The following is a 144,179-nucleotide window of genomic DNA, read 5'->3' as shown; positions in this document are numbered from 1 at the left end:
CCCCGCTCTCCTAAGCTTTCCAAATGAAGGGCCTCAAATCTCTGGTCTGAGCTGTGAGGTGTCTCCCAAACACGCCTGCACGCAGCCTCCCGGGCATCAGGTCGACCAGGTGAGAGGGTGTGGTTCTTCACAAGGCAGCCTCGTCTGCACCTTCAGAAGGCAGGTGGGTAAACACATGCATAGAGATCATGGCATTGCTCCCTCCATCACGTGATGGCTCAGTCTTTTTCAAGGGGTTCTTTCATAATTTATGGGGAGCTTGGTGAAGGGAATCAGATAAGCCCTTGTTGGAACAGATGCTTCTTACAATGCAGAACAGCCCATGGCAGTTGGAGCGAAAGGCCATAGCCCCAGCAGACAGCGTTCTTAGGGACAGTGACAACCAACAGACCACCAGTGTGGCCTGGGCAGGCTGGAATCTCAGGGCAGGACATCAGACGTGTCCCCCAGAGGCTGTTGTTTCCTGCCATCCCAGGCTCTCAACCACTACCACCCCACCCCTGTGTCTGCAGGGCGGGACACCCCGTTTCTTGGCATACCCCCATGCAGGAGCCCAGGGCTAGGCCAGCAAATGGATCATTTACAGCCCGAGGCACAGTTCAGATGAGCTGGGAGCTTGGACAATGCCCTGGAGCTGGGCGGCTGGGTTCCCAGAACAGCTCCCACCTCCTGTCATCCCCTGGTGGAACTTCTCTGGCTGTGGGAGTCTCTGCAGAAGGCGGAGCTGGACTCCAATGCACACAGTGAACGCGGCGCCCCGGGTGCTCCCCCATGCCCCAGGCCTGCCCCACCCTTCCCCAGGGGCTCTGGGAACCGTCAGCAGGTTGGGACACACTGGCTCCCTCTCTCTGGCCACAGGGGGTGGTGGTGGTGGGGTACACGTCCACAGCTAATGGGCCCAGCAGGAATCTCTGTCTTCACTGCAGAGCCCTGGACAGTATCCTGGGACACTGACTACACTTTCTATGAGCAATTCTCAGCCCAAATGAAGGAAACATAGATCCGCGCTCCCCATACAGACATTGCTCCGCGAGGCCTTGCTGATGCCTCCGCAGCGAACACCTGGTTCTTGGGGGCAGATCTCAGGCTCCTGTTGTTTTCCTGTGTGTTTGCTTCTGGGCTATTATTCTCTGCGTGGCTCTTCTGCGTCCTGGTTGGTTTTTCTGCTGCCAAGGGCAACTTCCTGAAACCCAGTATCTTGTGGACAATAAAAGTGCTTCTTCCCCTTTAGCCTCAAATATTTGCTAATTATCTTTATTCCCTCCAACACAAGAAGGGGGTACTGGGTGTTAAGATACCACTTATAATTTTCCATCCAGCATTGCCTGCCTACCTCAATGTCAGCCTCGTCTCCAGGCAGTGGCACCTCTTGTGTCTCTATGGCTCTAGGCAAGGGGGATGATGATCAGGTTTGAATTTCCCATGATAAATGTCCGTAAAATATTGGAAAATATTTCTTCAAAGGCAAGTTGATGGTAAAAATCCTTTAAGCTTGAATTTTTAAATTATGCCCCAAAATCCATAATATGAAAGCAGTTTTTTATGAGTAAGTTGGTTATGAAACACGAGTTCAAGGGGAAATTTAATGTAAACTTTTATCGTCATTGGAGCCATGGTGACGTGTCCCTGTAATGCCCTTTTTCCTGAGACTATGTCACTCACACAAATCAACAGGAGCTTGACCATGAAGCTCTGCTACCTCCCAGAAGAGATCCAAAGCCAGAGGTGCCTGGCCCCGTGCAGGTGGCAAAGCACTGAGGGTGGCGGGGAGGAGGCCTAGTGAGAGAAGGGAGCCGGCAGACGTGAGGACAGGTGCGCCCACGGGGAGGGAGCAGGTGCACGCCACCCAGCCTCCCCCTTGAGGGGAGGCAAACCTCACACACACGCACAGACTGGCTGTGTCAGCCGGAGTCTAGACACATAGATCTCTCCATGGCTGTTCCTTTCTTTGGAGCCAATTCCTCTGAAAACATGAATAAATAAATAAATACCGATGAAGAGTAGATTGAGTGTCATTCCTCTTTCACGGTCTTTGATCTTTTCTCCTTATTTGTTGAAAATGTTCCTTTGGACACATGAAAGGTGACACACTTAGATCAACAAAGAAGAAATTGCTATTCTTATTGCATTGAGGAATCTGAGAATGTGTCATCTGCACAGCTTATGTCAGAAAGAAGACCTCCCCCCTCACATCTGTAGGAACTGGAGACGTGAGCTCTTCACAGAGCTCCTAGAACTTAAATCCCTGTGTACAAGGACCGTTCTGGCCTGAGCGAGTGTTCCTTCATCCTGTGTTCACCAGGTGTGGACCCACCCCAGACCCCATCCAAGGCACAGGCCTGTCCTTCCCTGAACGAGGAAGGAAGGTGTGGCATGAGCCACAGAATCATCCCTCTCATGATGCCGGAACCACGGTTCCAAGCAAGGCCATCTTGAAGTGAACACCATCGATCCTTCAGAGGCAGCAGGAAACTGAGATCAAAATCTGATTTTCCTGAGGTTGATCTCTGGGAGCAGACACAGGGTAAGCCCAGACCTGGTTGTTTTAATTCCCAATCCTGCACTTTGCATCTCTAGCTGTTACTTCACAGGGATCATGGAGAGACGTGTCTGGGTGGTAGATAATGCAGTCCTTTGGTGGGGTCCCTCGTGGTGTTCTCGGCACCTGACGACAGCACGGATGGAGGGGCGGGGGGCAGAGGGTCTGTAGTCAGAGGCGGGACCCTGCCGCCCGTTCCCAACCAGCCTCCCCAGGCACTGGTGCTCGGTGAGGCTTAGTGAATGTCCTCCACTTTTAATATTCAAGAAGTTTAATACTATGAGTTTATGCTAAGGTCATAACGTCTCACACTAATATGGAACTAGAGCAGATTCGTAGACCAGAATCTGCAGGCTCATTTCCGGGGAAGCTATGGGAGGATGTGATGTAGGATGTGCCCAGAGCCCTCCAGCCTCAGGGTGGGGGGGGGGTTGGCTGGACTCCCCCCGTCTGTTTCTAGGATGTCCTGGTTAGCCTGGTGATGTTTCTTTTATTGACGGAGGTCCAGGTCCAGGCCACGTCATCTACATTAAGAGAACCCCTTACTCGGACAGTGCTAAATATACATTTTTATCTCTCTGGCATTTTGTTTTTGGGATGAGACCTGAAGGGGTCACTTCACTGCCTCCGGACCTACTAGAGTATGCAACACTGCGCGGGATCTGCAAACTCAAAACCGGTGGGCTGGGTCTAGCTCACTCCGGAACTGAGCCCTAATCTGCACAACATCAGCCTGAGTTTGGAGCTAATCCGGCATCTGAGGCCAATCCTGAAGCAGAAACTTCGTAGCTTGAGTCTTGTTCTATCCTTTGCTTCTGAGTCAGAACAAATCAGCGAGGCTACCAGGACTCCACTCTGACTTTCCCCTGAGGGAGGTGTCTGTTCTGAGGCAGGAGCCATTCTGATCAAAGGCATCCCTGAGGGAGGATGGAGGCTGATTGCCCACCTGACTCCTGGCCGTTGCTCCCTGTCTCTCACCGGCCGTATTGCCCAGCAGAGATCTGGTCGTGCCCCGGTTTGTCAGTGACCTGACACTAAGTCAGCCTCATACTGCAGCCCCCACAACCTGCCTCCTGGCCCCTGTGTCTAGGAAGCCTCCTGTTCTAGTACCTGGGCCTCTGTCTTGGCTCCCTGCACATGCTCAGTATGTCACTGACTGCAGGAGAGGTCTCAGAGAGGCCCCTGCATGCCTCCCCAGGGAGCAAGTGTGCGGCTGGGCCTAGCCCTCTGAGGCCTGCAGATACGCGTGCAGCCTGCCAGCTCCAGAGAACCATTACTCGTGCTGCAATCACCCTAGGGGTGCTGGGGGAGAAGCACAGGCAGCTTCGGACGGAGCGTGCTCTTGCCACCAGAGATGAGGCCACAGCCAGGCCTCTATAATTGTGAGAAAGCTCAGCCACGTGAAAGCTCAGCCATCACTACACCTTCCCACTTCCTTTGTTGCTACTGTAGCTCTGACTCCCTATGTTTCCTTAGTAAATGCTTTTCTGAAAATCCAAGCTTCACATCCTGGAACCCAGCCCTGGGCACAGATGTTGGAGGAAAAGCAGGGTCCTGGCATGAGGGGACAGCGTCCAGGCCTGGGATGTGGGTGATGCTAGGGACCCCAAAACTCCACCCATCCAGGTGTCTTCCATATGTGTGGAGTCACCTCTGACTGAACCCAGGACTCGCGGCTCTGGCTGCATCTAGGTGGCCCCAAAGCCATGCTCTCCCCCTGCCACCTGCCTCCCCTCCTGCCTGTGCAGACTTGCCCTGCCCTTGCTGGAATCTCCCCCAGCTGCCTCTTCTACCCTTTTGGGGAGGTTGATTTAATTTCAGGCCATTCCCAGAGTGGTCTGATCCGTTTCTGACTGAGCCATAGTTCTGACCTTCCCAAAAATCTCTGCTGGGACACGTTCCTAGAAAGTTGCATGTAATAGTTTCATAAATCGTCTGGACAAAGGAGCCCATGGTGACACATACCCCAGCGATGCCAGGAGGAGGCAGGAGCATGCAGTGTGACCTGACTTCTGTTCTCACCTGGGGTGGAGTGAGCTGAACTCCTGGGATCACACCTCAGCCATCTCCTGTCACCCTGAGCTCTGATTTCTTCATATCAAAGTGGGGCCTCAGTAGCCACCTCACAGTTGGTCTGGGGATTAGGAGTAACTGTAAAGCATCCAGCAAAGTCTGCAGAACACAGCAGGCCTGCAAAAAGTGCTTCTTCCTGTTGCATAAAAGGATAAACCACAGGCTGTATACCCATCAGACCCTCACCGCAGAGCGCTACATCACGATTGCAGTGCTGTTGTTTTTAAGTAGGCTCCGTGCCAAGCGTGGAGTCTGGCCTGGGGCTGGAACTCACCAGCCTGAGATTGAGACCTGAGCTGAGATCAACAGTCGAATGCCTAACTGACTGAGCCACCTGGGTGCCCCTTCAATGTTTTCATCTCTGTGAGACTTTTCCTGATTTTATATCGCACTTTCCTAGTGTGCTCTCTGAGTAAGAGCCACTAACAGGCATGGAGCACCTGCACATTCAGGCACCAAACTCCGAAGGTGATGGCTCAGCAGCTCTGTATGTCGACCTGATCCAGTGGGAGCTTAAGTCCCCAGTTCTGAGATGAGGTCAGAGGGCAGAGTCCTCTGTCTGTGCACGTCCTGTCCTTTCTACCTTCTTCCCCATCACTGCATCCTCCCCATCACTACTTTGTCCCCTGTCACTGATTCCTCCCCATCACTGCATCCTCCTCATCACTGCATCCTGCCCAGCATCACTGCTTCCTCCCTTATCACTGCATCCTCAACTTTCCTGGAAGCGGTATTTGGAGAAGCCCAGGGCGGGACACTCCCCACACACAGTGCTCTGTCCGTTTTCCAGTTTCTTCGTGGCTAGCCGTCCTCTTGCCTCCCGGGAGCAGACACTGTGGTTCACTTCCCTTTGGGTTCCTGGGACCAGCACAGCACCCGGCATATACAGGCACCAAATGCATCTTTGAATGAACAGACGGATGGACCAGAGGTGCCACAGGGAAGTGAAAAGGAAGGAAGTTGGGAAGAACAGGATGAATCTGGTGATCCAAAGTGGAGTGGAGGAGTCACAGTGCTGCCAGGATTTCCATGCTGCTAGGTGATGGGAAGGACAAAGGTACAAAGCCAGTAAGGCAGGTGAGGAGATGATGAGGCTTATTTGTAGACGGGGTGGGGGGGGGGGTTTGAGGTTAAGTAAAGCATTCAAGTGAAGTATTCTGGCCCAGGCAGATGAAATTGAAACCCAGTGTACTGCTGTGGTCGACAAAAATGTCAACAAAATATTGCTGTGCATCATCACCAAGGTTATTGGAAACAGAGCAGAAAGTGTCTTCCTACCAATTTCTGTACCTGGATATGTATATATTCCTTTGGTTGCCAAACTTGAGAAATAAATAATAAGGCTAGAAAAAGCCCAGGAGGCAACTAATATTTTCAAGCATAAAGAGATTTTCACGAAAAGCCTGGTGGAGGAAAAAAAAATGTTACTTGTCAGTTTGAAAATAAACAAAAGATATATCTTAGGAAACTGTAATGTGAGTAGTAGATTAAAGCAAATTCTTGTTTACCTAATTGAGGATAGGAAGAATGCAGAGACGACTGACAGCTGTAAGTTGCTATATTCAGTGTGAATGATTCAGGAACACACACGCATTTGTACATACACTGGAGCTCACATGACCCTGGAGCCCTCCAACACCTATCACAAGCTCCCTGTGACCCTTGATGCTGCCCCAGCATCATCCATGTGTGGATTCAATGTTAGCATTTGGGTTGTCCTAGTCACCCCAAGCAGTGGCAGACAGAACTTTTGAAGCAAAGTATCACTTAATACATTCAGCAATAAAAAATGTGAAGTTTGTTAATCCCCAAAGGCAGAGTAGCACCAAAACTTCAAACATTTATATTTAATATAAAATACAATATAAATACAAGCATTATATAATATAAGATACGAAATAAATGTAAACTATTTCATGTTAGTGTTTCTCAAACTTGAGAATCTATGAACCTCCTTGGAAAGAAAAGAATATGGTGACTCCACAGTTTGAACAAAGCATTTGTAGAATATGCTATGATTTCAGTATGCATGAGTGTAAAATTATGTATGATCTCCTTACATGTACAGCAAATTAAATAAGACAAAACTATATAGAATCAATAAAATATGAATGAACAACGTTTTTTCATAATAGAGGAGCTGTTTTAGTTTATCTAAAATACTGGTAAATCTGCATGTCTTGTGCTTTGCTGGCCTAAGTCTTCTGATTGTGAGCATGATACACCATCATTTGAGTCATCATTATTATATTTCTCTTTTCCCTAACAAGTCCATTTAACCACTGATTCGTTATTTAGATGAGATGGTACATGTAATAATGTACCATCAAAGCACAATGCTGACAAATAAAAATAACTGCTTTGGGGGCATCTGGCTGGCTCAGTCAGTGAAGCATCTGACTTCAGCTTAGGTCATGACCCTGGGGTCCTAGGATCGAGTGCCCTGTGGGGCTCCCTGCTCAGCGGAGAGTCTGCTTCTCCCTTTCTCTCTCCCTCTGCCTCTCCCCCTGCTCATTATCTCTCTCTCTCTCTCTCTCTCTAATAAATAAATAAAATCTTTAAAAATATAAAATAAAAAAATAACTGCTCTTATGAATGTCACTAAGAAAAAAATCCACATACGATGCCTACTTGCAGAATCCATGTTACAAACTCTAAGATGCATTGTTTTAAACTTTTGCTGTTCCTAACTATTTGTGACATATTCTGAGCCAATTCTCTGTCAAATTCCTGTGATGTCTCATCTCCCGTCTTGAACCTCCCAGTCATTCGGCCCTGGTAGAGTTTCTCTGATTGACGTGTCTAGTTTTATCTCTCTCTGTTCATGATCCCTCAATGTCTAGGGAGAAATTCTGTCCTGCAGCACTGTGTTCATAGCCTCTGATCAAAGTCTTCAGTGGTTCAACAATCCAACATGCCAAAGTCTCACTACAGGAAATGGTCTTTTAACTGCAAAAACAACTCTTGACTTTCTAACTTGATAAAGGTTTTATGAACACGATGAGAGTGGGGTCATCATGGCTCTGAATTTAGGAAGTGAATTTAGATGGAAAGTCACGCTTGGTGCATGTGAGCAGGCGCCACTGCCTCGAGGACACACCTGCCATCTGAGTGATCAGCAGCAGGTCGCTGGTGCAGGCAGGATGGCACTCAGGCAGTGGTCCTGTCTGAGGCAGCTGTTCAGATGGTCTTCAGTGCGCTGAATGTTTCCAGATTCACACGGAAAAGATCACAACACTATGTAATAGAACTTGAGCCATGAAAAATTCAACACAATCTCTCATCTACTTGAGCTATTTATCATCTATCTATCTGGAACGTTCATGTTCAAAAAGGATTTAGAGGGACAGCTGGCTGGCTCAGTTAGTGGAGCATGCGACTCTTGATCTCAGGGTTATGAGTTTGAGCTCCATACAGGATGTAGAGGTGGCTTAAAAATAAGATCTTAAGGGAAAAAAAAGATTTAGAGAACTTTATTAGGAATGGACCCATAGTTTGAGAAAGATCAGTAATTTCTAAGCAGGAAGGTACTGGTTACCTCATGGAAGCTGAGGCAGCCTTCCCCAGGTCAGAACGTCCCCAGTCATCTGATCTTGGGCGCTCAGCTTCTCTTTCTTAGCTTCCTCATCTTTCAGGTGAGGATAATAATAGTCCCCACCTTACAGTATTGTTGTGAGAATTAAGTAAGTCAATTATGTGAAACATCTAGAACTGTGCTTGGCACATAGGACATGCCTCACTGCTATGACCGCCTGTGTGTTCCCTAATATGAGGATCTTTCTTTTTTTCAAGATTGTATTTATTTATTCATGAGAGACACACAGAGAGAGAGAGAGGCAGAGACACAGGCAGAGGGAGAAGCAGAGGGAGAAGCAGGCTCCATGCAGGGAGCCCGACATGGGACTCGATCCCCGGTCTCCGGGATCAAACCCTGAGCTGCAGGTGGCGCTAAACTGCTGCGCCACGGGGACTGCCCATAATATGAGGATCTTTATTCATCTCCTTGTAGCCATAAAGCATACAGAATCACAGATGCAAAGACATTCCTTTAAGTGACTCTCATAAAAATATGGATATAACAGAAAACCATCTTCATTTTATTGTTAATCTTGGCTATGCTACAAAGCAACCCGTCCAATAACCAAAACCTCCGAAGGTTTAGGAAATTGGAAACTGGACAGTGCAGACATGCCCAGAAGGACAGTTTCCAGCCTAATGTGGCCACACCCAGAAGATGCTAAGCAGCATCCAAAGGGATATTTGGAAGCGACATTGTAATTTGTCACAACCTTGTGACATCAAACTTAAGAAGCAAAGACACTCATGTCCCAAAAGGTAAGTTACTCAGACTTCAGAGGACCATAGGCCTGGCTTCCAACCCCTTACCCACTCATTACCATGCTGCCTGGGGGACCACAGACCAAGAGGGACCGGGTGTGGGTTTGTCCAGGGACATGCCATTCGGTCTCCTGTCCCTGAGGCCAGTTCCAGCCCTGGGGGCAGCTCTGGGTGCATCTCCTAAGAGGGAGGACCAGAAAACGCCAAGAGTTCTGAGGGAATGCTTCCACGCTCAGCACCACGAGAGCTTCCTCATGATGTCTACACCACTTAGTGATTACTGGCTAACTGTTCGGTTCCCGGGTTCACATCCTCACAGGGACACAGCAGCAGAATGCCAAGCATTGTGTTGGGGGTGAACTAGCTGAGTCACGTTTCCCAGGGGTCTCCCCAATGTCCAGCACCGTCCTGCCCTGAGATGGTTCTTGTCTACTTGTGGTGAGAGGAGGCCTCTCAACGGCGGATCTGCAGGGTGGAAGGTGTGGACCTGGGATGTCTGTGTCTGGAGAAGGCAGCTAGCAGGCCTTGAGGGACATGGGGGTCTGCAGCCTTCCTGGGCAGGTGTGGGGTGTCAGGCTCAGGAAGGGTCAACAAAGATCCTGCAGTGAGGTGTGGGCACCAGCTCCCTGTTTCTGCCTGGATCTCAGGGCACCCAGGAGGAGCACTCAGTTCTGTGCACCTGCCAACAAAGACCGACAGCGGGGCTGGAATCTCACGCTGCTGGTCTTGTGCAGCCCCCTCATGTGGACGGCACCCTGACTTAGCAGAGGACGAGAGGATAGATGTGCGGATTCAGGTTACAACAGGGAGAAACGCTTCTTCAAGACAGGCCTGCTGGATGCAGGTGTCATGAAGGGGCAGTTCCAGTAAGAACCAAAGGCAGGAGAGAGACTCAGGGTCACCTGCTCTGAAGGACTTGGAAGGCAGGTTACTGCGCCCTGTCTGGGCTGGGGAAATAGTTCCTCCGAAGGGAAGGAAATGCATCAGAGCGACTGTCGACATGCCTCCTTGCCCTGTGATCCTGCAGCTTCGCCCCCGCCTGCAACAAGGAAGGTTTGACTCAGAATGCATCGTGGAGAATTGAGAAGTCCAGGTGGGCTTTGCCGGGTCTCGAATGTGATCTGTTTGCACGTGTGCTTGGAGGTAATTCAGAAAATACACTGGATTTGGTCTCTTGTAAAGCCACAGTTTTGGAGTAACTCACCACAGCAGGACATTCCGGTCGTCCAAAAGCTGTTGAAGGTGAAAGAGACACTGAACACACTCTGGGACACATTGGGTCAGTCCCCTCCAGAAATTCGAGGCGCGGTTGCAGGCACAGAGGGTGCCAGGGAAGCACAGACGGAAGACACGTCACAGTTGCCGCTTCTGGACAAAAGTAGAGCAGAAAGACGGTGTTATCGCTCTAGGAATAAGGAACCTTTAAGGCCTGTAAAACCTGAAGACAAGAAGTAGAGTGGACGAGTGCACCTCCCACAAGGTATCTGGAATCGTGGTCAGAGAAGGCGGTGGGGCTGGTGGCTGGCGACCCGGGGACCTGCCGCAGAGCCCGCCTCCCCAGCCAGGGCGCTGCGTGTAAGTCCTCGTCCACATGAAGAGGTGACGTCTCCCGTTCTTGGTGTCAGCCACACAAATGAATGTCTCGCGTCACCCAGGTTATGTCATGAGGGCTGGGTCAGGGGTGCAGGTACCTCCTCTTGGCAAGACGCTCACGGCGCCTCCGACTCGGCCCCTCCTCTGAATATTTCCGACTCCCGGCCGGTCTCTCCCCTAAGTGCCTTTGGAATCCTATTTAAGCAGCGCTCATTTAGCTCATTTACTTATTCGCAGCGGACGCTTGTTGAATGGCGATGTGGCCTCTGCCCCAGGACGCCCAGGGAAGGCTGACGCCCGCCCGGGAGCAGGGGGCTGGCGGGGCGAGGCGTGCAGAGGCTCCCTAGGCGCGCCCCCCCCCCCCCCCCCCCCCCCCCCCCCGGGCCCAGAGCCCTGAGAGCCCTGAGAGCCCTTCCGCAGGCCGACGGGGAAGGGGAAGGCGCCAGTGAAGGGAACACGCGGCGAAACGTTGCTCCTGGCAGCTCGCCAAGAGTGTTTTCCGAGCGGAGCGGCCGTGGGCCAGTGCGGGGAGGGCCGGGAGGGCCGGGGCTGCACAGACAGGAACACGGGCTTCCAGCCGGGCAGCCAGGAGCTCGCACGGGCCGGGCCGGAGCGCCGCCAGCAGGGTGGCTGCCTGGAGGGATGCCGCCTCCCTTGGCGACACCCGCCCCTCCCTTCTGAGGCTCGTGCATTGCAGCAAGTGCCAGGGCTCAAGGGTCCAGCATCTTCCTGCTTGCGAAGACATTCTGCGCACACAGGAGGGACCATGTCATGAGCTCGTCGTCACCCACAAGGTAGACAGGGCAGCTACTTCTATCCCCACTCTCCATGGGGTTGGTCCACCATAATCAAAGAGTGCCAAATTAAAAAAAAAAAAAGAAGCACACTAGCTATCATTTTAGTTGCATTTTGCATGTGTTTGCCCAGTCCAATAGCAACAATCCACCCGAACATTGAGGATGCTATGGGAAGGTATTTGAGATTTGCTTCACGACCATCAGGGGGAGAGTAGTGGGTCTCCGAGGGATCTGAAGGGACACCCTGAGCCAGGGCCATGGAGGGAGGTGGGAGAGCTCCAGGGCTCCAGGGTGGTAGGTGACATCTAGGGACACTGGGCAGCAGGTTCATGTAGACAAGAAGTGTGCAGGTTCCTCTTCAGCAACATGAGTCAGGGGTCAGAGAGCAGAATGATAACCAAGAGTCAGATGAGTGCAAAGCCCCATGAAGGAGAAAAGCAGCCAGAACTCCAAGCGGGGGTTGGGATGGGGATGGAGGGCAGGGCGCGGTGCACCTTTGTGCTATCCCCAGGGTTAAGGCTTGACTGCAGATCAACATCACTTGGGGAGAGTGTAAAGATACCTGGCCTGGGCCCAAGCCCTGGAGATCCTGATGGTATTTGAGAGACCTTTTCAAGTTGGGATTGAGAAGCAAGGATTAAGGTGTGAGCTGGCCTGTTCCCAGGGATTGCTGTGAAGATGGTTTATATGCGTGTAGCGGGTACACAGTAAACCAGGCTCCCCTGTCCGTCACCTTCACCTCCATCTCTGGTACTTTTTAAAAAGATTTTATTTATTTATTTGACAGAGAGAGAGAGAGAGAGAGAGCGCATATGTGCGCACATGAGTGGTCGGGAGGGGCAGAGGCAGAGGGAGAAGCAGACTTCCTGCTGAGCAAGGAGCCTGATACAGAATTTGACCCCAGGATCCTGGGATCATGACCTGAGCCCAAGGCAGACACTTCACTGATGGAGCCATCCAGGTGCCCCTCATCTCCTCCTACCGTATTTAATCATGTGACGATGACTTCTCTTTTTCGCTGTCTCCCACAGATGCTACAAGAAATGTGTCCTTGATTTCAATGTTGTGACCTATGAGATCATTGCAGAAGAAAAGCATTTTTTTAACCATCATTTTATTTATTTTGCCAAAATTGCACTTTTGAGTCTATTGTTGGCAGAGACTGCGGCATTGTTTTTAAGAATTATCGCATTGTCGACATTGGCATTACGGAAACCTGATATAAAACACTCTTTCTATCCTGCTTTGATATTGATTTACTATCAGAAGACCATTTTCTGTTCATCTCAACTAGATGGTAAGAGGAACATGAGGTGGATAGGACACACATTTCCTGACAAGGTATTTCTCATCTAACCTAAAGTGAAAGACATTTTCCTTTCACTTGAAATATCTTGTTGCATTTTTTACATATAGAAAAGAGCATGTAACTGTGTTAAGAGATGGTAGGATTCTAAATAATAAAAATAAATCCAAAGGACGCATTTTGCCTATTTATGTGCATCCTTTATTAATTCCACTATTATAATTGATAAATAACACCTGTGTGTTTCAGATGTACAATGTGATGACCTGATAAACCTTGTGAAACACCACATTAAGGTTAGCACATCCACCACCTCGCATAGTTACTATATTTTTGTGTGTGTGGCAAGAACTGAAGATCTACTGTCTTAACAAGTTTCAAGTACTCAATATGGTATTGTTTACTGTGATCACCTTGCTGTACATTAGATCTCCAGAATTTACTTATTTTGTAAGTGAACGTTTGTATCCTTTGACCATCTCCCCATTTCCCTGACACCCCCAGCCCCGCAATAACCACTAATCTACTCTATTTCTAGAAGTTTGACTTTTTTAGATTCCACAAATAAGTGAGGTCATGCCATATGCAATGCTTATCCTCTGTCTGACTCATTTCACTTAGCATGAATGACCTCTGGGTTCATTCATGTTGCAAAGGGCAGGGTTTCCTTCTTTCTCATCACTGAATAACATTCCATATGTACAGCCATCATTTTTGTGGGTTCATCCATGGATGGGGACCTGAGGTTGTTTCCATGGCTTGGCCATTGTGAATGATGTTGCAATGAACTTGGGGTACAGCTATCTCTTTGAGAGAATGATTTTTTTTCCATTGGATATATACCCAGAAGTGGGATTTCTGAATTATATTGTAGTTTTATTTTGAATTTTGAGGACGCTCCATACTGTTTTTCACAGTAACTGAACCAGCATGCATTCCCACCAACAGTGCATGAGGGCTGCCCTTTCTCCACATCATCACCAACGCTTGTTACCTCTTGTCTTTTTTATAATAGTTACTCAGGGACTCCTGGGTGGCTCAGTGGTGGAGTGTCTGCCTTTGGCTCAGGTCATGGTCCTGGAGTCCTGGGTTCGAGTCCCGCATCAGGTTCCCTGCATGGAGCCTGCCTCTCCCTCTGCCCATGTCTCTGCCTCTCTCTCTCTCTCTCTCTCTCTCTGTCTTTCTCTGTCTCTCTGTGTCTTTCATGAATAAATAAATAAAATCTTAAAAAATATATGATAGTCATTCAAAAGGGGTAAAGTGATACCTCCTTGTGGTTTCGATTTGCATTTCCCCAACGATGAGTGATGTTGAACACCCTCTCATGTATCTGTTGACCATCTGTGTATCCTCTGTGAGAAAATGTCTATTCAAGTCCTTTGCCTATTTTTAAGTTATATAATGATGATTCCCTGCACAAGATATTTATACATTTTGAGTATTATTTGGTTACACTGGGCTCACAAAATCTTCCCTTCTTTGCTGTTTATAGAAATAATTTTGTAATTTTCTTTAAATGGTGAGATTTTTCAGTGAAGCCTTCTGGGTCTGGATATTTCTTTTTTGGAAACATTAGTGGCAAGTGGAATTTTTTTTAGAGGTTATATACTTATTCAGGTTATCTATTTCATTTTGACTGAATTTTAGTAGTTTGTGGTTTTCAAGGAATTGGACCCTTCCAAGTTTTTAAGTTTTTTTTTTTTTAAAGATTTTATGTATTGATTAATGAGAGACACACACAGAGAGAGGCAAAGACATAGGCAGAGGGAGAAGCAGACTCCCTGCGGAGAGCCTGATGTGGGACTCGATCCCGGGACCCCAGGATCACGCCCTGAGCCAAAGGCAAACGCTCAACCACTGAGCCACCACCCAGGCATCCTCTCTTTTCAAGTTTTGATATGTAAGACTGTAAGCTGTTCATAGCATTCCTTGGTTATCCTTTGATGACTGTAGGATCTGTAGCTATAGTTTTTACTGGTTTCAGACCTGATACTGGTGGGTTGTGTATTTTATCTTTCTCAGCCTTTCCAGAAGTTTATCAATTTTGTTGATTTTTTTAAGAACTAATCAACTTTGCATTTCACTGATTTTCCCTATGTTTTTTCTGCTTTCAGTTGTATTGATTTCTGCCTTTATCATGATTATTTTCTTCATTTTTTTGCTTTGGATTTATTTTGGCCCTATTTTTCTAGCTTTTTGAATTGGGAACATACATCATTGATTTGAAACTTCTCTTCTGGTCTGATGTAAGCATTCAGAGCTCTCCGCTTCCCTGTCAGCACTTTTCTAGCTGCATTCCACAAGCTTTGATATGCTGCACATTCATTTTCATACAGCTTTATGTATTTTCAAAATTTCTTTTGCAACTGCCTCTTTGGCTCATGGATTATTTACAAGTGCATTGTCTAGTTTCCATATGTTGGAGATTTTTCTGTTGTCTTTCTATTACTAATTTCTAGTTTGATTCCATTATGGTCAGAGAACATGTTCCACAATTTCAATTCTGTTGAATTTGTGACCTGGATGATTGTTTGTTTCTTGTGCTGATTAAAAAGAATGCATGTTCTGCTGTTGCTGACTGCAGTGGTCTAAAAATACTAGCTCAGGTCTGTTGGTTGGTGGGGCTGTTTCATTCCCGCACATCTTCTTGATTTTTCCTCTACTTGTCTGTCCACTGTGGAGGGGGTTAGAGCCTCCGACTACGATTTTGGATTTGCCTACCTACATTGTTAGCTCTTTCAGTTTTTGTTTCATATATTCTGAAACTCTGGTTTTTGGTGTCTGAATATTTAGGATTACATATATTCTTGGTTGATGAATCCTTTTATCGTTATGTAATGACCCTTCCCATCCTTAGTGACTTCTTTGTTCTGTAGTCTACTTTATCTGATACTAATAGAGCATCTCCTGCTTTTTTTAAATTAATGTTTGCATGATATATCATTTTCCATTCTATTCTTTCCATCTACCTCTGTAATGACATTTGAATTGAACTTCTTACAGTGTGTGATTGAATTGCATTTTTATTTATTCTGATAATCTCTGCATTTAATCTTAATACTTGGTATTTAGGACACTTACATTTAAGGTCATTGATACATTAGGACTTTGGTTTGCCATTTTATTATTTGTGTCTGCTCCTTCTGTTTCTTGTTCCTTTGTTTCTCTTTTCTTATGTTGGGTCACTTGAATATTTTTTAGAAATTATTTTTAATTTCTTTTTAACATTTTTTTGTGTATCATTTTGTATGGTTTTCTTAGTGCTTGTTCTAGCTGTTACAATATATATATTTATGGACATAGTGTATGCATATGTGGATACAGTGTATGTGTGTGGAGATATAGGGTATGTATGTGTAGTAGAGTGTACATGTGTGTAGATACAGTGTACACATATACAGATACAATGCACACATGTGTGGATACAGTGTACATGTGTGTGGAGACAGTGTATGTGTGTGTATACAGTATACAGTGTGCATGTGTGTGGAGACAGTGTGCATGTGTGTGGATATAGTGTGTATGTGTGTGGATACATTGTACATTGTGTATACAGTGTGTATATGTGTGAACACAGAGTACGTGTACTTGGACACATGCATAAATTCTCTCTGGTTTCTGCCGTTAGCTCACCACTTCAAGTCAAGTGCTGGAATCTTGCTTCCATTCAGATTCTTTCACCATCTCCATTAGGTCCTGCTCTTGCATATGTTGGATACCACATCAGGTGGTGTGATGATTTTAGCTTTAGCCATTAAATATTATTTAAGACATTTACAAAATAAAGGACGGTTTATTATATTTAGTCCTATCACCACTATTACTATTACCGTCCTGCTTTTCATACTGAAATTCCCAGTCTTCTTTTGTCATTTTCTTTCCATTTGCAGAGTTTCCTTCAGCCGTCCCTTGAGCTGGGTCTGCTGTGGATAAACTCCCTGGGTTTTTCTTTGTTTGAGAATGTTTTCATTTCCCCTTCATTCCCAAAGGATAGTTTTGCCAGGTGGAAGGTGTTAAATGACAAACAATCAAGGAAATCTGAAGATCTAATTGGCTTTATTAAACGTCTCATGAACAGGGCAGCATTCTATCTAGCAAGCAGAGGGGAGCTCTGGGAACTTGTACAAATGGAAGGTCTTTATAAAAGGAGACGAGGAGAGAAAGTTACTAGCAAAAGAGAAGGCTTATTCCTGGGACAGTCTCTTTCTAGGGGGAAAGACAAGGGGTCTTATAGTGCAGGCTACCTCCTCTTCCTCAGAGGATGGAGAGGCCACATGCAGATTCGCTGGCACGCATCCGAGAATTCCTGACCAACACTACCTTCTGGGTGGAGTTGGAAGTGTGGTCACATCAGGTATTAAGTCCTGACTTCAGGACTTGGCCTAAGTGGCGCCATTTGGGCCTGTGGTTTTCTCTTCAAACTGTTTGTGGTTGACGGATTGCTCTCTCTCGGCTCTTCCTTCCTCTAAGCCTCCGTGGTTCTGGACAAGACATTGATTGTTGCTCTGTGTTGGCTTTTTTTAATAGGTTATGCATCATTTCTCCTTTGTCTTTGTCTTAAGAGGTTTTATTTTTATGTGGCTTGGTATGGAATTTTTTTTTAAAGTTTATCCTGATTGATGTTCACTTAGCTCCTTGAACCTGTAGGTTGATTTCTTTGGCCAAATGTGGGTGGTTTTCAGTTCTAAGTGTTTAGCCCTCATGCTCTTTATTCTGCCCTATGGGACACAGACAAGAAGAATGTCCGAGATTTGTCATTGTCCATAGACCTCGAGGCTCTGTTCATCTTCTTCAGCACTTTTCCCTCTGTCACTCAGATTGGGTAAATGCTATTGATCTGTCCTCAAATTCACTGCCACTGTCCCACTATTGAGCTCATTCAGTCTATTTTCATTTCTGTTATTGTATTTCTCAATCCTACAATTTCTACTTGGTCTTTTTTTAGAACTTCTATTTCCTTGTTGAGATTTTCTATTTTTTTCATTTGTTTAGACTGTTCACAATTGTTTCTTGAGGTATTTTTATTGTCATTGCTTTAAAAACCTTGCTGGACAATTTTCCTATCTGACTTATTTTGGTGTTTGTGTGAGTTTGTTAGCAAGGATGCAACAGGAAGCTGCTCAAATCAGAGGCTGAAAGCTCTCAGCAGAAGGAAGGACAAAAGCAGAGAAAGAGAGAAGGAATGTGTTTTGTTTTGCAGGATGGACAGCACCAGCCAAGGAGTCGCCCAGCTCCCTGTCTTACCTGTCTTCTAACCCCGTGGGAGATGGTGCTTAGCAAGTAATCTCTCTGTCTCTACTTAAAACAAATAATGCAAAGTTCTTTGTTCTCAACACCTGCTTGGGCTGAATTCAATTTGATGCACTCCAAGAACTGGATGACAAACTCATCTTCTCTTTTTAAAAATCACATGTTTTTCCTGCTTCCTGTTGTGATAAGTGATTTGCACTTGTATCTCATGCATTTGGAATATTTTGTTAGAAGATTCCTTGATCCCACTCAAACGTGTTTAACAGGCGGTCACTCTGGTTCTGTTCAGTATGCAGGGTCTGGCCCACTTCTGTGAGCTGTAATTACAATGCCAATTTAGTTTTGGGGGCTCTTTCAATGCAATTAAGGTCTGCCTCACATTTCAGCGAGGTTCAAAGTTTTAATAGGCTTGAATTCACTTTTTAATTAGAAAAACAAAAACTCAGTATGGACATATCGTATCCCATGGGTGAGAATGGAGGGCAACAAGATCCAGGCGAGTCAAGGTAAGGACTAACATAATAGTGTCTCTACTGTGGCGAGGAGATCATCAGGCAAGTTAGCAGGTCAAGTGGACCTAATGCCAGCTAGCACCAATTTACTGGTACAAGGACTCCGGGTTAGGGTGCACCCACTGGGTTAGGATGTGCCATCTCAAACATGCTCACCAGCATTTGAGAGGTGTTTGCTCAGTGGCCAGAGTTGGAATCAGAGTCAGGTCTTCAGAAGCTGGAATGTCCCCTCTCAGAAAGGAAGATGCATAGCAACACAATCTTAATTAATTAGTTAATTAATGAATGTTACACGTATAAAACATGGTTGTAGAAAGTTTACTTTATATATGTGATCTCCGTGGTGACTCACATTTCAAGCGGAGAGTGTTGCTCTAGAGGGTGATTTGTGCGTCATGTAGATGAACTATCTCTGCTTGCTGAGTCATGAATCTCTGCGGACCAGACCTTTGCTCGTGGATTACTACTATTGAAATAATTTTATATATTTAGACCTTTTGTTACTTCTCAATTAATCTTTGATTAAATTTTAATCCATGGAGTAATACAATTTTCACACACATGTAATGCTGAATTAGGCTTCATTTTAAAATAGATTCAGTGTAATGAAATGAGTCTCTCTGTTGGTCTTTTTGTGCAATCCTGAAAAATTCAAACACTGAAATCTACTAATAGACAATCCAGATTCTTTTTTATGGCTATGATTTTCAGAAGTTCACCAGGTATTTTTAACCATTAACTTGGTTGGAACCTTTCCAAATCTTACAAGGGAAAGATGTTCTTTCTACTTTAAGGAGGAGGAAGCAGACAGTGGGAGAAGTCGCATGCCTGGAGCCACGTGGCCGGTAGTGGGCTTGAGGTGAGGCTTTCTGAAGACTTTTGCAGTTTGCTGCCTCCTGCTTTCTCTTGCAGATGCTGGAGTGGAACAGTCTTGCAAGCATGCTGCAAACGAGATGGACTATTCCAACAGTAGCTTTTCTCAGTAAGGCGAAGACTGTGGGCCAGTATAGAAGAGATTTATCTGTGGAATTATGAGAATTCTATTAATGAGATGATGCTTACTAGATTTATTCTGTAAAACCAGAGGATTCAACTCAGCAGCAGTTCCCAGGTCTCAGGTAGTAATCCAGCTATCTGGCCGGCAGAGGGCAGCACGAGGCCAGCACAAGGAGGATGCTCTGCACGGTGCCCTACATCACCTGGCTGTGCTCCCTGGTCATCTGAAGCCCATCGTGGGCTCTGAGGGGCACCAATGTCCTGGCACCAGGAAGCCAGGCAGGGCCCAGGGGCAGGAGCTTTGAGTCCAAAGCTATTTTAAAATGGTTTTAATGTTTCTTATATGCAATAAAGAAAAATTTGAAAACAACTGGATGTCTAAGAATATGAAGAGGGAAATTAATAATATAAATTATGATATATCCATTAAGACAGAATACTATGCTAGCATTAAAGTAAGGCTGTATCCTATTTGATGACAGAAAGACATGAAATAGAATATTGAGTGAAATGGGAGGACACAGAAGAGTGTGTAGTACAGTTTTAGGTGTATGTTCACACCTGCTCATGGAGAAGACCAGGTGTGAAGATACTGAACCATTTGTGGTGGCTACCCCTATGGGTGAAATTATGCCTGATTATTATGCTTTAGGTAGTTTTTTCTGGTTTCTCAATTTTTCAGTGTACTTTTATCTTGGAAACAAAAAAATTATTTTTTATTATTTAAGTATAGTTGATACACAATGCAATATTAGTTTCAGGTGCACAACAATTCTATACTCTATACAATGCTCACCACAATAAGTATAGTCACCTTCTGTTATCATACAACATCATCATGTATTATTCTCTACATTATGTATTATTCTCTACTGTATTCTCTACAGTACATATGCTGTACTTTTCATCTCCATGTCTCACTTGTTTCATAGCTGGAAGTTTGTACCCATTAATCTCCATCACCTGTTTGCCCATACCCCCCCCCCTTTGCAATGGCCAGTTTATTCTCTGTACTTATCAGTCTGTTTCTGGTTTTTGTTGGTTCATTTGTTTGTTTTTTAGACTCTACATGTAAGTGAAATCATGATATTTATCTTTCTCTGGTTTAATTCACTTAGTATGATACCCTCTAGGTCCATCCATGTTGTTATAAATGGCAAGATCTCACCCTTTTGATGGCTGAGTAATATTCCATTATATATCTGTATGTGGAATTATAATATATAATATATATACACATACATACATACCATATCTTCTTTATCCACTCACCTAACAGTAGACACTTGGGCTGCCTCCATTTCTTGGCTATCATAAATAATGCTGCAGTAACACAAGGATGCATGTATCTTTTCAAATTACTGATTTCATTTCCTTTGGGTAAATATCCAGTAGTGGACTTACTGGATCATACAATAATTTTATTTTTAATTTTTTGAGGACACTCCATACTGTTTTCCACCTCTGTTTTGTGTCAGTTTGTATTTCAACCAACAGTGCATGAGGCTTCCTTTTTTATCCCACATCCTCACCAACACTTGTTGTTTCTTATCTTCTTGAGTCCAGTTCTCCTGACAGGTGTGAGGTGATATCTCATTATGGTTTTAATTTGCATTTTCTCATTATGGTTTTAATTTGCATTTTCCTCATGATCAGTGATGTTGAGCGTCTTTTCATGTGTCTGTGGGCCATCTGGATGTCTTTTTTGGAGAAATGTCTTTAGGTCTTCTGTCCTTTTTTCCATTAGGTTATTTGGGGGTTCTGTTTGTTTTTTGGTACTGAGTTGTATCAGTTCTTATATATTTTGGATACTAACCCTTTATCCGATACTTCATTTGCAAATATCCTCTCCTATTCAGTAGATTGTTTCTTCATCTTGTTGATGGTTTCCTTCAGTGTGCAAAAGATTCTTATTTTGATATAGTCCCAGTTTTTTTTGCCTTTAATTTAATTAGCTAATTAATTAAATGAATTTAAAATTAATTTTTAGAGAATTGTGTGTATACAACATTGCCAATAAAATCAAGACAATTCTGTAGGTGAATATATGGAGACAAATTCCCAGACTAAAAGATGCCAAAGGAAAACCTTAGAAATGTAGAAAGACTGTGAGAACTGAAAAAAAGGCCTCAGAGCCCAGCACTTTGGGAGGTGGGGGAGGTGGGGTGGGGAAAATGGGAGCTGTGGGGGGGGGGAGGAAGTGGGGAAGGTGATGGGGAGGAGGTGGAGGTGGTGGATGAGGAGGTAGTTGGGGAGGGGTAGGGGAGATGTTGGGGGAGATAAGGGGAGAGGTGGTAGGAGAGGTGCAGAGGAGGTGGAGCAGGTAATGGAGGAGGAGGGGGAGGTTATGGGGGAGCTGATGGGGAGGTGAGTGGGGTTGGTGGTCGGGGAGGTGATGGAAGAGGTGATGATGGAGGACTTAAGGAAACTGCAGGAATTAAGAGCAGAGCATTGGAATTTGACTGGGTTTTCTTCACACAGGAGGGTCGTGGATCCTATTTGTCACTAAAATGCTCTTTGGAATTCTGGAAATAGAGTTTAAACAGTGGGCTTTTTACCTGGAAATCTGAGGTAGGACCCCAGGAGCACAGTTGAAATCAGAGAGCTGGGAGGTCATCCTAGAACCGAGTGAGCAGAACAAAATTCCCAGCAGGAAGCAGGCAAAACAGACCTCCCCCTCCCCAGGCTCTTTACCTGCTTCCCTTTCCTTTCCTGCTGTTCACATGAACTTTGACCCCATTCTGTGCACCAAAGATCAAGTTAAGTGTGATAAATTTGTGGATGTGATTAGCATTTCAGATTGTTATGTTGAATTCTCCATAGCTTCTGATTTTAAAAACAAAGCAAATCTACTAACTATAGAGAATTAGTTATTAAATAAAATTGTCAGGAGAGAATAAAGATCCAGTTTTAGAAAGAGCAAACTGAAGCAATCCATTTATGATACCAAGGATAACACAGCAGAGCTCAGTGAGCAAATCTGTGAATCCTGATGGAAGTGCTGCAGGATAACGGTGAGATGAGGTCATATGTTACGGGACCTGATCTTCAGTTCTTCAACAAGAGTCAGAAATTAAAATACTGCAGTTCTGTTTTTCAGCTTAGAAAGAGACTGGTGTAGTGGGATGACCGGCCCTTGCCTGCAGCAAAGCTGCCATACCACCACTGTCCTTGACTCTGGGTGTTCTTACCACATTTACGACACGGACGTCGTTTGTGTGAAGCTGTGCAGTGGGTGTGCACACAATGAGACCTGGCCCAGGGGGTTTCTACACAGCTATCTTATATTCACCTTGCACACTGGATGTTACTGAGGGTGAGGAACCATGTAATAGGGTAATTCATGTGCATTAAAGTGTTGGTGTGTAAAACATGGGATGGGAATTTTCTTGGCTTTAATTCTGTGCCTTGTATGATGCAGACTTGCCTTTTCTATTCCAGCTGCACCTATAAGAATATGTCCGAGCTAATTTTATGTTCAATGGAGAAACAGCGGCCGTTGTGCACGGTAGGTCAGTGGTCCATTTAGCTGTTTTGTAAGGCACAGCAAATATGAAAACGTGACAAAGAACAAATGCTTTTCTCCACTCTGCAGAGATGAACAGAGTTCTGCTGCTGCCAAGGGAATTTATAATAGATATTTATAGAAATAAATGAGCCGTCCAGTGATTCATGTGCTTCAAATCAATCACTGAACACAAAGCTCCCTGATTCAAAATGCCTGGGAGGCCTCGGCCAGCCACGGCAGCCCCTTGAAGAGCTTGCAGCTGAAGGTTTTGTGGCCGAAAGAGGCTCCTCATCTCTGCATTATTAACTCGGGTAAAGCATTTGTTCAAGCAAAAGGGGAATAAGCACTCTAATCATCCGGAAAACTAATTAACTTCTTTTTTTTTTTTTCAAATGCCTTATCAGATTTCTCCTGTGCAGCTTTCCTTGAATTCCTCAGGACTAAAGGGCTGGAGACATCGGAGAGTAGTAATCAAAATATATTAAGCAGTCAAAAATGTCTTTGAAGCGGAGGCCCCTTTGAAACACTGAAAAAGCGGCAGTCAGGGGCCTTCGATGTGGAGTTGAATCCTGGGTCTCTCCTAGCTGTGAACCTGGGTGAGTTACTGGTAATAACGCCCTGTGGCAGCTTCCCTTCCGTCCCCATGGAGCAGAGCCCCCAGGCCTGGCCCAGGAGCTGTGGAGGTGAGCCTTCCAAACCCTGGGGCCCACAGAGCCACCTACGAGCTGCCAGGCACCTCGGGCAGGAGAAGCGAGGATGCATGAGGTGGCCGCGGTGGCTCAGGGGAAGCAAGGGGTCCCACAATGTCAAGGACACCACATTTCCTGAGAACTAGTCCCATGGGCCCTGGGGCCACGAATTTGGACGGAGCCAGTCTGGGTCCTAGAAGCGCAGCATGCTTACTGGGCAGGCGGAACACCGCCTTGGAGATCACACCGTGCTCTGGGGCCAGCCTGGCCCACAAAAGCGTTAGCAAAGGCTAAGAGGCAAGCAAGGAGAAGACATTACACCCACTTCGTAGGCCTGGGGCCAAATCAGGAGGGCCAGACCCACTGTCACCTGCAACCTGAAGGGTGCATCCCATCCTGAATCGCAGAGGTGGGTTTAATCTTCCCAATACATCAGCCCAGCCCCAGTGACCTGAGACCCTGATGTTCCAGGTGTTATTCACCAGCTGGGAGGTGCAGCCTTCTCCCCCATCTCTTTCCCCTCCATCGCTCCCTGCGAAGCTCGTTTTAGGGTTGCTCAATATTCCACCACAGCTCCAGATGACAGAATGCCAACATTCAACCAGTTCATGAATCAAAAAGTTCATGGTAAGGGCATTGTTACCTGAGGAATTGTGAGGAGCAGCAAGAGAATTCTGTGCTCAGACAGATGTTTCCTCCCCAGTATGAGAAGCCATTTGTAGTTCCTTTCTTATAGTATTTTAAGATTAATTTGAAATACGTTTAGAAACAAAGAAGCAACGTTCCAGTTGAACACCATCCTAAGAAATTTAATACGCTTCAAAAACTGTAAATCTAGACCCAAGTAACAGGATAAAAGAACGGACGCAAAAACAATTCTAGGAAGCAGGGGCACAGAGGCTCCTGCTACCCCAGAGTCTTCAGTCCTAGTGATATTTATAGCAATACCTGTCAAATGTCAACCTCTGAAAATCAATTCCAATTTCTTAAAAAGTATGAAGAAACACTGTGCACATAAAACAAGGACAGTGTCTCAAAAGTCTTCTTGACTTCTTTTTTTAAAAAAAATATTCTATTTATTTATTAGAAACACAGACACCGAGAGAGAGGCAGAGATACAGGCAGAGGGAGAAGCAGGCTCCAAGCAGGGAGCTGACATGGGACTTGATCCTGGGTCTCCAGGATCACACCCTGGGCTGAAGGCAGCGCTAAACCACTGAGCCACCCAGGCTGCCCCTGACTGCTTGACTTCTGAAGTAATTTATCCATCTACTTACAATGCTTAAATGACATTTCCCGAAACATACGAGTTTTCAAAGCCTAATTGGAGTTTCTTTCTGTTGATCTAATGTCAGAACAATAAAACATGATGATCTCAAAAAAGAAATGTGAATATCAATTTATAAATTAGTTGTAGTCTGAAAGACCATTCATAAGTTCCAATGAATCAGGCATGAGAAGATCTGAGGAGCTGAGTTGGGCACCCATAACCACATTAATCACAAAATTTCCCACTTAGCTTGAATGCAATTTTCCTACAATGTCACATGTGACATGAAAGAAAGGATACAAGGGATGCCCGAGTGGCTCAGTAGTTAAGCGTCTTCCTTCCAGCTCGGGGCGTGATCCTGGAGTCCCAGGATCGAGTCCCACATTGGGCTCCCTCCATGGAGCCTGCTTCTCCTTCTTGCTTGTGTCTCTGCCTCTCTCTATGAATAAATAAATAAAATCTTAAAAAAAAAAGAAAGGATAGAAAAGGACTTCATATCTAGCCTACATCAAGGTGAAGGGGGACAGAGCTGCCTGACTCTTGCATGGAGGAGCATGCTCACATGGGGTGAAGGGACTGTGGAGAGGCAGGTGCATCTCGTACAACCCTGCCTCACACAAAGGGGCCCGTTTTACAGAAAAGATGAGACAGTGGTGCATGACCATGGGATTTATGGTCTCATCACAATATCCCATCACCCAGTTAATAGTAGTGTGTCTATGCTGTTCATTAACTGTAACAAATACACCACACTGATGCAAGATGTTAATAGTAGGGGACCCTCAGGCCAGGGATGGGTGGCTATGTGGGACTTTCTGTACTCTCTACTCAATCCATTATAAATCTAAAATAGGAGTACAAAACATGAAGTACACTCATGAATTTTTAAGAACTCACAAGGATGAGAGAATGTCAAAGGGATCCAGGAGCCAGATGAAAGAGCTGTGAAGGGTGAAGACTGAGCGACTAAGGCAGTGCTAGATGAAAACCCACGGTATAACATCAATATCCCCAAGTACGTACCGATTGAGGTAAATTATTAAATAAACAAATAGGGGAGAATAAACACATCTTCCATTTAGGACACCTTCGTATAGTTCATGTGGAGATGCCGTATGGAGGGATCTGCTGCCTAGCTCTCCATGCAAGTTCCGAGCAGCACAGCGCAGAAAAGTCAGGAGAAGGGCAGCCCCCGTGGCTCAAGGATTTAGCGCCGCCTTCAGCCCAGGGCCTGGGATCCAGTCCCGAGTCCCTTGTCAGGCTCCCTGCAGGGAGCCGGCTTCTCCCTCTGCCTGTGTTTCTGCCTCTCTGTGTCTCTCATGAATAAATAAACAAAATCTAAAAAAAAAAAAAAAAAGTCAGGAGAAAAAGAGTGATTTTGCCCCGGAGAAAGTGGACCCACAGTACCTCAGGCTCACAACCAAGGTCAACACCAACAGTGAGGATCAAGCTGGTGGAGCGCAGGCACCCAGCTTTGATACACAGTGACTAGCATTGTATCTGCCATCTGCGGACTCAGGGCACCTGTATCCAATGTTATTTGTGAAATATTTTGGCTTAAATATACTATCTCTCTTAAATATACTTTTCTCTCGTTCCTCCTGTCCTATGTTCATTTTTATCTGGGGAGGGGATTTTTATTTTCTTTCTGTGGATGAAAATTTTTTATTCTATATTCTACTCTTTTTTGCAGTTTGATAATCATCAATATATTTACTCTTTATTTGGTAGTTACTAGGCCCTTGATTTATTAAAGTCCGACATGGATTAGTACTCTTGCCTCTGCAGGGCATTTTGCAGATGGGAGAACTCCTTAATTACATCCACCACCTGGTTTATTTGGAAGGTCATCTTCTATTTTTGTTTCTCTGGAGCAGCCTGTCTTTCTTCCATTTGGGTTATTTGAATTCTGTGGAATTCCATTTTAATTTATTTGCTCATGAGAATATCTATTCTAATTGCTTCAGGAAATCAAGGATTTCAAGGCCAGTCTCTGCATACAGAAGAGAGGTTTTATGTTGTTTTAGAAGGCCTCGCTGACTTGGGGTTCACTCTAATGTCTCCACCCCAAATCTCAGGCCCCTCTTCTTCTCAATTATGACCTGCCCTTAGTAGAAGAGTCTTGGCAGGACTGCATGTCCAACTTACATCATAATTTACAACTTGGGACAGTCAAGTTTGGAATCTGGTCCTGAGTTCTGACTACTTTGTAAGTCCAAGAATAAGAGATTACTTGTGGCACCTGCCTGGCTCGGTCGGTAGAGCATGAGACTCTTGATCTTGGGGTTGTGAGTTTGAGCCCCATGTTGAGTGTAGAGATTACTTAAAACATAAATTTAAACAACTTAAAAAAAAAAAAAGAAGAAGAAGGGCACCTGGGTGGCTCAGTTGATTAGGTGTCTAACTATTGGTTTTGGCTCTCAGGTCATGATCTCAGGGCTATGAGATAGAGTCCTGAGTTGGGCTCTGTGCTGGGAGCAGAGTCTGCTTGAGATTCTCTCTCCCTCTGCCATGCATTCTCTCTCTTAATAAATAAACAAAATCTTAAAAAAAATAAACAAAATCTTAAAAAAAATAGAATAAGAGCTTCCTCTTGGGGCTGTTGTTGGAGCTCCCTGGCTCTATGACTATACCTTAAGGTATACCCAGGTTTTCCAAACACACTCCAGTCCGGCCCACCCACACTACAGTCTTGGTAGTCATCACTGCTGCCAAGACAGCTGACTACAGCAGCTAATTTCCCAAAGTCTTGTTTTCAGCCAGCGGTCTGTCTGGAGCAGCCACACGTGATAATACGAACCCATTTTGGAGCTTCAACATATGATGGATTACCCCTTCAACAAGATCCCAACAGGGGCGCCCGAGGGGCTCAGTCGGTTGGGCGTCCAACTCTTGGCTTCAGCTCAGGTCATGATCTCAGTGTCCTGGGGTGGAGCCCCAGGTCTGCACTCAGCATGGAGCCTGCTTGAGATACTCTGTCCTCTCCCCCTGCTCCTCCCCTGCTCTCTCTCTCAAATCAATCAATCAATAAATCATTTTAAAAAACCCAAACATATCTGAGCTCAGACATGTGAGCAACCTAATACTGGAATCTCAATGGAGGATCTCTTCCTTGGGATCATTCCCATTAGCAAGAACTAGATAGTAGGGACTAGTCTGTAAAATAGATACCACTCCAGCAATTTCAACACAGGGGCTGTAATCTAGGGAATTAGTCATGGGTGGTTGAGGCAGGAGGAGAGGAACTCAGTAGCAAGTGCAGAAAATGCTGACTTTTCATAGGGCTGAAGAGACAGTGGGAAGAGTTAATGCTACTGGTATCCTGTGTTCTGGAATCTCCCAGCAGGAGTGAGATCTGTGAGGGGACTTGCACAGAGGGGCCTGGGGCCATGAAGGAGGAGAGGAGCAGGCTGGTAGCAGGTGTTGCTGTAGAGGACATTCAGCAGCTGGCACGGATGAGGAGAGGGGCAGATGCAATAGGGTGATAACTCTGGTCGTCTCCTCCTGACCTCTAGTCCTCTGCCACTGACACCTTTGGCTGAACCCACCAGGAGGCCGGCTGTCCCGGGAGCTTGCACTCCAGGGTTCTTTAGGATGTAGGGCAGATTAGGGCAGGGCAGGCAGTGGCTCTGAGAGTACACGGGAAGGATGGGCCTGTCCTGCTTGCAGCCACATTCAAACCTTCCAGGCAAACAGCCCCAGGTTGTTAGGGAGCTTCCCTGTAAGTCCTGTCCTTAGCGATACTTGAGGCACCATGACCATGTTAGTCCTATTTAGTTTGTAAAGGTTCTGTCCAGGTCAATTCAAAGCTTCCATGTAGGATCCAGTCTGAAGCATGAAGGGAGAAAAAGGCGTTTGTCCTCTCTCCCTTCACCTCCACTGCTGATTCTAACTCTCCAAGTTGGAGTCCAGGTAGAGGGATCAGGATGGGGGCTGAACATCCACACTGGCTGCACCTTCTGCCAGTGGTCCTCACTGTCAGCCCCGGATGGCTGTTGATGCTGTCTCTGTGTGGGCATCTGAGCCCAATCCTCCGTGGGACACGCGTGAGACTCTCCTTGAAGGTTCTGTGCAAGGGGCCTGGCCTCTGCGGTTTCCTGGCGGGCTGGTCCTCGTGTCTCTGAAATGGTCTCAGGACCTCCAGAACCCCTTGCTTCTCCACCATCAATTGTTCAGCTGTGGATGGGCCTTCAGGATGGGGGTGATGGCAATTAGCAATGCCTGCTTGGCTACGTCCTATCAATCCTGAGGTGTCGTCGGCCTCCATGGCTTTCTTTGGAGTGTGGGGTCCTCAGTTTTGTGTCTGACATCCTGTCACATACCCACCTGTTGCGTTTCTTCAAAGTGGCAGCGTAAAGGTACATTTGGGTACGCTTCAGTGACAGGAGATGACGTCAGGACAGCTTAGCACACGTCTGCTCTGCTGGGCCACGAGTTCTCTATTGTCCTTCCCTCTCTGTGCCTGGTATGGTACTTGGTGACGTTGCCATCATGTCTGTGACCCAGCTCTGCTGCCTCAGGACCCTGCACGCCCAGCAGGCCCGCTGGGAGCGGGTACAGGGGTGGGGAAGGCTAGGGCCTCCTGCTGCCACCTGAGCCTGCACTTCTGCCCTGGTGTGAGGTGCCGGCCTTTGCCTCGTGCCGCTTCTGGCTTTCCTACTTCTAGAAGTCAAACATGCCAAGATGGGTGGATGGGTGTCAAGTGTAGGGCCCTGGCCCTTCTCCAGTGGCCTGTGTGGAGGCGTCACCTGCAGCAGGAGACCTCAGGGGGTCTGGTCTATGGGGCCTCTTTTCTCCAACCCGGGAAGGGACGGGGTCGGTTTCTCTCTTCTGCTTAGCTCACTCGATGGCTGGAAGGTGCCTGTTTCTCTGCGACACAGTCCAGGTCATCTGGAGGCATCAGCTGTCTTCATACTCATTCCAAAGTCTCAGGCACGGGGCAGGCTGGCCCCAAGTGGAGCACACGCCGCCCGCTGGCTGACGACTGCGGGCAGGTGAAGGTGGGCCGCAGCTCCCGGCCGCCTGGGTGCCCCGGCGGGGACGAGGAGGCGTGGCCGGGCGGGGCTGCAGCCTGCGGCTCCTCCCTGCGCGGCCCGCAGCTCCCACGACTCGGCGCCCACTGCCTGGGGATCGCGGGAGTCCCCTCGCCCTCCCCGGAGCTCCCTGCCCGCCGTCTTCCGGCGGTGGTTGCTGGGCCTGGGGGGCGGCTCCGCGCCGCACGTGGGCGCCGTCGGCTGCTCCGACGCAAACCTAGACGCGCAGCAGGGGGTGGCGCCGCAACGGTAGAACCCGACGACCGCGTTCTCCTTCCAGCCGGCTTCTTCCACTAAAAGTGTGACCGAAGACCAAACAAAGGAAAAAGGGCTAAGACGCTATTTTTATGGACTACTGGGCGCCAAGCAAAGCTGTCTTCCTGACCTGGGCCGTCCCGACCCTCTGGCGGGGACGTGGGGGGGGGGGGGTGTGCGCCCGGGGCAGCTGGTACCGCGTCGCCGGGGCCCGTGCTCCGGAACCCTCCAGGCCTGGCGCCTGTGGTCGGGGGACCGTGCGCCACGGACCGGGGAGCTCTCAGGCGGGCGCACCCGCGGCTCCGAGCGCCCGGAAGAAGCGGAGCATTGTGGGAAGAGCCCGCGGTTTCGGCGGGTTCCGTTAAAATGGCGGCGGCGGCGTCGCCGGCCTTGCCCGCGGGGCCGTAGCCTGTCTGGGGCGCCGAGACCCCGCGCGGCGTGGGGCCGGGCGGCCGAGGCCGGGGCTCTGCAGGGCCCCCGAGGGCCGTCCCGGGGGAGGATGGCGACCCCGGACCAGAAGTCGCCGAACGTCCTGCTGCAGAACCTGTGCTGCCGGATCTTGGGCAGGAGCGAAGGTAGCGGCGCTGGGCCGCGCTCGGGCGTGAAGGCGCGTGCCAGAGGCCGCCCGTCCGCGGGGTGCCGGAGGCCCGGAGGCCCGCAGGCCCGCAGGCCCGCGTCCCGGGGCTGGGGGGGGGCGGCCCCAGGCTGTGCCCGGCCCCAGGCTGTGCCCGGCCTGCGGGCGCTGCGGCCCCGGGGCGGAGGCCGGGCTGAGTCACCGCTGCCCGCCCCTCCCCCGCGGTCCCGAGCGGACCCGGCGCAGGCGGCTCGCGGGCGCTTCCCCCTTCGGCACGGGGCCGGGGCCGGGGCCGGGCGGGGCCCGGGGTGGCGAGCCGCGGCGTGTCCCTGCCCCTCGGGAAAACCGAGCAGCCCCGAGAGCCTCGCTGAGGGGCAGGCGACTGTGACCTGCGCGCTGTGCTCCGAGGGCCGCGCCTCCCGGAGGGTTCGCCCCGCGCAGCGCGGACGTCGGGGGGTCGCGGTGCTCCGAGAGGGCGGCTGGGCCTCCCCGCGCGGGTTGTGGCGGGCGGGGGCCTGGGGCTGCACGCGCAGGGGTGTCCTGGACAGTTGAAGAAGCCTTAGAGCACCACAATGGGGCAAAGAAAAGGGGCAGTTTTTTTGCTGGAAGACTTCGAACAAAATTGCTTTGAAAATATTGAGACTAAATTTTGACCTTTCTTGATTTATGACATTTAGGTACGTAATTGGTTTGCTGTTCTAGGATAAGGTAAAGGGATAAAGATGGATTTTTCTTTTCTTTCTTTTCTTTTCTTTTCTTTTTTTTTTTTTTTGGCCAGTCTGTAAAGTGGCACCAACTTGGCACAGTTCTTGCTACATTTCATGAAGTTTGATTAACTCTGTCACTTTATTCATCCAACAAGCGTTTGGGCTCTGCACCTGTAGGCGTTACACTAGGTGCCGGTGATGCAGAGATGCACAGACAAGCCATTCCTCGGTAGGTGCCACGTGCTGGTGGAGGAGACGTGATAAACTAGCGAAATGCAGGTTAGCGGTAAATGCTGTGATGAAAATAGAGTGGCGTGCACGGAGGCCTCCGAGGAGATGTTGAAACAGGCCTGAGTGGAGGGAGAGGCTCTGGGGGCATCTGGGGACCCAGAATGCCCAGAGCCTGGTGCAGAGGCCTTGCTGGGGCTGCCAGCCAGGCGTGCTGTCTTCAGGTCTTGTCTCCAGCTCATCTGTGTGTGTATCTCGGGCACTCCAGTTACCTTTCTGGTTTGAAGTTCCTAATCTGAGAAGTCAGAGCTAAGGTTGCTGGTTGTGACTCACTCCAACATCGGTGTTTTCATTACACGGGCGGGTCCTCAGTTTTCCTCCGGGGATCAGCCACATGGTTGTCTGTTCCCATTGTCCCAACTGGACTTTTGAAGGCCACTCATTGTGAGGTAGCATGATGTTTCTCAATGAAATAAAAAAAATCTAACAAATATTTGAGGCTCCTTTGACTGTTTCACCTGTTCAAGGAGATTGAAGCACTTATCTTCAGCAAAGTTCTATACCCTCCACTCTATTTAAAATTGTGTTTAAGAGTAAATAGGCTCTCTGTGAGATCCCAAGGGGCTCTTCCAAATAAAATGTATCATAAAAATGCATTAAAGATGATTCCTTGTTTGTTCTTTTCTCAACAGCTAGGATTGCCAATTATTTTCACAATTCCAAATTATGCTATTTACTGAAGAATTTATAAGTATTTAATAACTTGCCTTGTTCTATTTTAATTTGTTTTGCCTTAGTGAGCAAAGGAGCTATAATAATGCTGCCTTTGCAATGTTTGACTGTTAAAATTTTTTTTTTCATTAGTGGGTATTTTATCTGATAACCAAGAACACTTGATTGATTCTTATCCTAATGTCATAATCGATTGGTTTTATACTTTTGTAACACTGCTTTCTCAATGCTGTGATACGGAAGAATAATTGATACTTGTTACTTTTTTTTTTTTTTTTTTAAGCTCTACACTGATGTAGAGCTTGAACTCATGACCTACAGGTGGAGAGTTTGGTGCTCTATGACTGAGCCAGCCAGGCGCTCCCGATATTTGTTGAGAGTGAGCAAGGGAGCGAGCAAGCTGGGGCAAGCAGTGGGAGGGGCAGAGAGATGACAGAATCTTAAGCAGAGTCCATGCCCAGCGGAGAGCCTGATGTGGGGCTCCATCCCAGGACCCTGATATCATGACCTGAACTGAACTAAGAGTTGGACACCTAACCAACTGAGCCACCCAGGCACCCATTGTTATTTTTAATACAAGTTTTATATCAATCAGTTTTTCTTTTTCTTTTTTTAAAGATTTTTATTTATTTTTATTCATGAGAGACACAAAGGCAGAGACATAGGCAGAAGGAGAAGCAGGCTCCATGCAGGGAGCCTGATTCGGGACTTGAACCCAGGACTCTGGGACCATGACCTGAGCCAAAGGCAGACACTCCACCGCTGAGCCACCCAAGTGCCCCTGAATCAGTTTTTTTTTTTCCCCCTGAATCAGTTTTTCATAAAGTATTTAACTTTTTTTTTTTTTTTTTACAGTTGGCTTTAAAAGACCTTCAGAAACAAAGCACCTAATTGTAATGGTATTTAACATGTTTATAAAGTCGGTATAACCACTATTTCTCACCTTTTCCAGCCTGCGAATTTGCTTGAAATCCTGCCAGCCTGTGACAGGAAAATTCTCTATATCCTTGCCTTTCTCCCAGAACATGTTTTACTTATTACGTCTTTGGATAGTTATTTCTGTTTGGAAACAGTGTTCTTGATATTACAGTCTTTCACCTCTGTCAGGGCCAACAGTCCTTTTCATACGTTGTAATCCTCTTTTTAGTGAGATAACAAATACAGAACTTTTATTCAGGATTTAACATCAGTGCTCAGGTATGATGGTCGTGCACGGGGCATTGAGGTAAGATGATCGCCCAGATCTGTGGCAGTGCTGTGAGTGTTCTCTGGGCTGCGGTGCAGGCACGGGAAGGAGGGTTGTCCTGCCGGTTCACTGACCTCAGGTGCTATTGCTGTTTGCTTTCATGATTTTCCAAAAACGGTGAAGAGCCTTTGATGAAGTTCCCAATAAGTTATGGTTTTCCCTTGATTACATACTTGGGGAATCAATATATATTAACTGGACATTAAAACTTATATTAAGTATGTGTTTAAAAGTGCACTAAATACTAAAATGTTGAAATTTCAAAGTTTTAAGCATTATTTGAAAGTTGTGCTTAATGGGCTTATTGTATTTTAAAACGAATTAAAATATAAAAATGCTCTTGGTTTAAATTTCTAATACAGTGAATATTGATAGATTTAAACTATATAAATAAGTCCTTTTAGGGATCCTGAACAGTAAGAGTATAAAGGGGCCCTGAGACCAGATTGAGAACCACAAATCTAGAGCAAAGTTTTTTATTTTTGTTTATGTCTTGGAGCATTGCTTTTCATTCATTTGGAGTTGCACGTCCGATCACCTGTGGTCGGGAGAACCAGATAACAGGGGTGCGGTGGGGCTCTGGAGGCCCGGCGGCAGTGGCCAAAGAGGGGACCTTTTACTGTATCTAAGCTTTCACACCTTGTCATTTTTAATTCTCTACATGTGATGCTTGTTCAGAATTGATCTTGTGGCCCCATCTCCGGGGATTTTGGGAGCTAGGTCTCTGACACACTAACGTGCAGTCTTTGCGACCTGCGTTTGGAGGCATGAAGCGTGGCTGGTTTCGTGTTCCACATAGCACTTGTGCTTTTTTTTTTTTTATAATAAATTTATTTTTTTATTGGTGTTCAATTTGCCAACATACAGAATAACACCCAGTGGTCATCCCGTCAAGAGCACTTGTGCTTTAGCTGGCATGTCGTCTGTCCTTTAGGACACAGCATCGTATGCACACAGGAGAAGCAGTGAGGCACATACTCGGGCCTTACCAGACAGGTCACAGCTGCACTGTGTGCTTTCTCCCGAGCCGCACTGCTTTGTAAATCTCTGTGTTCAGTTTTCTTTTATCTGAGTATCCCTCTTGGAATATAGAAGGTAGCTGCCATTTAACACTCTTGGGCCTACATCTAAGTGCTCTTTGGATTAAGACTACGCAGTTCCATGCATTTCTTGTCCTGGTGTTGTACCTCCTCCAGCCTCTCCTAAGCTGCAGCTCGAAGGTCCTTTCTAGAGAATAAAAATCATCACACCAGGTGAAGAGAATTAATATGTTTCCTACATGAAATCTACAAAATGAAGACCAAAGTATCTTGCTGAGAAGTTAAAAGCTGGACACTTTATTGAGTTGCAGTTTTAACGGCTGTGGTAGACCTAACATGCATTGGGATGACATTTTCAGATTAATAACAATAATAATAAAATAGCTAACATTTTTCCAGTACCTACTAATGCCAGACACTGCACTTGTACTGTGAGCTAGTGTATGTACTTAGCTCCCAGTGATGCCGGGAAGTTGGAATACTTACTCCCCTCACCTTCTAGCTGAAGAAACAGATGTGCAGAGAATACGTAGTTTGCTCACTGTCACTGAGCTAGTGAATTGGAGAATCAAGATTGGAACCCACAGCTTTGGTTCCAGAACCCGATGTGTTGAATTAATTCCTTCCTGTTCTTCTGTGTGGAACTGACAGCTCATTTCTCCGTGTGCTGGGTGGAGGCAGCAGAGTACTAGCCCTGCCTGTGGCACAGCCTCTCGCCTCCGTCTTCACCTGCTTGTCTTAGAGTGTGTGTGTGTGTGTGTGTGAGAGAGAGAGAGAGAGAGAGAGCGCGCGAGCGAGCGAGCGCAGCACGACGTCTGCTCTCTGGTTCTTGTTGGACAGGGTGTGTCCTTGAATTTACTGGTGCTTAGTTCTTCTCAAAAAAGAGGTTTTCAGAGGTTGGGCAGAGGAGCACTGGCTTCCCTTCCAGGCTCCTGACACCCAGAGCAGATTGGAGGTGGAGACATAGTACATTCCTTAGATGTTTTGTGGAATATTCTCATTTTTAAGTGGCATGGGCGTCTGTTGGGGAACATTGTACATGTGAATCTCATTGTATCCTTTCACAGGGCAGACTTCTTCCCTGTCAGAGGGCTGCTTCCTCAGAGAGGCCTTCGGTACACAGCCCACTTCACGAGGTCCTCCCTGTTACTTGCTGTCGAGGCATACTGCTCCTTTTCTCAAAATACTTGAATATTTTGTTAATGAACTATTTTTTCTTTTTAGAACTCAGAATCCTAGGAATCTATAAGTATTTTTTTAAGTAGAATAGTTTTACAGGCACTCCTTTGTAAGCATGTAGTTTTCAGTGACACATTTTTTTTTTTCCTTTAGGCAAGCTCCATGCCCAGTGTGCAGCCCAGCTTGGGGCTTGAACTCACAACCTTGAGATCAAGACCTGAGCTGAGATAAAGAGTTGGACACTTAACCAGCTGAGCCACCCAGGTGCCTCAATGCCACTTTTAATATATATAAAAGTAATATTTATTACTTAGGGATCCCTGGATGGCCCAGCGGTTTGCTGCCTGCTTTTGGCCCAGGGCGCGATCCTGGAGTCCCGGGGTCAAGTCCCACATGGGGCTCCCTGCGTGGAGCCTGCTTCTCCCTCCTCCTGTGTCTCTGCCTCTCTCTGTCAAATCAGTCAATCAATCAATCTTTAAAAAAATATTTATTGGGGGATCCCGGGGTGGCTCAGCGGTTTGGCGCCTGCCTTTGGCCCAGGGAGAGATCATGTGAGTCCCGGGATCAAGTCCCACATCGGGCTCCAGGCATGGAGCCTGCTTCTCTCTTTGCCTGTGTCTCTGCCTGTGTCTCTATCATAAATAAATAAATAAATCTTTAAAAAAATAAAAAAATATTTATTACTTAGAGAATTTAAAAGTTTGGAAAAGTATGAGGAAGAAAAACTACTCCAAAAAGCCCTAAACACATTTTGTGCTCCATAGTGGTGTTTAAGGAGGATTTACTGTGGGCTTGCCTGTGTGCATGTGTGTTGGGGTGTGCTTGAGATGGGAAGGCAGTGTGAAGAGATGACATTTAAATAGAGAACCAGGTGAAATGGTGGAATGAGTACCCGGCAGATGTGGGAGAAGATGGTCAGGTTCTGAGCTGGAAGCGGGTGTTATGTGCTCAAGGATGGGCAAGACTGTAAAGCAGGGCTGGTAAGAGGGACCAGGTCGGGTAGGCTATCCTCATGAGTTTATATTTTATTCTGGGTGTATTGGAAGGATTCAGGCAGAGCAATGGTAGTATTTATGTTTTAAAAAAATCACTCTGACTACCATGTGGATAATTTAAGGGGGCAGAGTAGGAATGGGTGACCAAGCTGCTGAGGAGACTCCTTGCAGGTGGGTGGCAGCTATGGCATGGGCATATCTGGGGCACACTTAGAAGTGGATTCAACAGGATATACCAAATATAAGTGCTCACAAGTGTGAGAATGTCTGCATTTTCCCTCCTTCTGCTATTCTCATACTCTTAAATTATCAATCAGATAATTTTGGTTTAAAGTTATTTTCCCTCTGTACACTTGGAAGGTATTTCTTCATTACTGACAAGTCTGGTGTTAAACTGTTTCTTATTCCTTTGAAGCTGTATCTGGCAGCTTTTAGGATTTTTCTCTATATGTTCTGAAATTCTGCTATATATCAGTTGTACAGTTGTGTTCTGAAATTTTGTCTAGGTGTGGGATCTAACAGTTTATCTGGGTTAACACTGGGTGATCCATGCATTTGAGAACTGACTGTGGAAGACTTTTGCTATGAATTCTTCCCCCTCAATTCTTTTTTTTTTAAAATTTTTTTTAATTTTTATTTATTTATGATAGTCACACAGAGAGAAAGAGAGAGAGGCAGAGACATAGGCAGAGGGAGAAGCAGGCTCCATGCACCGGGAGCCCGATGTGGGATTCGATCCCGGGTCTCCAGGATCGCGCCCTGGGCCAAAGGCAGGCACTAAACCGCTGCGACACCCAGGGATCCCTTCCCCCTCAATTCTAACTATCGTCTTTGTTGTATTTGATTTCCCAGCTTCTGATTATTTACCTTTTGGAAGCTGCATCTGCTGCTCTTTTGCCTTTTAAAAAATATTTATTGGTTCTTAAAAAATTTTCACTACTGTTTCCTTTGTACTGTCATTTTGCCTCTGGCAACCACGATCTCTTCTCAGTCACTGTATTCTGCCTTTTCCAGAATGTCACATAGATGTAGTCATATGGGGTGTAACCTCCTGAGCCTGGCCTCTTGCGCTCTGCTGAACACGTCTGAGGTTCATTTGCGGTGTGTGTGTCCATAGTTCACTCCATGTCATTGCATTGGGTGTCCTGGGCTTGGACGCACCAGGCTGTGTCTACTCGCTGCTGCTGTACACATCTGCTCTGGGTTGGTTCTGGGTTTGGCCATTATACGTAATGCTGCTGCAAACGTTCATGTACAGAGTCTTATGTGACCATTAAGTTTTTCTTTCCCTGGAATAAAATACCTACAAGTGGGATTGCTAGGCCACACGGAAAGTGTATGCTTAGCTTTTAAAGAAACTGCCAGAAGGTTCTGCAGAGTGCCTGTGCCAGCTTCATGCTCACCAGATAGAATGTGAGAAGAGCTCCTGAGCTTGGAGAGCTTCCTGCCTGGGTGGTGGCAGTCTGTTTTTATTTCAGCAGTTCTAATAGGTGAATAATGGCATCTCATTGTGGTTTTAAATTATGTTTCCCTAATGACGAATGTCATCGAGCATATTGTCACGTGTTTCTTTGCTGTTCATTTTCTTGGTGAATTGTCTGTTGAACACTTTTGCTTATGTTTTTATTTGGATTTCATTTTTCACCCTTTACTGAGTTTTGAGAGTTCTCTCTATATATCTGAATTCAAGTCCTTTGTTGTGTTTTGTGAATGTTTTCTCAGTATTTTCATTCTTTTAACAGTGTCCTTTGCAGAGCAGAAGTTTAATCTTGGATGGACTCCAGTGTATCACATTTTTTAATGGGTCAGGATTTTGGTATCTTACATAACTCTTAGTCTAACTCCAAGTCACAAAGATTTCTGTTTTTTTCCTCCCTAAGAGTGTTTTAGGCTTATGTTTTATGCTTACTATGACATATTTGAGTTAACTTTTGTATATGTTGTAGGATATGGGCTGAGATTCTTTTTTGAGTTTACCCAAGAAACCATTTTCCTCCCACATTTAAGTTGCCTTATTCTTTAAAAGTTTTAAAACAGAGGTTTTGAAACATTTTTAAAGAATATTTTATTTATTTATTTAAGAGAGCAGGTGGGGAGATGGGTGGGGCAGAGGGAGAAGGAGACAGAATCTCAGGCAGACTCTGTGCTGAATGTGAACCTGATACAGGGCTTGATCTCACGACCCTGAGCTCATGACCTGAACTGAAATCAAGTCAGCTGCTTAACTTACTGAGTCACTCGGGTGCCCCCTGAAAACATATTGGTACCATGGTCCCATTCAAGATCAATAAATCATGATTGGTGAAAGATGGGCTTTAGACTTAGTATGTTTTTAAAAATAAACTTTTAGAATAATTTCAGAGTTACAGAAACATTTTGACTATCATAGCGAGTCCCCTTTATATTCCATGCCCTTCCCATTGTTAGTGTCTTAATGTTAATATGGTCTGGTGGTTATTCACTACATACTTTACTCAGATTTTCTCACTTATTACCCCTTAATGCCTCTTTACTCCTGTAGGGCTCCTTCAAGAGTACCATGTTACCTTTAGCTGTCGTCTCTCCTTGGGCTCCTGTTGGCTCTGAGAGTTTCTCAGACTTTAAAAATTACTATTTTTTTGGTGACCTTGACAGTTTCAAGGGTTAAAAGTTAGTTATTTTATAGAATGTCTTGGTTGGGATTTAGCTGGTGATTTTTTTTCCCCCCTCGTGATTAGACTGTGGTTATGTGTGTTTGGAAGGAAGGTCCCAGAGGTAAATTGTCCTTCTCATTACCTTGTATCCAGGGTACATCATGTCAGGGTCACTCGTCACTGTGGTCACTGTTGTCTTGACCTTGATCACCTGGCTGAGGTGTGTTTTTCAGAAGTCTTCTCTGCCTGAAGCTCTTCCCCATTTCCGTGCTCTCCTCTTTGGAGGGAAGACACTGAGCAGCCCACACTTACGGGGTGGGTGTTATGTCATACCAGCTCCTGGAGGGGAGTATCTATGGCAGTTATTTAGCTTTCATTTTCAAACATTTCTGTGCGATCAGAAGTATCACCTCTTTGATCCCTAAATTTGTGTCTTAATTTTCTTGGTCACAAATTTATGTTTCTCAATTCCTTTTTTAAATTTTTTTTTGAAGAACAAGCTTTTGATATCACTGATTTTGTTTTTTATTTTTCTTTTAAATGTCATTGATTATTGCTGTTATTTTATTATTTCATAATGGCCCGAGTTTAGTTTGCTTCTTTTTTCTAGATTTTATTCTGTAAACTGAGATTGATTTGAGACCCATCTTCATTTTTAATAAAAGCATTTTATACTCTGTATGTTTTCTCTAAACATTGCTTTAGCTGTGTCCCACCTATTTTAGTGTGTTGTATTTTCATTTTCACTCAGTTCAAGATATTTTCTGGTTTTCTTTGAGACTTCCTCTGGCCATTGTGTTATACAGTGTTATTTGCCTTCCAGATGGTTGAGGATTTTTCAGGTATTCTGCTAATTTCAAGTTTAAATCTGTTATTGATAGAGAGGCATAATTTGAATAATTTTAGTTATTTCGTATTTAATAAAGTTTGTTTTGTGACCCCCAGTATAGTCTGTCCTGGTGAGTGAGAAGTGTGTAATAAAATTCTTTATTCTCAGTTTAGTGGATTTGTCTCCTAGGGATTCATCAGACTGCAGGCCTGTCCCTTTCTTGTTTTATGGAACTGTATGTCATTCATTTACTTTGGTTTCTTAATAGCTCCTCTGCCTGCAGTGTTAAAACTTTAGGAAAGTAGGAGGTAGTTAGATATGCCCAATCTACTGTCTCCACTGACGCATGAGGTGATCAGAACTTACCCTGATTGGCAATAATTTGCATCCTTGTGTTCACCTTTCAGCTGATGTAGCCCAGCAGTTCCAGTACGCTGTGCGAGTTATTGGCAGCAACTTTGCCCCAACTGTTGAAAGAGATGAATTTCTTGTAGCTGAAAAAATCAAGAAAGAACGTATGTATTTTTCCTCATTGTTACTTATTTGAGATAGAGAGCATGAGGGGAGGGGCAGAGGGAGAGAAGCAGACTCTGCTGTGTGTGGAGTCTGATGTGGGGCTTGATTTCACAACCCTGAGATCATGACCTGAGCCAAAATCATGAGTTGGATGCTTCAGTGACTGAGTATGAGGGGCTTAGTGTGCACTCCTGCATATCTTGTGGTTTGCAGTATTTATTATGCACCTTTTGACCACATATCATAGAATGCTCTTGGCAAGAAAATGCTCAGTATTGTTTCTATTGATTGTCAACCTCCAGACTTCTAGTACTTTGGAACTTATGAACTTTTTAATTCTGAGCTGATACTGAAAGCTTAAGAAAGACATCATTACCTTTGAAGAAAGCTTTTCATTTATTAGCACCGGGGTACTGTGATGTTCTCTGGCTGTATAAGGTGGGGCTCTGCTGCCTCTCTGTACTCTGGGACTGAGGGAGGGAGGCTTTGTGCAGAAAGACCCACATAGGAAATTTCTCTTGTATCAGTCGGAGGGTAGTTTTTCTCCAGAGGCCTGCTCCTCACAGTTCTCTGGGCTGTCCCACCCCAGCTTCACCTGCCAGAAAAGCAAGCCTTGCCATGAAGGTCAGTGTGTTTTCCTTGCTGAGGTCTGGCTGTTAACTGCCTAGATGAAATGGACTTCGGTTACTTCTGACTGTGTTGGCAAACCAGTGGTGACACCTTCTAGGATTTCCCTCCTTCATGGCATAGTCTCCAACTGCCAGTTGGTGCCTTGTTCACTGCATTTGACCAGTGGTCTGAGCATGTCAAACAGGGCCGTGTAGCGGAGCTGGAGGTGAGGGGCCTTGGTGATTGAGGCACTGTGCTCAAGTACCTGGACCTGGCAGTCCTCACCTTGGCTTAGTTGGGTTTGATGAGCAGTCAGCTTGGAAATGACCCATCCATTGGTGTTATTTACCGTGATATATTATTTATGTAAGAGGTGAAAATGCAGTATTTATCCTGCTGTTAACCTCTAAACACTTCTTTTTATTTACATTTCTTGTCTATAAAACTAAACATAAGAACACTACTCTTCTTGAACCCTGATGACTATTACATCTTATTTTTCCATTTCAGACTTTAGATTATTTTACATTTTGAATTATTAGTGACAGCTCTAACTGTTAGGTACTATATTAATAGATTATTCCTTTTGCAAATTTACATTTCAGGGTCTCCTGGTGACCATATTATACATACACGTAGTAGTTAAAAATAGTTTGTCATGGGCATTAAGGAGGGCCCGTGATGTGATGAGCACTGGGCATTTATGCAACTGATTTGAGTTATTGAACACTAATCTGAAACTAATGATGTACTATTTGTTGGCTAATTGAGTTTAAATAAAAAAGGTTTATTTAAACTGAGAACTGGCATGACATTCTTTGAGCGGGTATTGCAAGGAAGTCTTGAGATTTCTTTTAAGAAGAGAGCTGGAGGGATCCCTGGGTGGCGCAGCGGTTTGGCGCCTGCCTTTGGCCCAGGGCGCGATCCTGGAGACCCGGGATCGAATCCCATGTCGGGCTTCCGGTGCATGGAGCCTGCTTCTCCCTCTGCCTGTGTCTCTGCCAATCTCTCTCTCTGTGTGACTATCATAAGTAAATAAAAAATTAAAAAAAAAAAAAAAGCTGGAGCCATGCATAGTTTTTTTTTTTTTTTCTGTGTTGTAATATCCTACAGTTTTGAAATAAGACTTGTTGTGTATTGACACCATGCACCTTTTCTGCCTGTTAGCACCAGGTGTCCACCGGGTGTCCATAACCACTACCACCATTGCTCCCCCCCAAACCCCCCCCCCCAACATCCCCAGCTCTCAGATGGCCCAGCTGCAGTGGTGGAGTGCTGTGGATGTCTCTCTCATGTAGTGGATGTAGTGGGCACCACTGACTTACCATATTTCCTTAATTCCTAGATAAAATTTTTACATTTTAGCATTTTTGAAATTTGATTACAGTTTTTGGTAGGTTAGTTGAATTAGGGTGGTTCTGTCTTCTGGAATAACACAAAAGTCATTTTCCATTTTATATACCCGACTTAAAATATAAAAGGTTACGGTGTTTTATATTGAAACAAATTACAAAACTCATGTGTGACAAAGTTTAACACCTAATGATTCTTAATTTCTCACATTTGTGACTGGGGTACATTCTAAGTAAAGATTTGTTTTGCAGTCTGTTGGATAAATCATTTTTTGGTGAATATTGTTTATTTTTATTTGTATTATTTACTATTTTATTGTCCCATGATTATTTTGCATGTCTGAGTTAGTGTCAGTCTCTTTCTATAGAAAAAACATCTCTTAATTTAGTGACTATTCATTTGGAGTATTTCTATATGTTTTAAAAGGAAGTAAATTCTTTGATCTTTTTTTTTTTTTTTTAAGATTTTATTTATTCATGAGAGATGCAGAGAGAGAGAGAGGCAGAGACATCAGGGAGCCTGATGCAGGACTCACTCCCAGGACCACGGGATCATGACCTGAGGCAAAGGCAGATAGATGCTCAACCACTGAGCCACCCAGGCATCCTGCAATACATCTTATTTTTATTTTTATTTTATTTTATTTTATTTTATTTTATTTTATTTTATTTTATTTTATTTTATTTTATTTATTTTATTTTATTTTATTTATTTTCTGCAATACGTTTTAAAGATAGCTTTACCTCTCTGCATAGGATGACTTGACAGTGCAGATGTAATTGGGATGATTTAACTTCTGGTATGTGGTTTCTAAGATCAGAACGTGATACCAAGACCTTTCCTAGCTGATGTATATGAAAAAGCATTGGCCATCAAGCCAGTCTTTCTGCAAACCAGTTGGAACATATAGAGCTAAGTGAACTTGGCTGATGAGATTTTAAGAAATCAGTCCTGCTGGGTGATTCCTTGGAGCCTACAGATGCTATTAGCTAGATCATGAAAATGGTGCCTTTTCTCTGGTAGCAGGTATGGCAGGGTTCCTGTGAGAGGCGCGTGTGCATAGGTGGTGTGTGTGGTGTCGCAGGTGTGGGTGAGTGGGGTCTCCTCCCTCAGGGCCCAGACCCAGCGTGTAGCCTCATCCTTAATGGAATGGACCAGAACATGGGCTTCTCGTGTATTACTGTGGTTTTCAGGAAACTAGTGAGCATAGCTCTGGGCATCTGAAGACATTTACTAATATTTGCTGTACATGTTCAAAGAAATGCTTAGAATGTGTGTTTTTTTTTATTTTTTATTTATTTATTTATTTTTTATTTATGATAGTCACAGAAAGAGAGAGAGAGAGAGAGAGAGAGAGAGAGAGAGAGAGAGAGAGAGGCAGAGACACAGGCAGAGGGAGAAGCAGGCTCCATGCACCGGGAGCCTGACGTGGGATTCGATCCCGGGTCTCCAGGATCGCGCCCTGGGCCAAAGGCAGGCGCCAAACCACTGCGCCACCCAGGGATCCCAGAATGTGTGGTTTTAATGTAAGCTATCATGAATGATAAACTTTTGTTATTGCCCTTTGAATTTACCACTCCCACAGTATTTGAATTTACCACTCCTACAGGAGTATACATCTCTCCTTTCACGTAGTCATTAATGAATTAAACTGGTGGTAGTTGGCCTCACTAGACTGCTTATTAATATTTGTAGATAGAATCTAAAAGGTCCCTTTTAACTTATAAATTCCTTGATTCCTGCCTAATAACATCCATATTTTACAAACGTCAGAGAGATTAAATGCATTGACCAAATAGGTAGAGCTGAAATGCCTCTTGTTGGCTAATTATTTTGATTCTTAAGCTCAGGATTCTTCTCAGACATCAGTTAACCTGTTACCATGGGTGAAAAAGGATCATAAGAGGGATTTTAGAGTATGTGATTAACACAGTCCTTTTCTTTTTTGACTTTTCAGTTATCCGTCAGAGAAGAGAAGCGGATGCTGCGTTATTTTCAGAGCTGCACAGAAAGTTGCATTCACAGGTACCACGTGTCCCACTGGGGTGAGGCCATCAGACCCATTTGGGGCCTTGTGGTCTCACATCCACTTTCCTATGCTGGGGAATGGGTTTTAAATGTAGATTGTGTTTGGCTTTTAAGAGCTTTTCAATATTAAATGTAATTTTTTAGCTGCATTTAATGCCACACTGCTTATAAAGTAGACGGAAGCCACATGGGGAAAGTAATTGGAATTATGGACACCTGAGTTTGTAGTGCAGGTGGCTTCGTCCCATCACAGGGAGGAAGCACACAGGTGGAAGTCTTGACTACCCATAGCTGCAAGAGCTTGTCTTCTTGATACACTTTAGTGTTCATCACACCCTAATTGGTGCTGTTATAGTGAATAACTTAAAAATTTCTGATTTTGAACATTTTGTTGGATGAACAATATTAGGACACGATAATAGAACACTAGTAATTAAACAAATTAGAAACATATGTGCAGATTAACAGCTCCCATCTTTTTGCTAAAACATGCAGTTCCTGGTTTTAAAGTTTGATCCTGCCTTTTCATTGAAAGCCCTTCTCGGCTGTGCTCCTGTGTGAGGCGTGGGCAGGACTTGGCAAATGGGATCTGGTGTGGTATAGAGATGTTGGGGAAGGGGTCTTGGTATTCCTGGGCTGCAATCTGGAATGTGGCTGACAGAACTGGAGAAGGGAGGATGGCTGGTGAGGGCAGCAGCAGGTGCAAAAAGTTGTGCTGCATGCCGGGAGAAAGGGGCAGGTGGTGAGGGTGTGGTATAGGAGGGGTGGAGGGTCGTGGGGGCTGCGGGTGGCTGGCCCGTGGAGGAGGTGAGCCTTAGTAGGGTATGAATGCTGGGAGAAGCATTCTGTGTCGCCGGCTGGAGTCAGTTAACCGCTTTGTTTTGATGTTCCTCCAGATCTTAGGGTGCACTAATGTGTATTCTTAACATTTAAAGTTCAATTTGTGTGTAAGTTTGAAGTTTTCTGTCTGTCATGGTTCTTTAGATTTCAGAATCTGAGATAACAGGGTCTAAAGTAGTTTAGAAGTATTTAAAACATCTGTGATTCTGGAGTTATTTATCCTGGTTGCCTAGCAGGTCTCCACCCCATCCTTCTGCACCCTGCTTTGTGCACTGGAGAGCTGACAGGTGCAGGTGGCAGCCCCAGGGCTCTCTTTGTTTTGTGGCTTCTGGTTGGCTTTGCCTGGAGCTGGCAGGGTTGAGGCCAGTGAGGAGTGGTGCCAAGCTATTCATCCCTTCCTGCCAGGCACCCCTGCGCCCCTCCACCTCCCATGCCAGGCTCCCTGGCTCTGGTGATCTGTGCCTTCTGCAGCCCCTCAGGCCTCTCTGCTGCTGATGGCCCCTGCCCGCCTGGTGCCGCCCTGCTTCCCTGGTCTGTCCACAGTTCCTTGCAGCTGCCCGGCGCCAGGGGCTCTTCAGGCTGAGGCTGGCCCTTTACACACCTGCTCTGTTCATGTTAACAAAAATGATGCCTCCTCCTCTATGCCATTTGATGAGTTTTTGGTGCACAGCTTTGTTCACTTTGACAACTTCCTTTGCTCTCCACTCTGCATATCGTCTTTATTTCTAAAGTGAGAGTTAACAGGTCTAACCCAGGACTCCCGCTGTGTGGGTGAAACTTCCCCTGTCTTCCCAAAGCCCCCTGGGCATCCTGATGCTCCATGGGACACTCCCCCAGGGACTTACAGCTCAGTAGCCTCAGACCAGGAAGGAACATGGCTGTGTTTCCTTGTTTCATACCTCCAGGCATCCGTTCACAGCCACTCATGCACACCTCTGCTCTTTCCTCTATGTTTGCCGTTTTGGTGAATGATAATGTTGGTCTATTCCCAAGAGCCAGGAACCTGAATGTCACATTGACGATTCCTCTCCCTACATCTGCTGTGTCCCCAAGTCTTGTTAGTTGTCCTTTTCAGGCATTTTCAAATGCCTCTCATTTGTCCCCTTTGGGAGGCAGACAGACCTTAGTTTGCATCCCAGCATGTGGCTCTGTGAAGTAGGTAGGTGGTTTAGGTTTTCACCTTTGCTTCTGTCATTTGTGGAGAATAAGGCCTGTGTCCCCATGTGGTTGTGCCGATTACAGGAGGTGACATGTTGAGGACGTCCCCCGCAGGCCTACTGTACGTGGCAGTGCTGTTAGTTGATTGCTTCCTAGCCCTTCAAGGAGATGGGATCTGGTGAAGAGCGGCGCTTTGGAGGCAGACAAATGGGCTTCAGGCCTTGCTCCTGTACCTGTGGTGTCACTGAGCCCAGGGAGTCCAGGACCTTCCCCACGGGGCTGCGAAGGTTGCCTGGGTGGCTGCAGAGACCAAGTGTCCGCCTCCCCCTTGACCATGTTGTCCTGAATGACTGCAGTTTCCTGTGCATCTCATTCTGTCTCTTGCAGTCCAGCCTCTGGGGACGGTCAGCAGATACAGTCATGCCTTCAGAAGCTTCCTGCTTGGACTTCTTGGTCCCACGCTGGAGACCCTTTTAATCTGATGCTTTGTTCTACTTTTGGTGTCCATGCTTCTGCCTGGCTTTGGCCAGGGTGATCTGTCTTCAGTGCCCTGAAAAGGCCATGCCTACTCCCTCCTCTGTGCCTGCATCACCATTCTTCTTTTGAGACCCTGCCCTCTATGGGGATCCTTTCATAAATGATGGGCCACTTTAGTGACCTCACCCCTCACCCATGTCTGACATTTCACGTATCCCACCAGAGTGTATCTGCTTCTTTGTCTCTTTGCCACCAGAGTGAGGACTCTGTCGGGGCTGGTGAGTTTCTTGTTTCTAAAAAATTGTGTGTAAATCAACTTTTTAAGTGAGACCATAATTTAAATACCTGAGATGAGCTTTTTCTTTTTCTTTTTTTTTTTTTTTGAGCTTTTTCTTTAAAGAAACTTTAGAGCAATATTTTATATAATGAAGAGTTTGTGTAAAGTAAGTAACCATCCCATGGTTTTATAAATAAAGCTATTTATGTATTCCAGCTTGTGCATCTAAAAGGTAAGGTCATATGAATGGAGTAGAAATGCTCTGTAAATTTGGGAAAAATGTATTGAGGGTGGGCTATTATGGTGGAGTGAGACGTGATTGGAAAGTAATGGAGTCCATATGATAACCTTATATTGAAACCTAGGTACTGCTTGTTTTGAGAACTCTTACTGCAGAGCCTTGAGTTTCGGTATACATGGTGCTGAGACTTACATCGTATACTTTAGAATCTCCCTTTTTTTTCTTTCAATTATTCTCTTTTATGGCCTACATGGCACTTTGATAAAGGAGGGGAAGCGTTCACCTGTTTCATGATGGCATTTTTCTTGTAATCACTACATTTAGGAAGTTGGTTATTCTAAGAAGTATTTTAAAGGGGAATTGCTGTATTCCGGAATTGGGTAATTTATACACATGTTCTCATTAGGAACTTTGGGGTTGGTTAGTTTCAGGAGGTCATGACCTCTTGAAAATGTTATTTGCAGCCTTCTGTTAGGTAGCACTGTTTGTCATACCTGAAAAATGAACACACTTATACTTGTTACCATGTGAATTTAAAAAAAAAAAACATGTTTCTATTTTGGAAATAAGGATCATTTAGGAGAAAGGTAGATAAAGCTGGAGAGTAGTACAGACTTGTTCTTTTAATGTTTTCCTTTTAAACAGGGAGTTTTGAAAAATAAATGGTCAATTCTCTACCTCTTGCTAAGCCTTAGTGAAGATCCGCGCAAGCAGCCGAACAAGGTAAGAGGCTGTTGGCAGCTCAGTGCCTTTTTTTTTTTTAAACATTTATTTATCTACTTTAGAGAGTGCACACTGAGAGTGGGGTAGGGACAAAGGGAGAATGAGAGAGCATCCCAAGCAGATTCCTCACTGAGCAGGGAGCTTGGCCTGGGGCTCAATCCCATGACCCTGAGATCACGACCTAAGCAGAAAGCAAGAGTTGGACACTCAACCAACCAAGCCACCCAGGTGGCCAGTGCCTTTATTTAAAGCATGCTTAGTGTCTAGTTAGGGCAAGTATACCAATTTTGATAGGAATTGGGTTCTGTACTTAAGAAAATAATGAGAAAAAAATAACTTGTCTAGTTTTCTTGGTAGTCCTAGAAGGTCAAGAGATTTTCTTTTCTTTCCTTCTTTCTTTAGACAGGGCACTCACTGCTTTTCCTTAAGGTATTTTCCAGAGTTACATTATTACCTCAAATACAAGAATGTCCCATGAAATAGAGCATAAAAACAGTTTTCACAAGTTGTTAATAGGAGCATAGCTGCATATTAATACTCAATTCTGCATGAGTTAGAGGACTTTTTAGGTTTTCTTGTGTCTTCAGATCATTATGAACATTAATTACTGTCATACCAGTGAGAACTTTGTTGCCATGCGGGTTTAGTTTCTGGCCCCCGTGGTGTTGGAAGAGCTGTCTGGCTGCTGCGAGCCGAGTGTCTTGTGCAAGAATGTGCTCCACTACAGAAACTTGAGGGCCTATGGGGGCAGGAGTGTGGTGCAGGAGGCCTGTTTATGTTGAAAGCCTACGTCTGAGTAAGGAGCCGTCTTCCGTTATAGGATAGTGCCACACTTGCAAAAATATTTGAATGATTGTTTGGGTTTTAGTTTGCTTGGATTCTGAGGAACATGTTTTTAGTTGCCAGACCCTGTGGCAGTTTTGGAGTTTAGAAAACTTTGTGAAACTTTTATCAGTTCTGCCATATTTCAAAAGTATAACAACTAAATTATTGCTTACTGAGTACAAAATCAATTACAGAAAGAACTAAAATCTGAATACAAATTATCTTTGTTGATTTGGGAAGTGTTCTGTAATTTTATATTTCTGTATTTTTTTTTAATTTTTTTATTTATTTATGATAGTCACACACAGAGAGAGAGAGAGGGAGAGAGAGAGGCAGAGACACAGGCAGAGGGAGAAGCAGGCTCCATGCACCGGGAGCCCGACGTGGGATTCGATCCCGGGTCTCCAGGATCGCGCCCCGGGCCAAAGGCAGGCGCTAAACTGCTGCGCCACCCAGGGATCCCTTCTGTATTCTTTTTTTAAGAAGATTTTATTTACTTATTTTAGAGAGCGCACAAGTGGGGGGAGGGAGAGGGACAAATGGACTCCGTGCTGAGCGAGGAGCGTGATGCACAGCTCGATCCAATGACCCTGAGATCATGACCTGAGCTGAAACCAAGAGTTGGATGCTTAACTGACTGAGCCACCCAGGTGCCCCTTTATCTCTGTATTTCTTAATGGACTTCATTTTCAGGTTTCTAGCTATGCTGCATTATTCGCTCAAGCATTACCAAGAGATGCTCACTCGACTCCCTACTACTACGCCAGGCCTCAGACGCTCCCGCTTAACTACCAGGACCGCAGCACCCAGTCGACCCAGAGCGCTGGTAGCATGGGAAGCAGTGGCGTCAGTAGCATAAGTGTGTACACCTTAAATGGCCCGACCCCAACGCCGCAGTCTCTCCTTCCAGGGTAAATCAAGCTTGCACACATTGATTGTTCCTCTTAGGATTTTATTCTTCTCTGTTTCAAATGGGAATTCTTTCCTCTCTAGTCATGGTTGACTGTAATCTTTTTTGGCCTACTCTACTTTGTTAATGCAAGTGCATAGTAGTAAGGCCCTATTTCAGAAGTATGATAGGATGGGCCTTTCATTTTGAGGTAACTGATTGACATTTCCCTTGCTGCATTCCCATAGTTTCTTCAGTGATTATTGGTCTCCTTTACCCATGTGTGCTATTCTCTTTATTATTTAAAAAATAAGTAAACTGAAATAAAGCTTTCCTGTCCTCAAGTACTGAGGTCTTCAGACTGAGAATTATGGCACCTTGTAGTGCTTGAGAATTAAGATAAGTAGCTCCGGGAACGCATGGTTAATGTGAAGTCAGATCTCATGTTTCCAGGAGATATAGTTTGTGGTTGGGAATGAAGCCACTGCTAATGCGGTAGTGGACTTGGAACTTTGCTTTCCTTGTCTTTTTACATATTTCTATGCATGGTTCATTCCTGGTGATCACATTAAAGCAGACTGTCATCCAGTAGGTATTTATACAGAACAGTGACTAGAGATTCATCGTCATGGGTGTTTCACATGAGCATAGTGTCATAGGAAATTACGTTAATATAGTTATGTTCACATCACTAGAATCTTGTGTGTGTGTAGCACACATAGGTTATAAATGCAATCTGGTGTTCTAGAAAGACAGCAGGATATATTTTACAGATTTAATCTCTGATTTATGTTCTGGCTGAAACAGTCGACAGACTTTGTCATTTTTACCTTAGAGTTTGAAATAATTGTTGTGAAAAAGAACTGTATAGAGGACTTTGAGCTGAAGTGGTCCTTTAGAATTTTTCTCTTAAATTTAGAACTGTATTGAAAGTCATAGTTTAATAAGTATTATTAATGACTTTTTTTCCCCCATTGAAGATAAAAAAAGAGGGAGAGCTGTGCTCCAATTATCAGTAATCAGTCTGCTCCATGGAGGTTCATTTGTGTGGCGCAGTCCCAGGAAGCGATATGTTTTTTTGCAGTTGTCAGAACATATGTCCTCAGAAATAAGCTGTCATGTCTTAGATTTTCAAAGAGCAGCCGTTTTTCTTTTCTTTTTTTTTTTTTTTTTTTAGATTTTATTTATTTATTTGAGAGAGAGCACAAGAAGGAAGAGAGAGGGAGAAGCAGACTCCCCACTGAGCAGGGAGCCCGATGTGGGGCTCAATCCCAGGACGTTAGGGTCATGAACTGAGCTGAAGGCAGACGCTTCATCGACTGAGCCACCCAGGCACCTCCAAAACAGCAGCTTTGACATATTCTCCAAATTATCAAAAGCTATTTTGACCTTTTGTGCTTTTGCTTTTGACTTTATATTTGTACATTTTTAAAATAAATTGCAAAATCCTGGGAGACTAGTGAGCATATAGAACAGGGGACAGCACTCCAGATTTTTTACTTCTGTGATCACAAATGCTGGATGGATGAAAGCTGTTAAGTTCGAAGTTAAAATTAGTGGTGGATTTCAAAGTGGTTTTAGATGGGTAACCTATGCTATGTGTTTGTAAAGAAAAGTCAAATAGCTTTTGATTTTTATGCTAAGAAATACGTAGGAGGTGCCTGATGCCACCCTAGAGGTCCCAAAGAGCCCTTGGACTGATTAGTTGATGGATTTGAGTAGGGCGATGTCACTCACCTAGCTCAGATTTCTAATGTTATGTAATTCAATATAGTAATATGAGCAGAATTTCCAGCAGTGTTTTGTCTTTCAAGTCAGTAGCCTGGGTGTTTGGAGATACGAAATGCTCTTTCCTTCTTTCAGACAGCCTCATCATGCTCCTGGAGTGGGAGACTGTCTTCGGCAGCAGTTGGGGTCACGTCTTGCATGGACTTTAACTACAAACCAGCCTTCTTCACAAATCACTACCTCAAAAGGTATCCCAAACACTGTTTCTCGCAACGTGACAAGACCAAGGAGGGAAGGGGATGCAGGTGGTGAGTAAGGATAGACTTAAATGTAGATTTTTTTTTTTTTTGCATATTTAGAATTTACGCTTCCCTTATCTTAAAATACTAATGAGGAGTCCTCGCTTACAGTTGTAGGATAGTTGTTCTCATGGTGAGAGATTCAGATGCTGAAGTATGGTCTGATGTGCCTTGGGAAGTCTGGCAGTGCCTAGGATGTTGAAGATTATTTGATGGCTAAGTGGACACATTAAGAGTTTTAAAGCTCTGTTAGATTCCAATAGAATGTTTGAGTTTTTTTCAAGAGAGCCCTATGAATAGCAGTGTTTGAAACATAAGCATCTGCGAATAGAGGAATAGGCTTCATTGTCAGCTCATAATCTGCAGGTTCTTACATCCCTCTGGCTACTATCTGTGCTTGCGTAGAAGGCGAGCACCAGGGGTGTCTTGTGTGGACCTGGGAGTACAGCCCAGTGTTTGAGGCCCAGCCTGTGCAGCCACACTGCCCACCTGTGTCTGTCCTGTACCACATAATTGCTTGTGGGCGCTTTGGCTGGGAGGCTGGCTTCCAGACCATGAGCATGCCCATCTCCGCTCCTTTTTTTGCTGTGGCTCCTGATCTCTAACCAGTGCCTTCAGGCCTGTGTGATATACAGAGCTAACTGAAAAAAAGACTCCACAGTATTCTTGATTAATCCAAAAGAGCTGGAGAGGACGTGCAAAGGAGGAAAGAAGAGCAGGGTAAATAGCAAACATTCAGCAATGTGGTAAATTTAAACCAAACATGTCTGTAGTCACATGAAATGTGCGTGGATTAGATACTTCATTTTAAAGATTCTTAGGGACGCCTGGGTGGCTCAGTTGGTGAGGCATCTGCCTTCGGCTCAGGTTGTGATCCCGGGATCCTGAGATCGAGTTCTGCATTGGGCTCCCTGCTTAGCAGGGAGTCTGCTTCTCCTTTCCTGCTACGTTTCTCTCTCTCAAATAAGTAAAATCATTAAGAAAAAAAAAGATATTTAAAGAAATTCTATTTAGACAATTGTATACTGCTCAAAAGAGATACATTCTAAATATGGGGACACAAGTAGGTTGGAAGTAAGTGGATGAAAAAACACATCGTACAAACATTAACCATAGAAGGATGGACGGACGCATTACTGTCAAACCAGACAGTGGCAGGAGTGTTGCCAGGGCCAGAGGGACATTTCATAACAATGAAAAGGTCAGTTCTTCAGGAAGAAATAGTACTCCTAAGTGTATATTCACCTGCTAACAGAGCTTCAAATGTACAAAGGAAAACCAACAGACAGACCCACAGTTACAATTGGGTATTTCAACTTCTGTCTCTTAGTAATTGATGGAGAAAATAGAATGGTCTGTAATGAGAGGTGGGCGACATTTGAACAGTACTACCAAGGATTCAATGTAATTAATATTTATGGAATACTTGAGCCTGTCCTCACCTTCTGCCTCACTACCCTGGTTTTGGGAGCGCTCACCTTGACTATATACTCATTACATTTTCCCTCCCACTGACAGCTTGGATTTCTGAGCATTGCCTCCTTGTCATTGCTGCAACCTAAATTCTGACTTAGTTTTTTGTTTCAAGGTTTATGGAAATCCTGACTTTTCCACTGTATTCATTTCTCTTTATGTGGTTGAGAATGGACCTACATTTGTCTGCATGCTTTGTAACAGCACAGTTTTCCAACAGCACAGTTTTCTAGATACTGTGAGATAATTACCCCTCCTTTTTGATAGATTTGTGCTGCTCCCTTTTCTGTGTATTGCTCCTTGGTTATATATGAAGCTCCTATGTACTGCTTTGTTTGTTCATTTATTTTTTAAGATTTTATCTAACATGGGGCTCGAACTCCCCACCCCGAGATCAAGAAATGAGTGCTCCACCGACTGAGCCAGCCAGGCACCTTTTTTTTTTTTTTTTTTAAAGACTTTTTGTATAAGAAATTATATGCTTTCCATATACTTAGAAAATTCTTGTTTCTTAGAACTTCATACTTTTTCCATCTTAAGCTCATTTTTTTAGGTTCACAATTTTGTCCTGGTTGCAAATACATAATGTAAAATTAGTGTTGTTTTAAAATTTATTCCCTCTTAAAATGTGTTGCTCTTACAAAAACTGTCCTTCAGGTGCTGGGGAAGTGACTGAAGCAGCCCTGGTCAGAGACATTTTGTACGTCTTCCAGGGCATAGATGGCAAGAACATCAAGATGAGCACCTCGGAGAACTGTTACAAAGTGGAGGCCAAGGTGCAGTAACCCAGCCCTGTCTGAGCCGTGATGAGGTGTGATGGGGTGACCGGGGCTGGATCTTCAGAGTGGGGAGTGCCAGTTAGGTTCCTGCTTCCCTGTGTGTTTGTGGCTCACAGGCTTGTGCTGGGGCCCTTCTGCTGTGCCTGCCTCCTGCGTTCTCTGGCAGTGCTCTCAAGACGCAGTTCCAGATAAGGTGCCTCCACGTGCCTATGTTCACCTTCCAGAACCTCCTTTCCCACAGCCCCTTATTGATATTGGCAATCTTTTGCAGCTCCCCGCTATTAAAGAGGTAGCTGATGACACAAAGCTGCTGCCATGCTGAGGGGCTGCCACTCATGCTTCAGTGATGCTCCTTGAGCCCCGAACTTACATGGAGGTTTTATTTCCCTGCCAGTGCCTGGTGCTTTTGTTTCCCGGAACCTCGTTCTGTTCTTACAGATGGTATATTAGTTACTTTTAAGTTCCGTGTGTTGGAACCGAAGAATTACACTGAAAGTACAAATAGTTGAGAAAAATAATAAATGAAATTCTAGTGTTAATTTTTAACTTTTGATGTAATTCTTTTCAGGCAAACCTAAGTAAATCTTTGAGGGATACGGCAGTCAGACTTGCTGAATTGGGATGGTTACATAATAAAATCCGAAAATACACTGATCAGAGGAGCCTGGACCGTTCATTTGGACTTGTGGGTCAGGTACGTTCATTGTTACCAGAACATTTAGGACACCATTCATTTTGAGGAGTGCTTATTAGTCTATTTAAAATCTCATTATGAAAGTAATTCTTAAAAAAGAGGATTCTTTTTTTTTTTTTTTAAGATTTTATTTATTCATGAGAGGCACAGAGAGAGAGAGAGGCAGAGACACAGGCAGAGGGAGAAGCAGGCTCCATGCAGGGAGCCCAATGTGGGACTCAATCTCGGGTCTCCAGGATCACACCCTGGGCTGAAGGTGGCGCTAAACCGCTGAGCCACCGGGGCTGCCCGAGGATTCTTTTTAAATGAATTTCGATAATAGAATATTGTAGCCTTCGATAATAGAATATTGTAGCCTTCGTGGTCCACTCAGGAAAAGAGAGACCACAGTGTGTATTGACAGAGGTAACTAAATACTACAAATTGTTCACAGTAGCTGTTGGTGGAGTGTGAACACAGAAGAGTATGTAAGTGCATTAAAATAAACCTAGAGCTGATGGATTGCGTATCACTTTAAAATACACAAAAAAGTGTAGAGGCTGGTGTTTAAAGAAAACTTTTTTTTCATTTGCAGGTTCTTCCCACTGAATATGCTTGGTTTTCCATCCTAGAGTTCATTCTGGGAAGTTTTTGTCTTAGGACTATGTGAAGGTCTTTCTCACAGCTTCTGATTTGACACTTTTGCAGTATTTAAGATCACAGAGGTCCACGGTGTTTTTAATAATGTGGGTGGGGAGAATGAGCGGTACAAACAACAGTGAGAAATTGGGAGAAACTGGCATGGTGTTGCTAGTTTTTAAATTTTGGTAAACTCTACTCTGAAGAAATAGAAGGAACATAGTTTTTTTTTTTTTTTTTTTTTTTTAAGATTTTATTTATTCATGAAAGACACAGAGACAGAGGCAGAGATATAGGCAGAGGGAGAAGCAGACTCCTCACAGGGAGCCCGATGTGGGACTCAATCTCCAGATGGGATCACGCCGTGAGCTGAAGGCAGATGCTCAACCACTGAGCCACCCAGGCATCCCCAAGAAGGAATATAATCTTAAAAGATTATTGTCTAAAGTAAATACACTCTTTGCTGTAACCTGATTTTTTCATTCCTTTTCTGCAAAGTTCATTGCTAAGGGATAATAGCTTCCTAACATCAATAGATATAGATGTTGTGGTGCTTGAACGTGGGGAGACTATTGACAGAACCAGAATTTAAGTCATGCGGAACCCCCAAACTGCTGTAAAGCACTGTGCCTGCACAGTTCCTGTGGGTCGATGTGTGAGGACTGTGTTGTGCTCATGACACCTACTTTTTCCTGCAGAGTTTTTGTGCTGCCTTGCATCAGGAACTAAAAGAGTACTACCGATTGCTCTCTGTTTTACATTCCCAGGTAAACTTTGTGTTTTAATTTCTTTGTGATTTGCAGTGTTACAAAACTGCAACTATATGGAATTTTTAAGGTTTTTCATTATTGCTATTAAAAGATAAAAAATCTGTTTGCTAATACTGTTTGTATGGTCTGGATACCCCTAAAGCTTCAGGAGAGGCAAGTAATGCTAATTGTCAGGGTTCCGCCTCTCCTGTAAACAGATCACTAATAGCTTGAAGGGACCTCTTGCTTCAGTTTTATGAGAAGATCCCTTCTCTACATTCACTTTACATGGATTAAGAAATGATGGATGTATTTGGTGACTTGTACTTAAATATTCCGTCTTTATTGTTTCTTAGCTACAGTTAGAAGATGATCAGGGTGTGAATTTGGGCCTTGAGAATAGCTTGACCCTCCGGCGCCTCCTGGTTTGGACTTACGACCCCAAGATAAGACTGAAGACTCTTGCGGCCCTGGTGGACCACTGCCAAGGTTGTTCTTTGTCTCATGGACCTGTTCTGTTTCAGGGCGGGTTTTAGGGAACGTCACACACATTTATTTTTGTGCCTGATCTCCTGTATCTTTTTTGTAGAAGAGCCAGAAGTATGCCAGTTACATACAAGTTAATAGATAACTTGGGGGGGAACAACCAGTTGTGAACATGGCTCCTGTGTCTTTGTATTTATGGAAGCTTTGTATATCGTTGAAATGAAGGAAGAAAGAAGAGGGTCTAGTGTTAAGGATTTTGTGGTCCTTGATGCTGTAACTGTTCATCTCTGTGCCTCTTTTGTTTGTTTCTGACTGAGCAGCCGTTCTTGTGGGGTTTCTCCTCGTGAGGTTATGGCCCACATCCAGGCTCTCCAGCTGTGTGCTACACATTGTCAAGTATGTGTGTCTGGCTGAGGCCTCTTCTAGGCTCTTGGTCTGCATTTCTAGTTGCTTTCTGAACGTATTGTCTCACTGTTTGTTCTGCCTTGCCCAAGACCTCTTTGTCTTTTCTCTTTGTAATGCTTGAACACTGACAGCCTCTACCTCTTAGGATCATTAGGCCTGAGTGAGACGTGCGAAGCCAGGGGTCAGCCCCTAGGTCATGGTCCCATGTCTGCTGCCACCGTCCAACTCGGTGATGCTAGCTAGGGCAGAACTTCAGCATGTCTGGATCCAGCTTCACCATTCCACCCGTGCATTCCCTGCCTGCCCCACCTCCTAGCGTCTTTTCTACCTCCTGGCATCTTCCCTCAAAGAGAAAGCCTTGGAGGACAGTGCATGAGCGTGTCATTCTCTCCGAGGCCGGACACTCCCCACCCCCCCACGCCCCCCACCCGTGGGATCCTACCAGACTCCTCTGTTTTCCCCTTCCAGGGCTCACTTAGCTCCTCCAGTCCTGGGCCTCCTGCTCCTTTGGCTGCCTGACATCTGTGCCCCTCCATCAGACCACATCAGTCCTTCCCTAACTTCTTTCAGTGATTTAGGAAAATCATTCTTAACATAAACATTTCATGTGCTTATGGACCTGATTTTTGTCACTGCCATTACTCTGTACTGAGCTGTGCTCCCAGGATACTGGGCACTGTGGACATAAAGCAGGGTGTTTCAGTCGGTAAGTTTCAGCCGCTGCGGTTTAGTGGGTGGAGACTAGCACGACATCCACAGAAAACCGGAAGGAAACAGACAGCAGTAAAATACAAGTATTCTTGTAGAACTTTTATGTTTTAGGAGTATTCTTTTGTATCTTGGAGTGCAGTATCTAGTGTGAATTTTAACACGTGTTTCAGTCAGGAAAGGTGAAAATCATGCTGTAGCTTGAAGAGCAAACCAGAATTTTGCTGCCAAAAAGCTCAGGAGCGGCCCTGGGGAGGCAGGTGCATGTGTGATGACTTGGGAGCCATCCCTTGCTCTTTTGGTTCTGTGACAGGCTCACTGCCACTTCTATGACCAGAGTGATAGCCAGGACACTGATGTACTGCATCTTGATTCTTTGGGTATTTTGGTTTGTGTGCTGTGAACGGTTTGTCCCGGGAGAGTAACTTGCCTGTTGTCCATGTGTGTTCCACAGGAAGGAAGGGGGGTGAGCTGGCCTCTGCCGTGCACGCATACACGAAGACGGGGGACCCATATGTGAGGTCGCTGGTGCAGCACATCCTCAGCTTGGTGTCACACCCCGTGCTGAGTTTCCTGTACCGCTGGATCTATGATGGGGAGCTCGAGGACACGTACCATGAAGTAAGGAATGCCATTCCAGCCTCACACCTGGCTCGAGGGGGGTGGGCTGGGGGTGGGGGCGGGGGGGGGCATGGGCCCCAGGACAGCTGTTTCCCCTTCACTCAACGATGCGTATTTGTCCAGAGCTTTGAAAGCCATGTACTGCTGAGCAGTATAGCTGTATGTGCTCAGTGGAACATTATTATCCTGGTTTTAATGGTGGGAAACTCCTGCCCAGGTTTATGGCAAAGCTAGGGCCAGGGCTCCCAGTTTGTCCTCCTAACCTCATGAGGCAGCATTGCATTCTGTGGCTTCTCAAGGTTACCACCTAAGCTAAACTCACTTGGACTTACTAAGGTGCCAACTGTTTCAGTGAAGTTACTGTGTAATATGCCATTTGCCTATTGAAATACAGTGAGTTCTGCTGGAAGGCAGCATGTGTGTTTTCAGTCCTACAGTTAAGACCACAGGTCCTCTGACCCTGAACTTCACAGAAGCTCAAGCACTGTTGACACATGTTAAATGGTTAAGCACTCCTTGCATTCTGGAGCAAATATGGCTTTTACCTTGAAGAAGCCCTGATGGGAGCTTGTGGCCATGGCGGGAGGCGGCTGGTGTTGGTGATTTGTGCTCTCCTATCATGGCTTCCTCCTCTCACTTACTTTCTGATGGATGAACTTGATGGAAGCCGTCATGAAATTCATGTTGTGCTCACGTGGTTTCTGATAGACCAGTTGTGCTGGAATCAGTGGCTTTTAAAATATGCATGGCAGCAGAGCTAACCGCAGAGGATGGCTTTGGGGGAGCTTTTTTATTTTTTTTTTTTATTTTTTTTATTTTTTTTTTTTTATAAATTAATTTTTATTGGTGTTCAATTTACCAACATACAGAATAACACCCAGTGCTCATCCCGTCAAGTGTTGGGGGAGCTTTTGAAGGACCGGGTGGCACCTACAGGTGCAGGTGGCTCATTGTGTCTGGTAGTTCCTCCATGGCGTTATGGTTGTCCTTTGTTACTGCACGTGATAGATGTAGACACCCCACTTTTTGTAGCATCTCTTCTGCTGACAGAGGTTATGGTCTTTGTAGGTGTAGACCTTTTGAACATCATCAAAAAAAAACATCCTTTTCTGTACCTGCCTGTGCACATTGGTGAGTTTCTCCAGGGTCAGTCCTGGGAGACGGGATTGCTTGCTCTTGGGGAATGTAGCCTTTCCATTTTGGTCCTACCCTTTCCAGCACCCTTCAGTCAGCCCTCTGAGGTTTCTGCTCCACCTGGGTAGCACTCCTACCGGAGTTCTAGGAAGGTAGCACTCCTACCAGAATTCTAGGAAGGGTTTTTACTCCTGTATTGTGGTTTACTGGTTCCTACTGAATTTGACCAGCTTTTCATGTTTATCAGTTATTTTTATTCTACTAATTGCTGTGCCTATGCTTTGCCCATTTTTCTGGTGGGTTTGTCTGTCTTTCTAGACTTGAATCATGGGATGATTTTATACATTTGGTTATCATGCATCTGTGATTGCATTTTTTAAATTATTTTTCTTTTCACTGTTTATTTTTACATTATTTCAGACTTAGAGAAAAGTGAGAGTAGTGCAGAGTCACAGATTCGATTGTTGCCCCTCCCCCAATATTAGTTTTGCCATGGTTACCATATACCACATTCCCACGTGCACCTGAGTCTGTTTCTGGACTCCCTTTTTCTGAGTTTAATGTTTTTGTTTGCTATTCATCAATATTAAGTAACCATAGCTTTACAGTTTGATATCTGGTAGGGGCTTTTTCCATAATTTTCCATGCTGTTTTTGCACATTTCTACATAGATGTGAATTTAGAATCTACTTGTCAGGTCTGTCAAAAGTTTTTAAAAATATTTATAGGGGTCACACAAGTTACAGATTTTTTTTTTTTTTTTTAAGATTTTATTTATCCATGAGAGACAGAGAGAGAGAGGCAGAGACATAGGCAGAGGGAGAAGCTGGCTCCCTGTAGGGAGTCTGACGCAGCACTTGGTCCCCGGACACTAAGCCACCCAGGCGTCCCAGTGAAGTTATAGATTAAGAAGAAAGGTTTTTATATGCTGTTTATTTCCTTTTTTTTTTTAGATTTTATATATTTATTCATGAGAGACACAGAGACAGACACATAGGCAGAGGGAGGCTCTCTGCAGAGACAGACACATAGGCAGGCTCTCTGCAGAGAGTCCGATGTGGAACTCGATCCCAGGACTCTGGGATCATGATCTGAGCCAAGGGCCGACCCTCAACCATTTAGCCACCCAGGGGCCTCTATGCTCTGTGTTTCTTTAGCTAAATAAGCTATCTTTTTAAAAAAAAACATGAGCTGAAAGCTTTGAAACCTATTCTGCTTTCATTTTACTAATGGTCACTTTGAAGTTTTTCAGAACCTATTTTAACCTGTATTTTTCTAAATGCCAATGTCAGGAATAAACCAATTTCTTTAATCCACTCCTGTCTTTTAGATGAGGAATTTTGCACCTACCCCAGGTTCTGCCCTGCTATCCACGTAATCTCTAGCATTTTAGATTATTTTATTATTTTAGTTTTTGTATGCATTTTATAAAAATTGCCTTCTGTCAAGATTTTAATTTGTTTTGCTTTGTTTTCTTAAGGTTTGCATACATTATTTAGACTTGTATCTCTTAGGTTTCACTGGTATTATTCCTTATCACTAAGCTCATTACACCTCCTGTTGTTGAGAGGAACATACATAGTTTTTGTGATATTTTAGCCTGATTATTTTAAAAAGCTAAGTTGTGGCTCATGCTTCTTTCAAGATCCTCCTATCGTATGGTGAGCATAACATTAAACAAGGAACATTCTACTTTCTCAGTAATTACTCAGTGTCCTGACTGAGACCAGCTGGTCTACCAACTAATAGAGCCACAAACCAGCTAATTATCTTTTTAAAATTTAGCACCTAAATTCTAAATTGTAATATTTTTGTCTTTTGTCTTGAGATTAGTTTGCATTTTCTAGCAATGAGATTTTTCAAGTAGTCTTTAATTATACCACTAATCCATTGTATGCATCTGTGTTTTTAAAGAGGTCCTTAAAAGTACCACCAATTCTTTATTGATTGCCTTGTGTGTGATTTGGGCTTATTTATTCATTTATTTTGTTGATACTAATTGTGGTATCAGAGAATCAATGGTAAATGTAGATAGAATCAGAAACAGACTTCAAATTGATTTTCCTCTGGGCTGTTATCTTTACTATTTTTGAACATTGATTTACTGAGGTAAGACAAAAGCAAACTCTTTAAGACTGGAATAGATTACATTTGGGATACTCATATTGAAGAACTCTTGTGCATTAGATATGTGTAAGGCAAACTGAAGGTTTTATTTACTTAAAAAAATACTACATAGGCATTCTTGTCTATTGAATACAATATTAGGATTAGTAATTCAGAGGATCACTTAAACTGATCTCAGATCTTGCCTCATTGGTAAAGTTTTTCTTAAATATTTTTCTTTCTGTATAATTTCAGACTTCTAGAAAAGTCAGAAGGACTATAGATAATACTTCTCAGACTACCTTACTACAATGTTAGTAGTACAGATTTATCTTTTTTTTTTTTTTTTTTTTTTTTTTTTAAGGTTTTGTATTGTATTCCTGTTGGGGGTCTGAGGTTACAGAAGGCCTTAGGATCTCAGGATTTGTAAATTTTTTATTTGCTAGTTACTTTCCTCAGCCAGTTCTTTATACCTCAAATGAGCTTGTTTGCTTCACTAGCTTTGCTGGTGGGATTTCTCAAAAATGCATTTTGACTGAGAGAGCTAAAATTAATCCTTCTTGGGACACCTGGGTGACTCAGTGGTTGACCATCTGCCTTTGGCTCAGGGCGTGATCCCAGAATCCTGGGATCGAGTCCCACATCAGGCTCCCTGCATGGAGCCAGCTTCTACCTCTATGTCTCTGCCTCTCTCTCTCTCTGTCTCTCATGAATAAATAAATAAAATCTTAAAGAAAAATAAAATTAATCCTTCTTGACATAAAGTTTATTACGTTCTGTGCCCTGGGCTTTCCATGTTTAGTACTGTGATGCCAGAGGGCTTATACCTCCCGTTGATGGGTCTTGTTAGAACTCAGCTGCTTTATAGCTGTTGGGTGGAGCTTAAGGGCTCAGGTTCTGGAATCTGATGACTCAGGTTTGACTGTTGGCTTCAGTTTCTGTTGGCTGTGTCTCCGGGCGAGTATTTTATTCTCTCCAAGCCTAACCTTCCACATCTTTTCTGTATGTACAGTAGTAGTGCCGATCTCATGGGATTGTGTGTATGCCTGAGGGTTGAGTCAGGCAAATAGTAAGTATGCAATACATTATTTGCTATTAATTAATATAAGAAGAGCACTAGATAAAATTTGAATACCCACTGGTCTTTCTCTTACTTATGGTCGTCTTCGACTTCTCTGTTTTCTCTTGAACCATGCATTTATAAATGTTCATTTAAGGCTTTAATTTTGGGAAGGTTCTCTTTAAATATTATATTTACCAAACGCATTTGGTAGTTTACACAATTGTGTTCTGACCCTTACACCATTAAAATTTGGATATTTTCGTCTCTTCAGTTCCTGCCTGATTTTCCCTCAGCTGTGTAATTAGTTATAACTTAGTTGTAAAATCATATTTCTTCAAGTGTCTGGTTAATGGTAAGTAGCTATATATGAGCTTTATAACCACTCTTTTAAAAGTAGTTGACTTAAATACTTGTATAAGGAAATGCTCTGTTCTGTAATCAAAGAAAGCACAAAATGTGAATAAACAGAAATTGTAAAAAGGACTCAGAGAAGAAATACTGGAGTTGAAAAGTATAGTAACTTTCAGTTAAAAGAAAAAAAATTCGCTAGTGGCTCAACAGATTTGAGCAGGAAGAAGAAAATAAATGCCTTGCAGGTAGGATAACAGGTTATCTGGTCTGAGGAGCTTGAAGTAGGAAAACTCAGTGAGGCCCACAAGAGTTCACTTTGTAATCAAGCTGTGGAAAGACAGAGAACCTTAGAAGTTTCACTCAAGAACAACTCATGGAAAAGGTCCTTGGTTAGAACAGCTGATCTCACCTCAGAAACCATGAAGGCCAGTAGGCAGTAGGATGCCACGTTCAAAATGCCGAAAGGAAAAACTGTCATTCAGGAATTTTTTATCCCGTAAACGCCATCTCAGAAAGAGTGGAGAAATGAAGTCATTTCCAGATAATAAAACCTGAGAGCTCCTAGAAACACAGACCATCAACACCAAGTCCTGGAGAAATATTAAATCTGAATAGATATGTAGCAAGTAAGAAGATAAAGTCCTTAATCTCAAAAATTTTCCAGTAAAGAAAAGCCCAGGACTAGATGGCTTCACTGGTGAATTCTATCACCTATATAAAAAGTTGTCACTAATTCTTCTCAAATTCTAACAGAAAATGGAGGAAAGAACATTTATTAACTCATTTTGTGATGCCAGTATTACTCTGACCAAGCCAGAAAAAGACAACCCAAGAAAACTACAGACCAGTATGCTTTATGGATATAGATGCAGAAGTCCTCACAAAGTACTAAAATAGACTATAAGGTAAAGATTGTACACCATAACCAAGTGAGACTTATCCCAGGATTGAAGGTTCAATGTAATTAAAAATCAATGTAATACATCACACTAACAAAGTGAGGAAAAACAACCCAATTGATGCAGAAAAAGCATTTGATGAAATTTGACACTCAGACTAAGAATAGAAAGGAACTTCTGCACCTGATCACAGACATCTGTGAAACCCTAATGGATGATATCATGTTGGTGAAAAGATGTATGCTCTGTCCCCAAGATCAGGGGCAAGGCAGGAGTTCCATTTTCCCTACCTCTACTCAGCATCACACTGGAGGCTCTAGTTGAGGCAGTTAGACAGGAGAGCAGTTAGGAAACAAAAATACTCATATTGGAAAGGAAGAAAAATTGTCATAGGTGACCTAATTTTATATATAGAAAACTGAAATGTTCACAATATATATACCTAATAAGTTTTCCAGATTAGCTGTATAAAAGAGCCACACACAAAAATCAGTCACATCTTTATATACTTGAAATTAACAATCCAAAAATAAAGTTAAGAAAACAGTACTATGTATGCTAGGGTTAAAACTAATCATACACCTAGGGAGAACTTGAAGGGGGTGGAAGAATTGCACACTGAAAATCCATAAAACTGTTGAAAGAAATGAAAGCAGACCTAAATAAATGGAATGGCACCACATGTTCATGGATTAGAAGATGTAATACTTTTAAGATGGCAGCAGTTCCCAAAATGATTTCAGATTGAAGTAATCTCTTATCAAAATTCCAGTGGCCTTTTTTTTTTTTTTTTCAGAAATGGGAAAGCTGGTCTTCAAAGTTATATAGCAGTGCAAACCACACAGTCTTGAAAAAAAGAACAAAGTTGGAAGACTTACACATCCTAATTTCATAACATATTATAATGCAGAGCATTCAGAGGTGTGGTACTGGCTGCCATGAGTATAGACAGCCAGTAAGGGAGTAGAATTGAGAGTCTGGAAATGAATGTGTTCATTTTTGTTCAGTTGATTTTTAACAGGTGTTCCAAGACCAGTCATTGAAGAAAGAATAGTCTTCATTAGGTGGTGCCGGGACAGCTGGATATCTACACACAAAACAATGAATTTGGGCTTTAGTTGCATACCATATATAAAAAGTAACTCAAAATTGATATCACACCTAAAGCTGTAATATTTATAGAAATTAACATAGGTGTAAATATTTGTGGATTAGGCAGTGGTTTCTTAGATATGTCACCAAAAGCTTAATCAACAAAAAAAGATAAATTGGATTTCATCAGAATTAAAAACTTATATACGTTGAAGGACGTTATTGAGAAAGTAAAATAACCCATAGAATGGGAGAAAATATTTGCAAATTATATATGTGGGAAGGGTCTAGTATCCAGAATATATAAAGAACCGTCATGACTTGAGCAAAAAGATAAATACCCCAATTGAGAAAAAGACAATGTCCAAAGCAGAGATTTTTCCAAAGGACATCTGGAATTTGGCCTTAAGTAAGTACAGGAAAAGAATCGAAACATTAGTTATCAGGGAAATGTGAATTGAAACCACAGTTGGACACTTAGTATTAAATTAGTGATACGGTAATAGGTGTATGTTTTATTAGCATTCAGTAAGAAAGATGAGTGACATTCAGGTCTGTGTACCAGCTTTTAACAGGTGATGAGAGTATATGATTTCTTCTGGTGATGGTCATGGTACTGTTGTTTGTTCTTTGCACTTATAATGGGAGGACAAGCTAAATTCCAGATAGAAGTTAGTACCAATAAAAGTGGAATTCCCTTCCCTTTCTGCATTCTGTGTTCAGGAACCCCAGCTCGAGAACCCTTAGAGCAAAACCTCCAGGAAAAGTTTTGAACTGGCCCTGAGCCTGTGGGTGGGAGCTCATTTCTTGTGGAGTTAACACAAACGTGAACCTGTACATCAGGCTTCAGTTCTCCTGCTTTGGGCTTGGTGGAATGCCAGTTGGCTGTGGGACTGGGAACCTTTTCTGCCCTTGCCTGTCCTATTGGAGCTCTTGGACTTTCCTTCTCTGACCTAGCTGTTTTTTTGTTTTGTTTTGTTTTTTTTTTTTTTATGATAGTCACACACACACACACAGAGAGGCAGAGACACAGGCAGAGGGAGAAGCAGGCTCCATGCACCGGGAGCCCGACGTGGGATTCAATCCCGGGTCTCCAGGATCGCGCCCTGGGCCAAAGGCAGGCGCTAAACCGCTGCGCCACCCAGGGATCCCCTGACCTAGCTGTCTACTCCTTGCTGACTTTCTTGCTTTAGGCTCTTGCTAAGAGCAGGAGATCTTAGTCTCTTTGCTGCTGGCTATTCAGAGCTTGTGCCATGTACAGTCTAGTTTTGTCCTTCCAGGAAGCTCTCTGGAAAGGGTTCTCTCTCTCTGCTGCTGAGCAGTGGTCAGTCAGTGTCCTGCCCTAGCTGCCCTGGGTTTGGCTGTTCTACAGCCCAAGAATGAGTTTCTTTTTACCTGAAAGAAAAACTTATAGGTGGCCTCTGAGCTTTGCGGTTTCTGGTATGGAATCATTAAAAGTGGTCTCTAGGTCTTCTAGTTGGTATTTTACTGTGAATTGTTGTAAAAATATGGGACCCCTTAAAATTAAAAAAAAAAAAATATGGGACCCTTTAGCCCAACCAGCAAGAACCGGTATATCCAGCTTAACATTGTTTATCTTTTGTTAGGAAGTGCAAAGGTGGGCAAAAATAGAGCACTCTAAGAATTTACGGATATTGTAAATGATTAGAAAGTACTTTCAATATTTGGGGAAACGTTTCTAATTATTTTTGGCTATTACAAAGCAGTATGAATGAAAACATTTGGTGTTTTACTACTGCCACCTAGAGAAACTATCCGTTAGGCCTTCAGGAGCTCCCCATGGGTTTTCTCCCCAGTGACTGAGGTGAGCAAATTATGCCAGTTTAAGGTAAGAATAACGGAGTTGGTGTTAATTTACTTGATTTTTATTTTTTGCCTTTGGATAATTCTTGTCAAAGGGTGAGGGGCTTCAATGAGGAGCAAGAAAAGATGGACAGATAAAAAGGAAGGTCTTTGCAGAATTTGGAAATTTTCGAACTTACTTAAATGTTTACTTAGATGCTCTAAAAAGATTCTAAAAATCTACACCCTTGGCTTAGAAGGTCAGTGAATGAACAAGAGATTAATGCAGTGACTGCTTTAGGGAATATCTGTGGGTGCATTGGCACTCTTGTTATTCTGTTTCTTTTATAACTTTGCTAAGAATTACTGAATTTATAAGTTTACCATATAGAATATCTTACTGTTTTGTCACTTCTGTGCCCCACCCCTGACACACTGGTTCGTTCATTTGCCTTGGATGTTATCTTTCCCTGCCTCGGGTCTTACCACCTCCGGTCTCCCCGCCTTGGGTCTGGAACCACCTTAGCTGCTCTGGGTGTGGCAGAAGTGGGAACTCTGGGGAGGTGCCAGCCTGTTGACAGTTGGGAGTTGGGGTCTGTGTGTAATAATGGATCTGTTTCTTAGAAACTAAGCTGCTTGCTCCGAAAATTATCCTCCTCATTTCTGTTTTTAGTAGGGAGGCTTGGCATTTGTCCAACAGTTAATGAGAAATCATGGTACAATTATGTCACTTTTTTTCTGTTTTTTCTGTGTTTGACCCATGGTGAAAATCAAAGAACCTTGAGTGGAAAATGCATCAATGAAATAAAAGCAATTATGTTCTGGCCTTGGTTTTTTCCTCTATAACTATATATTTTTCAGAGGATTAATTAAATGCTAGGGTGTACCTATTCCTCTCGGTGTTTGCTGGGAGAGTGATTGCACGCAACTTTGCCCTCAGATGAAGTGATGCTTTTATAATTTCTAAAGACTGAATTGTCTGAGTTTTTTTCTTTTAAAATAAATTGTCTTATCGCTCTTACTGATAAAAACTGATAAAAACCTGACTGCGCTCTATCAGGGTAAATTAGTGTTTTTTTTTTTTTTTTTTTTTTTGTAGAAACTAGCTCTTCTCTTTAAGTGAATAACTGGTAAATACAATTCATATGCAATTCATCTGATGTTGAATGGTAGGCCACAGAGCAATCATAGCGTGATGATTGGGTGACCTTTCAGGTTACTCATGGTGGGCTTATAACATTTTTTAAATTTTCTGTCAGCGATAATTGAAGTATATCTTACAAAGTGATAATAGCTTCATTATAGTAGGACCGGTTATTCCTCAAAGCAGTCACTAGTTATGTGTTTAAAATTAGGGAATATAAATTTAAAAATCTAAAATATAAAAATCAATAAATACTTTTGTAATTTCAATTTATATCTAAAAATAAGAAATTTGCATTGAAAATACAGATAGTGCTCTTATCTTCATGGCCATAAGATATTGGCATTTATTCAAATATCTACTTACAAAGGAGATTGACTGTAATTGATATCATCTAGCCCTGACTTAACAAGGATTGAATATAAGACGTTAACATCATTAAAATCTTTGTTTCCTTAAATATTTATCCTTGGGAGTAGATTTCCATGAACAGAAGAAAATATCTTTTTTCTTTGATTGCCTTGGGAAAGTGATCTTACTGAAAAGTTTTTTTTTTTTACTGTCACCATATGTTCACTCATTGGCTTGAATTACTTAGTTCTTTTGGATAGTATTTTTTTCTGATTTAAAAATACTAATTGAAAATTTTTGAGCCTGTTAACAGAAAAAGTTTATTAGTAATTTCATCATGAATAGATAACCTGTTAATATATTTTCTGTATTTCTCTGTGTCCATTTCACTGTGTATACTTGGAATTTTGTAACCCTTTAACTTTTTTTAAAATTTAAAGTAAACAATGAGAAAAACCTTTCCAGCCTTCATTGAAAATATTTCTGAAGCATTTGATTTTGCATTCCTGCTTTAACCAAATAAGGTCTTGTGTTTTTTTTTTAATAATGAAAATTCCGTGCTATTAAATTTTATTCTTCTGTACCAAGGCTTTATAAAGCATGATCTCTGAAACTGCTGTATAGCACATAAAAGTGTATTTTGTGGATATATTCTTTTTTTTTCCCCTGGGAACAAGATCTGTTTTGTTTTTTTTTCCCATTAAGTTCTCAGTTTGTGATAGTTAAGAATGAACTTTAGTTTAATGACTACGTGATACTATTTTATAATTTGTTATATATTCCTTTGTCTTTAGTAGTGTATTGGAAAGTGTAATGTACCCTGGCCAAAAATATATTACTCCAGTAATGCAAGGATAATATTCATAATTTTTTCATTTATATTCACAAATGAAACTGGCTTGTAGTTTCCATTTTGGGTATTACTATTATTATTTTATTTTTTATTATTATTATTTTTTAAATTTTTATTTATTTATGATAGTCACAGAGAGAGAGAGAGAGAGAGAGAGAGGCAGAGACACAGGCAGAGGGAGAAGCAGGCTTCATGCACCGGGAGCCCGACATGGGATTCGATCCCGGGTCTCCAGGATCGCGCCCTGGGCCAAAGGCAGGCACCAAACCACTGTCCCACCCAGGGATCCCTATTATTTTAGATTTGTTTATTTGAGAGGGAGAGAGTAGGGGAAAGGGCAGCGGGAAAGAGAGAGAATCCTCAAGGAGACTCCACACTGAGCCTGGAGCCTGATGCAGGGCTCAATCCCAGGACCCTGAGATCGTGACCTGAGTTGAAATCAAGTCAGCCACTTAACCTACTGAGCCACCCAGGCACCCGTTTTGAGTATTATTTTTATAAGGTTGTGCTAGTGTTACAGAGATCCATAAAATAAACTCAAGCAATCTGTATATTTTTCTGTGGTCTAGAATACTTCAATGTAACAATGTCTTTTTTTGTTTGTTTGTTTGTTTTAAAGTGAAGTAGGCATTTTACATTTCTGATTTCAAGTTCTCTCTCCTTGGGTAAATTTTGGTTATGTTTTGCTAGGAAACCATTAATTTTATATTGTTATATAATTACTACAAATATTTTAAAATTCTTTAAATACATTGTCTCTGAGGATATACTTTCCTGAGGGTTGTATGTTGTTCACCTGGTGATTTGGAACTTATGTAAGAATGACCAAAGAGGGACTTTAGGTATGTTATGACTTCAGTGGATTTTACAGTCTTGCTAGGGAGCTGAGTGCTATTGGTCACATGGTCAGTGCTGAGTCTCAGACCATTCAGCTTCTAACTTAAGACAGTACCAACTACTGAGGTTCTGGTTCAAATGCCATTTCTCCCTAAAATGAACTAGGGCTCCTTGGGTGAGTGGCCGATTCTTGGTCTAGGGGAGAAGGAAGATGAGCCTAGAGCATCTTCCATACCAGAAGCAAGGAAGACTAAAGGTCAAGGCTAAAGGACTTTGCAGCTAGCTTGAAGAGGCTCCTGTCATCCCAGAATGGGAAACCTGGAGTGCCAATAAGGATAATAAGTGTATGGACTGGAACACAGATGCATATAACTCCATGTTCATGATGATAGAACACATTGGAAGCTGGGAAATAAAGATGTTACCAAATCCCTCAGCCTCTCTCGACCTGGTCAACTTTCTTCCCTTTTAATCTATTCATAAAATTAATGACAGCGAGAGTTTCTGATGAGGCGTCCTAGCTCAGAGGGAAAGACAGTGCGTTCAGAAGAAGGTGCTAGCTGGCTCAACCACTAGACGAATGCCATTCAGAAAGAAACCTAGACCCTACATCATGTCCAAGGTAAATCCTAGAGGGATGAGGGACCTGAGCTATGAAAATAACATGGCAGGAATGCTGGAAGAAAATTATGTTGGATATCTGTGTAACCTAGGAAGACAAGAAACTCAGAAGCCACACAGGATGATGTTTACCTACACAACAAAAATGGAGCAAAGCAAAAACATGAAACATACTGTAGATGTTGGTAAATGATTAACTTACAAAACTTTGTAATACTTGCCTCACAAATGGTCATGATCCCTAATATAACAGTTTTCAAATATTGATGAGAAAAGGACAAAGTCAGTAGAAACATAGGTTGAGGAGATGAAAGACAGTTTACAGGAGAATAAAAGCAAATAACCACCCATATGACGAAAACAGCCCCAACTTCCTTTGTCAGAATAATAACAGTACAAGCAGCCATGCTTTCACCAGCTGATGGGCAAAATCTAGAATGGCACATCCCACTTGTGGGAGTGTCTGGACACCACTGTATGGAAAGGAAGGCTGGCACATCTGTAAGGATTAAGAATTGCTTTGACTCAGCGGCTGTTAGAAATTGGTTATAGAGCTAAAAGCACTAGTGTATTAGGACATCACTGAAAACTGAGAGTGGTGCCCTTATTGTGGTAGGAGATGGGCTAGAATCAGTAGCAATTTAGCTCTATTTTACCCCCCCCCCCCACTCTCCGTGCCCTTTCTGTTGTCAGGAGGCAAGCTGGTTGGTGGGGTCAGCAAAGGTGTTGAGCACTGTGAATGGGGAAGAAGCTTCTGAGCAAAGGTGCTTCTCAGAAAGGTCACTTAATGGCAGTGCTGCTTGGTAGACTGGTGCTGCCTGCCTGCCTGCCTGTCTGTTCACATTAGCCTGTAGCCAGCAGTCCACGAGCAGGGTATGGCAGTGTTGGCCCTGCTGTGTTCCAGACTCGCACATGGACCTCTGGGCAGCGGCCCTCACACCCAGACCCTCATAGTTATCAGAGGTTACAACAGATAATCCTCTTGAGGATCGTAAATCTTCAGGAAAAAGCCTGTTTCATTATACTTCCACTTAAAAAGCCTGGGACATCTAATGATTTAGAGAGTGATGTAGCTAAAATGCTTTCTAAGACAAGTTTCGCTGTATAAAGGCTCAGTCTCCTGTTATCTCAAGAGCTTGGCTTTCAGAATGGCTTCTTCCATGTTGCCGTTAGTGGATAGTCTGCCGTGTCACATTCTGATGTTGCTATGTCTCTTTTCTCAGTTCTTTGTAGCCTCAGATCCAGCAGTTAAAACAGACCGGCTATGGCAGGACAAGTACACCTTACGGAAATCGATGATCCCTTCCTTTATTACAATGGATCAGTCCAGGAAGGTAAGGCCAGAAGGGAGATTCGTGGTTTTGATATTTTAATCTGTATCTACCTGTATGTGCCTGCATCAGGTGACAAAACTTATCTTAAAATGTTATTGCATTATAGAAGTGTGTATTAATTGAATGTGTTGACCTATAAATATGTGTGTGTTAATAATATCTTTTTAGAACTCACTTGATACTATCCCAGATATTGTTAATTTTTAATTAATAGTTTGTTGCTCAGGAATATTTGTGGTAGTTGAATGATCAATGATTTTTATGTAAAAGTAAATCTAGGATGTTTTCTTTTCTAGGTCCTCTTGATAGGAAAATCAATAAATTTCCTGCACCAGGTTTGTCATGACCAGACGCCCACTACGAAGATGATAGCTGTGACCCAGTCTGCGGACTCACCCCAGGATGGTATGATGGTGATCGCTGTGGTGAGGGTGTTGTGTATATATATTGCTGGAAGCATTTTTTTGTCCAATAGGACTGACACGTTTTCTGAATTGTTATCCAGAATACCTTAATATATAGTATGATGTGTATAAAATATTACTATGTAAATTTTGAATTCCCTTTTTTATGTGGACTTAATAAGTATTGGACTAGGTGTGGCTGTTTTATTCATAGTAAATTACTTTTAGTAATCTATATTATTTTTAAAAAATGATACAGCGATAGTTTGCTGAGATAAGAAAGGAAAACTGTTGCTCTTGGTGGCTGCACCTATGACAGAGGCTCATTCAGGAATCAGCAGGAATTCTCAAGTGTTGATTGTATTCAGAGTGCTGCCCTGCTCTAGATGTTCTCTGGTTCCCTCATTCACCATTGTCCTCTCCTACTTTTCGCATCATTGCATGGTGTTTTGTGCACGGACAACTTTCTGGTCTTGGCTGTTTCTGTTCGTGTGCTTATTCTGACTCATGCTGCATATGGCACAGCGTGGCAGGTGTAGGCAAGATGATACCAATTATTGTACATGATGATGACTGCCTTTCATTAGCTTACAGTCTAGCTATGAAGATAAAACATGGAAAATAAAATGAAATAATGAATAGTAAATAGTAAAAGATAAGTGCTAAATGAGATGTATGGATAAATTGCTGTAAGTGTACAGTGCTGTAGGGTTGGTGGTAGGCAACTATGTGAATGCTAGACACCAGAACTTTTTCACCTGGCATCACCAAACTTTGTACCCTGTGCTGGTGCTCGCCTCCCCTCAGCCCCTGCGACCTCCACTTGACCCTCTGCTTCTCTGAGTTGGAAAACTTCAGATTCCACAGACAGGTGATACCAGACAGTATTTCTGTGTCTGCATTATTTCTCTAACCATAATGTTCTCCAGGTCCATCTGTGTTGCCACAAACAGCAGAATTGCCTTCTTTTTTTAAGGCTAAATCATATTCTCTTGTGTGCATATGCCACATTTCCTTTACATATTCATCTGTAGATAGACGCTTGGGCTGCTTCCATATCTCATACTTAGGAGATTACTTAATGCTGCAGTGGACATAGGCTGCATGTATCTTTTAGTGTTTTTATTTTCTTTGGGTAAAAAACCAGTAGTGGAATTACTGGATCATATGGTAGTTTTTTATATTTAACTTCTTGAGGACCTTCCATACTGTTTTCCGGAGGGTCTGCAGCAGTTTGCATTCCCGCCAAAAGTGCATGAGGGTATCCCTTTCTCCGCATCCTCACCAACACCTGTTGTTTCTTCTGTTTTTGATTCTGGCCATTCTGACAGGTGTGAGGTGGTACCTCCCTGTAGTTTGTTTTGCATTTCCCTGATGATGAGTGGTGTTGAGCATCTATTCATGTACATTTTGGCCCAATTTGATTTTTAGTATCTGAGAGGACTCACTAGATGAGGTCTCCAAGGTACTGGAAAAGCTATGTTGAAAATCCAGACCGAGGTCAGGGCCAGCTGTCGGGCTTTGGGAAGTGCCTGCGTCACCATGCTGGTTAAGGACAGGGCCCCTTAGTGTAGTGAATACTCCAGCTGTTGGGGTCAGATGCCTCTCCCTCCTTGCTCCAAGTGCATTCATCACAGACAATTTAGCATATACTTCCTAGGGATGCACAGACCCCAGTTCTTAGAATAGAGAGAGATGTGACCCAAGAACAGATTTTTGGGAAATACCCCTGTTGACGAGGTAGAATAATGAAGGAGAGCCAGGAGACTTGTGTTGACAGATTTTGACCTTTCCCTATCACCCAGAGAAGACAACTAGTTGAGGCCACACAGTGTGGTACCCGTGCTCACTGTGGAGACGTGCAGACAAGGATTTTTGCCAGTGAGGCAGAAGTCGTTGTGAGGCCTGCAGTCGTGCCTGGTGGATTATGGCCACTATTGAGTTCCTGGACTGCTCCCCTTGGTTACGTTGATGACAACTCAGCCTCTTGTGCTCCTTGCGGCTTTGGGCTACAGGGCAAGGGTTTCTTTGCCTTTAGGCTAGGAGTATGGTTGGAAAGATAAAAGATAGGAAACCTGGAAAGACTGACAGGAACACAAAAGCAAGGGGAAAAGTTGAATTTGTATTTCACATTTGAAAAGTTTTGAATATTTGAGAAAAAAAAAAGAAAGAAAAATTTTGAATATTTGGAAGTGTGACCAAAGAGTAGAGTCCAGTTTTACAAATGAGAGTGGAGGATAGGCCCCAACTGTTAAGTGTTGTCATAGTTTTTAAATAAAATCAAATACTTAGTTTTATAAACTGTCTTGTGCCATAGAATAATAAGTTAGCAGGAAAAAGCTCTAGTATGTGTGTAATATCCTTGTGCTATTTCTTTGCAGTATAAAACTATGGAAACGTTTACTTTTTTATGTTACTGCTTGGAGTTAGGCCTGCTTTTATTCCACGTTCTCTGAAAAATCTCCCCACACGTCTTCCCCCATGGTTAGCTTCATGTCGTGGCTGCATGTGACAGCACCAGACCTTCAGCCAGGCTAGCCATTCACAGAGCTCAGTCTTTACATGTGCCATCCTGTTTGTTCTTGAGATGGGTTTCAAAAGTGTCATGTAGGCACGTGTAGGCGATTTCAGCATTGAATACCTCCCTTATACTGCACTTTTCATCAGCATGTTTTAGTGTGGTTTTGAGTTCATTACACTGTAAAGGATAACTTGACCTTTATACCTGGAAATGACCAGCTGCTATTGGGGCTCCTCTTTCTGGTCACAGTGCACAGGCTGCTTGCACAGACGGCCACACAGCAGCATTTCCAGTTTCTGGGGCTTGGGGCTCACGCCTTCCTGAGCACACACATGGCCTGTCATATCTGTCTCCGAGGCCATTTGTGGGTTTTGGCAATGGCTTTTGTACATGACAGCCTTTAGTTTTATCTTTATTAAAATACAGATTATAGACGTTTGTGTACTTCTTCTTTTGTTCTTTACAGCTGCAGATGTGTTCACAGATTTGGAGAACGCATTTCGGGGGAAAATTGATGCGGCCTATTTTGAGACCAGCAAGTACCTATTGGATGTTCTGAACAGAAAGTACAGCCTCCTGGACCACATGCAGGCGGTCAGGCGGTACCTGCTTCTTGGCCAGGGGGATTTCATAAGGCACCTAATGGATTTGCTCAAGTAAGAAGACTTTGCATTTTTATGAATACAAATAGATTCAGCATGATAAAGAGTCTTAGGGTTCTTGTTTTAAAGAATCAATGGCATTAGAGGAAAATGTGTTGAATCCTCGTAGAACATCCTGGTAAGATGAAATCTGAAGAGATAAAGTTCTCACATAGAAGTCCTTTCATTTGTTCATTTCCTATGCCTTGGAGATACTGTGGCACTGACAGTCCAGTGTCCAAAGGGTGTGCAGTGGGTCACCCTTAGAATCGTGATGTCCATATGTGTGATTGTTCTGATTTAATGAGGATCTCTCTTCCCATCGGATCTCTGCAGGGGATTATATAATAGTTCATGTTGCTACAGGCCAGACTTCAATTAAAAACTTTATTTTTTAACATATGTGGCATATGTAAGTATTTTCAAGTGAAGCAGAATCAAAATTAATTTTTTGAGACTTAAGTGTTTAACTTTCCAAAACACTTGGCAAAATTCTATTGACAGTCAATTTTGTAAAACTTTTTAAAGATTTTATTTATTTGAGAGAGAGTATGTGCGTGCATGCACGTGCGTGTAGAGAGTGTGCGTGCATGTATGCGCGTGTGCTTGTTCATGCTCTGGGGGAGGAGCTGAGGGACAGGGAGAAGCAGACTCCCCAATGAGGAGGGAGCCCGATGCATAACTCAATCCCAGGACCCTGAGATCATGACCTGAGCCAAGCTAGTTGCTTGACCCATTGAGCCACCCACGTGCCCCTAATTTTGTGAAACTTTTGTTCTCATATTGTAGTTGTTTTTTTTTTTTCATTTTAGTGTTTATAATTTGAACTCTTTATGATTTTGAGTTTTTATAAATCTCATTAAGAATTCAAGTAACATTTTATTTTTTAAAAATCTGTTAAGACCAGAACTTGTCCGTCCAGCTACAACTTTGTATCAACACAACTTGACTGGAATTCTCGAAACTGCTGTCAGAGCCACCAATGCCCAGTTTGACAGCCCCGAGATCCTCAAGAGATTGGACGTGAGGCTCCTAGAGGTACTGTGGTCCTGGTCCTGTGTAGGCAGTGAGCTACCTGGCCAGCCCTCCCATCAGTGTTCCCTGTTTAAGTGCATGTAGTCTTACCTGGTGGATGGGGGGTTGTGCCTGCTGCTGCGTGATCTTAGGTGGGCATAGAACACGCAGTGCTTGCCACAGGCCTGGCAGTACATTGTGTAGTTAGCCTTACTCTTCTTGTTAATGGTAATGTTGCAGAAGCCACAGGTATGATACCTGTTGGACGTTCTGAACAGAAAGTAATAATAATACGTATCAAAATAATAAGATTTATCAAAAATCTATGTTTTTAATTTCAGTTTGATACAAGATGACTTTTCTTTGGGGAATGAATATCAGAAACACTGTACACTGTTTGCTTAGCTATGATAAAGGACCATTAGCAGAGCCCGTTGGGTTTTTAAAATGTTGACTTTTAAAGGATTTGGGACATATAAGGCAGTGAGTTTCTGCCATAAAAATACGGTGACAAATTTGAAACAGATTTTATCATATTCATTCAAAAATACGCCATTCTTTCCACAGTATCTGTAGAGCACCTCTTAGGTGCCTATTGTTTCAGTGCTGAGGGTACAGGAGTTGGCAAAAAGATGCAGTTCTCATGTGGCTAATGCTCAGAACTATTGAGCATTTTCCCAAAAATTGGGCTTTATTTTACTGCCTTTTCTTTGAGGACTGGCTGGATCCTTTGGCAGGAAGCCTAGCACTGGTGGGAAGGCCTGCAGTTTGTGTTTTTGCTCCCAGGTCTCTCCAGGTGATACCGGGTGGGACGTGTTCAGCCTGGACTACCACGTCGATGGGCCAATTGCAACGGTAAGGCAGTGCTGGGTGATGTGACAGCAGCCACGGCTCCTCACATCGCTAGCTGTCATGTTGTAGAACTGGCCGTCTTCTCAGTGAGCTTCTAGTGCAGGCAGGCGATTGCTTAACATCTGGGTGAGACCTACTGAATGAATACTGAAGCAACAATCACTATGTGTTTTAGATGATCATTAATGAACACTGAGATGGTCTATAATTTTAAGGATTCTTAAAAATACCATTTGTTCCATCCTAGGTTTCAGCAGGTATTTAATAAACGGATTGCTTGTTGTGCTCCATTGTTCTTAGACCATAGCTACTAATTCGGGATAATGTGAAAGGAACCACAAAGTGTATTTTACAGGAGTCACGTTTTTACTGTTTAGGTCAAATATACTTAGCGTTCATTGAAATGGACGGGAAGAGGCTGTACGGTTATCTGTAGTGCATTTGCTGCGCCTCACCAAAGTGCTATTTCTGTCCACGTCAGTCCAGATGGGCAGGGGTGTAATCCCAGGAGCTCTTTGTGTCTGCAGTTAACTGAGCCCCTTCCTTCTGGGTGTATGCTGTTATCATACCAGAGTAAACTCCTTTGCCAGGAAATGTCCTTGAGCTGACTTCAGTCATTTTACATCTGAAGGAGGACATTCATCTCTTTAGATTATTGGGAAAAAGACTTTGTTAAGAGGTAATATAATTTGGCTCTAAAATTTCTCCAGTTGTGAGCCTCACCCCCACCAGTTTGCTTTCCAGGGCGTCCTCTCCCTGCTCTTGCTGTGCTGTTGCAGCATGCTTGCTGCGAGATGGGGGCTCCCAGTATGTGAATGCAGAACTGCTCTCCTATTTAATTTTTTGTCACATTCAAATTACTTTTTTTCCTCATTTGACTTGTATCCTGAATAGTTGTAGATGCTTATTTGTTAAAACATTCTGTTCTGGAGCTCTTGGGTGGTTCAGTTAGTTAAGTGTCCAACTCTTGATTTCGGCTCAGGTCATGATCTCAGGGTCCTGAGTTAAAGCCCTGTGTGGGGCTCTCTGCTGGGCATGGAGCCTACTTTAAACAAAAAATTCTGTTCTATACATTATTATTTAAATCCGAAACTTTGATATTATCTACGTTGTTAATATTGAGTATGTTGCATATTATTTTTTTCTTAGTATAAAAGGTACCATAGTAAAGTATTTCTTATTTCAGAGTATAAGTGCCTTGAATATTAGGTAGATTGGACATGTTCCATATACACAGTTCCTTAATTATTTCACAATATTTCAGATTTACTGAGCATACAGTTAGAAGTGGCATAGCTTGTATATAAACACGTGGTTATGCAGTATATTTTTTAAATTTTAGATTTTTGAAAGCTCTAGTCAAAACAGTCAATAGAAGAACTTTGTTACACATTTATTTTTAAAAAATTTAGGATGGATCTCTGTCTATGGCTAACAAGTCACCTGCCCACTCCGGCAGCTGGAGGGCACGCCTGGGAGGCTACTCTGGGAAGGAGAGCAGGGCTGGTAATGAATTAGCAGGATGTGCTGGGGAACATTGTATGGGAGGTGATGTCTTGCACATCTGGCTTTTGCTGTTCCAGTCCTAGGGCAAGCCTCTGTCTCAGCTTGTTACATTTTCAGCTAACTGGAATATTTTATTATTAAAAATACACTTTTAGATCAAATTTTGGAAGAAAATGGATTTTCCTCTTTTTCCTTATTAAACATTATATTATCTGTTTCTTTTCTATTCTCATTAATTGAGATTGTCATTTTTGTAGAAAACTTAATTATGAGGACATACCTTATGTTAGTCACATGATTTTTATTTTTTATGACCGTATAATTTTAACTTCTTGCTAATTCTGTGAAGAAGGACATGTAGAGATTATCTCTCATCTCCTCACTTGGGTACTGGATGGGATAAAATCCTTCGGTTCTTTGTCCTTGATCTCCAGGGAATTAAATGAGGTGTCGGAAACTTATTGTTTTTTCTGAACTGTATACTGCATAGGCAGTGAACTGAAAGACCATATACATGGCAAAATGAAACATGGAGGGTATTTCCCCTATACAAATGTAGTGGGAAGGAATGTTTTCTCTGAAACAGTTACTGTTTTTAAAGAATTGATTAAACTGGATGTTTAAACACTACATTAAATGTGCTCTGGGAAACCTGGCACTTAAAGGGTCCCTTGAAATAGCATTTGTATAACAAAGATTTCTTTAATTCATTTGTAAAATTGTTTCCTTCAGTCACTGTTTATAGTTACAAAAACAGTAGTGTGGGCAGCACAGCAAAATAGATAATCCCCAAAACATTCACAGTTGATTTCAGAGTCCATTCAAAATAGTTCCTAACCATTCCTGTTTAGACGTGCTGTCGTGAGTTAGTATTCAGCACCTGCCAAATACTGGCACAGAAAGGCCTACAGAAAAATAGACAGGTAGTCCTTGTAACACATGAGCAGTGCCAAGAATATACAAAATAAGAGAAGGCAAAGCAGTCTACAACGAAGTGCTAAAATTGCAAGGGTCAAATGATAAATATTCTGTCTGGACAAGAGGGACATTGGTGAGGTCAAGGAAAAGTGTGTGGCCTGTGTCCTTGGGGGCCATGTGGGGTGTGGGACTAGCTAGGGCATAGGGAGTACCCGGGAGTGGTGTGAGGGGGAAGGTCTCAGGCTGAGGGGCCATGCTCCCGGGTTGGGGAGGGACAGCCCAGAGCTGCTGGAAGCAGAAGCCCTACATGGGTAGGCTGTTCCTAGTTTCTTTGTGCTGCGAGGGGAGTGTTGGTAACGGAGGCGACGCATTCCTTGTTTGAGGTGTCTGGAAAAGGGCAGACATGTGCCCACATCTGTTCGGCACACATTGGTGTCAGAAACATGTTTGGCTTTCATCTGCAGAAAACCTTGTTACGTGTATGCGTGGGACAGATGGGCACTAGAAGATTATTTGTGGTTCACCTGACATGCGTATTTAACTGGTGTCCTGTGTTTTTATTTGCTCAATCTGGCCCCCATAGGAGGGAGGCGGGCATGGAAGGAAGGCCTCACCCCACCCCTGCCCATGGGGCTCATCCTCCTGGGATGTGACACCGCTGGCCATTTTGCAGTGAAAGAGCCATAAATACGTATGTGGAAACAACCCGGACCCCTCTTTACAGGCTGGAGATTGTTCCAGGCCCATCCTCCATGAGATTTGCCACCCTCTTATCTCCCTCAGGTGGGCTCAGGTAGAAAAAACTGCTACGGAGCCAGACCTGGAGTTGGAGTTAAGAGTCCACATTTTCGACTATGGTTTAGGCTCAAAGTCCCGACGTATCATTTCCTAACCGTGTAACCTTAGGCCTCTGTTTCTCAGTCTATAAAATTGGTATAAAAATATCTACCTGCTGTTCCTGTGAGTTTGCTTGACATGATGCTTAGCACATCAGTAATGATCCTTTCCTGAAACTTACTATAGTATAATTGGTTGTGTACAACGTAGAGTTTATTAGAGTTGATTGTGTATGCTTTGGCTTTTTTGGCTTAAAAATAAAAAGATGAAAGGTGGAGACCTGTCCGGGGTGGGGAGGGGGGCTTCCATCACAGAGTACTACAGTCTGTCTTGTGCTATTCTTCACAGGTATTTACCCGAGAGTGTATGAGCCACTACCTGAGAGTATTTAACTTCCTCTGGAGGGCCAAGCGGATGGAATACATCCTTACTGACATTCGAAAGGGACATATGTGCAATGCAAAGCTCCTGAGAAATATGCCAGGTAAATGCACTGCTGGGCAGTCAGGGGCCTGCGTTGCAGCCTGGCAAACAGAGGAGTGGATTCATACTTTTGGATTTGGCTTTTGTGAAAAGGCTCATTTGTAACATTGCTTATCTTGATTTCTGTGCAAGTCAGAATATGAGTCAAATTAGATTGTTTAGATCATGAGGTTTTTTTCAGAGTCACATTCGTTTGTACTCTAGTGTTTACATATGGATTTTATTTTAATTTTTAAGGAAAGAAAGCTGCTTAATAAATTGCTGGTTCACTTAAAATTCACTTAGTATTTTGATTAAGGTCTATTTTGGAATTGCTTTAATGTTTGTTTTGGTTCATAAACCAGGACGTGGAAATATTTTCTAATAATACTTTATAATTATAAGCCGTAATAAAGATTCTCATGTCAGCTAGCCAGGTTTATTTTAATGTTACGAATACTGAATAATTTCATTCATTTATGGATAATTTTGGAATCTTCATATTGAAATTCATTTGGTCAAAACCTTTGAGAAAGTATTTCAACAACGTTTCTCTAAAGAGAAGTGACACTTGTAGGTTCTTAATCTTTTTGTGAAAGTGGTTATTGAAAAAGGAGCCATTGATTGAAGACAGGCACGGGTCGTCTGTACATGTTTACTAGGTCAAGGCTGATCCTGGAGCAGCTTCCAGAGTTCCAGAATAGGTATACCCGGAAGTCGGGGGCCTGTGTGTTGACAGATATATTCCGTGTCCCATGCTTTCTGAAATCACAGCTGGTCTTTTCCTGGGGATCAGGATCCCCTTACGTTCCTTGCCTTGCTTTCTCTGGACTAATAACTTTGTAGAAAATTAATGATAAGGAGCCTCTGATATAGCTGGGAAAGAAGCAAGAGAGAATGTTTTCCTTTAGATACCATAGTGGTCGTGGACAGGAAATACTGTCTTGGAGCATTTCCAATCCATGAGGGCTGCCTGGCAGAAGGAGGCATCCGTCACTCAGAGGACCTTACGGTCTCCTGCTCTTCACTGTGTCCCTCTTTCCCATGGTGTGTTGCGGGGTGACTCATGCAGTCCACCGGGTGCTCGCTGGTGAACTGTCCTGTTGCCGGCCTCACACCCTCCCCTGGTGGCATCCGGGCTGTGGCGTGAGTGGTGTGGTGCCCGCGTCCTCCCTCCTTCCTGATTTGGAAGGTCTCTGGGTGGTGTGTACGCTCTGTCACAGGGAGGCCTCTGGCTCTAGCTGTTAGCTGGTTGTGACACATTGCTGATTTCAGTATCATCTCACCAGGGTCAGCATGAATTTGCTCTTCTCATGTATTGGAGTAGTCTGCAAGCTTTTTTCTCCTCAAGTCACAGACTTCTGATTGATTTTCTTTATCTTGTAGAGCATTAATCACGTTAACATAACTTCATGGTGTTACAGAGAGCTTTGTGTTAGCTTCTTTCACTACCCATTCTTTGTCACTGAAACTTCTCCTAAAATATTTATAATAGCAGAATATTCCTTCATGTGTATATATTTTACACTGTTCTATCCTTTCTCTTTGATATGTATTCTGTATTCTTTTTTCCCATGAATATACTGTCATAAAGTTTAAGTATATATTTATATGCATCTAAATATTTCTTTAGATGAATTAGAGATGGAATAGCTGAGGTAGCAGGTATGGATTCTATTTTTACTTTACATTTGCAAGCACTAGTGCTCATACTTCAACTCTGAGTGCACGTCATCAGATGGCTTCAGGGAACTAGCTGCTGATTGAGGGCACGTCCGCACTAGCAAAGCCCTCTGCCTAGCGGCTAGCTGTATTACTCTTGGTCAGCTAACATCCATTTATTTGAAAAATTTTAATGCTTTTTAAATGGTGAGTATAAACAGTTGTTTTGTCATTTGTGTTTCTCTTTTCGGGAAACTAGTTTTTTACTCATGTTTCTGTTGGGGTGTAATATTCTTTTAGTTATAAGGAATATTTTAAAGTTGTTAGTGTTCAGGCAACTAAATGAGCAGAAATCAACTAGCTACTTAGCTTTTGTTAATACAACAAATTTAGAAACATCCCGCCAACTATAAATCTGAGGCAGAAATACAGAAATATTATTTAAAGTGCTCCTGTAAACTACCTTTGGAGCTTTTCACACATGTGCAGTGTGTATAACAGGCTTGGTGTATGTGTACAGGATCATTAATTATTACCACAAATATCATTTGAAAAATATTTATCAAAATATTTTAATAATAGTGAATAGTTACACTTGAAAATGATTTGCTTAGTATAGGAGTTTTCGGTATTGGTCTCCCAAGATATTTATGCCTGTTTTTATATATTTGTCTTTCAGCTAGACAAAAAACAATTGTTGATATGAAAATTGTTTAAAGATTTGGGTTCTAAAAAAAAAAAAGATTTGGGTTCTAGTGGTATGGAGTCTTTTTGTTGTTGTTGGATTCAATTAATCTAAAAAGTATTAGAATTAGTGGCACCTAAATTTGTATTTCATATTGCAGCTAACTAAATGAAATAGACAAGTATGGTTAAAGGAGCTTGTATTCTTTCTCTTCTTTTGTGTACCGGAGGGACCTAGATGGAGGTCCCCCCCACCTGGGGAGTGGTATTAAAACAATCTCCTTTTTGGTCCTTATTAGAAATAAAAATGAACGTGGTGAAGGTGGGAGATGCGCCACCACAGGCCCTCTGCTACATTTTGTTGGTGTAATTGGCAGCTGTTTTTCTTCCTTGTGATTAATATAATGATAATATTCATCCTACTGTGGACAGTGTTCTAGACTGCAGAAATGATAACTTAAAAAGTGAGTAGACATTTTTCTCTTCAGAGTTTCTCTCTGTATGTATCATCAAGTCTGTGACTTGAGGAGAAAAAAGCTTTGCATGGATGAGTAGGTGCACCCCCCCCCCCCCCCGTGATTAGAGATTTATATGGAGTTCCCCGTGCTGGACCCGTAAGCCATGTGGTTCTGTGATTCATGGTCAGCACAGATGCTGAGCGGCACTGGCTAGGTGAGTCTGTAGGCCACCAGCACTTGGCTGAGGCCATGAGCTCATTTCCTTCCTCTGCCTCAGTTCCCTCATCTGGGGTGGGACAGCAGCGCTTGCTTCCTGGGGTCACAGGGACTGAGTCTGAGTAGTGCACTTACCTGTGCTGCCCAGGGGTGGGGGGGCTCTGTGCTGGTGTCATTGCTGCCTGCCTGGCCATATAATGGACAGCTAATGGCCTCTGCAGTAGGACCTTCGTGGTGATTAGAGATTCCACACAAAGGAGCTTTGGAAAGTCCTGATTCGGGATCCCTGGGTGGCGCAGCAGTTTGGCGCCTGCCTTTGGCCCAGGGCGCGATCCTGGAGACACGGGATCGAATCCCACGTCAGGCTCCCGGTGCATGGAGCCTGCTTCTCCCTCTGCCTATGTCTCTGCCTCTCTCTCTCTCTCTGTGTGACTATCATAAATAAATTAAAAAAAAAAAAAAAAAAGGAAAGTCCTAATTCCTACCAACTTCTTTGAACCCTTAGCTTTGAGAAATAAATGAGATGGGTAATTTGACCAAGTCACTTTTAAATGCAGTAGCATTAGTTAGAAACACAGGCTGAAGGAGGTGATTTGCAATTGTGAAGAAACTGTTTCAGGGTATTTTTTTTAAAGAAACTTTAAAAAAAAAATCATTTTAACAACCCTTCTCACTGTAGCACCTCCAGATGAATAAGTGCGAGTTGGAGATGGCTTAGCCTTGTGGTGAGGCTCTTCCAGAGCCTGCCTTGCTCAAATCAGGCTTGAAGTTCTCCCAGCATCCCATAGAGGGCAGCACAGAATTACAAATGTGGATCTTACATTTCCATCCTAAAGAATCTCACAGAAGAACCTTTCTTCTTGGTTGTGTATATGAAGTTGTCTGCTGTGAAATTAGCCTAGTGAGAGACATATTATGTTTATGTAGTTATTGGACCTCAGTGCAAGTGTTGCTTTGCTTTTGAGATTCTTTATTTGTAGGTCAGCCACAGCCATAAAAACACAAGCACTTATATGTGAAGTATGTATTAAATATATTTTCAGGGTGCTGAGTAACAAGATCCAAGGGGTATTTCTGGTGTAAGTTAGATTTTTTTAGGCATTAAAGGACCAAATTGTCCCTTACAAATTCATTGTATTTATGAATTGGGTTCCTAGTCATTTGTTAGAGAGCAACTAGGCCATGAGAGGTTCTGAGTACAGTGTCTAGGATGTGACTTCCCATGTGGGGAAGACTTGCAGCACTATAGGGACTTCAGACTTCCATTATACGAGTTGTTAGGTTCTTTTTCAGTGTGCGGTGCCTCTGAGCAGTGGCCACAGGTCCCTGTACTCAGAGGTTTTATTTTGGAAGAATGTCATTGAAGATGCTATTTTGTATACTCATTTATAGAAGAAAAGATGGTTGATTTCTCTAGAAGGAAAATGAAGTATTTGGTAGTACTTTACACTGTTAAAGGGAAGAACACCTCTTTTAACATTGTTGCTAATTTGCCTTGGTCAGGAAAGGCCTTTGAACAGGATGTGCGTTTAAATAGTCAAAACACGGGGGAGTACACTCATCCACCTTAATTTTTGAGGACGAAGTCACTCATTCAGCAAATGATTGTTGAAGGCCTACTTTGTGCTGCCTGTTCTTGGTATCCTGTGATGGACATGACAGACAAGGCCCCTGTGGTGGCTATGAGGGCAGGATGGACATTTATTTTTATCTTTTTTAAAGATTTTATTTATTTTTCATGAGAGACACAGAGAGAGGCAGAGACATAGGCAGAGGGAGAGAAGCAGGCTCTTTATGGGGAGCCAAATGCGGGACTCAATCCCAGGACGCCAGGATCATACCCTGAGCCAAAGGCAGATACTCAGTCTCTAAACCACCCAGGCGTCCCAGGATAAACATTTAAACAAGAACTTAGAATGCCCTGTGATGAGTTGTTTGATGTGGAAGAGACCAGGTGATCTAGGAACATGAAAAGGACACACCTGGTGGATGTGGGTAGTGTTCAAGGGCTCCGCGGAGGCATTGGTGTCCAAGGCAGCACCTGGGTGGATGTGAGCATGTCAGTGAAGGAAAGGGTGTGGGGGTGGGGAGGATGGGCCAAGACCCAGGTCTCGAGGGCTTCACAGGCTGGGTCTTGGGTAGTCTGACTTCAGTGGCAGAGGGAACCACAGGAGGACTTGCACCAGGGAGTGGGACACACTCAGATTTGTTTGGTTCTAAAAGCCACTCTGGCATCTCTGAGGAAAGTGGTTCTCAGAGGCAACATTGGAGGTTGGCAGAAGCGTTGATTGTGATCCTGTGGGAGGGTGGCTGTGGTGGACACAGCACCCTGGGGCTGGGGAGAGTGCACGGACTTGAGGGAGCTCTGGTGGGCAGGGCTGGGTGATTGGGCTCAGCAGGGCATTCACCAGGCCCTGCGCACTGGGGGAGGAACACTTTGGGGGTAATCCTTCTGTTTCAGATACATTAATTTGAGGTGTTTTTAAGAACATAATGTGACACCTCTGGTTGGATTGATCTGATGAAGCCCATGACAGATCAGAACCAGAGATAAAGATGTAGATAATTCTGGAAGCCACGGAATTGAGTTTGCCTCAAAATGGGGTGAGAAGGGAAAAAAAAAGGTCTTGCAGCAAAGAGCAGCAAAACAGGCTCTCCTAAATGAGATGAAGAAAAACGACCAGAAAAATGGGCAGTGGACCTGGAGAGAGTCGTCTCTCTGAAGCCATAGAAGGAAGTACTTCAGGGAGGAGAGAACGCTCCAGTAGGGCCACACTGCAGGAAAACAGCTAAGGTAGAGACTGGTGACCAACCCCAGCTGTCCCTTGTCTTTGGCGACCTGGGCCAGGGCCGATGTGACATCTCTGGGCAGAGGACGAGAGAGCTGGGCCCAGAGTAGCTTCCTGCCTGAGGGTGTGTCTCTTGGGAAGGATGGAGGGAGCTGGTGGATGGAGGACTCCAGGGTAGTGGCAGCTGGAAGGTCAGGCAGAGAAAGGAGAGAGTTTCTGGGCACTGTGGAGGACTGGCTGAGGCCGAATGCCATGAATTCTAGGTTGTTTCTCTAGATGCATTTTCAACTCTTGACGTGGGTGACATGAGAGATTCTGGCGGATTAATGATGGATGGTGGAGAAATTGTGCAGTGATGTAAATCCAAGATCATAAAGTGGAGTCAGTAACTTAGCCACTGTGTTATCAAACTGTGCATGCCACACAGAAGTTCCTGGTGTATGGAGTTCAAAGATGAAATGTGAAAAATGTTATTAAACTTGTATAACATACAACTAAAACCTAACATGTGATCCCGATAGTGCTGGATTGTCACTGGGACCTTGGTGAGAGCACCCCGGCAAAGACCCCCTAACCAGAGAGACACGAGCAGTAATAGTGTTTACTGGATGGATTGAGCTTTTCCCCTTGTGTACAGAACACTGGCTTTGAACTAGATGCTGAGATGAGCCACACAGATTTCTGTGATCCTGTAACACACACGGGGCCTCAGGGACAGTGCTGAGAGGAGCTTGCTTACTGTCTTCATGCACATCCATCAGGATATGCGATGAGGTCTGCGATGAGGTCTACGGTTTTGGCAGTGATGTTAAACTCTGGTAGAAGAACGTCAGGTTGGAGAGGTATAAACTGCACAGATGGCTCAGTAGGGTGGATTGTGAGCCGAGGGCATCCACTGTGAGTCCATGCAAAGCCGCACATCTTCAGAAGCACTCCTAATAAGAGGTGACATTCAGAGACATGGGATACCACAGCGAGACCTGGGTGTCCTCATGTGTAGCTTGTAAAGAACCAGTGTGGATGGTGCACACCTTCATGCGTGTTGGATGCTTTAAGTATACACAGTCTCTCCAGGTAAGACTGCCTGGCCTTAGGGGGAAAGGTAGCACAGTCCCTGTCACTCCAGCTCTGGAGTAAAGCCCACAGTGGAGGTATCAATGGCAGTCATTTCCTTTAGAAGCGTCCTGACATGGTGATATGGACGATTCCCACTTAAAACAAGCTTTTATGGTGCTCTTTTATGCCAGAAATAATTTTTAGGTAAGTAGGCTCTGAATATCAGGTGAGACACTTCTGCCCCTTTGGTAGTTTTTAGTAGGAAACTACATTCTTCTTTTTGGGCTCATAGATGAATTTGCAGCCAGTAGCCTGTTCTGCATGGGAGTATTTACCCCATCCAAGGTGGCCTGCTGCTGCTTCATGGGGCCCAGCAGTGCCTACTGACCCAGGCCAGCAAAGTCCCCCCTCAATGTCAAGGGCAATGAGGCACTTCTCTTTTTTTTTTTCTTACTCCTCTTTTTATGTATATATCCCCACTGTTCTTTTTGTCATGTGTTTCACTTCCTCATTACTCTTACAAAGGGACAAGAATGATTTCTTGAATAACTGCCTGCAGCAACAGTTGATTACCTAGGGAGCTAATTAACATCAATTTGTCCTGTCTGACCCCCAATGAAATGTGCTTGTAACCATTCCTCTGGTGGCCCCCTCTGCTTGAGCCCTCTTCTGCCATGGTCTCCCCTAATACTCTGAAAAATTAAGAGTATGAGCAGAGAATGGCTCCTCTCTGGTGACCTCCAAGCCTTTTGATGGTTTTATAGTCTTGCAAAGAACAGGAGCAGAGTCGAGCGCTCAGGCCCATTTCCTTCCTGCTTCACGTTTCTCTCAGGTAACAGGATCCCAATCGGGCCCTTAAGGAAATGGCACTTTTGTCTCCAGGTCACTGGGAGTTGTGAAGTCTTGCACAGCAGCAGCAGACAGATGTGTTGTAAAGAAGTCACAGAACTGACCGTACATTTATATCCGTATGATGAAATATGTCTATTTAATTTTCAGATGCAATTATTTTATTTTATGCCATTCAGGTCCTTACGTTATGTAAAGTAATGCAATGTGATTAGACAGCTAAACCCTTGTGTAGCTCTAATGGCATGGAAATTAGTTACAGAAGTGCCATTTTCTATTTTAAGGGGTTATCAGTAAAAGCTAGTGGTTCTACAGGAGGGGAAACGTGTTTCTGTGGCGTCTAATACCTGCTCTTCGGCTCTCTTGCAGAGTTCTCTGGGGTGCTGCACCACTGTCACATTCTGGCATCTGAGATGGTCCACTTCATTCACCAAATGCAGTATTACATTACATTTGAGGTACATTTCAGAGCATTCTTTGATGTTAGTTTAAATAAGTCAATGTTTTAGGCTTTTGTGGGGTGTCTTTTGTCAAAGATCCTATACCAGGATGACACAACCCTAAGTGTTGCAATGTTGTTTCCTAGGTGCTTGAATGTTCTTGGGATGAACTTTGGAACAAGGTGCAACAGGCCCAAGACTTGGACCATATCATCGCGGCACATGAGGTGTTCCTGGACACCATCATCTCCCGCTGTCTGCTGGACACCGACTCCAGAGTAAGACCCACATACCATTTACAGACAGGAACACAAATAATAATAGTCTTCTCCTCTTGGGCTCCTGTCACATGGCAGATCTTAGAAATCACCTGATGCCCACATTAGTAGTAACTAGGCCTGTCTTATTAATAATCTAAAGTTCAAGGTGGACCGTTTCTGAGCAAAATTAGAACAAGAACATGCTTTGAAATAGATGTAAAAGCGGTAAAGCATATAATCACACCCATCTGTTTCCTCGGTGTAATAGTATGTCCCCTTGTGGGCTTCAGGAGACCTAGATGAACCACCATGATGGTTTTGTGTTGTAGACTGAGTAAACCAGGCAAGGCTGTGTGAGGACACAGCAGATGGCCACGTGTCTGTAAGTTCAGGAAGATGAGGTGAAGATATGCAGGGCACTCCATGCCGGCGCTTCGTGTTCTTATCCAGGGATGGTCTTTTCTGTGTTTGCCATCATTGAGTGTCTGGCTGCATGTGTTTGAAAATAGTTTGTCTAGAAAAGTTTTTTTTTTTTAAATAACTTTATTTTTTATTGGTGTTCAATTTACCAACATACAGAATAACACCCAGTGCTCATCCCATCAAATGCCCCCCTCCGTGCCCGTCACCCATTCACCCCCACCCCCCGCCCTCCTCTCCTTCCATCACCCCTAGTTCGTTTCCCAGAGTTAGGAGTCTTTATGTTCTGTCTCCCTTTCTGATATTTCCCACACATTTCTTCTCCCTTCCCTTCTATTCCCTTTCACTATTATTTATATTCCCCAAATGAATAAGAACATATACTGTTTGTCCTTCTCCAATTGACTTACTTCACTCAGCATAATACCCTCCAGTTCCATCCACGTCGAAGCAAATGGTGGGTATTTGTTGTTTCCAATGGCTGAGGAATATTCCAATGTATACATAAACCACTAATGGCTGAGTAATATTCCATTGTATACATAAACCACATCTACTTTATCCATTCGTCTTTCGATGGACACCGAGGCTCCTTCCACAGTTTGGCTATTGTGGCCATTGCTGCTATAAACATTGGGGTGCATGTGTCCTGGCGTTTCATTGCATCTGTATCTTTGGGGTAAATCCCCAGCAGTGCAATTTTGAGGAACCTCCACACAGTTTTCCAGAGTGGCTGCACCAGTTCACATTTCCACCAACACTGTAAGAGGGTTCCCTTTTCTCCGCATCCTCTCCAACATTTGTTGTTTCCTGCCTTGTTAATTTTCCCCATTCTCACTGGTGTGAGGTGGTATCTCATTGTGGTTTTGATTTGTATTTCCCTGATGGCAAGTGATGCAGAGCATTTTCTCATGTGCATGATGGCCATGTCTATGTCTTCCTCTGTGAGATTTCTCTTCATGTCTTTTGCCCATTTCATGATTGGATTGTTTGTTTCTTTGGTGTTGAGTTTAATAAGTTCTTTATAGATCTTGGAAACTAGCCCTTTATCTGATACGTCATTTGCAAATATCTTCTCCCATTCTGTAGGTTGTCTTTTAGTTTTGTTGACTGTATCCTTTGCTGTGCAAAACCTTCTTATCTTGATGAAGTCCCAATAGTTCATTTTTGCTTTTGTTTCTTTTACCTTCGTGGATGGATCTTGCAAGAAGTTCCTGTGGCCAAGTTCAAAAAGGGTGTTGCCTGTGTTCTCCTCTAGGATTTTGATGGAATCTTGTCTCACATTTAGATCTTTCATCCATTTTGAGTTTATCTTTGTGTATGGTGCAAGAGAGTGGTCTAGTTTCATTCTTCTGCATGTGGATGTCCAATTTTCCCAGCACTATTTATTGAAGAGACTGTCTTTCTTCCAGTGGATAGTCTTTCCTCCTTTATCGAATATTAGTCGAATATTAGTTAAAGTTCAGGGTCCATTCTGGGTTCTCTATTCTGTTCCATTGATCTATGTGTCTGTTTTTGTGCCAGTACCACACTGTCTTGATGACCACAGCTTTGTAGTACAACCTGAAATCTGGCATTGTGATGCCCCCAGATATGGTTTTCTTTTTTAAAATTCCCCTGGCTATTCGGGGTCTTTTCTGATTCCACACAAATCTTAAAATAATTTGTTCTAACTCTCTGAGTTAAGTCCATGGTATTTTGATAGGGATTGCATTAAACGTATAAATTGCTGTGGGTAACATTGACATTTTCACAATATTAATTCTGCCAATCCATGAGCATGGAATATTTTTCCATCTCTTTGTGTCTTCCTCAATTTCTTTCAGAAGTGTTCTATAGTTTTTAGGGTATAGATCCTTTACCTCTTTGGTTAGGTTTATTCCTAGGTATCTTAAGCTTTTGGGTGCAATTGTAAATGGGATTGACTCCTTAATTTCTCTTTCTTCAGTCTCATTGTTAGTGTAGAGAAATGCCACTGATTTCTGGGCATTGATTTTGTATCCTGCCACGCTACCAAATTGCTGTATGAGTTCTAGCAATCTTGGGGTGGAGGCTTTTGGGTTTCCTATGTAGAGTATGATGTCATCGGCGAAGAGGGAGAGTTTGACTTCTTCATTGCCAATTTGAATGCCTTTAATGTCTTTTTGTTGCCTGATTGCTGAGGCTAGGACTTCCAGTACTATGTTGAATAGCAGTGGTGAGAGTGGACATCCCTGTCTTGTTCCTGATCTTAGGGGAAAGGCTCCCAGTGCTTCCCCATTGAGAATGATATTTGCTGTGGGCTTTTCGTAGATGGCTTTTAAGATGTCGAGGAAAGTTCCCTCTATCCCTACACTCTGAAGAGTTTTGATCAGGAATGGATGCTGTATTTTGTCAAATGCTTTCTCTGCATCTAATGAGAGGATCATATGGTTCTTGGTTTTTCTCTTGCTGATATGATGAATCACATTGATTGTTTTACGAGTGTTGAACCAGCCTTGTGTCCCGGGGATAAATCCTACTTGGTCATGGTGAATAATTTTCTTAATGTGTTGTTGGATCCTATTGGCTAGTATCTTGTTGAGAATTTTTGCATCCATGTTCATCAGGGATATTGGTCTGTAATTCTTTTTGGTGGGGTCTTTGTCTGGTTTTGGAATTAGGTGATGCTGGCCTCATAGAACGAATTTGGAAGTACTGCATCTGTTTCTATCTTTTCAAACAGCTTTAGTAGAATAGGTATGGTTTCTTCTTTAAATGTTTGATAGAGGGCAGCCCTGGTGGCTCAGTGGTTTAGCGCTGCCTGCAGCCCAGGGTGTGGTCCTGGAGACCCTGGATCGAGTCCCACGTCGGGTTCCCTGCATGGAGCCTGCTTCTCCCTCTGCCTGTGTCTCTGCCTCTCTCTCTCCTCTCTGTGCATTCTCATGAATAAATAAATAAAATCTTAAAAATGTTTAAAAAAAAAAATAAATGTTTGATAGAATTCCCCTGGGAAGCCATCTGGCCCTGGACTCTTGTCTTGGGAGGTTTTTGATGACTGCTTCAATTTCCTCCCTGGTTATTGGCCTGATCAGGTTTTCTGTTTCTTCCTGTTCCAGTTTTGGTAGTTTGTGGTTTTCCAGGAATGCGTCCATTTCTTCTAGATTGCCTAATTTATTGGCATATAGCTGTTCATAATATGTTTTTAAAATCGTTTATATTTCCTTTCTCATTCATGATTTTATTAATTTGAGTCTTCTCTCTCTTCTTTTTAATAAGGCTGGCTAATGGTTTATCTATCTTATTAATTCTTTCAAAGAACCAACTCCTGGTTCTGTTGATCTGTTCCACAGTTCTTCTGGTCTCGATTTCGTTGAGTTCTGCTCAAATCTTTATTAACTCTTCTTCTGCTGGGTGTAGGATCTATTTGCTGTTTTTTCTCTAGCTCCTTTATGTGTAAGGTTAGCTTTTGTATTTGAGTTCTTTCCAGTTTTTGAATGGATGCTTGTGTTGTGATGTATTTCCCCCTTAGGACTGCTTGTGCTGCATCCCAAAGATTTTGAAAGGTTGTATTTTCATTCTCATTAGTTTCCATGAATCTTTTTAATTCTTCCTTAATTTCCTGGTTGACCCTTTCATCTTTTAGCAGGATGGTCCTTAACCTCCACATGTTTGAGGTCCTTCCAAACTTCTTGTTGTGATTTAGTTCTAATTTCAAGGCGTTATGGTCTGAGAATATGCAGGGGACAATCCCAATCTTTTGGTATTGGTTCAGGCCTGATTTGTGACCCAGTATGTGGTCTATTCTGGAAAAAGTTCCATGTGCACTTGAGAAGAATGTGTATTCAGTTGAGTTTGGATGTAAAGTTCTGTAGATATCTGTGAAATCCATCTGGTCCAGTGTATCATTTAAAGCTCTCGTTTCTTTGGAGATGTTGTGCTTAGAAGATCTATCAAGGGTAGAAAGAGCTAGATTGAAGTCACCAAGTATAAGTGTATTATTATCTAAGTATTTCCTCACTTTGGTTAATAATTGGTTTAAGTATTTGGCAGTTCCCACATTCGGGGCATATATATTGAGGATTGTTAAGTCCTCTTGTTGGATAGATCCTTTAAGTATGATATAGTGTCCCTCTTCATCTCTCACTACAGTCTTCGGGGTAAATTTTAGTTTATCTGATATAAGGATGGCTACCCCTGCTTTCTTTTGAGAACCATTTGAATGGTAAATGGTTCTCCAACCTTTTATTTTCAGGCTGTAGGTGTCCTTCTGTCTAAAATGAGTCTCTTGTAGACAGCAAATAGATGGGTCGTGCTTTTTTATCCAGTCTGAAACCCTGCGCCTTTTGATGGGGTCATTAAGCCCGTTTACGTTCAGAGTTACTATTGAAAGATACGAGTTTAGTGTCATCATGGTATCTATTATTCAGTCCTTGTTTTTGTAGATTGTTCCACTGAATTTCTTCTTAAAGGGGAATTTTAAGAGTCCCCCTTAAAATTTCTTGCAGAGCTGGTTTGGAGGTCACATATTCTTTCAGTTCCTGCCTGTCTTGGAAGCTCTTTATCTCTCCTTCCATTCTGAATGAGAGCCTTGCTGGATAAAGTATTCTTGGTTGCATGTTCTTCTCATTTAGGACCCTGAATATATCCTGCCAGCCCTTTCTGGCCTGCCAGGTCTCTGTGGAGAGGTCTGCTGTTACCCTAATACTCCTCCCCATAAAAGTCAGGGATTTCTTGTCTCTTGTTGCTTTAAGGATCTTCTCTTTATCTTTGGAATTTGCAAGCTTCACTATTAAATGTCGAGGTGTTGAATGGTTTTTATTGATTTTAGGGGGGGATCTCTCTATTTCCTGGATCTGAATGCCTGTTTCCCTTCCCAGATTAGGAAAGTTTTCAGCTAGTATTTGTTCAAATACATATTCTGGCCCTCTGTCCCTTTCGGCGCCCTCGGGAACCCCAATTAAACGTAGGTTTTTCTTCCTCAGGCTGTCATTTATTTCTCTTAATCTATCTTCATGGTCTTTTAATTGTTTGTCTCTTTTTTCCTCAGTTTCCTTCTTTGCCATCAACTTGTCTTCTATGTCACTCACTCGTTCTTCCACCTCGTTAACCCTCGTCGTTAGGACTTCTAGTTTGGATTGCATCTCATTCAATTGATTTTTAATTTCTGCCTGATTGGATCTAAATTCTGCAGTCATGAAGTCTCTTGAGTCCTTTATGCTTTTTTCTAGAGCCACCAGTACCTGTATAATAGTGCTTCTGAATTGGCTTTCTGACATTGAATTATAATCCAGATTTTGTAACTCTGTGGGAGAGAGGACTGTTTCTGAATCTTTCTTTTGAGGTGAGGTTTTCCTTCTAGTCATTTTGCTCAGTGCAGAGTGGCCAAAAACAAGTTGTATTGGGAAAAGGAGAAAAAGAGAGAGGGGGGGGGGAAAGAAAAGAGAAAAAGAAAAAAGAAAAAGAAGGAAAAAAGAGAAGAAAAAGAAAGGAAAAGAAAGAAAGGTGGAAAAAAAAGGGTGGGGGAAGCAAACAAATCAAAAAGCAAAAAAAAAAAAAAAAAAACACGGGAGTATCTTCTGATTCAGTATACTTTAAGTCCCTTGACTTCCCTGGAACTTGTCTATTTGGTCTTCTGGGGGAAGGGCCTGTTGTGCTGATTTTCAGGTGTTAGCACTTGGGGGAGGTGCTCTGCCCCCAGCCTGGTGCAGGGCTCAGTGGGGGTTGTTTACCCCGCTAGGCCCCAGGAGGAACAACCCCAGTGGCAGTGGCCAACTCTGGAAACCTGGATTCAGCCCCCACAGTAACTAGGGAGCTCTCTGTCTATAGGTCCTGGAGGCTCCGGGGCGGGGCCGCTGATCTGCTCAGCTCTGGGCAGGAGAGTCCTTGAGGTCCTGGGCCCTCCTGGCCTCTGCCTGGGGGGGGGGGGGGTACCGGATCCTGGGCTGTGTCCCGGTGCCCAGTGCTCCAGGCAGGCCCCTGCGCTGTGGGATTCGCGCTCCCGGAGCTGCGCAGCCCCCTATGCATGGAGCCTCTTCCTCTGCCGGAGCCCCTCCAAGCTGCTCCAGGGCTGCGCAGCCTCCTCCACGGAGCCGCTGCCCGAGCTCCTCTGAGCTGCTCCCGGTCCAGCCGTGCTCGGCTGCAGCCCTTCAGGGAGCTCGGCGCAGTCTCCCCGGGGTACAGTTGCTCTGTTACTGTCCCAGGGATCCTGAGGGCATCCCCGCCCTCCTGGGGTCCTGCTCCAACTCCCTGCGAGGCCTTTCCGCCCAGGAAGATTGGTGCAGCTCCTGCTTCTCTGGGTCGGAGCTCTCCTGTCTTGGGGGCACTCGTGGCTCCTCGCAGGGCCCCTCCCCCTTGGATGCCTTTTGTTCTTTTGTTTCTTTATTATCATCATATCCCCCCCCCCCCCCCCCCCCCCCCGTCTTCCTACCTTGATAGAAGCCGAACTCTTCTCACTGTAGCATTCCAGCTTTTCTCTCTTTAAATCTCAGGCCGAATTCGTAGATTTTCAGGATAATTTGAAGGTTATCTAGGTGATTTGGTGGGGACAGGTGATTTGGAGACCCTACTCTTCGGCCATCTTGCCCCTCCTCCTCCTGTCTAGAAAAGGTTTAAGTGTCACATGGCCTCAGCTTTGTTGCTCATGTTGCTCCCTGTAAACCCTGTTATGAACATTGCTGTTCCACATGGCCAAGTCTTGTGGGGTTCTGATTTTATTTTGATGTCTGGGGAAGCAAGGAACATGTTTTCAATCTAAACAAAGATACTGTGACATAAGAGTCAAAATTTCATGTGCCGTTTTTGACATTCAGTGTGTGACTTCAAAGAAATTTCTGGCTCTTGGAGGGCTGCATCAGAGTCTACCTGCACCCCCCTCAAAGGAATGCACTACTTCACAGAGACTGTTCCATTAGCAGATCTGGGTTTTCCAGGCATGGCTGGGAAACAGGTACTCAGGATGCCAAATTTTATTACTAAAACTGCCGCTCATTTGTGTAAAAAATTGCCCAAAGATGCTTCTATACAGAAAGCTTTTACAAATATATGGAAACAATGGCACAAAAGTAATTTAAAACCCTTTGGTTATAATGAATAATTTAAGAAATAGCCACCTGCAGCCTTTTGGCCTTGGCTGCACTTAGTGAGCCACTCTGTGTCGGCAGAGCCTGTAGTGACCGTCTCTGTAGGTTGTGTGTCTGTCGGCCAACAGGCCTTTTCCTGTGCTGTCACATGAGTTGGTGTAGTAACACGGGATGCTGTTGCCTGGGGCTCTGCGGGCACAGTGCTGTCCTGCGGGAAGAGGCAGAGACACTTGTCTTTCTCATGCAGGTCTGCAGGAGGTAAATGGTAATTCACAGGAACCGTTCTATCATGGTGCCTGACTCATGACTTAAGTTAGTTACTTCTGTTTTTCAGTGGTTAAAAGCCATGGTGTGTATTTTACAGAGCTTTAGTGTGGTTCAGGTCTGTGCTTTTCAGGGAACATGTGAACTTCCAAGGTATGCTCCACACCAATAGCAGGCACCCTGTGGGATATGAGGAGCCGTCAGTGGCTGGCAGTGCTGGCTTTCAGCCCTGTCCACCCTGACAGTTCGAAACAGTCACACTTCTTGCCTCTAGGAGGTTCCCACTGATGTGAACAGAATCCAAGGAGAAAATATTCTTGCCTGTAAGACAGTTTCCTTCTGGTCATGGATGTGTACGTGTGAGTTGCCGAGTCACTGCAGGGAAGGAGTTGTGAGGCTAAAGGCTTAGTAATCGTTTTTGAAATAGCCTCTTCTAATGGTTTTACTTTTAATTTAATGGTTTAAAATAATCACTAGAGGTTTTATTTTTTAAGGAACCTAATATATAGAACAGATTAGAAACATCTGTTACTGACTGAGAAATTCAGTCTCTTTTGGTGTCTCCCTTAGTAAGAACACAAGCTTATTAAACAGACACATGGTTTTGAAGGTGGGGTTGTGGCACTGCTGGTGCAGGTGTGTGCACATGTGTTAATTCTCGTCTGTGCGTTGCTGAGGAAGATCCTGTGTTGCTTCTTTGGCTGCTGCACACTGGTGCCACCCAGAACGCACACTTCTGGTTCTCTGGTCAAGCAGACTGCTGACAGAGCCCTTTGCATACTTAGCTTGAAATCAGAGAGAGCACTCAGTCATCTTGTAAACTAATGAACTGTTCCAGGAATACTAGTATTTATTTGATTACAATAAAGAAACAAATTGGAGAAAATAAATCTTTATTAAAAACAGAAAAAATTGGCCCGTCTCCATCTTTGGTTTACTTTTGACTTATCAAGTAAGACCCCTCCAAAAGAAAAAGCAGCCTTGTGGGGAACCCAGTGTTCACTGGGAGTCCCAGGACACCTGACCCTCAGCAGCAGCAGCCACAAGTGAGTGGGGTTTGTGCACATGTGGTACCGACCCTTTGAAGGGACATGTTCGACCCTGGGCAGGAAAATGGGAATGGCCTTGCACACATCCTCACTGGCCCTGGCACCTGCCCACCAGTGATGAGCCAGGGTGCTCGTTTGCACCAGGTCAGCTTCTTTGCTGCTTCATGTCTGTGAACTTGGCACCCCTCCTGCTACTCCATCTCCCTTGTGCTTCTCAATAAAGTCATGTCATCTTTCTCCCATAACATCTTGCAGATCTTTTGTAGGTTATTACTACATTTATGGTATTTGGCTGGTCTGGAGGCCTGCTATTTGTTTCATTACTTTTATCTTTTATCCATTTTTTTTTTTAAATCCCAAGAGTTTCTAGATCTGCTTAAATTTTATTTTTACAAGGAAAACCAATTTTGTTTCTTTCTTTCCAGAGGGTCTGCTTTCTGCCTTTCCTTGCTTTGAGGTGTTAGCTGGGTCCCTGAGGAGCATGGGTAGGACTCTTTATCTTGTCCCCAATATTAAAGAGATGTTTTATTCTTTCATCATTCACTATGATGTTTGCCTGCAGATCTCATAGGATCTTTATCAAATTAAGGAGGGTCTTTGTAGTTCTAGTGTGTTTAGATAGTTTATATAAATCATGAGTGGCTGTTAAGTTTTAACATGTGACTTTTTTTTCTGTGATTTTAAAATTATCTTTTCTTCTCAAATTGTTAATGGGTTTTTTTTTTTTTTTCTTAAATCTAAGCTGGCAGAGGATAGAGCCGAGAACTCTCAGAACAATGATGTGAGAATCAAAAAGAATCTCAATGGTAGATGTCTGGGACAAGAAACAGAAACTAGGGCAGGGATTAAAGACAAAGTAAAATAATGACTGGGAGTTTCTACCTCAGGACCAAAGCCTTCTTGTTCAATTTTAAGTCTGTAACCCTCCCCTTCAGTTGTGGTGCACTGTTGTCATCCATGAAAGACCCCTTGTGTTTGCTGGGCTTTGTCTTAGCCTTATCGCTACCATTGGTGCACTTGTCTTTGTTTGCTAGTCCTCCTCGGATATATATCTGGTGTTTTGAATGGATGTGTTTTGATTTACATAAGTGATTTTTGTATAGATCTCTTTCTGTTGCCCTCTTTCCATGCCATGCTGGGAGAAAACAAAACTAAACGATGACTGATGCTCAGGTATGGCACTGTGCAGCACATGTGGACAGTGAGCCAGTGACAGTGATGTGTTTCCATTGTTAAACCATCCTTTCCTTCTGTGAACTGTTTTTGAAAAACTGTGCTGAATTTGTTTTTTTTTTTTTTTTTTTTTTTTTATTTGATTAAGAATCTCCTTTCTCATATTGTCTGTGTCTGGCCTTGGTGTATTTGGCACCAAAAAGTGAATAGGATGGACTTGCTTTCCTATTCCTTTCTGACCTTGGAGTCACTGCACTCCTGAGACCTCTGCTTGACACCAGCTGTGTGATCTGGGGCTGCACCATGGTTTGTGAGCCTGCTCTGACGGTGCAAGGGGCTGTGAAGCATGTGTGGAGCCTCGAGCTGGGGAGGACCTAGTGCAGCGAGCGCATACCACAGGGCACTCAGTAAACGAGAGTAGACGGGCAAAGAGCACTTTGGGAGTGTGAGTCGATGACTTGTTTTACAGACTCTCTCCTTACTAATTACCAATGTCTTTATGAAAAACTTAGTAATTAGCATGTTGGAGTTCTCATCATAAAAAGAAAAAAACCTTGTCTCCTATTCTCAGGCACTTTTAAATCAACTTAGAGCTGTGTTTGATCAAATCATTGAACTTCAGAACACTCAGGATGCAATATACAGAGCTGCCCTGGAAGAGCTACAGAGACGATTACAGTTTGAAGAGAAAAAGAAACAGCATGAGATTGAGGTATGGCTTTTCTACCAGTGGGTTTATAGTTTTAATATAAATGAGTTCATTGCCACTACAATCGCAAATACAACAAATAATTTTCCTGCTGAAATGTTCCTGGAGACCGTGTTCACACCCGCATTTAGAGTCCTGAGGAGACCCTGTTCCAGGCAGAGTGGTCATCCTCACTGTCATCCCTTTGTGAGCATAAGGACTGCGTGCACAAGAATCCTGATAGCCTATGGGCGCTGCTGTCTCTTTGGAGTGGTTTTGGCTCTGTATACCTGGTCACCTCTAGCTGGTGGACACACATGGACATGTAGGAACCAGAGCTGTGCACTTGCAGCGACCTCCAGTGACCTTAGTAAAGGATGTTATTATGTCCTCTATGACCTTGGGTTGTGAAGATTTACTGAACAAGGTTGCTCATTATAGACTTTCTTATATTTGGTGTCATCTCTGTAATTTTTTCTTTCCCAAGTTGCTTATTCTTGGGATGGTGACAAATTTTTAAAAGGTTTTATTTACTTATTATTTTGGGGTTACAGGGAGATAGAATCCAAGTGGACTGCCCACCAGTGCAGAGCCCAATGTGGGGCTCGATCTCAAAACCTTGAGATCATGACCTGAGCCAAAATCAAGAGTCAGACACTTAGCTGATTGTACCACCCAAGCGCCCCAGGGAGGTGTCAGATTTTTTTCGATAGCACAATTTGGTTAGTTTTGTTTTTAAATGTTCCCTTAAAATTTGTGTGAGGATCTTTTCAGCTTAGAAAGCTCTCAACCAAAAAAAAAAAGAAAAAGAAAAAAAAAAAAGAAAGCTCTCAACCCCCTTAGAGTGTATACTGTCTCTTCAGGGTTTTTTGAAACAGAAGGAGGGCTTGCTCCATTTTTCACCAAGAGTGGGTATGTGTGTGACCCTGAAATGCTGCCTGGCCTCTGTGTGAGCATGCCAAGGTGCCAGGCCTGCCGAAGACCCCATCCCAACCATGCTCACCAGCATTATGCTTTTGGGGGGCTTGACTATCCTAAGACAGGTTTCCTTCTTTGTAAAATGGGAGTGGACCTAAGGAAAACCCCATAGACATGTGTAGGATATGTTAGTTATCATTTGGGAAGCATTCAGTAAAACCTAGTCACTGCTCTGATTTCCAGAGCTTCACACAGCCCCAGAGAATCTGCCCTTCTGGAGGATTACTAAACTATATAAAATCTACAAAAATCAGTCCTTGGGAGTTTCACCCTCATAATAGCAGGGCGGCCAGTGATATGGGAGTTGATGTTTCTCTCTCCAGACTATAAACTGTCAGTGCTAGAGTGGAACAGATCTACACAATGAGTCATGATTATTCAGTGTGTTTTATTCAGATGTGATTTGGGATACTGTAGGACAGTTAAAACTGGAACTGTAAGAAATTATTTAAATTCAGTGGGCAAAATGATTGACGAAGCAACCATTTAGACTGTTGCAGTGTTAAAAAGAGACTGTGCAAGAGGGACTCCGCCCCGAGCCCCCGCGCCCTGCGAGCTCTGTGAGGAGCCTGCCTCCTGCTTCTGTCCCTAGTGGGCCACCCACCTCCCCCTGGTTCTGTGCTTCCTTTCCTCTGTTCCCCCATGTTCATAATGGTATTTCCAATTCAAGTTTAGGATTAAAGGGACTTTCTTTTCTTTGTTTATCTTCTACATTGTAAATCCTGGTTTCTAACATCAGCAGACTGTTACTTGCTATCTGATAGCCCCCCCCCCCCAACTCCCCAGCATACACAGATGTGCACACAGCTGTCTCCACATACATGCTGGTACTGACCCCAGCAGGGTAGCAACAGTAGTTACTGAGAAGGACACATGCTAGTTTTACACATCAGAATCCAAGTTGTAATGCACTTGACATAATTACTCCCATGAGGTTATGCCCCCAGCTCAGTACACAGATTAATTGGTTTTGTTTTTGCTTTTAACTTATAAAACAAAATTGAATTTAATTTTGTAAAATAGTTATTTGGTTCTAAGGTCAAATTGATGAAACAAAGCATTTAGACAAGCCTGGCCTTTTTGCTTTCTGTTCTGTACTGGTCTGTGTCATGAAGCCCAAAGGCAGTGTCACCAAGTTATGATGTATCAAAGGGTAGGACATTACAAACAAGTTTCTGTTTGTCCTAGAAGTACAAAGTTTGTGTGTCATTCTGATGAAAATATTGAAATTCACCATATTTACAGTCTAAAGGAGAAAATTGCACAATCATCTCAATAGATAGAGATCATTTGATTCTAAGGAAAATCTGAAAGAAGGTTTGCTTGAAATATCTGAGTCCAAACCTCATGCTTAATGGTGCAGTCCTGGGAGTGAGACCCAGAACCATCAGCTCTTCATTTAGTGTGACAGTGATGGTCTATCAATATTATAAACCAAGACAAAAGAATACAAAGTGCAAACATGTAAGCAGGCTGTCTTTTTTTTTTTTTTTTTTTTTTTTTTGGTGAGAGGGTTCGGTGTCATGGTTGTGGACATAGAAAATCCAAAATAATCTTTAGATAAGTTAGCTGGGGTTAATAAATGAATTTATCAAAGTAACAGGAAACAAGGTCAGTATACAAAAATCAATTATATTTCTAATCAACCACAAATGAAATAAATTTTAAAAATATCTTTAAAAGAGCATTATAATGTAATAAAAAATATACATGGAAGATCTTTGTACAGAAAACGATAAAACAGGGCTTGACAACCAAGGGTCTGCAGGCCCGGCCTGGCCCCCTCTGTGTTTCTGTAGTTGGAGTTTTATTGGAGCAGCCATGCCAGTGATTTCTGTGTTGTCTGTGGTTGCTCGTGTGCTCTAGTGGTAGACCGGAGTAAAAACATAGACCAGGTGGCCCACAAACCCCAACGTATGTGCTCCTCTGGCCCTTACAAAGAAAGCTTGCTTATCACTGCATCACAAGAGATAGTAATGAGCCCCTCAATAAGTCAAGGAGTATACTGTGTTTGTGAATTGGAGAACTGATTGATTCAGTGCAATCCCAGTTCTAATCCCCAACAGTTTTTTTTTTTTTTTGGTGGGTATAATTTTTTTTTTATTTTTTGTAGAAAACAATAAATTCTAAAATTTATGTGGAAAGGTGTAGCATGCAGTGAAGAGAGTTTTGAACAAGAATACATTTATAGTTGAATATACATATACTCAACTCGAGACATCCTCGAGACTTAATAAAATTTCATCAATGAGAAGAATGGTGTTGGCTCAAGCAAGGACAATCAGGGGAGTAGAATAACGTCCAGAGACAGCCCTACACATTGAGATCATTAGTTCTTAATGGAACAGTGGGGAATGGAACATCGATAAGTGGTGCTGGGTGGCTATATTTCAACCCTGCCTCACACATGCCAAGCACCATGACATGGGCTGAACATGGAAGTTAAAATGCTAAAGCTCCCAGAAGGTAACATAGAGAATAGTAAAAGAAATTAAAGTTTTATCATCACAACGGAATAACCCCATTGATAAAAAGACAAGAATCGTACTCTAATTCCTATATAGGCTAGCTGAAAAGCATTTAGTTAGACTCACCATTCATTAAGAACAATCTTTTAAAAATAGAAGTAGATCTGTTTCCAAAATAAAAAGATCCACCATGCTTAGGAGAAATAGCCAGAAGCCTTCCCACCAAAGTGAAGGGTTAATTGGCTCTAGGACTTTGAACTATCTGGTTCCAAGGTCTGTGATTGTGTCAACAATGATGGAAAGATACAAGACATTGCTTTCAGTAACTAAAGACTGGTTATTTTGTGACAAATTATTGCAAGTGTTACAATTCTGTAATGGAGTCCTGTAGTTACTAAAAACAAGGAGCAAGTTCTCTGGGTGCTCATATGTATTGATATAAAATATTTCCAAGGTATCTTAGTGATTGGAAAAAGTAAGCAAGAGTGCGATTGGGCATCAACAGATTATGGTGAAGGTGTTTAGCAACACAAAGGGCGTAGAAAACATACATTTCCCTACCTTCACCTTCCAGCCCAGTCCTACCCTGGGAGCTTCTTGTACCCCGATTTTACTTTCCTGGTCCTTCTGATTCTTCAGGGCCGGTGGGGAGTGACAGCAGCAGAGGAGGAGGAGGAGAATAAGAGGATTCAAGAATTTCGAGAATCTATACCGAAAATGTGCTCACAGCTGCGGATTTTGACACATTTCTACCAGGTGCGCATTGGAGTGACAGAACAGTGTCCCACTCATATTGTTCTTTTTCTGCAAATGAGCACTGCGGTCAAATGATTCACTCAGAGTCCTTTTGGTCCACACACCACCCTCAGTGGGGCCCAGTTTTGGCTGTGACCTTCGTGGAGGTCCTGGGCTAAGGGTGCTGGCCTGGAGTGGTTTTGGTGTTGTCAGCAGCGAGTGGGAGCCCTGTAGGGGCTGAGCTCTGCAGCCCCAGAACCCTGTGGGAGCTTGAGGTGAGACGGGAAGTGCATAGGTGTGCGGGGAACTGCCGTGCGGGGAGCACGAGGCAGCAGGTGCTTAACTCAGGGCCACAGACCCAGGAGGCTGTGAGAAAAGCGGATATACAGAGTCTGTGTGCTCTGCTTTTTATTTCTATGTTGTGGTTTGGTTTCTGAGTCCATCTGTTTCTCAGTGTGATTTTAGTGATAGAGATAAAGGTGAAAAGGTTTTATGAAGAAGTTTTACATTTGGTTGCTGGTAACTAATTAGAAAGACAAGCATTGACGTTGAAATGTTTAAAAATTCTGTTTCTGTGTGCTAATGTCTCCATGTGGTTCATGATTTAAAATGAAGCAACCTCTGTGTTCCATAGGCATCTGGTTTGCTTCCCAGGGTCCTCATACTTTTGTAGCTGTCTTCAGCATAATGTGAGCTGGGGAGGACTTTGTCCCTTTGCAGATGGGCTTACTCTCACATTAGTGACCAGGGCACGTTTGTTGAAAATATGTTCCCTAAATGGTGGCAAAGATGAGGTTATGCTCAGTGCAAAAATACCTTCACCGAATGGGTGTTTGGATAATGAAATACCTACACCACTTGAATTCACATTTCTTTTTAAAATGGTTAGTTCCAAACCGTTGGTGAAGATAGTATATCTGTAATGCAGTTATCTGTAACTTAAAAATGTGTGTTGCTGTGCTCATTTCTGAAAGAGATAGGAATGGATACACATTTCCTGGGAGACTTCATACGTTTTTGAAAAGTAATCTTAATCTGTATAATCCCAGTTTTACTCAGATTATAATCTTCTTTCTAAATCATGGCTATTAGGATTTCTTTTGCTTAACAGAAAAAGCCCTTTTCTGTTCTCTTTTGAATTATTGGTGCCTGAAACAACAGGGTGTTAGCAGTGCCATGCCCCACTGCTCAGGAGCAGTCTCACCTGGAATCCTCAACCCAAGGACAGAAGTGTCCCTCACAGCTCCTGACAAGAAGCCACCACCTATACTTTTGGTAGTAGCATTCTTAGGAGAGGGACTGTATCCTAAGATTTCGGTCTCCCAGAAAGACAAAGGGGTGTCCATGGCCTCCGACTGTGTGCTTGCTCAGGTGTGAGTTCCCTTGTGTGACATTCCTGAATCTGCGGGAGCATGGGAAGGGACTGGGGAGGGACAGAGATGCTGTTAGGGTTTGAAAAGACTGGTGGGATTGGTGTTTCAGTGGTGACTTCTCTGCAGGGGGCCTTTCCCAGGTGTGCAAGCGTGGAGACCCACGTCACCTACATCGGACAGACACACATCTGCTGGCTGTGGCTCAGGAGCCTGGCAGGGATGGGGTTTGTGCTCCTAAGCAACTCAGCCCTGCAGAGAAGCAGCCAGTTTTTGTTATTTGAAAGTTTGAGTAAACTTCAGTCATAATCCCTTGTCTCTCATGTTCATCCTGTTTTCCCTTGAGGGCTCCACGATTCGGTGCTCTTTCATAACTCAGGTGAAAGAGGGAGTGTGTAACACTGGGTTTTAAATTTAAAATGAAAAGAATAAGCTTCTTAACATCAGAAGCTTTGCTGTTTTGCTTATTCATATAGAACTTAGGGCAAAAGGAAAAATCTATTGGTTAATTCTTTTAAATAAAATGTATTGATTGTGCATTTGTATTTGTGGATGTGGTTATCTCTTCCTAACATGGCTGTGAAACTCGGGTTCCCAGACTGGCTTTCCTTCCTTGGGATGTCTGCTGTGGTGGGGGTGTTGCTGCAAGATTGTTGATCTGGGAGGAAAAACCACCCCAAATGAGGCTGCAGTGGCACGGGGGGGCTGTTATGTTCTGTGGATAGCTCCCCTTTAAAGTGGATACTCCTTTTTTTTGTTCTTAGGGCATCGTGCAGCAGTTTCTGGTGTTGCTGACAACCAGCTCTGATGAAAGTCTTCGGTTTCTTAGCTTCAGGTTGGACTTTAATGAGCATTACGAAGCCAGAGAGCCAAGGCTCCGAGTGTCTCTGGGCTCTCGAGGGCGGCGCGGCTCCCACACGTGAACCCTTCTGTGTCCTCACAGGGATCTATGGACGCTACTACTTGCATTATGAGACATAAACATTCACATTTAAATCCTCAAGGCCACTGGCATGCTACAGACGCCTACTGTTCCTGCCCACAAGTACTTCAGTGTTTTCAATGGCATGGCGTCTGATAGAATCAAAGTCATGTTTTTATACATTGGAAAGTTGAATATATTTGTAATATCACTAAGTTAAATAGGCTGGTTTGCACTATTCAAATTTATTTTTTAAAGTCTTCATATTTAAGAGATACCACACTTTGTTGAGGCTTCATAAGCTCTCCATGATATAATTTATATTTGTCATTTTTTAAGAAATCACAGTTGCTTTTAGAGGAAATTAGAGCGAATGGATGTTCATCAGTTAAGATGGTAATGTCATTGCTATTTTTTTAACATCCTCCTTAGAGGCAGTTTTTGTTATATAATCAAATTAAATTGAAACAGAATGTCCCTTCTAAGAAAATATATAGAGCATTTTATTTTGGTTTGTAGTGTGTAAAATATTAACCTCTGTAAGAACCTTTACACGTTTATCTTTCTTTCAAAGTTTACATTTTTATATTTAATTTACTCTTTCCGATAACTTCTAAAATTAGTGTAGAGCCTACATAGGGGTCATGAACAGAAGACCCAGAAGCCTCCATTTCTTGATCTGTTGGCTGAAGTGATATGTAAATAGGGACGACTACAAAGTTAATGAACTATTTTATTTTCAAATTCTGATAAGCATTGGAAAGAAACTGACTTGAATAATGAAGATTTCCTTTTTCCTTGCCTATTTTTTCATTGTAAATATTTATATACTACTGACCAGATGTGGGGGAAACTGTTTTTTGTAAAAATGTCATATCAAGTCACATAAATCTGCCTTTATGGTGTTGCATAAGTGAAACTTATAGAATTAAAAGCAATTATCTTTCAGATGTATCGGCTCTTCCTTGACTACTCTGTGAAGACAGTGAGGTCACCCTCTAGGCTCGCAGGCCAGGCTGGCAGTTTGTCAGGAGTTTGTCACGCCAGTGCATGAGCTGTGCCGTCCATGAAACCTGGCATGTGGACTGGCATGAAACCTGGCAGCCCTCAGGGCGTGGCCAGAGGGGTACTGCCCCCCCCCCCTTTTAGCTGTCTTAGGTTCCCATCCGAGGCCCTTTAAAACCAGAGGAGCAGTTCTGGTGCTGGCTCTGCAAAGGTGAAATCTGTGGTGAAGGCCAGAACTTTTTATGGTACCAGTTTTAGTTTAAAAATCTGTAAAATTGGAAATTTGAAGCAGTATCTCTACTGGAAGTTTCCCAAAACTGATGATGTGTACAGGTTCCCCCACCATCCCAAAGTGGACACTTGTAGGCAAACTTTGGCATGCCCGAATGGAGTAGGTGAAGGAGCATTGCCATGGGCTCCCGTAGAGGAGTGTTTGCACGCTCCCAGACCCCAAAGTCACCTTCCTCAGGCTTTCCTGAGGACACATGCTGCCAACAGAGGCACAAAATCAAGAGAAAGCCTGGATAAAGGCTCTGGCAGCTGGGCACTGAGATGCGAGTGTGTCCCCAGAGGGCACTGGGTGCCGAGGTGCCAGCGTGTCCCCAGAGGGCACTGGGCGCCGAGGTGCCAGCGTGTCCCCGTAGGGCACTGGGCGCCAAGGTGCCAGCATGTCCCCAGAGGGCACTGGGTGCCGAGGTGCTAGCATGTCCCCAGAGGGTGTGGGAACTACCGTCCCTGCCACTCCACTGCTGCAGATCCAGTGCTGGGCCTTCTGTGTGTTTCCTGCCTCTCTTCATAAAGCGAAATCCTCTTGGAATGGGTACTGATGGAGGTCTTTTGTAACGCCTGAGTGATATGACACAGACTTTTGAAAACAGGGGCCACCTGTATTTCCCAGAGAGATGTCCCGAAGATTTTTGACCTTGGAGTCTGTCTGTTTTTTTTTTAAAAGGCCTTTCTCCTCCAGTCCTCAGTAGAACCCACTCTGAAAAATGCTGATCCAGATTTGGGGACTGAGACTCTGTCAGAGCCCAGGAGCTTGTCAAGTACTCAGGCATGGTTTGCAAGTTATGGAGGCACTGTCTGAGAGGGTGCCCCCGGGGAGGGGGGGCAGCAGAGCCCGAGCACGCTGTCTCAATTGACATGGCCCTGCCAGAACTCATTCCAGACCCCACTGGAGGCGTCGCATGAATGGGCAGGCCTGGCCCAGAGCCATCATCATCAGTGATGAGTCGGGGCTCCCACTTGGTGAGTGAAGTGGGAGAGCTCATAGCAGGCAGTAGGGAGTCGTCTCTGGAGACCTATATCCTGGTGTGGCCCTGGGAGGGCTGCTGCTTCATCCAGAGAATGATTGTGCTAACCTTCCAGGGTGGTTGTAAAGATCAGAGATGACTGCATTGGGTCAGGCCCTTAGCAGTTTCTTCATAAAGAGAGCTCTGTGATCCTGGTGGAGGGGAGCCTTTGCCCTGGGCAGCTCACGTGAGTCCAGCTTAGCTTTCCTGCCAGTGAGGGTGCCTTTTACTGCCCAGGAAGGTCAGGTACTGTGGCTGCAGGCTCAGTTCATCCCCAGATAGAACTTGTCTCCCACAAGTCCTGTTGGGTTGATAGGCTTGACTGAAGAGGGAAGAGTGCCATCTCTCCTTCTTGTGTACATGTATGTCACCAGCAGAACTCATGGCATCGTGATTCTCCCTTGTCCTGTGGCTTCATAGGACAGAATGGTACAGGCATCATGAAAACCCCACTTACTAGGAAGAAAGCACTTTTATCAAATAACCATGGTCATACTCAAGGGGAGTCACAAGGCACAAAGTCTACATGAAGAGTGTTACCAGAAAGTATAGCATCTGGGGGTCACGTGTGCAGCAGAGCTGGTGGTTGGTTTAGTGACCTGTGGTGAGCATGACTCCTTGTGGCTGGGAATGCTGTGTATGAACGCTATGGCCACAAGCAGTGAAGACGAGCCTCCTACCCCAGTCATCCCGGAAGACTTGTATAAGCTGAGCATACCTGGCTGGGCCTCGGTGAGCAAGAGGATGCACCACCCTGTTATGTGCATTTAAGTGGACAAGGGGTGCAGAGTGGCATGTAGGAATTTAGAATTCAGAAATAGTGGTATTTACAGGTGTGTGGAAATAAGTGAGTGCAGCTCAAATGTGAAAGCAGAATTGGTCAGTTCTGTGTTGGTGACTCAGGCTGAGTCGCTCAGGTCTATTGGACTTGGACGTGGTAGGAAGGGTGCCTAGAGAGCACCTAGAAGGTGCGCTCTGGCCGCCTTTTGGAAGATCACTTCCCGTGACTCTGCTCAGTTTCAACCATACTGGCTCACTGACACTTTTTGGTGGGTGGGTTATAAACAACCATTTGCTTTTCTACTTTGCTTATGAGACTCAGATTTCTGAATTCCAAGCTCGTTTTTTTTCTAGAAAATCATGTTTTCATTTAGGCTTTCAGATTTGTTGGCATTAATTTTTATACTGATGCCTGAAATACTTCTATTTGAATTATAACCCTTTCATTCCTAATATTACATATTCGTGTTTTCTTTTTCCTTCCTGATCACTTTTACCAGTGGAATTATAGCTTATGTCTTTCAAGAATTATCTCTTGATATTACCATTTTACTATGTATAGATGCCATTTTTTGCTTTTTTTGTAATTTACTGTTCTGTATTTAATGCTTTTCCTCTTCCTTGTTTGGTTTATTTTTTCCTGAATTGAATGCTAATGGAATTTTTTTCTTGTGCTTCTGACGGAATCGTTCTCTGCATTAACTTGAGTTATATCACAGGCTTTCGTGGGGTGCTTTTCTATGTCCTTAATTCCTAACTAGTCCATGATTCTCTTATTTCCTTCTGACTGTGGATATAGGTACAGTTCAGAATGTCTAGGAAGTTTCCTTTTTTTCCCCTCATTTTTTTTTGTTTCTGAAAAAGAAGAATAGAAAAAGACACAGAAATTTGTCAAATCATATATCAAAAAAGAAAATGCTACTATGTATGAAGTGGTAGGACACAACAGAAACATCAGTGGACTAGAACAAAGTATCCAAAAGCTGATGTTTGTCATGGGTCCTTAGAGTCTGTGAAGGTTCACTTCAGAGATATGTGAACTGATTACTCAACAGATGCTTTGGGGGAAACGGCTTTGGGCAAACCATTTGAAAAAAAAATTAAGAGCTTTACCTCCTGTGGCACAAGAAAACACATTCACCTACAATTGCCATTCACATTGTTTCTGGTGTTACAAAGAGAGCTGCTATGAACAGGTGTGTAAGCTTCTTTCTCTGAGTAAATGCCGTTATTTGGTGACTAGGAGAGGGAACGGCTAGACCATCTATGGTAGGTTTATGGCTGAGGTGTTCAGAGACAGGCCACTGTGGTCAGAGTGTGTCACTGTCTCTAGTTGCTGCCCATGCTTGTCCGCGCTTCCCAGAGTGCCCTCTCCACACAGGAGGTACTCACAGGTGTGTGGTGCCATCTCTCTGGTGTCTAATGACATTGGGTGTGTTTTCATGTGCTTATCTGCCATGAAATTGTGTCTGTTAAAATATTTGCTGATGTTTTTATTGGGTTGTTTTCTTACAGAGTTTTGAGAATTGTTTATGTATCTGGATATAAGTCTTTTATCATGTAAGGGATTTGCAAATTTTTCCTCCCAGTTTCTTTTTTAAAAACTTAAGCATCTATCAGGCTCTGTGCTTGAGTGGAGAAATTTTTATTTCAGCCCATGGTGTCGACAGTCTCCCATAGGTACAGTGTGCAGGGAGAAGAATCCAGACAAATGACTATACATAGAGAATCAGAACAAAGCTGCTACTCTTTTTTTGTCGTTGTCATTTTAACCACAAAATGAAACTTGTCCGAAAAAGCGGTATCTATGGATTAGCCTGCAATTAACCAAGAGTCATCACTATGACTATAGTAGTTTTCAATTGTTGTCAACGTTAAATCATAGCTATTTGTTTAGAGCTGCCTGTCCATCACAGGTGGCTGTTGAGCACTTGAATTGTGCCTATTCTGAATTGAGATGTGCTATAAGTGTAAAACACACTGCAAATTCCAAATATTTAGTATGAAAAAAGAATGTAAGATAGCTCAATATTTTTTCATACAGCTACATGTTGAAGTGCTATTTTGTATATGTTAGCTTAAATAAAATAATATTAAAATTTCGCCAGTGTGTTTTATTTTTTTACTTTTTTAATATTGTTACTAGAAAACTGTAAATTATGTATGTGTCTCCTGTTTATTTCTGTTGGATGATGCTTTCTCTGTTCTCAGGCTCTGTTCAGGACACCACATAACATTTGGTTGTTATATCACGTTAGGCTCCTTCTGACTGTGACAGTTTCTCAGGCTTTTTTCTTGTTTTTCTAAGGTCTGGACAGTTTTGAGGAGTACTGGTCAGATATTTTATAGAATGCCCCAGCTGGGTTTTGTCTGATGTTTTTCTCATGATTAGTGTGGGGTTATAAGCTTTGAGGAGAAAGACCACAGAAGTAACATGCCCTTCTCATCACACGGAATCCAGGGTGCAAACCGCGAATGCGGCTCATCACCGTGAATGCTGACTGACCCTGATCACCAGGCTGAGATGGTTTTTCATCCTGTGCTCTTCAGGAGGAGGTCACTGTGCAGCCCACACTTAGGGAAGAGGAGTTCTATTCCACCTCCTTGAGCGGGAGCACCTACATAAATTATGTTAAATTCTTCTGCATGGGAGGTTTGTCTCCTTATATAACTAGCTAGAGATTAATCAGTTCCATTTATCTTCCCAATTATGGAGCTTTTGTTGTCCTTGATTTTCTCTATTGTCTTACGCTTTTTATTTTATTGATTTCTACTCTGATCTTTATTATTTTTCTTCTGCTTACTCTTTTTCTTCCTTGAGATAGAAGGTAATTGATTTAAGATCTTCTTGTGCATCCTACAATTTTTTTTTTTTTTTAAGATTCTGTTTATTTATTCATGAGAGACAGAGAAAGGCAGAGACACAGGAAGAGGGAGAAGCAGGCTCCATGCAGGAAGCCCGACATGGGACTGGATCCTGGATCTCCCAAGATCAGGCCCTGGCCTGAAGGGGGCGCTAAACTGCTGAGCCACCTGGGCTCCTCGCATTCTACAAATTTTAATGTGTTCTTCATTTTTTTTCTTTTCAAAATACTTTCCAGCTTCCCTTTTTAAAAATTCTTTGAGCTATGGGTTATTTAGAAGTTTGTCACTTGGTTTCCAAATTTTTATGGATTTTGCATATACCTTTCTGTTACTGATTTACAATATAATCCCACTGTGGTCAGAGAGAACATACTTTATATGAAATTAAACCATTTAAATTTTTTAAAAGATTTTATTTATTAGAGCACAAGCAGGGGGAGTAGCAGGCAGAGGGAGAGAGAGAGAGAGAAGAGGCCCTCCACGGAACAAGGAGCCTGCTAAGGGGCTTGATCCTAGGACCCTGGAATCATGACTTGGGCTGAAGACACACTTAAGTGACTGAGCCACCCAGGTGCCCCTCCATTTAAATTTATTGAGATTTGTTTTATGCCCTTAGATAGGGTGTATAGTGGTAAAGTCCTGGGTACACGTTAGCAGAATGTTTATTCTGCTGTTCTTGTGTTCTGTGAAATCAGGATAAGGTGGTTGGTTTAAGCCTTTTGCATCTCACTAATTTTGGTCTACTTCTTGATTTATGAGGTTGGGTGTAATCTTTTCACTATAATTCTGAATTTGTCTCTCTCCTTGAATTTCAGTTTTTGCTTTATGTTGTTAGGTTCATAAGTATTTAAGATTATTATATTTCCTGGATGAATGGACCTCCTTTATCATTGTAAAGTGACCTTTGCAATCTCTGGTAATATTCTTTGCCTTGAAATATACTCTATCAATATAGTCCTTCCAGCTTTCTTTTCATTTGTGTTAACATGGTATAACTTTTCCATCCTTTTATATTGAACATATTTGTGACTGTATATTTAAGGTAGATATCTTGCAGACAACATATAGTTGGGACACTTATGTTTATTGTTTTTTAATTCACTCGAACAGTCTTTTTTTTAAATTGGAATTTCTAGACTATTTGCCTTTAATGTGATTATTTATGTGATCGGATTTAAGTCTACCACGTTGCTATTTGTTTTTCCTCACTGTCAAGACAAGACCCTGCTTTGTACTCATTAGTTTTAAAGTTAGGGACTTCATTCACCAAATAACTAAGCATTTATGAGGTACCATTATTAATTTGTACGTTCAGAGTTATTAGGGTGGGCCTCCATTTCTGGCTAAGATGGAATAATAGAGACCAGACATATTCTGCCTGACACAAACCAAACGCAACCAAAGAAACTGGGTATGTCCAAGTGGAGACCATGTATACCTGGCAGTGGAGGATTGTGATACCTCAGATTCGGCAAACAACCGAGATGAGCCCTCCAGTTGCTCTTACTACCTGGAGGAGGTCTGCAGTCTGCCATGCAGGGAGAGGGAACCTAGGCAGAACATGGAAATTTCTCTAACTTCAGTGCCTGTGGTTGTCCTGGGAAGCCAAAGCAGCTAAAGTTTATAGGATAGAGTGTCAGAGATGTTAACTCTGGATTTATGAGTCTGGGATTCAGAGGAGCTCTGTTTATCTCAGAGCTAGAGATAAACATACGGAGATTATCAACATAAAAGGAGCATTTGAAGGCATGGGACTTAGATTACCCAGGAAGAAGGTATAGAGACGAAGATCCACAACTCAGCCAGAGGTACTCCCAACATTCAGAGGCCGAGCAGGAGCATGGGAGTGTTGGGGAAGCCAAGGGGAACAGCATTGTAGGAAATCAGTACTCAGCTCTTTTGAATGCTGCTAAAAGACAGTCGTGGATTCTGATAGAGAATTGATCATTGCATTTGGCAAGAAGATGATTTTGACAAGAGCTGTTCCATTGGAGTGCTCTTTATCAGGTTTTTGTTTGTTGGTGTTTTTTTTTTGTTTTTTTTTTTGTGTTTTTTGAGAAGCAGCTTTTGGTGATACATGGTTTTTTCTCTATAATTAATTTCTATATGTCAAGTTTAAAGATTAATTATGAAGCCAGAAGACATGTTCCTACCTCCTAGTTTAAAATATGAGCACTTCTAATAATCTGGGAGCCTCCTTTGACTCTTCCTGTTTTCCTGCCCTCTCTGTGTAGATAAGTCGTCCTGACTCCCGTGTCAGTCACCCCCTGCTTTTCATTGTAATTTTGCCACCTGTGTTTGCACTGCCAAAAATAACAGATTGGTAATGGAATCTGTAATTTAGCATTTTGTTATTATTTTTTTAAAGGTTGACTTGAGAGAGAGTGAGCCGGGTGGGGGGCAGAGGGAGAGGGAGAATCTCCATCAGACTCCACGCTGAGCGTAGAGCCCAAAACGGCACTCGATCTCACGACCCAGAGATCATCACTCGAGCTGAAGTTGGATGCTTACCTGAGCCATGCAGGTGCCCCATGTAATTCAGCATTTTACATGTAGGGTCATATTGATACCCGTAACATAAGTCTCATGTTGAGAACTGACCTCCAGTTGTAACTGAAGTTCACATATTGCTCTAAATTATTCCAGTTTTTGGAGTCACCACAATTCAGTCATTTTATTGTTCATGAGTGTTTGGATTATTTGCATTTTTTAGCTTTTACAAACATGGACGGACTTTAACACCAATCTGGCTGCTGACTGCTGCTGGCATTTCATGCTTTAACTTCTATTTCTTAACTGTTAATGAGGTTGGGTGTGTTTTCATGTGTATGCTGGCCATTGAGATTTCCAGCATGCGAATTGCTTGTTCCTTCCCTTTGTACTTTTTTGAGAATTTCCTACCATTTGTTACTCATTTTGGGGGGTTTCATATTCTATAAATTAGTCTTCTGTCAGTCCTAGATATTACAGATACCTTTTCTCAGCTTCTAATATGCTTTCTTGGTGGTTGTCTTTTCTTTAAATTTCAATATAGACCCATCTGTTGGTCTTTGTTTTATAAAAATGTTGTATTAGCAAATGCCACATTTGTTTAAGAAATACATCCCAACTCTGGAATCAGGAAAGATACACATGTAATAGTTTTGTCTTCCTCATTTTGTTTTTAATTTACCTGGAATGAGTTTTTACAAATGGTGTGAGGTGGGAGACCAGTTCATTTATTTTCCATAAATGTGTTCAATTTCAAGACACCAATAATTGAGAAGTCTGATCTGAAATTCTGCTGTCATAAGCCAAAAATCTGTATATTCATTATTTTGTTCCATTGGTCAAATAGTGTCTCTGCATCAAAACACGACTGTCTTAATTTCTGTAGTTTTACAATAGACATCGATATCTCAAGGAAAGTACTTCAAACTTTTATTCTTCAGGAATCCCCCGGCTGGGTTGTCTGGGTGCCTCTGTCAGTGAAGTGGCTGCCTTCAGCTCAGGTTGTGATCTGAGGGTCCTGGGATCGAGTCCCGCGTTGGGCTCCCCGCTCAGCGGGGAATCTGAGCCCCCCCTTTTGTCCCTCCCCCTCCTTGCTCGTGCACTCGTGTGCTTGCTCATTCTATCGAATAAATAAATAAGATCTTTTGTAGAAAAGAAAAAAAAAAACCCCTGGCAGTTTCTGACCTTTTTCTTTTCATATAAATTTTTAGAATCCAGTCCCCCCCCCCCCAAATATTGTTTTGAATAGGGTTGTACTGTCTATAAATCAGTTTGGAGAAGGTCAACTATTTACAATGATTATTTCAATCTGTGAACATTGTATACCTCTCTACGTTTACTTTTGTCTTAATGCCTTTCAACATTCTGTAAACTTTGTGATGTTTTGCACAACTTTTATTAGATTTATTCTTAGGGGCCTCATTGTAAAAATGCAATTATATTTTCTTTTCTTTCCTTTTTTTTTTTTTTTGTATTTTCTTTAAGATGGAATTTTTACCTGTCACTGATACACAGAAATGCACTTAAGTTTTGTATGTTGATTTTGTATCTACGAGTCTTGCTAAGTAATCGTAGCAATTGTCCACTCATCATAATAGCTTACATGTAGCTTTATTAGATTTTCTTCGCATCTGTGCTGGGTCCCCCCCAAAGCAGAGCAAGGGGGATTACTTACGTGAGAGCTTTATTAGGAGAAATGCTGGAGAGGGACACTATGCGAAGGATTTGGTGGAGGCTCGTGAGGCCAGCTGAGCAAGATCCAGGTCAGATCCTCATGGAGGAGGGTCGAGGGGAGGAAGGAAGTCTGGGTGAAATGTCAGACTAGGGCGGTTCTGGGGAAGTGTGACAAGGCTTCAGGAGTTCCTGAGCCAGAGTTAGTTGTCGGAGGGGTCCTGCACATCCGCAGATGGGTGTGTGGTATCCGCAAGGCTGCTTGCAGAGAGCATGGCCTCCACGTGAAGGCCGTGGTGGATTTCGGTGCGTAGTGTCTGGGCTTCAGATCAGTGACAGTCCTGGGGGTGAAGATCTGAGACACTCATGGCCTGTAGATGTGTTCCTCTCACCTCTCTGGGGGCTCTCGCAGGGAGGGTTTGAGGGGGTTGCGCTGGCCTAGGGCTGGCCCTCTATCCTGAATTCTCAGGTGTCCCTCTGGCTGATGTTGGTGTCTTTGCTGTATGGCTCAAGCTTTCATTCCTGGGTGAGGGATCTGAATCTGCAGCCCTACCCTATGGGCCAGGTTGTTGCCTTCCAAAGAGGTCAATGACTGGAGCTGTGCACATGGGTTCCGTGGGTCCCTGCATATTTCCTTCTGTCCCAGCGTGGGTGCCATCCCACTCCTGCCAGCTTGGCGGCTCCTCACCTGTCTGCAGCTGCCCTCCTAGCAGTCCTGGGAACTTTGCTGTCAGCGACACTGTGCCACGGAGCGGCTCTTGTCATCATGTGCATGACACCTGCAGAGCCATGCCTCGGGGGCACTTGGTCTGCCCTGGGGAGGGCGGACCCAAGTTCCCCATGGGATACATGTGGCTCAGCCCGTGGCCATGAGTCACTCCCTGCTCCCCAAAGCTCCCTGGAGGGGCTGGCCCTGGGCCCTCACGGGGTTTTCACCCAGTCCAGGCCACTGCCGTGTCATCATGGCCTCCTGCCATGCAGCCGCAGCTGAGTATCCAGGGTCATGACAGCTACAGAGGTCTCAGTGGGCAGACTGGGAGCTTCTTGCATGGTCAGCAGCAGACGCGCTGCCTCGTGCATTACTGCAGGACCAGGTAATAATTAATTACTGAGGAGGATTGGACGTGAGGGTCAGAGCCATGGAGGAGGATGATTGTGTGTGGTGTGTTTGAGATGGGAGCAGGAGGTGTGCTCGGGGGAGCGTGGTAGCATGTGTGCACATTGTGTACTTATCGTGCATGTAATCATGTTTACATTTTATGTACATATGTAATTACATTTATGTATCAATATGCTTATGGATATGTGTATCAGCTTCTGTGCACAGAGGACGATCTGTCCTGAGTGACAGGCGCCCTCTGGTTGTAGAATGGGACTCTTGTAGGGACTCTTGTTCCTTCTTGAACTGTTTTGTGCCTCAAACGTTTTACTCTTTAATGACATAACAGATCACGTTCCTAAATTCGATAGAAGTAGAACTAGTGTTCAGGCTCAGAAGGCTTAGGGACGGGACCAGTGGCATTGGAGAAGCTACGGGACACCGACATCGAGGGAAGGAGACACGATGGCAGCTGCTTTGAACGGGGCCTTGAATGATGTTGTGCTTTTGGGTTCAGGGGTGTCCTTGCAAGCTGTGCTGAAGAACAGACAAGATAAGATGTTTTCATGGATGTGTGTTTCCAGTGTGTCATCTCCCCAGTTGCTGAAAACACCTCAAGCCCTCTCGAGCTCATGTTGTACACCCCGCGGTCGGCTTGGGGTGTGGGAAGCCTAGCTGAAGTCCTGGAAGCCTGTTCTGTGAGCTGTATGTGGCCGGCCAGTGAGGCTGAGGGCTCTTCTCTGAGCCTCTCCCCCATCCCTGAGGGGTCAGGGCTCTACCCTGGCCTGGGGGCCTGAGAACCTCTTGGGTCAGTGGCTGGGTGAGTGTGTGTCTGTATGCACCTTAGCATCACCTGGAAGGTGCATCCGCACGCATGGGGGTCTCACCTGAGACTGGTCCCTGGCATACAGAGGTCTTACCCTGAGGCTCATCTGGCCGTCCTCGCAGGAGGGAAGGTTTCCACACTTGCCCTGTGTGGTGCCCTGAGGGTGTTCACACCTCTAATCTGGCTCCTCCCTGATCATGGTCCCGGAGCCCTACCCCTCAGCCTGTGGGGCCATCCAGTGGGGCTGTGACCTGCATGGGAGCCCGGGAGGGAGACGTGGTAGGGGGCAGGTCCAGCACAGGCGCTCCCCTGCTCAGGCTGCACCCTGGCCACCTGCCTGGAGGGAGGTGCCTGCGCGCTGTGGGGCTCCAGGTGGGAGGCAGGGAGGTGAAGATTACACACCGATCTCTGCGCTCCGAAAATATACCTCTGCTTTCCAGAAAATTGAGTCAAATGGTATGGAAATTTGGCTAAGTGATTATGGATATTGTTCTGTGGATGTGTTGCCAGGTGTCTCTTCAAGAAGAGAAATAAATTTGTATTTCTCTGCCTTTATTCTGGGTTTAAGGTTTTAATAAAAATGCAGCGAGGGAATAATACTGCATAGCAGCTTGCCTGGAGCCAAGAGTCGTGCCGCTGACAGGAGCCTCAGGCTGTCCTGCCTCACACTGGCAGGGAGCGCCCGCGCTGGCCAAGACAGCGCCCTGCCACTTCCCTCCTGGCCTGAAGTCTGGGGCCCATGTCATCAGATGGGGGCTGAGTGTCCTGCCCATGGGGACTTGGCTGGGGACACTGGGGCAGGGCCGTCCACTCCCACTGGGTGGGGGTCCTGTGGTCCGGGAAGCTGCACTGTGCCCCCCATCCCTCCAGCAGAGCCCAGTGCCTCCCCTGAGGTGAAAGGGATGGGGAGGGTAGAGCTGGGAGGGTCGAAGCCCCTTGAGGCTGTGGCTGCACCCTGCAGTGGGGCCCTAAGAATCAGACCTGAGCTCTGAGCTCTGAGCCATCACCTCTTGAATCCAGAGATGCTGCACATGAGACCTCAAGGCAGGTTCCATAGGGGCGAGAGATGTGCCCCAGCCACCGGGGAAATCGGGAGTGCCCTGAGGGGGCTAAGAGCCCCCATGTCCCAGCCCGGTGGCCCCCAGGCTGGGGTGCACACCGGACACGTCGGGAGATGGGACACAGGAAGCGGGGAGGGTGTGCAGCAAAGGAGACGAGGCCAACACCTCACCACAAGCGTGAACACAAACCCCAGAGGATGGAGCGGCACTGCACAGGCCCACCGGCAGCCGTGGTGCTGAAGGGTGCTCGGGCTGCTGGGACCCTGGCCGGATGTGGACCTGGTCCCATCCTCTTTCTGCCACGGCTAATACAGGACTTACACCATGTGTGGGCCCCACCCCGTGCGTGGGACTCACTCTGTGTGTGGGACTCACCCCGTGTGCAGGGACTCAGTCTGTGTGCGGGGCTCAGTCTGGGTGCGAGACTCACCCTGTGTGCGGACTTCTTGGTTCTCTGGTGGTTTGGTCTTCAGCGCCCTTGCCTGTGGCTTCCTCAGATGCCGTCAGACCGAGGTGTCTGTGCTGCGGGCCCCGTGGACCAGTGCTCTGCCTGTGGGCTGGAGGCTGTGCTCGCTGGTTTCCTCAGCGTACAGGTAGAGATTCATAGGCCCTGCCTTGAGCCTCTCTCTACTTCTCGTGTATTTTCTGTTTCTGGGTCTCAGGACCCGGAGGAACGGCCGTCGGGGGTGCTGGCAGGGACCGGATGGTCCCCGTTGCCCATGGCCGGTGTTTGGTTCCCGTGCTGGAGCCAGGGGAGAGACCCCTTGGGGCTCTCGGAGGGGTGCCCAGACCTGGTGGGTGTCGCTAGCATGCTGTGGGTCCCCCTGGGAAGGTAATGCTGGACCTACACCCCATCTCCAGGGGAGCAGTTTTGATGTGCTTTAGTTTTTACAGGATTAAAATATGAGGTAACAGCATAAGACAAATGTAGTCTTGGGTTATATGCCCCGTTGTCGCCCCTCGGCTTCCCTGTTTGGGACATCTGCTCTCCTCTGCCTCGTGGCCTGTCCCCTCCATCTTGATGTGCTTGGTCTCACAAGTAACTGATTTTAAATGATCACTCCAGGAGCTAATGCATATTTTTTCATAATAACTTGCAAATATTTTTATTAATTTCCTCTGAAGAGGGAAGAGAAGCCTTGCCTCGTTTCCAAGACAGGATGTGACTGCTGGTCCTTCCCAAGCTGATGTGTCATCAACCCTATCCTTAGCTTGCTGTCTTTATCCCCATGCCCTCGATTCATATTTCATGCAATGGCAGTGGCCTCTTGTGCCAGGATCCATGCGTCCCCGAAATATCCATTCATTGTGTCTCCTGGTGGATGTTGTTACACAGCAGTTTACAGCTGCTGGTTAACTGCTCTGCCCGGTTCTGGGATGGAGGTCAGCCCAATGAGTGGTCCTGGCTCCTGCCTGTCCCCTCTTGCTGGCTCCTTATTGGGGTTCTCGTGCTCTGGGCTTAAGACCAAGGGAGCCCCGTGTGCTTGTCCATCACGGCGGGCTGGATCCTCTAGGAAACACACTGAGCAGGAGTGTGGACGTGCCCTTGAGGGGTCAGGCAGGTGTGCCAGGAGGTGCAGGTTGGCTGAGGAGTGGGCCCCTGGACCCCAGACCAGGCCTCCTCGTTGGCAAGTCCTGTGGCCAGACTCAGGGCCACCAGCTTGCTTGTCAATGCCAGTCTCCTGACAGCTGAGGCGGATCCTGGAAGGGTCTGAGCAGCATGCTTGCAGAGGCAGCAGCCCTTGGCCACGACAGGGAGCGCCTGGGAAGTGGACCAAGGTGCAGTGGGGGGAGTCAGCCCTATCCCCCTGCGTCCCATCCCCCTGCACCCCATCCCCGTGCGTCCCATCCCCATGCATCCCATTCCCCCTGCATCCCATTCCCATGTGTCCCATCCCCTTACGTCCCATCCTCCTGCATCCCATTCCCCCTGCATCGTTGCATTGTTCTGCTGGTTTGGGCTGCTTCCCTTGGGGTTTGAGCCCAACCCTCATTCCAAAGAGGCTGAGGCCCTGACAGGCACACTCTTCCCAAGCCAGGTTGCAGCCCCCATCTATTCCTGCTGCCTGGGGGCACCCACAGCAGGCCATCTGGGTCCTACACGCTCTGCCCCAGGCGTGCCAGCCACTTGGCCTCCCGCTGCCGTGCAGGCTGGTTTTCCTGGTGGATGGCAGTGTCCCTTCTGACGTGCTCCTCCCTGGACACTGAGAGGTCAGAGGAGGCAGCCATCACCTGCAGTGGGACACCACAGGTAGGAGCAGGCTCACATGGGCACCCCTGTGGTGCTGCACAACCGAATGGTGGTTCATGTGCCCCCACAAAGGGGACTGTGCTGCTTGATTGCTGGGCCCTGAAGACACATTTCCATGAAGTCACTGCATCCTCTTTTGCCTTATTTGGAAAAAAGGTCTTCAGGTGTAATTATTGTTCCTGAGAGGAGATGGTTCTGGATGATCTGGGTGGGTGTCCTCCTGAGACATGCACAGAGGCACAGACAGGACAAACCAAAGACCTCCATCCACTGCTGGAAGCTGGAAGAGGCCTGGAGGGTCCTCCCCCAGACCCGGGGGAACCTTGATGTCAGACTCCTGGTCTCTAGCACTCAGAGAGAATGGGTGTCTGTTGTAAACCACCTGATTTGTGCTGCTCTGTTGTGGTGGCCCCAGGACAGCTACACAGGGACATCCGGCTCCTCAAAGGATGGAGCAGTTGCGAGGGGCCAGAGAGACGGCTATGACGGGTGCCCTCCACGCTCACCCACCTGGCCCCAGTCACAGGCCTTGGGAGGAGGCGGGGGGGAGGGGGTGCAGGGTGTTGATGGCTCTGTGCTCACCCCCAGCCCCACAGGAGCACCTCCATGCTCCTGCTGGTGCTCCTGCCAGCCACCATGCCCCCGCCCCTGTCTACCACTGCAGGCGCCCGCCCTGCACTGCCCAGTGCCCATGTCTGAGTCCCATTCAACCACCCCAACTGCTCAGGATTAAACGGCTCGAGACTCTTGGACTCACAGAGCACCACTTCCAGATGTGGAGCACTCCCTCCTCGATCGGAGACTCCAGGTGGGGGCGCGAGACCAATGGACGCCAATGGACACGTCCTCGTGTCAAGTTTTCCTGGCTTGTCCTTCCGGGGGGGCTGGTGTGGAGACGTGCCGTCCACACTCACTCCAAACCGCTTCCTCAGTCTCTGACGACACCCGTGACCTGCGGGAGGTGCTGAGTCCAGACTGTTATCCTTCGTTCACAGGCATCTGTCCCCTGGGAAGGAGCAGCAAAGTCCACCATGGAGGTGGCCGCTGGGTCTGAGTGGCCCCTGCCTCACCCGGGCCCCTTGGCTGCCTTCGTGGAGCGGCTTGGGGTCTGCAGGTGCTCTTGGGCAGCAGGGACAATGTGGGGGGTGGCTGTCCACTCTGAGCTGCACCCCCACTCGTCCCCACTGTCCATCCCCCCTCGTCTCCACTGTCTGGCTGCTTGGCTGGAGGCCCTGTGACCAGTCTCTGTGGGTTCCTCCCTCACAGGGGTGGGTCCCTTCCAGCCTGCGGGCCAAGTCTTCGCCTGCCTTCTCTCCGGAGCTTCTGTGCCATTTCCAGAGGTTGCTGCAAGCCCCGGGGCTCTGGTGCAATAACTGGGCATTGCAGGGTCATCTTGCCAGCCCAGACCCTCTGGACTTGGACACCACGGCTAGGGGCAGCCGATGCCATGCCCACCTGCTGCCGTCCACTGTCCCTTGGCATGGTCTGCTGCCTCCTGGGTCTCCTCCGGAGCCACTGCTCCAGCCTGGGGTCACGAGGTCCCTCCGCCTAGTTGAGACCCAGGCCCACAGCAGGGTGGCGGATCCAGTTCAGGGAGTAAACAAGCCAAGTATTGTCCTTAGGTCTTATCTCAGGCGCCTCCCTTCATTAGAGGTGCTGTTGTAATCTCTCCCGCTGCACAGAGACCTCGAAATCTGCCCCATCAATGTTGTAATTGAGCCCCTGCAAACACGCCGTGGCCACGGCCCTTGGCCACGGGCAAGTGTTTACTTTCCACTGAACACACAAGCACATGTTTGGTTGAGTAAGATCCAAGTGGAAATACATGAAGGGTTTCCGGGCAGGGCTCTCCTCGATACACCAGGCCCGTGCGAGGGACCTGGAACAGGGATGTGGTTTGGTTTGGCAGAACTCAACTTGTCCTTTTAAAGCATTTCCTGGTGTTTACAGCTCATGGCTCCCGGAAACCCATGCGGGTCCCCAAGTGGAGCCCGGGTGTTCGAAGACATGAGCGGCAAGGGAGACTAGACCATGGAGCAGTCCTCTGTGTTCACGGGCCACACTTCGCTGCCGTTGGGCCTTCTCCCCTCCCCAAAGTGATGGGAAGGTCTCGGTGGCTAGGCCCCTGGCAGAGCCTGAGCGTCCCGCATGGCAGCATGGCAGGGCTCCCGGGGGACACAGAGGCCTGAGGAGCTGTCTCCGAGTGCTGAGATCAGCTGTCGCCTCCCAAGCTCTGGCATGCCTGAGACCGGGGGAGCCGCCCAAGACCTGGGGGGAAGCTGCAGACGCCACCTGCCCTACAGGCACAGCTCAGTGGCTGCCTTTCCCCAACGGCCTGCACAGAGCCATAGCCCAGGCACCTGAAGTCAACAAACCAACATGTGTCTACTCTGACCATTCACTGATTTTTATTTTACATATGAAAAAAATTAAGGTTGGCAGATACATAAGAACTTACCCAAAGGTCACAGAAATACCCAAATTCAAATCCCAGTCCCTGTGTAGGGGGAGCAAGGATGGATAAGACCCAGGCCCCTGGGAGGGACATCAGGGGAGCATATGTGGTGCTTGTAAGCAGGAGCTGGTGGGCACAGCCTGGTGACACAGAGAGGAACAGGTACTGGGGGACGGCTGAGTCAGGCCACACGGGCAGGGTGGGGGCATGTCCAGGAGGAGGGGCTGTGGTCATGCTGTCCCCGGGGCTGGGATCCTGTCTGAAACAAAGGCCCACCCCGAGCTCACTCACGTGGTTCAGGGGACTGAGGCCTCCAGGTGTGTGACCAGGTGAGGCCTGAAGCTGCGCCCTTGAGAAAGGTGCACTTGTTGCTGCATCTGCCGAACCTGCTCCTGCTGCTCCCGGCTGACCTGCAGCCCCAGGGCACATGTCACCTCTCGAATGACCAGTCCCATCATATCACACATGTCTTGGAGGACTGGACTCAGATGAATGTAGTCCCAGCAGAAAGTCCCACAGGATGGCCGGTGGCTGGGTGCCTGTTCCAAAGGGCGAGAGGCAGCGGGCAGGCCCCACCTCATGCCAGCCACTGAGTCAACCCGGCTGCTCCGCGAGATGACCAGGGTGCTGTCTCCCTGCAGGTCCCCAATTCCAGAGTGAGCAGCTCATTTGTCAGGAGCTGGTGGCGTGCAGCCCACTCCACCCCCAATTTCCTCACTGGTGGGTGGGGCCACGGGAAAAAGGTGATAGGGACAGGGACGGTGGTGCCAGCGAAGTGAGGCCTTGGGGCCCCTCCAGGGAAGAGCAGTCTGGCTGGAGCCGGGGCTTCCCTCTGGGGCTGCAGAGCCCTTCATGAAATGCTGAAACAGCAACGCAACGTGTCGCCTCACGAAAAGACAGAGTGGCAGGTGGCAGCTGTGGGAGGGGTCAGACCCGCACAGGCTTTGTTGTCAGCATCCAGCGCTGTGATGTCCACTGGGACACCTCGGAGGGAGATGCAGGCAGGAGCGAGCTCAGCAGCCGGCCCGACGCAGGGCCCCCCCCCATTGCCAGCCGAGGCCGCCTTGGGGCAGCCTGACCGTGCCTGGCGCGCCAAGGTCCTCGCGCGGCTACGTCCTTCTTGGAGACGAGGAGGATGATGCGAGGGATTTGATGCTCTGCTCCGCTGCCGTATCGGGTCCACAATCTCGAGAGTTCCCGTCAGCTGAGCCCAGTCTCTGCGCTCCAGTCACAGGCTAGACACTGCAGCCAGCCCAGCGTCCTAGCATTGGGCCGCTGTGCAGAAGACGAGTTCCAGGGCTGGACAGGGTGGCCGCCCCGTGTGCTGTCGCGTCCCCCACCTGGCCTGACTCCGGAGCCCCACGGTCCCCTAGGACCTCCCGGCTAGCTCTGCCCGGGGCCCGTCCCCAGCCCTGGCGCAGCCTCGCGGGGGCCACGCTGCCCAGGCCCGCCCGCCCGCAGCCCCCCTCCCTCCGTCTGACCTCGGTGGAGGTGGGCGGTGCCGGGGCTGAGGACGTGCGTCCTTCCCCGGGGAGGACGCTTGCCCGGGACGGGCCCCCACCACTGGTGTCCACGACATGCCACGTCCTACGGCAGGGTGGTGACCCCCACTCCCGGAGCCTGAACTGTGCAAAGGCAGGGTGGCTGTCATTCTTAGGCAAGCCACGGAGAGGCAGCGCAGGACAGGGCTGGAGGTCCTGACCGGGCCACCAGCGGGAGGGGCGGTGGCTGGCCTGGGGCGAGGCGGGGCGAGGGCGGCAGGGCAGGCGCTGGCTGACTGGGTCGCGGCGAGGCCATGGACGCAGACTTCTGGTCCGGCACCGGTCAGGACGTGGCTGCGAAGACCATTTTTAATGTCAGAATAACACGTAGCTCTGAAGGATCTGAGTAAAGCAGGTGGTGCTCCAGGGTGTGGCCGGGCTGTGCCGGTCCCTCCAACCCAGAAACGCGTGTGTCCCAAGCACAAGGGAGCTGCCTCCAGTCGGCTTCGGGTGGGACGCACTGTCTTACCGGGCCTCCAGCCTGCGGCCTGCGCCCGTCAGACGGGTCGGCAGCGCCATTTCTTTTTTTTTTTTTTTTAATTTTTTTTAATGTATTTATGAAACAAAAATAAAAAATAAATTTATTTATGATAGTCACAGAGAGAGAGAGAGAGAGAGAGAGAGGCAGAGACACAGAGGGAGAAGCAGGCTCCATGCACCAGGAGCCCGACGTGGGATTCGATCCCGGGTCTCCAGGATCGCGCCCTGGGCCAAAGGCAGGCGCCAAACCGCTGCGCCACCCAGGGATCCCCGGCAGCGCCGTTTCTTAAAATAACGTCCAGCGCGCACATCCTCCTGGCTCTTTTCCTGGAGAGCCCCGACTCCCACAGGTACTGGAGTGTGGTACCGTGTGCCCTCGCAGGGTGGCAGGATGGAGTGGGTGACAGTCATGGTGGGTGAGGGGTGAGGGGACAGTGGGAGGAGGTGATAGCCAGTGTGCGTGGCCGCAGGAGGAGGGGGCATCACGTTGGAGCGGCTGTGACAGCGGGTGTGTGATGGGGGGTGTATGACGGTGAGGTGTGAGATGGTGGGGCGTGCGTGTGACAGTGGGCGGGGCCTACAGCAGGGAAGATTGGTCGTGTGTTCCTATAGGTCTTTTTGAGTGGGCCGCGCTCATGCGAACAGAAACCTCTGGACACCGCCGGGCTCATCGTCGGCCCTTGGTGATGGGAAGAGGGTATCAATTATTATCGTTAATTATGGCGATTTCCTCAAACTGGCTATTTCCATTTATCATCGTGGCCTCAGCGGATCCTTAGAACCTGTAAGTGGAGTGCCACCATCTCCTATTTAGAGTAAAGGACACCTGGAGGCGGCTGGGGATGGTGGTCCGGGGTGCAGGGGGCGGCCCCCGCCCTGTCTTCTCCGCTGCTGGGAGTGGGGGGCGGGGGTCTCAGAGCCGCCCCTGTGGAGCACGGTTGCCAGACGCACGCAGTGAAAGTGCATTCTGAGTTGAAAAACATCATGTGCCATCTTTAGCTGAAACACATTTTCTAACAAATATCTTTCAACTCCGGCCATTTAAAAAGTAACGTCTTAAAAAAAAAGTGTTTTCTGGGCTCGCCACTTTTAGCCTCTTAAAGACTCAAATGGAATTTCCTTCACTTCCAGCAAAATCGTGTAGCAGCCCCGTCCGTCACGCAGAGTAAACCATCTCTGGGCCTTAGGGAGACGTTAAGGAGTCAGGGTAAGCAGGGAAAGTGGCCCCGGGCACCCAGAGATGTGGTAAATGAAGCCTCTGAGCCTCCCTCCGAGCAGCCGCACAGTCTGGGAGCCGCCGGACCCATTGGCCATTTACTGTTGAATTACTTTAATTTAAATAAAGTGCAAACTTAAGCTCTGTGGTCACACTGGCCATGTTTCAAGTGCTCGCAGGCCCTGTGGGGCTGGTGGTGCCTATACCAGGTAGGGCCACCGAGAACATTTCCTTCATTGAGAACTTCTACTGGATGGCGTGGCTCTAAGCAGGGCATCTGTTCATGGGCCAAGCCTGGCTTCATTCTATAAAGGGAATTTTATTGGACACGGCCACACCCATTTGTGAACCGTCTCAGCTGAGCTGCAGTAGAGGCCATATGACCTGCAAAGCCTGAAACATCTTCCCTCTGGCCCTTTACAGAAATGTTTGCTGAAGTTGCTCTAGGGCATTGCTTTCAGGGTAAGCTGGGCCTGTCTGTGAGCCTGCCTGGTGGCTGCAGCATGCTGGCCACACAGGGTTCTTGAGCATGGCCTCCCCAGTGGCACAATGGGGTGGACATGTCTAAGCTGTGCCTTGTCTTGGCACAATGGAGTTTCTGTGCACAGCAGCTCGGGCTCAAGTCCCAGAGTTGCTGGGAGGGGGCGGAGGGACTGGTGGCCTCATGTGTGCACATACGCACATTCATACATGCATCATCTGTACATGAGTGCATGTGTGGTGTGCACACATGTACGTGTGTGCACTCCCTGTAGAGTGAGTGTCCAGCCAGTGAGCAATGCTTCCATGAGCAATGGCTGGCGGGGCCGTGGGACTTCCTGGGGCTGCTTCCCTTTTCGAGGCGGTCAGAGAGCTAGGACCACACCAGAGCAGAAACTACCTTTTTCACAAGGGAAAGGCCACGAGGTTATTTTTCCAGAAGGGACCATGCTGTGGGCAAAATAGGCCTCTTGGCTTTATTCCCAATCACACCAGGAGGCAGATTCGTCTCTGCAGGGTTGTTTCTAGAAAATGTGGTTGCATACACTCCAGAGAAGGGGAAGCTCACACTTGGAATCAAAGCAGTGATGTTGCCCGATGCTGACAGCAAGGTCCCCAGAACCTGACGTAAGCGCCATCCTGATGGGCTTGGGGCCAGCACAGGCTGTGAAGCGTTTGCTTGGTCACTTGCAGGCTGGGCTCTGTCAAGCAGGCAGTGGAGCTTCCAGGCCGGGGAGAGACACAGTGGACCACTGCACCCATGACCTCTTCCTGTGCAAGAGCCACGGTGCAGGGCACACAGGGACTCCTGCACAGCAGCACCTTTTTAATAAGTGGGTCTAGGTGCACCTGGGTGGTTCAGTGGTTGAGCATCTGGCTTTGGCCCAGGGTGTGATCCCAGGGTCCTGGGATCGAGTCCCACATTGAGCTCCCCGTAGGGAGTCTGCTTCTCCCTCTGCCTGTATCTCTGCCTCTCTGTGTCTCTCATGAATAAATACAATCTTTAAAAAAATAAAAAGTGGGTCTAACTGCAGAGCAGATGCTTGTGTGAACCGATCGACTGAGGTGAGCTGCTGGCTATTCAGTTAAGATACTGGGAGAGAGAGACCCTGCATCTGAGCACAGGCTTTGGGCTCTGCAAAGGACCACCGCAGCTCCTTCCTCTCTGAGTTTTCCCTCTGCTGATCCCGAGTTTTATTTTTTTATTTTTTATTTTTTTTTTAATTTTTATTTATTTATGATAGGCACACAGTGAGAGAGAGAGAGAGGCAGAGACACAGGCAGAGGGAGAAGCAGGCTCCATGCACCGGGAGCCCGACGTGGGATTCGATCCCGGGTCTCCAGGATCGCACCCTGGGCCAAAGGCAGGCGCCAAACCGCTGCGCCACCCAGGGATCCCTGATCCCGAGTTTTAAGCCTCACTGATGCCACTGCAGGGGGGGCTCCTGGCCTCTGAAGTGTGATTCTCAGAAGAAGTAGGATTGAAATGTGTCCACCCAAGCACAGCATTGGCCTGTGATGCTGCCTTTGGACAGAGGCACCTTCCCCTGAACCAGAGGGAGGAGCAGGGTAGGTCTCGGGACACAGGTTCAAGCATATGACTGTCTGTTGGCATTTGGTCTTAGTTTATGGTTTAGAAGTGTAACAGCCTGAGGCAGGTGCCAGCTCCTAGAATAATGTAGCAGACCAAGGCCCAGGCACTTTTGCTTCTGACAGGTTCCCCAGGATGTGGAAGCTGCTCCTCCAGGAACCTCTTGTTTGAGGAACAAATCAGTACATTCATGGGGAAGGACTGTGTGCATGAAAGGACTGCTGGCTGAGAGCTCAACCAGTGAGGGCAGATGACAACTTAGCACTAGAATCACAAATAATTGTACATGAGCTGGAACTTCTCTTCTATGCTTACGGGTTAGGTTACCTATTCATAAACAACACATCATTCATTTGTAGTTTGGGTTTCTCAATCAAATTCTTTTGTGCTTGTTTAGAATCCATCACCTTGCAATTCAAAATAGATACCCAAATAAGAGTGAAATTCCTTGACATTGCATTTTGATCAGATGTACCTGGGGAATCACTTGTATTTGTACCAGAACAAAACCTCACTTGCTTCTTCAGAGTTCCCTCCGTACATGTAAGGGGCTGCTGTTGATTAATGACACATTTCCTGCATGTTAAATTAAATAGATTCTTTCCTATCTTTTTCATTTTTTGTTCCGCTCTTTTCTTTTAATTTTACTCACATCTTTAGGCTGGCACACAGTAGCAAAGGCAGGACTCTGTCTTTCCTTCTTTCTTTGGGACATATACTGAGCAGACACTGAAACACATCTAGCTGGGAGTCTGATAATTATAAACTTGAAGTCCCCGGAGGCATGATACCATGTTGGGGTGGGGAAGTCCTTGGATAGACTGGTCTATGATGAATGGGGAACAGCAAATGATTTAAGGGAACCCTCCCAACTTTAGGAAATAACTTGGAGTGTTTCTTCATGATAGCCAGTAGCACTATTTTCCGATCAGAAAGACCACAAGTTATAAGAGGGAGTACAGTTTTGTGTTGTTTTTCTAAGTGTAAAAATAAACAAGTCTTATAAATCTTTACCCATAATACTTTTTCACTCATTTTCTATCTTTATTGCCCAGGATAATCAACATTACTCAGAGTCCACATCTGGAAGAGGTAAGCTTGTTAGTATTGGACCTATTATCCCACTGAAAACAACTGGAAACCTGATTAAAATACACGTGCAGACACTGGAGGCATGCTAAGGACCCGAGGGGTCAAGATTCCAGAGAGGACAATTCACTGTTGTGAGTTTTGTGTTCTAAGCTCGCTTTCCTAATGAGGCATTTGCAAATTCTTACACAAACACAGAGAGGCTGAGAAGCAGAGCAGAAATCAGGCCCTGAGAGGCTTTCAGGAATTCTCCAGGGCTAGGAATACAAAATGTGAGTTCAGAGCTTCTGAAGCAGCCAGGACTTGTGTCAAAGCAAAGGCTTGTGAAGTGTAGTGAATTTCCACACCTGATCTGTTTGCCTCTCAAAGCATTCTTTAAGTCTTCTGCTGTGCATGCAGAGATGAGGTGAGTAGAAAGTGGTAGCAAAGAGGCTGAGCAGCTAAGGAGAGATTTTAAGCAGTTTCATTGTATAAAAATAAAAATAAACTTCAAGGCTCAGTAAATTCTTTCAGATTTAAGTCAGAACTCCTGTAGAAATAAAGAATAAGAGAAACTGGAAATCTTACAAAGACTGAAACCTGGTGTTAAAACAACTCAAGGGAAGCCGTGGCTCAGCGGTTTAGCGCCACCTTCAGCCCAGGCGTGATCCTGGAGTTCCGGGATCCAGTCCCACATCGGGCTCCCTGCATGGAGCCTGCTTCTCCCTCTGCCTGTGTCTCTGCCCCGCCCCCCCATGAATAAATAAATAAAATCTTAAAAAAAAGTTCAAGACCTTAGATTAAAAAAAATAATAAAACAACTCAAGATGATCATCTCTTATTCTAACTAGATGCCAGACCTGAAGCCCCTCTAGAGTCCTTGTAGTATTTCACAACACAATGTCCAGCGTTCAGTCAGGAAGCACCAATCATGCTAAGAGTCCAGCCAATAGAAATAGACTTCTAGATAATAACTTCAATATTGGAGTTATTGAATACAGATAAAAAATAACTGTGACTAACATAATTCAATAACTTCGCAAGGAAGTGGAATCCATAAAATAGAATCAAATGGAAATTCTAGGATTAAAAACACCGTGATTGAAATTTAGTACAAAGTAGATGATTAGCCACAGCTGAAGAGAGTAAGTTATCTAGAAGTAGGTCAGTAGAAAAATAACTGGATAAAAGCCAACGAAAATAAAGAATGGAAAATAAAAAGAATTATAGGAAATATATGAGACACAGTAAAAAAAAAAAGTCTAACATGTATAATTGGAGGAGGAAGAGAGAAATTGTTCAGAATCATTATTGGAAAAAATAGACTAGAATTATGCAAAACTTACAAAAGAAACCAAGCCATAGATTCAAATATTGCTATAAGCCCCAGGCATAATAAATGCAATGGAATTCACCCAGGCACATCGTTTTAAACCTACTGAAATTAATAGACAAAGAGAAATTGTTTAAAATGCCAGAGGAGAAAAGAAGCCTTAACAGTCAAAGGAGCAACAAGAACAGAGATGGAGACAGCAGACCCCTCAGTGGAAACTATGGAAAACAAATGACAATGAAAACACTGAAGGACAATAACTGTGAACACGGAATTCTCTATTTAGTCAAAATATTCCTCAAAAGTGAAGGTAAAGATATTTCAGACAAATAAAACCTGGATGGGGGACCTGGGTGGCTCAGCAGTTGAGCGTCTGCTTTCGGCTCAGGTCATGATCCAGGGATCCTGGGATGGAGTCCCACATCGGTCCCCCTGCAGGGAGTGTGCTTTTCCCTCTTCCTGTGTTTCTGCCTCTCTCTCTGTGTCTCTCATGAATAAATAAATAAAATCTTAAAAAAAAAAAAAAGCCTAATGATACACCCAGCAGACTCACACTAAAATGCTAAAAGAAATTCTTTAGTCATAATACTGTCTTGTTAACTGGAAGCATTAACAGTGCACAACAGAATAAAGAGCATGAGGTAAGTACATGGGCAAGCCCAAATGAATATTAACCGTATAAAACTGTAACTGCAGCTCTTCCGGGGACGGCGTCCGTAGGTGTTCAGAATGGTTCAGCGTTTGACATACCGTCGTAGGCTGTCCTACAATACAGCCTCTAACAAAACTAGGCTGTCCCGAACTCCTGGCAATAGAATCGTTTACCTTTATACCAAGAAGGTTGGGAAAGCACCAAAGTCTGCATGTGGCATGTGTCCTGGCCGACTTTGAGGAGTTCGTGCGGTGAGACCTAAAGTCCTTATGAGATTGTCTAAAACGAAAAAACACATCAGCAGGGCCTATGGTGGTTCCGTGTGTTCGTAACAGGATCAAGCGTGCTTTCCTTATTGAGGAGCAGAAAATCGTTGTGAAAGTGTTGAAGGCACAAGCACAGAGTCAGAAAGCTAAATAAAAAAATGAGGATTTTTTTGAGTAATAAAAATCAAAAAGCTTGATCTGTTAAAAAAAACTGTAACTACAATGTCTATGGCATTAAAAACATCTATAGGATTAAAATTCATGATAAAAAAATACAAAAGATGGTTAGTAAATGGGGTTAAGTGGTCTCTTGTCCTTGCATTTCCCAGGAAATACTAAAAGTGCTAATTTATTTTCAATTATGATAAGTCTAGGATAGGTATTGTAATTTCTAATTAAGCTGTTAAAGTGATATAAAAAGAATATATAATTAATCCAATAAAGGGAAAAATGGAATGAAAAAAATACTTGATCAACTCAAATAAGGTAATGAAGGAGAAAATTTAGGCATGTGAGTCAAATAGAAAACAAGTAGTAAGACAGTAGATATAAACCCAGCTGTATCACTAGTTAATTTAATGTACATGGATTAAGTCATTCAAAGGCAAAAAGATAGATGGAATTTTTAAAAATACATTCTTTTATGTCGTGCCTAAAGAGATATATGTGAAATATAATGCACAGAAAAGTTGAAGGTTACAGGATGGAAAATGATTATCACACAAGTATTAGCCAAAAGAAAGCTAATATAGTCATGTTTATTAATATCCGAGTAGATTGAAGAAGGCAAGAAGAAATAGATAAACAGAAACACATCACACAATAAGGACTTCAGTCTACTAGAAAGATATAATTTAGTCGTTATGAATTTAATAACATAGCTTTGAAATATGTAAAGCAAAATTACAGAAATGCAAAATAATAACTCCCTCACAATCATAGTGGACCACCCGTAGAAACTGACAGACCCAACAGACAAAGATTCATCAGTAAGGAGAAAACTTAAACCATACATTGACTTCATAGGACACTGCACCCAACACAACAAAATATATTCCTCCCGAGCTGAAAGGGAATTGTCACCAAAAATGGCTATGTTTGATCATGAAGCAGGCCTCAATAAATTTCCAAAATTGAGATCATAGAATAAATCAGTATTTTAAAACTTTTTCCAACCCATAGCATGTACCAGGGGATCACTGTGCCCAGGGTGGCAGTGCCCATGCTCCCCCACCTGTTCTTCTTACCCTCAGAGGGTCACATCTTCATGGAGCACTCACCCAACTCAACTCTGGACCCAGAGGGAGGCTCTCTTCCAGCGCAGAGACAAGTCCTCAACACCACCTGTTCGCCAACTCATCACCTGACTTTTGCTAGTAATACTGGTATTTATGTTTTGTTCATAAATTTAGTTCTCAGCTGTATTTTAAGCCTCCTCAAAGTGTGCAGTCATCCCCTGAGGCACTCAGAGGCAGGCCTAGACACTCCATGGCTCTAGGGGACACTGGGGGCCAGCGTCTGACTCTGCTGGTTCTGATGCTGTCACCAAGAGGAGACGTTTTGATGGGCTCAACTATTAAATCATTAAAGTTTCAGCTTTGGAAAATCACTGTAATGATGTGTCCCAGGAGAGTGAGGGCAAGGACTAGGGGTGGGGCTAGTTAACGACGTTTTTACATTTTGTTTTGTCCTGGTTGGTCCTGGTCTGTCAAAGCTCCCCTGGGGGCAAACAGCATGGGGAGATCCCACCAGGGACTGGCTCCACTAGGGCCCACATGACCGTGTGTGATGACAAAGCTACCCAATGATCTGAGGGAGGACAAAAGAGATGACGTCCCTCCTGAGCTTATGGTGCGTTGGCATCATGTGTGCAGATGGTGTGCACACCACACAGAACTCTAAGAATGCTTTGTGAGATTCAAGCACCAAACAGAAAAATTAAAACTATAACTATGTGCAAAAAACAAACCAAAAAAACACTGAGATACCCATGTACCGACGGATGGGCAGCAGAGACCTGGCTGGTGCCGAGGAGGGAAAGGCTCAGGAGTCAGGCGTACCAGCGTCCTGCTCTGCCACCGACTCACTCGGCAGCTAGGGAGTCACGTGTACTGCCTCTGTCTCAGGTTCCTGAGCTGAGATCACAGGACTGGGTGAAAGCCTCAGCCCTCGGACCCCACCCCGGGGCCTCCATGCTACAGTTGACTTGATGACGTCAAAGAAAAGACAGGACTTTTGTTTCTCTTGAGAAGAGTGTGCAGCCAGCAATCGCAAATAAAATGGCTCCTTTTAATGCCGTTTCCATCTGTGTTCTAGAACAAATACCAGTCCATCCCTGCAACCGTACCTCAGCACAGAAGTTCCCTCCGCAGTGTTGTTCTCAGACATGATTCATGAACATCCATAGACCCGCTTTTCTGGGGAAAGGAGGCAATCACATTTTGTCTTTAGTGACTCATCTCACTGTCCACAGTCAGAAGCAGTTTGGATGAGAATTCCGGCTGCAAGCATGTTCTGGTGGGCCCCCAGAGAGCTGCTATGGGTCAGACGCCCCCTGGAGATCAGAGCTCACTGTCACCTCCCACACCCCAGAGACACAGCTTGTTTCCCGTGCCTGGGACTCATCAAGATGCAAGCGTGTTGCCTATGTGTTGAGCACATGTACCTGTGTACTCTGCAAGGTGCAGGTGTGCAGGGCTCACTTGGGTTCATCATGGACTGAATTCTCAGAAGCTGAGCAGAGCTTCCTTAAACCCTGTCCTATTCGAAAAGAAACTTTAGGAGGCTCTTCTTAAAAAAAAAGAAAAAGAAAAAAATCCACAAACCCTCTAGCTTAACATTTGAATAGCTGAGCTCTACTTGGGATTGCATGAATAAAACACATTTCCTTGTACAGCATGGTTAACAACATGTGCACATATATGCTCTTTATTCCTGAGGGTGGGACTATGGGGTCTCACGAAGTCTGGATTTCCTGTGGAGGGGGCTCCCTCAGAGCAGGTGGCCGTGCTGATTGCCCTCTGCACCTCTTCAGAGCCTCCCCCTCCTCTTCCATTTACTGCAAAGAGTGCCCTGCTTGGAGAGAGATTGATTTGTGAAATTCTAGGCACTCGGCTCCGAGAGCCTGCCTTTCCACCCTCCCGGGAACTAGAGAAGCCTGAAGCCAGCTGCCAGTGTCCCTGGTTTGTGGGCAGTAGTTGCAGGTGCTGTGGGTGCTGGATGGAGCCTCGAGAAGAGAGAGTCCCGGGGCGGGGGTGGGGTGGGGCGGGAGGTGAGCTTGCACGACAGACACCACCCTGCAGATGCGCAGAGGATGGTGGGGACAAGACGGCACCTGGAGAGTCAGGGCTAACGTGGCAGCGTCCTTGCAGGAGGGAGCAGGGGAAGGTGTGGTTGGGGTGAGGTTGGCAGTGAGCCAGGTGGGGGAGAGAACTGGCAGGGTCTTGGGGAGCACGAGGCCGTGACCCCGAGGGAGGAGCAGCGCAGAGAGGGGAGGAGCCACGCAGAGGCCGGCACAGAGAGGAGGCCAGGGTGGGGGGCCAGACCGCACCCTATGATGCCTAGTGCCACCGCCTTCCGCCCCCAGACCCTGCGGGGGCTCCTCTGAGCTCCGCTGGCTGGGCGGTGCCCCTGCCCTCAGGGGCGGCCGCGTGGACCAGCTCCTGTGACGTCAGGCCCCCTTGTCCCCGCCGCCAAGGACGGCTCCTGCCCACACACTGCTGGCCCCCGGCCCTGGCCCTTGAGGGGCGTCCGCCGCCCACCCCCGGACCCCCAGACACGGAGCCGACCTGCAGGAGCTCCAGCAGGTGGAAAGGCCCTGCCTTAGGCGTTGGGTCGTGGGAGGCTTTACTGTTCTCTCGACAGAGCTCGCAAGGCCCCGGGAGCCGGGAGTTTGGCGAAGTCTCTGTTGACCTGAACGGTCGGTGGATGCGCGGCAGGTGCAGCAAACCCTAACGTCCCTCTCTGCCTCTGACTACACTGGGGGCCTGCAGGCGCGAGGTGCAGGCCGGGGCCTGGGATTTCGAGGCTCCAGGGTTGGCTCTGGCCCCGCACAGTCCGAGGGGCCCTGGCCGCATGTGGTGACAACTCGCACACCCGGGAGGTCTCTAGTGACGCGTCTGTGACTCCACCCTGGCCGGCATTTCCACAAAGTACAAGACGGCAGGCTGGCTGCATGGAGGCTGGTCGGGGGCTTGGAGGAGCAGCCGACGGGAGGAGGGGAGACCCAGAGGTGTCCCAGCAGGTGGAACGGAGAGGCCGCCCAACCGTGCCCTGGAACGTGGGCTCTGCGAGGGCGGGCGGAGTCCCGGGAGCCCTGAGCGGTGCTGGCCCCAGTAGGAGCTCGGTACACGGCAGGTGAAGGTGGGGGACTGGCCAGGTGGGTTTGGTCCTGCACAGGCTCTACCAGGAGCCACCTGCTGTGGCTTAACAGTCACATTTACAGATCCTTGCAAGTCTTCGTTGACACTAGCTGGGAATTAGGGTGTGACGCGTCCCCAAAACCAGTCGGGCTTAGGGTGCGTGGATGGGTATGTGGCAGGTAGAAGGCTGGAGGTGTTCATCTGAACCATCTCTGTGACTAGAGTCTACCTGGGAGAGGCTGGGAGGACAGGAGAGGAGCGGCCTGGAGAAGATGCTCAGAGGTGTTCTGGAAAGTTCCAGGGAGAAGGAGAAGCCTGGGGCCTGGGCAGAAGCCTCCAGGGGAGTCGTGGGCTGACCTCAGCAACTAGGGAGTTGTCTGAAAGGGCAGGGCGCCGGGGGCTGGATGTTGGGGGTGACCGCAGGTGTCAGACTCAGTCCCGGGTGGGAGGGGCCCATGGTGAGGTTTAGGGACCTGCCCGGCCTGGGGTGTATGACAGCGACCCCACATGCCCAGGACTCCTTGAATTTGGACTGGGGGGCAGAGTCTGATGACACAGGAAACCGTGTGGGGCAACCGGTTTATGTCTCTTCATGACGGGGGGCATCCCAGGACAAGGAGCCCACTTATCTATTATTCTAGTTTACCTGCAGATTTTCCAATGTTTTGAAGGATTTTGTCCAGAATTGACAGTTTTTTATATTGATCGTTTTGTAAATTCTTCTTTCCTGTGGGAAAAATAAATTCCATGATCAGGATTTGGTCAGTCATTGAGGCATGATCCCAAACATCTTCTCTTTTCAACCTCAGGGGCTTTCAGGAAGCCCAGGACCGAGAGTGTGTGGCTTGTGCTCAGGTCCAGGTGGAGACTCGCATCGTCATGCTTTCTCTGTTTTCTCCTTACATTCTGAGGATGTGCTAGCTTGGTTCCTTCTGTGGTTGATGCTCCTGGTCACTTGGATACTATCCTTGCATACGGACATATATTTTATAAGACATTTCACTCCTCAAAAGGGTGAACCCCTACCCTTGCCCTGTCCAGGCCTTTTTATCAATATTGTGTGGGACCAGGCTCGCCACTGATGAGAGCGGCAGAGTGTTGATTCATGGGATGAGTCCAGAGTGGTCGCTGGTCCCACAGAGTCAGGGTGAAAGGGGCCCGTTCAGAGCAGCACCCAGCCTGGGAGGTTCCTTTCCTCGGGATGCAGCCTTAACTGTGACCTACAGGGTGCTCTCACCCTTTTCCTTCCTGACCTTCCCTGTGTTCAAAATGTATCAAGGAGACCCCTAGAATCAAAAGTTCCCCCAAAACTCTATTTGAGGACAGCCAAGAACATTTAAGAAAAATTTATATTTGTCCAACATATGAATCTTAACTTGCTGCTGGGTGGTCTACATCTCTCATTGCTTTGTGGGTGGTTAGAAAACAACAACCTTTATTTACCTATAAGCATCTAGCAGGTGTTAGTAGGTATTTACTGAGTGAATGAATCTTTTGTTGAAGCTAATGCCAATACAAAATTACTGACTGTGGGATAAAATTCTGTATGTCTCATGGGACACTTGGATTGTAACAGAACCCAAAGTTTAGGCACACTTCAGATGTCAGGAGTGGTGACTTGGGTCATGGAGACTTTTTAGACATTGTGGAAATCACACAGGTGGTTGGTTATTCTGGCAACAAGAGAAGGATGTTCTCTGCAGATCCTTCAAGCTGCTTCAGGCTTTTAAAATATTACTGCAAGTTATTTTAAGGCAACAAATTCTTATTTGTAATATGTATTATAAGCCCATGGTAGAATTTTAAAATTTGGAAGAAGAGTGTCTGTGGAAAATAAAGCCAGTTCCAACAATGACCCCTCAGTTCCAGCTTCCTCCTGTAGGCCACAATTGCCTTCCATTTCTGTCTTCCAGTGATAATCCATACTGCAAAGATTGTTGCCAACATCATACACTCACTGAATATTTAAAGCCACATTGACATTTTTTAGAGGAAGATGCTTAGGAAATTTTGTCAGACAGTTCAGGCTGACTGACTTGTGGAAACATACAATTCATCAATAAGTATAAAATTTTGCATCTTAAGTTTGCTTATTTTGGAGTATAATCTTTAGCCTTTAGGATTCCATATATCATGATAACATTTGCACAGTCCCTATGTAGGTGTGGTTCCATTTGAACATCAATACACCTGATGAGGCTCATGGGAAATGTTTACTTTCCATTTGTAAATGAGACCCCAGTGAAGCAAAGCAGCTTTGCCTAAAGTCACTGAGATGGTAGGAGGCCTAGCTGGGAAAAAATGCAGGCAAGGTCTCTGGCTCTTTCTCCTTCCAGGCCATCCTGAAGATTTTGTCAGAGTTGAAATGCAGGGCTTTTCATAGCTACAGGATTCCCAATGGAACTACATGGGTGAAAGTCCACTGTTTGAACTTTCATGCTTGGAAAAGATGGAGTAGCAAGGACCAGATTTAACTTCCCAATTTAACTTATGAACTAGAAAAAAAACATATGAAATAATAATTTCCCATACATCAGACAGCAGGCAGTAAGGGACAGTCATCCCTGAGAAGGGAAATCAAAAGGGGCTCCTCATGACCCCACCCATTCCTGCCTGGAGAGTTTCCAGTCCAGCATGATGAGTGAGTACAGAGGCAGGGCCCTGTGGTCTCACCAGGAGGAGATGGAACTAGGAGAGCTCACAACACCTAGAGAGGTCAGAGAACTCTGAGACCTCAGAAGGTTGCCTCAAGTCTCCACCTGGGGGGTCAGTGAGAAGACATAGGAAGCCTGAGGATGGAAAAAGAACCACATAAAAGGGCAACAGAAAAATTTCCAGAGCTCACACAGGCCAGTAGTTGGCATCCCCCGTGGTAAACATAAAAAGCCTCATTATACACAAGGCATTGGGGAGGGTATTCCAGAATTGTATTGCCTTAGTATTGGGGATTATTAACTTCAGAATAAGTGCTACTTGCTTTACAGAACAAAGCCTAAATGTGAACCTCAAAAGGATCAACTCTTTCAAAGTTATTTAAGTGGGTTCAAGAGCAAAACTTGCTAGTAAAATATATAATATTTGGCATCCAAACAAAAATGTTCAGACTTGAAAGTAAGCAATAAAATATGATCTTTAAGAAAATGACCTATAATGAGAAGAATTAATCAATCAAAACTGACCCAGGAATGACATAGATAGTAGAATTAGAAGGCAAGGATATTAAAATTTATACAACACCATATCCCATATGTTTAAGAAGCATAAATTCTCAGATTACATACAAAAGCAAGACCTAACTGTACACTGCCTACAAAATCCCACTTTAAATATAAAGCAAAAGTAGGTTAAAAATAAAATGATGGAAAAGATCACCCAGGTGAATACTAATCAAAAGAAAGCTAAAATGTCTATTTAAATTTTAGACAAAATGTCTTTAGGAGCCAAGAATATCACTAGGAATAAAGAGGGTCATTTCTTTCTTTTTTTATGATTTTTCCTCAGAGTTTATTTAATTTTATTTTTTTAAAGATTTATTTATTAGAGATACACAGAGAGAGAGAGACAGACAGACAGACAGGCAGAGGGAGAAGCAGGCTCCATGCAGGAAGCCTGCCGTGGGACTCGATCCCGGGTCTCCAGGATCATGCCCTGGGCTGAAGGTGGCGCTAAACTGCTAAGCCACTGGGGCTGCCCAAGAGGGTCATTTCTTAATGTTAAAGCAGTAATTCATCAAAAAGATATAACAATATTTTTATGCATGCAGATGAGATGAGTGAAGGTGCTTTGAGCTATATGAAATGAACACTGGGAAAACCAAAAGATATGATCAGCAAATTCACAATTATCAGCTGAGATTTCAATTCTCCTTTCTTAAGAGTTGAGCAAACAAGGAGACAGAAACTCTGTAAGCGTATAGAATACTTGAACATGGAGGTTCACCTACTTGATTTAATTGACATTTATAAAATACTCCACAAATACACAGCATATACACATTCTTTTCAAGTGTACGTGGAATACTTGCTAAAGTACAATATATTCTGGGCCATATTGAAGGTTTTTAAAAATGCATTTAAAAGATCCAAGTCTTATAATATGTGTTTTCTGACCAAAACAGAATTGAACCATAAATTAATAACATAGTGGTGTTGGAAAAGTCTCCAAATATTTGAAAATGAAATAGTACATTTCTAAATGGCCTGTGGGTCAAAGAACAAATTTAAAAGATGAGTTATAAAGCATTTTGAACTGATTAAAATTTGTAGGACGAGATTAAAGTAGAGCTAAGAGGAACTAAGTGTTCATGATAAAAAAGAGGAAAAGTCTCAAATCTTTGACCTAAGTATTCACCTTAACAAGTCATTAAAGAAATTTTAAAAAGGAGAGAAAAAACCCTCAAAATAATCAGAGGAAAGAAAACAATAAAATTAAGAGAGGAAAAGGTTATGACAAAAAAAAAATAGAGAAACAATACAGAAAAATGAAACCAAAAGCCTGATCCTCTGAGATCATTTTGTCCCTAATTATATCACTAGGGATAAAAAAAAGAAAACCCCAAATAAAAAACAACACACAAATTACTGATATCAAGAATGAGAGAGTTGTTCCTACAAACATTAAAATGGGTAATAAGAGACTTATGAACTTTTGCTATTTAGATGAATGAACAAATTTCTCTAAAGACACAAACTAACAAAGCTCACTAAGGAAGATATAGGAGACACTAAATAGCCCTTTATCTATAAAAGAAATAAAATTTGTTTTTTCACATTTTTTATTTAAGGTCAATTTACCAATATGGTATAACACCCAGTGCTCATCCCATCAAGTGCCCTCCTCAGTGCCAGTCACCAGGTACAAAAGAAATAAAATTTGTACTTAAAAATCTTTCCACAAAGAAAAATATAGGCCCTAATGTCTTAATTGGTAAATTCTACCAGACATTTTATATAAAGATAATATCCATTTCATACAGATATATCAAGGAGATTAAAGAAAAGAATATACTTCTCAACTCCTTCTGTGAGGCCATTACCTTGAAACCAAAACTGGACAAAAGCATCAGAGAGGAAAAAAACTACAGGCCAGTATCACTCATGAACATAGAGACAAAAATTCTTAACTAAATTTTTGCAAATTGAATCCAAAATATATGGAAAGGAAACTGTATCATGGGTTTATCTTAAAACACAGGTGTGATTTCAACACTCAAAAATCAAGACATGGGACTCCGGGGTGGCTCAGCAGTTGAGCATTTGCCTTTGGCTCAGGGAGTGATCCTGGAGTCCCAGGATTGAGTCCCGCATCAGGGACTCCCCACAGGGAGCCTGCTTCTCTCTTTGCCTCTGTCTCTGCCTCTCTCTGTGTCTCTCATGAACAAATAAAAAAATCTTAAAAAAAAAATCAAGACATACAATTCCCATACGAACAGAATAAAGAAAAACTAACTGATCATTTCAACAGATCAGGGGTTAGCAACTTAAGGCTTATAGGCCAAATACAGATCAGCACTAGTTTCAATAAATAAGGTTTTACTGGAATATAGCCACACCCATTCTTTTATGTATTGTCTTTGGCTACCTCTGTGCTACAATGGCAGAGTTAAGTAGTTGCAACAGGAAAGCATATTACCCTTGAAGACTAAAATGTTTACTATCTGATGTCTTACAAAGAGGTTCTCTATGCCCACAACAAATACACCTGAATTTGAAAAAAAGTCTGTTCTTACCTTTTGTATTTAACCTTGTACTGGAGCTAGTGGAGTAAGGCAAGGAAAATGAATGGAAGGTGTATGTGTTGGAGAGGAAAAACCCATCTATTCACAGATGACATGATTCACTATATAGTAAATCCCCAAGAATCCACAGGGAAGCTTTCTGAACTGAAGAGTGAGGAGAGCAAGGTGGTAGGGTACAGAGTCTTGTACAAAACAATCACATATCTATACACTAGAAATGAACAATTGGAAGTCGAAATTTAAAAAGCAGTATTATTTATGATAACACCAAGAATATGAAATATTTATGTATAAATCTAATAAAATATATGCAAGGTCTTTATGCTGAACACCACAAAACACTGGTGAGAGAGATCGAAGGGGACCTAAATAAATGGCGTCGTTCATATTTATTTGAAAGAGAAATATATAGAGAGAGACAGAGAGCACTAGTGGGGGGAGGGGCAGGAGAGGGACAAGCAGACTCCCCACCAAGTGAGGATCCTCCAGGATCATGACCTGAGCTGAAGGCAGATGCTTCACTGACTGAGCCACCAGGTGCCCCTGAATGGGGTCATTTATAGAGTGGAAGGCTGAA

At 44.7% G+C, this 144,179-nt stretch overlaps 1 protein-coding gene and 1 pseudogene across 1 annotated transcript; both read left to right on the top strand.

Moving 5' to 3' along the window:
• Positions 1 to 30,386: 30,386 nt before the first annotated feature.
• Positions 30,387 to 108,030, top strand: TUBGCP3 (tubulin gamma complex associated protein 3). The gene is made up of 22 exons (XM_055335837.1): positions 30,387 to 30,734; positions 40,730 to 40,837; positions 44,758 to 44,825; positions 48,467 to 48,544; positions 50,063 to 50,280; positions 52,122 to 52,294; positions 54,416 to 54,534; positions 55,106 to 55,231; positions 56,548 to 56,616; positions 56,955 to 57,087; positions 58,652 to 58,818; positions 72,296 to 72,406; positions 72,703 to 72,811; positions 75,798 to 75,987; positions 76,875 to 77,010; positions 77,773 to 77,841; positions 81,448 to 81,583; positions 89,645 to 89,733; positions 89,862 to 89,993; positions 100,493 to 100,633; positions 104,695 to 104,811; positions 106,925 to 108,030. The coding sequence occupies exons 1-22, from the start codon at positions 30,659 to 30,661 to the stop codon at positions 107,081 to 107,083; spliced, it is 2,724 nt and encodes a 907-aa protein (XP_055191812.1). The 5' UTR covers positions 30,387 to 30,658; the 3' UTR covers positions 107,084 to 108,030.
• A 25,257-nt stretch (positions 108,031 to 133,287) lies between these two features.
• Positions 133,288 to 133,701, top strand: LOC129516420 (60S ribosomal protein L34-like; annotated as a pseudogene).
• The last annotated feature ends 10,478 nt before the right edge of the window (positions 133,702 to 144,179 follow it).

This window comes from Nyctereutes procyonoides, unplaced genomic scaffold (genome assembly GCF_905146905.1).
Source record: "Nyctereutes procyonoides isolate TBG_1078 unplaced genomic scaffold, NYPRO_anot_genome, whole genome shotgun sequence".
Taxonomy (NCBI): Eukaryota; Metazoa; Chordata; class Mammalia; order Carnivora; family Canidae; genus Nyctereutes; species Nyctereutes procyonoides.
Note: the sequence above shows the minus strand (reverse complement) of the source record. Positions and strands in the feature narration are given on the sequence as shown.

Excerpts from the sequence above, each read along its gene's own strand:
- TUBGCP3 (XM_055335837.1), top strand. The coding sequence starts at position 30,659 with ATGGCGACCCCGGACCAGAAGTCGCCGAACGTCCTGCTGCAGAACCTG. Across the intron at positions 50,281-52,121 it reads CCGCAGTCTCTCCTTCCAGG|ACAGCCTCATCATGCTCCTG; the intron begins GTAAATCAAGCT and ends TCCTTCTTTCAG. Across the intron at positions 75,988-76,874 it reads CACCTAATGGATTTGCTCAA|ACCAGAACTTGTCCGTCCAG; the intron begins GTAAGAAGACTT and ends AAATCTGTTAAG.